The 143,584-nt window shown below is 47.5% G+C and overlaps 2 protein-coding genes across 3 annotated transcripts; both read left to right on the top strand.

Moving 5' to 3' along the window:
- Window positions 1-22,580: 22,580 nt before the first annotated feature.
- On the top strand, window positions 22,581-33,198 carry RBM7 (RNA binding motif protein 7). The gene is made up of 5 exons (XM_067470851.1): window positions 22,581-22,754; window positions 26,047-26,209; window positions 29,701-29,809; window positions 30,301-30,406; window positions 31,364-33,198. The coding sequence occupies exons 1-5, from the start codon at window positions 22,659-22,661 to the stop codon at window positions 31,673-31,675; spliced, it is 786 nt and encodes a 261-aa protein (XP_067326952.1). The 5' UTR covers window positions 22,581-22,658; the 3' UTR covers window positions 31,676-33,198.
- Window positions 33,199-35,647: 2,449 nt separating this feature from the next.
- Window positions 35,648-67,315, top strand: REXO2 (RNA exonuclease 2). Of its 2 annotated transcripts, none has more exons than XM_060787532.2 (7): window positions 35,648-36,039; window positions 38,122-38,205; window positions 39,617-39,694; window positions 40,713-40,824; window positions 42,350-42,458; window positions 43,120-43,173; window positions 66,977-67,315. In XM_060787532.2, the coding sequence occupies exons 1-7, from the start codon at window positions 35,857-35,859 to the stop codon at window positions 67,053-67,055; spliced, it is 699 nt and encodes a 232-aa protein (XP_060643515.2). In that variant the 5' UTR covers window positions 35,648-35,856; the 3' UTR covers window positions 67,056-67,315. The 2 variants fall into 2 exon arrangements, with proteins under 2 accessions (XP_060643515.2, XP_060643514.2); XM_060787531.2 differs by lacking the exon at window positions 66,977-67,315 and adding an exon at window positions 43,561-44,975 and having other exon boundaries at window positions 35,658-36,039.
- Window positions 67,316-143,584: the final 76,269 nt, after the last annotated feature.

Here is a 143,584-nt window from a genome sequence, read left to right as displayed (position 1 = left end):
AACCACACACATCACACATCATACACCACACACATGTCACACAACATGCTATATTCCTGCTTCTTGGCGGAATGGGGTTGGACTGGATGGCCCATGAGGTCTCCTCCAACTCTTTGATTCTAGGATTCTATGAACATGCCCATCACCCATTTCATATCATATGCATCACACACAATACGAACATCGCACAGAACACATACCACACGCATAGTACACACAGTTCATACACCACACAAATTGTGCACATTATACTGCACACACATCACATACACCATGCACATCTCACACACGTTGCCCATCTCAGATCACCCATCACTCTTTTCTCCCTTTTTCTTTTTATATTTTTCTTTTTTTCTGGTTTTTTCCCTATTGTTTACCTTTTTTCTTCTCACACACTCTACACATCTCACATACCTCACACTCTCACTCATCTGCCTCCTTTCTCTTAACTCTTTCCCCTCTTTCTGTCTCTTCTCCCTCCTTTCCTCTCTCTCCTCTCCCTCTTCTCTTTGCCCTTCTCTGATCACTTTTTCTTTCCTCCTTCTCCTTTGGCCTTCTCCTTTCTTTTCTCAGGCCCCTCTCACGCCTCAGTCTACCTCTTCTTCACCTCAGTTTCATACTTTGATCCAATTCTCGCCTAGGTCGTAAGAGTTGGTAGATTTCACTTTCTTGCTCCAAATTCTTTTCCCAATCAGTCATTCATATCGTGTGTCCAATATTTGCTGCTCACTTTGTGAAGCAATCTTTAATTCCTTCCTTTTCAGTTGACCATATTAGAAGGGCTTTATATATTTTAGTCATCACTTTTGTCTGTGATACCATTATCTTGTCCCATAGTTTTCCTCCTTCTTCAAATCCTAATTTCTTGTCCTTGTTGAAGGCCTCCTTCAGCTGTCTGTATTGGAACCAGGAGAGATTTCCATATAGTTTTCACTGTCTCTCTTTGTACCTGAGCCACCTTTCCCACCCTAGATCTCTCCTCTGTACCGCTTCCACGGTGGGTATTCAGAGGTTTTTAAAAAAATGAAATCTGCTTTTCTACTTTCCCCAAATTCTTTTCAAGGAGGATCTTACAACGCTCCTTGCTTATTCTATACCGATTTTATGGCATTTATGAAGTAGTGCCCCATATCGAATTCTTGCATGAGTTAGATGAAGGACTTCCAATTCATGTTGTTGAAGGCCTTCTCCGCGTCTAGCGCTAAGAACGCACATTCTTTATCGTTGTTCTTTTCAGAATGACGTTTGTCATGGTTCTGACGTTATCATTCATTCTTCGTTACGGGAGGAAGCCCCATTGTTCTTCCTTTATCCATTAGAAAGGGCTTTAGTCTTTCTACCAAGATATTAGCAAATAATATATCATCAATATTCAATACTGAAATTGAGCGGTAGGTTTCTTTACATCCATCTTCTCCTTTGTTTTCTCTTTCTGTTTCTCTTTTCTCTTTTCTTTTTCTCCGTATCCTTTGCTTTCTATTTTTCTTTTTCCCTTTCCTTTCTTTCTTTCTTTCTTTCTTTCCTTCTGTTTTTCCTGTCCCTTCCCCTCCCTTACCCTTCCCCTCCCCCTCCCCCTCCCCTCCCCTCCCCTCCCCTCCCTTCCCCTTCCCCTTCCCCTTCCCCTCCCCTCCCTCATCCTGCCACTCTTCAGCTGCCTACTTGCAGAATTCAAGTTATATCTTCTTCTTCAAAGAAATGTAAGAGCAGCTGAAAAGGAAGAGACTAAAAACAAAGAAATAAACTGAGTATTTTGCTATTAAGAACTGATGTTGTGTGATGTTGTGTCAGAATGGGAGCAACCCGTGCACAGAAACAGACCTTCCTTCTGAAATGGTGGTTGGTGCTTGAAGTGTGGAGGGACTGACATCGAGGGCTGCAGAGACCCCCGCCTTCAAATTGGTATAAAAACCGCAGCGGAGAGTTCCACAGTTCCTGTGCTCCGCAATTGCAATCCACTGATGAAATGTGCCTCCAGCAGCCAGCCCAGGCAGGGACGAGCAAGCCTCAATGCCTTTCCTTTCCTTTCCCCAAGCCCTGACATTGTATCTTATCCCCCAATAAAAGATCCAAAATGGCAACTTCTAAACTTTCCCGCTTGCTACTTGGTGTCCTTGGCTTTACTGAAGTGTCTAATGCATGAAATGAACCCTTTCTAGGCTTTCTCCGGGGAACCGCCAGCCTGCCTGGGGCGCCTTTCTGGTGTCCCAGGGATGCGGAATCTATACTCACAAAAATCGTGGAGACAGAGTTTTCCCTTCCAGATCTCTGTATCCGCCAAAACTTTAACATGGCGGATCGGGTCCATTTTAGTCTAATATTTTTCTGCATGAAATTCCAAACATAACTGCTATCTCGTTTTTCCCTCTATGGATCCCTACGCCCAAGTAATATCCTTTAAAGTTCCAGGAATATTTTCCAGCTCAAAACAGCTGATCGTCAAAATCAGCCGGCTTCCTCCGCTCCATTGCCGATCGGCTGGGCTTTTCCTCGTCTTTGCCAGGCTCGGACCCGGGGACTCGGTGTGGATACCCCATGGGACTTCGGAGAGGGTCTGGCCAGGAAGGCCCCTTCCCTTCAAGGGAGTTCTAGTTTGCCAAGGACTCTCAAGGAAGCCGATCGCAGCACGGCAGGGGGAGGGGCTGTTTCTGCCGGCTCCAAGGACTCCAGCCTCCCCCCCCCTTGTGCCCCCACCCATCGTGAACTCTCTGGCGCTTACCCTTTTTGGGCATCAACGAGCCCTTTTCCTCCCCATGAACTTTCCGAGAGGCTGGCGGGATCGAGAGCAGGGCCTCCCCGGAGGATCTCAAAGTCCGGGTGGGTTCATAGGCCGAGATGCGGTCAGCTAGGTATCTTGGGCCGGAACCGTTTAGAAGCGGAAAGGCCTGAGAGCGCCCAGCTGCCCAAAAAGGGCCATTTCGCCCCACAATGAACCCCCCCCCCCACACTATTCAACCACTTTTTGCATGGAACAATAGGTCAGGAAGTTTCTCTATTTGTCCTCGGAGCATGGCCCACAGATAGATCTCTTCCTCCGGTCAAGGCTTAATTTGCCAATCACAATAGGGGCCAGGCTGCCCACGAGGGAGTCTGTGCCCAGCCTAGATCGTATCTCTTGGAAATCATTAAAACAACATATTTGCTCAGTTTCGGCCAGGAAAGCTCAGATTGATTCAATCCCCCTTTATCCCCCAAACAATAGATTGGCTTCCCTGCTGGCCGAAATTGCCCCCGGACGCATGAAGACCCCTTTGTCAAGCAATCATTTTTCCTCCTCCATTGTTCCATATCTTCCGTCCCGCCTCCTCACTCCTGATTCGCCGGCTCCACGAAGCGAGGATCGCTGTGATTGGCCGAGAGCAGGGGCAGACTGGCAAACCTCTCCCAGCTGTTCGGCCATCAACCAATCACAGCGAAGCCGGGTGAGGGAGGGCGGGCGGGAATTTCAAAGTTGCAGAACTTACTGAATGTATAAAGATGACTCCAAACTTTGTATTTTCATGCTTGTGGTGGAATAATTCCCACAATTGCATCCGATATCAGCTGAATCGCTAATCAAAGCCTCGGTCGCCGCTTCTTCAACCTCTTGGTCGGGAAAATCATTTTCTATCGGTCGCTTGGATTGGCTTCCTGAAAGTCTCGCCGAGAAGGTAGAGGATCCTCTTTGGTGTGATCCAGGGGTACCCTCCTCACGAGGAGACCCATCTAAAATTGCTGACTTCAGGATGGGTATGTTGTTTTTGTGATGTCTGTTGACAAAAGCATTTCCTTTTATTGTACAATGTATAGTGACAATAAAGTTATTCTATCACTCTAAAGACTTTAAGGTTTCTATGGTTATTGGACCATAGGGACCGGGACATGGTACCGAGACGGTCTTGGTCGCCTTAGTGGATGATCTGCGCCGGGAGCTAGACAGGGGGAGTGTGTCCCTGTTGGTGCTCCTGGACCTCTCAGCGGCCTTCGATACCGTCGACCACGGTATTCTTCTGGGACGCCTTGCAGAGATGGGCCTTGGGGGCACCGCTTTGCGGTGGCTCCAGTCATTTCTGGAGGGTCGTACCCAGAAGGTGTTATTGGGGGACTCCTGTTCGACACCACAGCCTTTGACCTGTGGTGTTCCTCAGGGCTCCATACTGTCTCCCATGCTGTTTAACATCTACATGAAGCCGCTGGGTGAGATCATCCGGAGTTTCGGGGTGCGGTGTCACCTGTACGCAGATGACGTCCAACTCTGTCACTCCTTCCCACCTGCTACTAAGGAGGCTGTCGAAGTCAGGAACCGGTGCCTGGCCGCTGTGACGGTCTGGATGAGGGCGAACAAACTGAAATTAAATCCAGACAAGACAGAGGTACTCCTGGTCAGTCGCAAGGCCGAGCAGGGTATAGGGTTACAGCCTGTGCTGGACGGGGTCGCACTCCCCTTGAAGGCGCAGGTTCGCAGCTTGGGTGTGACCCTGGACTCATCGCTGAGCCTGGATCCCCAGGTTTCAGCGGTGACCAGGGGAGCATTTGCACAGCTTCGGCTCGTGCGCCAGCTGCGCCCGTATCTTGGGAAGCCTGACTTGGCCACGGTGGTACACGCTTTGGTCACATCCCGCCTCGACTACTGCAACGCTCTCTACGTGGGGCTGCCCTTGAAGACGGCCCGGAAGCTCCAGCTAGTCCAGCGCGCGGCAGCCATGTTGTTAACCGGAGCGGGACGCAGGGAGCGCACAACGCCCTTGCTGTCCCAGCTCCACTGGCTGCCGATTAGCTACCGGGCCCAATTCAAGGTGCTGGTGCTAACCTACAAAGCCCTAAACGGTTCCGGCCCAAAATACCTTGAGTACCGCATCTCGGCCTACGAGCCCACGAGGACCTTGAGATCATCCGGGGAGGCCCTTCTCTCGGTCCCGCCTGCCTCACAGGCACGCTTGGCGGGGACTAGAGAGCAGGCCTTCTCGGTGGTGGCCCCCCGGCTGTGGAACTCCCTCCCTGCTGAAGTTAGACAGGCGCCCTCCCTCATGGCCTTCCGTAAGGGCCTGAAAACCTGGCTCTTCGAAAAGGCCTTTAATTAAGTGCTGTGTTTTGGTATGACCACCGGAATGGACTATGATGACGAGATGGATTACGACCCAAACTAGACGAAGCGGATTTTTAGTTTAATTAATTGTGTGTTAGTAAGATGTGTGTTATGCTCCTGATTACTGTAACTGTTGTCTTTATGTTCTATGTTCTGTACACCGCCACGAGTCGCCTCCGGGCTGAGAGTGGCGGTAAACAAATGCAAATAATAAATAAATAATAAATAAATAATAAATAAATAAATTAAGTGAGAGGTAGCCAATGTGCTTCTGATACTCTGGTGTAGGTATGTGGGGGATTTGCTCTGAAATGTCCCTGTTTCTGGAATGACTGAGGACTTTGTGTCTATGGAAAGAAGAGTAGGACACCCGTGTGATAAATCCCTAAGGCCACCCAGCCCAAGCCCGTTCAGCTAGGAAGGAAGACCAGGGAAAGCCCTCCCAGAAGACGGCCATCCAGCCTGTTGAAATAGCTCCAGGGAATGAGATGCCAGAGACCCCCAAAGGGAATTGGGTCCAGCCCCCTCCAGCCAGCAGAGAAACTTACTCCCGACAGAAGTGGAAAGCTGGTCTTGTTCAAGTGGAGATGATACTATTATCACGTTTATCACTTGCACAAAGTGTAGGTTGATTTGAGTTAAATAACACTAACATGGATCCTATTTTTCAAATTAATGGGCGTAATTTGGCACAAATAACCGATATGCCCAAATCTGAATATTGCTGGAGTTGCAGTGGGATAGATTTTGTCATTTGGGAGTTGTAGTTGCTGGGATTTCACCTACAAACAAAGAGCATTCTGAACTCCGCCAATGATGCAATTGAACCAAACCTGGCACACAGAACTCCCATAAGCAACAATAAATAATGGAAGGGTTTGGTAGGCATTGACCTTGAGGGTTTGGAGTTGTTGTGCTGTCGCACGCTGGGCCTGCGCATAAGACTGTAGACAGGACATAAATTCCGTGTGCCCAACGGGATGCCGGAGATCCAAATACATTGTATTGTCATATCTGTTCTCTGTGGCTGGAAAATCAGCTCCCATATATTGGCACTTTTCTAGCATAGTCGTAATATTGTGATGAGAAACTAACCGTGACAGTTCTGAGCTACTCTTTTATAGTCAACACTCACAAAAGTCACAGAAAAAGTACTATTTGGGTCAGTTAATGATGATCTATGTGGTCTCTTCCAACTCTATTATCCTATGATTCCAATATCACCCTCCTAGTCACTTTTGCCATCAACTTCTGGTCGATAAACATCCCATTTTATCATACAGTCTTTCACTTGCTCATCTTCCAACTGAAATGTAAAAAAATATATATGTATTTTACCAATATTACCAATTATCTGTTCACAATATGTGCGTAACCGACCCTTTTGGATTAGTGAGAGAGTGCTTCCTGTTAAACTCTTCTACACCAATTATGTAACTTCAAATAAAGAAACACCCAAGGGTTGTCTCAACTGTGGTTGACATGGAGGCAGCCTCAGCTGATCACAAACACTCTGATGCCATGGGTGATGATGATGATGATGATGTCACTATGGGGATGACCTTCAGGTCTGAGCAGAGGTGGCAGCTGGGAGGGAGAGAGGCTGGCCACCTGCAAGGCATCCAACTCCTGTCCAGTTGTGTCTTTGGATCCGTTACAGATGCGGTTATATGCGGCTTGACTACACTACCTAGAAAACCCAGATTTACCTTGAATTCAACATAGAGTTCATCTGCTATGCACATGTATTTTTGGTGAGTATTCTAGGTTTTCCCGGTTGAATGCTATTTTGCCCCATTTAGGCAAAGTCTGGGGATGCTCCTTCTTCCCTATGGCATGGGAGTCTCATTCCGACATGAGCAGACTCGATTGGTGACGGACAGGCAGTCGCGCAGAGCTCCATGGCCCCCAAGAAATGGTGGTGGTGGTGGTGGTGACTCAAAGGATGATGATGATGTCCCAGTGTGGCCAAATTGGAAGTATGACATTTCCTTTGTGACGTTTCTGATCCGTTCCTGGTTAATTGACCTGCAATTGGGGAAAGAAGGAACCTTTCCCAAAGTTTTTAGTGCTTTATATTTTAGTAAAGTGGAAACATTTGGCATCTTTTACATTAATTGTTATTTAATAGAACAGAAATACAAACATGCAAGCAAGCAGAATCAAGACTCTACAAAGGAAGGGGAATAGACAAAAATGTTTTTCGATATGCAAAACTAAATGAGAGCCAGGAACAGAACTCTAAGACGATCATCCTAATCGATGCAACCCACACTGCTCAGAAGAAGTCCCATAGAATGACTCTGTGAGACAGAGCCCCCAGCCAGTGGCGCAAAGGGTGAAACCCTCGTGTCAGCAGCAGGACTGCTGTTTGGGAACCAGACGCCTTGTGCCGTGGAGTCAAGCCCTCCCTTCCTTCCTTCCTTCCTTCCTTCCTTTCTTTCTTTCTTTCTTTCTTTCTTTCTTTCTTTCTGCAGGAGCACAGCTTGGACTACAAGCCCCACAAGAAGCACCAAGGGTGAGGCCAAGCTTTCAGGCAAAGCTCCAGGCACATCAAACCCCCCCCCCCCCCCATGGTACAAGTGTGTCTGGATAAGTGGTACCATGAAGATCTGTATCATGAAGAAATGCTCACACGTATGGCTGAGAAAGACCCAGGCCTGTTTGGTTGCCAACCATGCAAGGAGAAGGATGCTGCAAGTGGCTTCCAACTGACACCAGAGCTCTTGGGTTGCCCCGTTCCTCCTCCTGAGGTGAGTCCAATGCAGCACAGGACAAGGTCTGTTCTAGAAGTCTTTGGTAGTCTTTGCATTTCCTTCTCTGGTTCATTAAAGCAGTTTGAACTGGTCTGGCTGGCTTCCCGGCATGGGGTCTCCACTCCTCTTCCCTGCTGGACTTCTGATCTGGGAAGGGAGCCAGGTGGGGGGCAACAGGCATCCTCATATTTTAGATCTGGGCCCAAAATTGGGTCCTTCACCAAGCTGGTGAAGCTGCCTTGTGTCATGTGATGTCCTTCTTCTCATTCTCCTCAGGTGAAAAGCCTCACAAATGTTGGGATATGGCAAAGATTTCAGCCAGGGTTTCAGCCGGATCAAGCCCAGTCGGAAACATACTCTGTGCCAAAGACTTGGAGAGTCTTGGTGAATTTGCGGAGACAACAGGAGACAACAGCACCAGGAGTGAGAGCCAGGTGGAATCCGAGGAAAGCAAGAGAACCACGACTACGCCAAGGCGGCGTTTGGCCTTCTTCTTCTTCTTCTTCCTGATGGGTTGCCCAATGCCCAATGTTCCTCTCCTCAACCGCCTGGATGTTGGATCCACTTCTGGCTAGATTGGAACTCAACAGGAAATCACAGCATTGACCAGTCGTGAACAGAACTGAACCCAAAACATCTTGAAATGAGAGTAGAAGGCCATGGTTGAAGGAAGGCAGACTGAACCGTCCTCTTTTCTTCTGCTTTTTTATACTTTCCCCCAGTTTGAAATCCCAAAGACTTGAGATGTGTGTTCAGTTGTGGCAAAAGTCTGACTGTTCAATCCCCCCCTCCCATCCTTTCCCCTCCCCCCTCCCTACCCTCCCCTTTTCCCTCCCCTTCTCCCTCCCCCCTCCCCCTCCCCCCCTCCCCTCCCCTCCCTCCCTCCCCCTCCCCCCTCCCTCCCCTCCCCCCTCCCTCCCCTCCCCCTTCCTCCCTCCCCCTCCCCCCTCCCCTTCCTTCTCCCCTCCCCACATCTGACACACCACACACATCACACAGAACACTTCATCACACAGAACACACACATCAGGTCATACATAATACACACACCTCATACACCAGACAAACCACACACATCACACATCATACACCACACACATGTCACACAACATGCTATATTCCTGCTTCTTGGCGGAATGGGGTTGGACTGGATGGCCCATGAGGTCTCCTCCAACTCTTTGATTCTAGGATTCTATGAACATGCCCATTTCATATCACCCATTTCATATCATATGCAACACACAGAATACGAACATCGCACAGAACACATACCACACGCATAGTACACACAGTTCATACACCACACAAATTGTGCACATTATACTGCACACACATCACATACACCATGCACATCTCACACACGTTGCCCATCTCAGATCACCCATCCCTCTTTTCTCCCTTTTTCTTTTTATATTTTTCTTTTTTTCTGGTTTTTCCCTATTGTTTACCTTTTTTCTTCTCACACACTCTACACATCTCACATCCCTCACATTCTCACTCGTCTGCCTCCTTTCCCTCCTTTCTGTCTCTTCTCCCTCCTTTCCTCTCTCTCCTCTCCCTCTTCCCTTTGCCCTTCTCTCTTCACTTTTTCTTTTCTCCTTCTCCTTTGGCCTTCTCCTTTCTTTTCTCAGTTTTCCCCTTTCACGCCTCCGTCTACCTCTTCTTCACCTCAGTTTCATACTTTGATCCGATTCTCGCCTAGGTCGTAAGAGTTGGTAGATTTCACTTTCTTGCTCCAAATTCTTTTCCCAATCAGTCATTCATGTCGTGTGTCCAATATTTGCTGCTCACTTTGTGAAGCAATCTTTAATTTCTTCCTTTTCAGTTGACCATGTTAGAAGGGCTTTATATATTTTAGTCATCACTTTTGTCTGTGATACCATTATCTTGTCCCATAGTTTTCCTCCTTCTTCAAATCCTAATTTCTTGTCCTTGTTGAAGGCCTCCTTCAGCTGTCTGTATTGGAACCAGGAGAGATTTCCATCTAGTTTTCTGATTTCTTCCTGGGTCTTTAGCATAACTCTTGTTTGGGTTCACTGTCTCTCTTTGTACCTGAGCCACCTTTCCCACCCTAGATCTCTCCTCTGTACCGCTTCCACGGAGGGTATTCAGAGGTTTTTTAAAAAATGAAACCTGCTTTTCTACTTTCCCCAAATTCTTTTCAAGGAGGATCTTACAACGCTCCTTGCTTATTCTATACCGATTTTATGGCATTTATGAAGTAGTGCCCCATATCGAATTCTTGCATGAGTTAGATGAAGGACTTCCAATTTATGTTGTTGAAGGCCTTCTCTGCGTCTAGCGCTAAGAACGCACATTCTTTATCGTTGTTCTTTTCAGAATGACGTTTGTCATGATTCTGACGTTATCGTTCATTCTTCGTTACGGGAGGAAGCCCCATTGTTCTTCCTTTATCCATTAGAAAGGGCTTTAGTCTTTCTATCAAGATATTAGCAAATAATTTATCATCAATATTCAATACTGAAATTGAGCAGTAGGTTTTTTTTACAGCCATCTTCTCCTTTGTTTTCTCTTTCTCTTTCTCTTTCTCTTTTTCCGTATCCTTTGCTTTCTATTTTTCTTTTTCCCTTTCTTTCTTTCTTTCTTTCTTTCTTTCCTTCTGTTTCTCCTGTCCCTCCCTTTCCCTCCCCTCCCCTCCCTTCCCCTTCCCCCTCCCCTCCCTTCCCCTTCCCCTTCCCCTTCCCCTCCCTTCCCCTTCCCCCTCCCCTCCCTTCCCCTTTCCCTTCCCCTTCCCCTTCCCCTTCCCCTTCCCCTCCCCTCCCTTCCCCTTCCCTTCCCTTCCCTTCCCTTTCCCCTTCCCCTTCCCCTTCCCCTTCCCCTTCCCCTTCCCCTCCCCTCCCTTCCCCTCCCCTTCTGGTCCCCCCCCCCTCCTCTCCCTTCCCTTTTCCTGCCACTCTTCAGCTGCCTACTTGCAGAATTCAAGTTATATATCCTTCTTCAAAGAAATTTAAGAGCAGCTCAAAAAGAAGAGACTAAAAACAAAGAAATAAACTGAGTATTTTGCTATTAAGAACTGATGTTGTGTGATGTTGTGTCAAAATGGGAGCAACCCATGCACAGAAACAGACCTTCCTTCTGAAATGGTGGTTGGCGCTTGAAGTGTGGAGGGATGGGTATGTTGTGTTTGTGATGTCTGTTGACAAAAGCATTTCCTTTTATTGTACAACTAGCTTGGGGACCCGGCGTTGCCCGGGTTATTAGAGAAAGTGGGTAATGGCGGTTCTGTATGCCAAGTTTGGTCTTTATTGGTCTTTGGATAATGGCAGCATTATTTTCAGGAAGTGAGTGAAGGTACTTCAAAGTCCCATCATCCATGGGCCATCCTCCTACAAACAGCAGCAGGATATAGAGTGGGTCATGGGGGCTCTGTGTGCCAAGTGTGGTCTTTATCAGTCATTAGATGAGGGTGGCAGTGGTGTCAGTAAGTGAGTGAAGGTACTGCAAGTCCCATCATCCAAAGTCCATCCCCTTTCAAACTGCAGCAGGATGTAGAGTGGATCATGGGGGCTCTGTGTGCCAAGTGTGGTCTTCATTGGTCATTAGAAGAGGGTTGCAGCAATCTTTGGAAGGGAGTGGAGGTACTTGAAGTCCCATCATCCATGGTCTGTCCTCCTCCAAACTGCACCAGGATGTAGAGTGGGTCATTGGAGCTCCATGTGCCAAATTTAGTCTTGATTAGTCATTGGCGAGGGTCTCAGTGGTCTCAGGAAGTGAGCAAAGGTACTGCAAGTCCCATCATCCATCCCCAAATTTTTCCAAACAACACCAGGTCGTAAAGTAGGTCATGAGAGGTCTATGTACCAAGTTTGGTCTTGATCCGTCATTGGATGAGGTTTGCAGAGGTCTCAGAATGTGAGTGAAGGTATTGGAAGTTCCATCATCCATGGTCCACCCTTCTCCAAAACTGCAGCAGGATGTAGAGTGGGTCATGGGGGCTCTGTGTGCCAACGTTGGTCTTGATTGGTCATTAGATGAGTTTTGCAGCAGTCTTGGGTAGTGGAGGTACTTGAAGTCCCATCATCCATGGTCTGTCGTCCTCCAAACTGCTCCAGGATGTAGAGTGGGTCATTGAAGCTCCATGTGCCAAGTTTAGTCTTGATGAGTCATTGGCGAGGGTCTCGGTGGTCTCAGGAAGTGAGTGAAGTGACTGCAAGTCCCATCATCCATTGTCAAATTCTTCCAAACCGCACCAGGATGTAGAGTGACTTATGCAGGCTCTCTGTGTAAATTGTGGTCCTGATCCATCATTGTTGGCAGTTATAATGGTCTTAGGAAGGGAGTGCAGGTATTGCAAGTCCCATCGCCCATGGTGCATCCTCCTTCAAACTGCACCTGGATGTAGAGTGCACCATGGAGACTCAGTGTGCCAAGTTTGGTATTTATTGGTAATTGGATGAGGGTTGCAGTGGTATGAAGAATTGAGCAATGGTATTGCAAGTCCCATAATCCATGGTCCATCCCCGGCCAAACCACACCAGGACGTACAGTGGGTCATGAGAGGTCTCTGTGCGAAGTTTGGTCCTGATCAGTCATTGGATAAGGTTAACAGTGGTCTCAGAATGTGAGTGGTGGTACTGCAAGTCCCATCATCCATGGTTCATCCTCCTCCAAACTGCAGTAGGATGTAGAGTGGGTGATGGGGGCTCTGTGTGCCTATTTCGGTCTGTATTGGGAGTGTTGTGACCCAGCCCCCTTTGGCCTTTCCTTTCCTCTCTTTCTCATCTCAGAATGTTGGATTTGAGGCTGGCCAATCAGAGACCATATGCAAATTTCCTTCTGTCATGCCCCGTTTCTGCCATGAACCCTCTTCTCCACCAGGGGCTCCTATTGAAGCTGGCCAATCAGAGACCATATGCAAATAGCACCACAGCGGCAGCCAATCAGAACGCTGGCACATACACCTTCCGCCCTCTGTCCGCCCTCTGTCCGCCCTCTTTCCTTCCTCTGTCCTCCCTCTGTCCTATACAAACAAACACTCTTCTTTATTATATATACAGATACAGATGTACAGAGACAATAAAGTTATTCTATCACTCTAAAGACTTTAAGGTTTCTATGGTTATTGGACCATTAAGTGAGAGGTAGCCAATGTGCTTCTGATACTCTGGTGTCTGTATGTGGGGGATTGGCTCTGAAATGTCCCTGTTTCTGGAATGACTGAGGACTTTGTGTCTATGGAAAGAACAGTAGGACACCCGTGTGAGAAATCCCTAAGGCCACCCAGCCCAAGCCCGTTCAGCTAGGAAGGAAGACCAGGGAAAGCCCTCCCAGAAGACGGCCATCCAGCCTGTTTATGTAGCTCCAGGGAATGAGATGCCAGAGACCCCCAAAGGGAATTGGGTCCAGCCCCCTCCAGCCAGCAGAGAAACTTACTCCCTACAGAAGTCGAAAGCTGGTCTTGTTCCAGTGGAGATGATACTATTATCACGTTTATCACTTGCACAAAGTGTAGGTTGATTTGAGTTAAATAACACTAACATGGATCCTATTTTTCAAATTAATGGGCGTAATTTGGCACAAATAACCGATATGCCCAAATCTGAATATTGCTGGAGTTGCAGTGGGATAGATTTTGTCATTTGGGAGTTGTAGTTGCTGGGATTTCACCTACAAACAAAGAGCATTCTGAACTCCGCCAATGATGCAATTGAACCAAACCTGGCACACAGAACTCCCATAAGCAACAATAAATAATGGAAGGGTTTGGTAGGCATTGACCTTGAGGGTTTGGAGTTGTTGTGCTGTCGCACGCTGGGCCTGCGCATAAGACTGTAGACAGGACATAAATTCCGTGTGCCCAACGGGATGCCGGAGATCCAAATACATTGTATTGTCATATCTGTTCTCTGTGGCTGGAAAATCAGCTCCCATATATTGGCACTTTTCTAGCATAGTCGTAATATTGTGATGAGAAACTAACCGTGACAGTTCTGAGCTACTCTTTTATAGTCAACACTCACAAAAGTCACAGAAAAAGTACTATTTGGGTCAGTTAATGATGATCTATGTGGTCTCTTCCAACTCTGTTATCCTAGGATTCCAATATCACCCTCCTAGTCACTTTTGCCATCAACTTCTGGTCGATAAACATCCCATTTTATCATACAGTCTTTCACTTGCTCATCTTCCAACTGAAATGTAAAAAAATATATATGTATTTTACCAATATTACCAATTATCTGTTCACAATATGTGCGTAACCGACCCTTTTGGATTAGTGAGAGAGTGCTTCATGTTAAACTCTTCTACACCAATTATGTAACTTCAAATAAAGAAACACCCAAGGGTTGTCTCAACTGTGGTTGACATGGAGGCAGCCTCAGCTGATCACAAACACTCTGATGCCATGGGTGATGATGATGATGATGATGTCACTATGGGGATGACCTTCAGGTCTGAGCAGAGGTGGCAGCTGGGAGGGAGAGAGGCTGGCCACCTGCAAGGCATCCAACTCCTGTCCAGTTGTGTCTTTGGATCCGTTACAGATGCGGTTATATGCGGCTTGACTACACTACCTAGAAAACCCAGATTTACCTTGAATTCAACATAGAGTTCATCTGCTATGCACATGTATTTTTGGTGAGTATTCTAGGTTTTCCCGGTTGAATGCTATTTTGCCCCATTTAGGCAAAGTCTGGGGATGCTCCTTCTTCCCTATGGCATGGGAGTCTCATTCCGACATGAGCAGACTCGATTGGTGACGGACAGGCAGTCGCTCAGAGCTCCATGGGCCCCAAGAAATGGTGGTGGTGGTGGTGGTGGTGACTCAAAGGATGATGATGATGTCCCAGTGTGGCCAAATTGGAAGTATGACATTTCCTTTGTGACGTTTCTGATCCGTTCCTGGTTAATTGACCCGCGATTGGGGAAAGAAGGAACCTTTCCCAAAGTTTTTAGTGCTTTATATTTTAGTAAAGTGGAAACATTTGGCATCTTTTACATTAATTGTTATTTAATAGAACAGAAATACAAACATGCAAGCAAGCAGAATCAAGACTCTACAAAGGAAGGGGAATAGACAAAAATGTTTTTCTATATGCAAAACTAAATGACAGCCAGGAACAGAACTCTAAGGCGATCATGCTAATCGATGCAACCCACACTGCTCAGAAGTCCCATAGAATGACTCTGTGAGACGGAGCCCCCAGCCAGTGGCGCAAAGGGTGAAACCCTCGTGTCAGCAGCAGGACTGCTCTTTGGGAACCAGGCGCCTTGTGCCGTGGACTCAAGCCCTCCCTTCCTTCCTTCCTTCCTTCCTTCCTTCCTTCCTTTCTTTCTTTCTTTCTTTCTTTCTCTCTTTCTTTCTGCAGGAGCACAGCTTGGATTACAAGCCCCACAAGCCTCACCAAGGGTGAGGCCAAGCTTTCAGGCAAAGCTCCAGGCACATCAACACCCCCCCCCCCCCATGGGACAAGTGTGTCTGGATAAGTGGTACCATGAAGATCTGTATCATGAAGAAATGCTCACACGTATGGCTGAGAAAGACCCAGGCCTGTTTGGTTGCCAACCATGCAAGGAGAAGGATGCTGCAAGTGGCTTCCAACTGACACCAGAGCTCTTGGGTTGCCCCGTTCCTCCTCCTGAGGTGAGTCCAATGCAGCACAGGACAAAGTTTGTTCTAGAAGTCTTGGGTAGTCTTTGCATTTCCTTCTCTGGTTCATTAAAGCAGTTTGAACTGGTCTGGCTGGCTTCCCGGCATGGGGTCTCCACTCCTCTTCCCTGCTGGACTTCTGATCTGGGAAGGGAGCCAGGTGGGGGGCAACAGGCATCCTCATATTTTAGATCTGGGCCCAAAATTGGGTCCTTCACCAAGCTGGTGAAGCTGCCTTGTGTCATGTGATGTCCTTCTTCTCATTCTCCTCAGGTGAAAAGCCTCACAAATGTTGGGATATGGCAAAGATTTCAGCCAGGGTTTCAGCCGGATCAAGCCCAGTCGGAAACATACTCTGTGCCAAAGACTTGGAGAGTCTTGGTGAATTTGCGGAGACAACAGGAGACAACAGCACCAGGAGTGAGAGCCAGGTGGAATCCGAGGAAAGCAAGAGAACCACGACTACGCCAAGGCGGCGTTTGGCCTTCTTCTTCTTCTTCTTCTTCCTGATGGGTTGCCCAATGCCCAATGTTCCTCTCCTCAACCGCCTGGATGTTGGATCCACTTCTGGCTAGATTGGAACTCAACAGGAAATCACAGCATTGACCAGTCGTGAACAGAACTGAACCCAAAACATCTTGAAAGAAGAGTAGAAGGCCATGCTTGAAGGAAAGCAGGCTGAACCGTCCTCTTTTTTTATGCTTTTTTATACTTTCCACCAGTTTGAAATCCCAAAGACTTGAGATGTGTGTTCAGTTGTGGCAAAAGTCTGACTGTTCAATCCCCCCCCAACCTTTCCCCTCCCCCCTCCCTCCCCTTCTCCCTCCCTCCCTCCCCCTCCCTCCCCTCCCCCTCCCTCCCCTCCCCCTCCCTCCCCTCCCCCTCCCTCCCTCCCCCTCCCTCCCTTCCCCTTCCTTCTCCCCTCCCCACATCTGACACACCACACACATCACACAGAACACTTCATCACACAGAACACACACATCAGGTCATACATAATACACACACCTCATACACCAGACAAACCACACACATCGCACATCACACATCATACACCACACACATGTCACACAACATGCTATATTCCTGCTTCTTGGCGGAATGGGGTTCGACTGGATGGCCCATGAGGTCTCTTCCAACTCTTTGATTCTAGGATTCTATGAACATGCCCATTTCATATCACACATTTCATATCATATGCATCACACACAATACGAACATCGCACAGAACACATACCACACGCATAGTACACACAGTTCATACACCACACAAATTGTGCACATTATACTGCACACACATCACATACACCATGCACATCTCACACACGTTGCCCATCTCAGATCACCCATCACTCTTTTCTCCCTTTTTCTTTTTATATTTTTCTTTTTTTCTGGTTTTTTCCCTATTGTTTACCTTTTTTCTTCTCACACACTATACACATCTCACATACCTCACACTCTCACTCATCTGCCTCCTTTCTCTTAACTCTTTCCCCTCTTTCTGTCTCTTCTCCCTCCTTTCCTCTCTCTCCTCTCCCTCTTCCCTTTGCCCTTCTCTCTTCACTTTTTCTTTCCTCCTTCTCCTTTGGCCTTCTCCTTTCTTTTCTCAGGCCCCTCTCACGCCTCAGTCTACCTCTTCTTCACCTCAGTTTCATACTTTGATCCAATTCTCGCCTAGGTCGTAAGAGTTGGTAGATTTCACTTTCTTGCTCCAAATTCTTTTCCCAATCAGTCATTCATATCGTGTGTCCAATATTTGCTGCTCACTTTGTGAAGCAATCTTTAATTTCTTCCTTTTCAGATGACCATGTTACAAGGGCTTTATATATTTTAGTCATCACTTTTCTCTGTGATACCATTATCTTGTCCCATAGTTTTCCTCCTTCTTCAAATCCTAATTTCTTGTCCTTGTTGAAGGCCTCCTTCAGCTGTCTGTATTGGAACCAGGAGAGATTTCCATATAGTTTTCACTGTCTCTCTTTGTACCTGAGCCACCTTTCCCACCCTAGATCTCTCCTCTGTACCGCTTCCACGGTGGGTATTCAGAGGTTTTTAAAAAATGAAATCTGCTTTTCTACTTTCCCCAAATTCTTTTCAAGGAGGATCTTACAACGCTCCTTGCTTATTCTATACCGATTTTATGGCATTTATGAAGTAGTGCCCCATATCGAATTCTTGCATGAGTTAGATGAAGGACTTCCAATTTATGTTGTTGAAGGCCTTCTCTGCGTCTAGCGCTAAGAACGCACATTCTTTATCGTTGTTCTTTTCAGAATGACGTTTGTCATGGTTCTGACGTTATCATTCATTCTTCGTTACGGGAGGAAGCCCCATTGTTCTTCCTTTATCCATTAGAAAGGGCTTTAGTCTTTCTATCAAGATATTAGCAAATAATTTATCATCAATATTCAATACTGAAATTGAGCGGTAGGTTTTTTTTACAGCCATCTTCTCCTTTGTTTTCTCTTTCTGTTTCTCTTTCTCTTTTTCCGTATCCTTTGCTTTCTATTTTTCTTTTTCCCTTTCTTTCTTTCTTTCTTTCTTTCTTTCTTTCTGTTTCTCCTGTCCCTCCCTTTCCCTCCCCTCCCCTTCCCCTTCCCCTCCCCCTCCCCTCCCTTCCCCTTCCCCTTCCCCTTCCCCTTCCCCTTCCCCTTCCCCTTCCCCTTCCCCTTCCCCTTCCCCTCCCCCTTCCCCTTCCCCTTCCCCTTCCCCTCCCCCTCCCTCATCCTGCCACTCTTCAGCTGCCTACTTGCCGAATTCAAGTTATATATTCTTCTTCAAAGAAATGTAAGAGCAGCTGAAAAGGAAGAGACTAAAAACAAAGAAATAAACTCAGTATTTTGCTATTAAGAACTGATGTTGTGTGATGTTGTGTCAAAATGGGAGCAACCCATGCACAGAAACAGACCTTCCTTCTGCAATGGTGGTTGGGGCTTGAAGTGTGGAGGGATGGGTATGTTGTGTTTGTGACGTCTGTTGACAAAAGCATTTCCTTTTATTGTACAATGTACAGTGACAATAAAGTTATTCTATCATTCAAAATACTTTAAGGTTTCTGTGGTTATTGGACCATTCAGTGAGACGTAGCCAACATTCTTCTGATACTCTGGTGTCTGTATGTGGGGGATTTGCATGTGGGGGCCCTTGCGTCCTCTATAGAAATAAGCATCAGTATTATTTGAAATACAACAAGATGAGTCCACAGCAGACAAGTTCACAATGCTGGCTGTTGTATTGGTCACACGTCGGACTCTTCCCAAGTGCCTAGGACTGTGTGATGTATCGGCGAATAATGCGTGCAGATCCCAGTCAGGTGGCCTTTTGCAGCTGGCAGGTGGTGATCTTGCCAGTGCCGATTGTGTATGGCAGTGTAGTCGCATATAATCCAGTCCAAAGCTACACATGTCATATAATCCAAATACAATCTCTGATCTTCGGGGGAGGCCCTCCTTCCACCCCTGCCAGTTTCTCAGGCTCGCCTTGTGGGTACAAGGGAGAGAGCCTTCTCCTCTGTGGCCCCCCAACTCTGGAACTCATTGCCCGGAGAGGTTGAAGTCAAGCACCCCCCTCCCCAAAAAAAGGGATAGTGACTTATAGTTCTGCAGAGGGCAAGGGCACCAGACTGCACAGTAGGGGTTAAGTCTTGGTCACATTGCCAAGGCACTAACAACAACAAGGACCCCACGAGACTTTTGGGGAATGGCTGGATCTTGGGACTTCTGCCCTTCATGAGAGTTGTAGTTTCCCAAGGACCAGCTTCGATCCCAGAGTGGTAGAATTCCACCCAACGGCTCAGTGGGAAACCAACAGACTTTCCTTTTGGGGCTTTAAGAGCTCTGCCTAATGTTTTGGACTCGCAAGGACATCTTTCCCGCTCATGAACTTCCCTCAAAATGAACTATAGACTCATATTGCTTGAAAATAATTTCTTTATTAAATTTCTTTGGCAGGGTGGGATGGGGAAGGAGATATTTGATATGAATTTCTGTGGATTTCTGTATTCCTCCATGTATTCTCCTTATTCTTGCCCTATCACTCCTTCCCCCTCCCCTTGGGTAAATCAATCCAGGAAGCGGCCAGCTGTTGAAGGGGCAATCAGAGGCAACAAAAGAAACTCATATCCCAGAACTCTGGCGAGGACAATGGAACCTGGAAACTCTATGAGGCTCCAGGAGTAAGGCCATTGGGCTGGGGATTTCCTTCTGCAGACTTTTGGCCATTCCACAATAGGAGCGAGACGCCCTTCAGGGGGCCGCCTTCCCAACTGTGTTTACTTCATTCAGAACCGGACCTTTCCCCAGCCTCCCCTTTTGTGCCTTATCTGATTGTGGCAGGAAGGCCAGGATGAAAGTAATCAAGGATCATCGCAACTCCACTCAAGGACAATAGACTGGGCATCGCACCCATTGATTCATTTTCCGGCTCATTGTTTCTGTTTTCATCCCGCCTCTCTCAAGGCGCTGAAGCAGGGAAAGCTCTCCCATTGGAGGGAAGAGGGAGGGAGTTTTGAAACTTTCAAACCTGTATTTTGCTATAAATATGCCTCTGATCAATGTACTGGCATGCTTTGTGTGCTATCTATCACCACATTGCATCCGTCTCAACTGAATCGCTCATTAAACCTCGATGCCACTTCTTCACTTTGGCAAGAGTCTCATTTCAATTTTTAATATTAATAAAATTGCTTGAATCGGGCTTCTCTGAAGGCTTGCCAAGGTAGCGTTCCCTCTTTGGTGGGAACTAAGGGTCCTCTCCCCTTGGAGTTGACCGCCCTAAAGTCTAGTTTGACTTCAAGGTTAGGAAAGCCCCCGCTTTGGCAACCTTTAAAAAGAGTCTCAAGACCTGGCTCTGCCACTGCGCTTTTGGAGAGTAGCCAGCCACACAAGCTTTGACTTTTGCCCCCTTCAACATTTTGACCTCGGAGTACCCCCCTCCCCCCCCTTATATGAAGGTATGTTTATTACACTGTTTCTCTAGAAGTTCCCCATGTAAACAATCGGCTCCTTTTCTCACCCTGAGTTTTTAAACCATTTTATTGTACAAGCGGCCCACTCACTGTCATTGTGTTGTTTATTGTTTTCTCATGCTTTGTGTATATTGTACTTTAATGCGATGTTGTTTATTTCATTGTAATTTGTATTGCATTGTATTTTATTGTAATTTGTTGTTTTGGCTTGGCCTTATGTAACCCGAGTCCCCATTGGGGGAGATGGTGGCGGGGTACAAATAAAGTTATTATTGGGTTGTTGTAGGTTTTTTCGGGCTGTATGGCCATGGTCTAGAGGCATTCTCTCCTGACGTTTCGCCTGCATCTGACGTCGAGCATGCCCCCCACTAAAAAGGGATGGTGACTTATAGTTTTGCAAAGGACAAAGGTACCAGACTGCCCAATAGGGTTAAGTCTTGGTCAATTTGCCAAGGCCTTAACAACAATGAGGACCCCATGAAACTCCAGGAATAGTTAGACCTTGGGGTCTCTGCCTCTCTCGGGAGCTGTAGTTCTCCAAGGACGGGGAGCAAAGCTTGTTTCCAGAGACACCAGGTCCATTTGGGCCACTCAAGAACTCCTGCCAGGACCTTTGTGCAACACCCTTGCGTTTTAGCCATCCCCTGTGGACACTCTTTCCCCCCACATGGACAAACCTTATGAAATCTTGCCTTTTATGAACTTTAGATGTATGAAATGTGTTTTCTGATTTCTTTGTGCGGCAGAAGCCTTTCCCCTTTTCTTCTGACCTTTGTTTCCTCTATATACATGAAGAAACTCCACAAAAGGGACTACAAAGCCCCAAACATTCCAGGAATTTTTGTATCCACAACTTCCTTTTGCATGGACAATAGCCTGGGCAGCTGGTGGCCCTTGGAGGAATTGCCCAGCCCTCAGCTTGCCTCTTTGGCAAAAATCTTAATCATATTTCCTCCTGAAGGACAAAAGGTCCTCGAAAAACCTTTTGCCTTCACTCTGATTAACTCAGCTATCTCCACCAAGAAACAGTCACTTCAGTCTACACATGTTGATAGATCAGGCTGGCTTGAGATTTCCCCTTTGTCTCGCCGGCCACATGGCATTTCCTTTGTTCACTCCTTTCCCAGATTCCTTTGTGCTCCCTCATCCTGCCTCCATCTCTCCTGATTGGCTGTCCCCACCAGGAGGCAGAGGTCTCCCCATTGGTTCCTACAGACCACTGGAGCTTCCTGATTGGTCCAGAGGCACTGGGGGCAGGAGGGCCGCCTCCCAACTGTTTGCCCATCGCCCAATCATGGCAGGGAACAACAGGGAAGCCGGGGCGGGGAGTTTGAACTCTGCAACTTTGAATTTGCTATAAATATGCCTCTGATCAATGTATTGGTATGCTTGTGGGTGAGCTATCCCTGCAATTGCATCCGATCCAGCTGAATTGCTAATAAAGAGCCTCGGTCGCCATCTTCTTCCACTTTTATTATTTTTAATATTTTATCGTCGCCGGAATTCGTCTTCTCTGTCATCGCCAACGTTCAGGGACCCTCTTTGGTGCGGTCCTAGGGGTTTACTGGGGAGACCCTCCTAAAAGTCCGTATTGACTTCACATCTATGGCAAGCATCCTCAGAGGTAGTGAGGTCTGTTGAAAGTAGGGAAAAGGGTTTATATATCCGTGGAATAATGACCAGGGCGGGACAAAGGACTCTTGTCTGCTGGAGCTAGGTGGGAATGTTTCAACTGACCACCTTGATGAGCATTTGATGGCCTGGCAGTGCCTAGAGCAATCTTTTGTTGAGAGGTGATTGCGCTGTTGTAATTTTTGTTTTTTTTAATACTGGTAGCCTTCGACAATACAAAGTTTATTATTATAATATTATTATTATATTTTTGATTATTATTATTATTATTATTATTTACATTATTTTTTGCCATTATTTCTGGGAATATATTTTATCATTTTTTTCGATGTTTTGCCATTGATTTTTTTCTCTCCCCAAAATATGTCTCACGCCCCAGAATCCTTTGCAGCCCCCTGGTGGCTCCGCCCACTCCCTCCCGGCCAGGGAAGCCAGTGAGGCGCATGCGCAGACCCGGCCAAAGGCCCGCCGCTCCGCGCGTGCGCACTTCGGGCGGCGGCGGTTCCGGCGCATGCGCGGGGAGGCCTTGTGGGCGGGCAGACGGAGGGGCGCGCCTGCGCGGTGGGGCCTCTCCCGCAGGAGCAGCAGAAGCGGCATCGGCATCGGCATTATCCCCGTGTTCCGGCGGCCATGGGAGCGGCGGCGGGCGAGGCGGACCGGACGCTCTTCGTGGGCAACCTGGACCCCGGCGTCACCGAGGAGATGCTCTTCGAGCTCTTCCTCCAGGTAGGCCCTCTCGCTCCGCGCATGCGCCGGCAGAGGGGGGACTACAACGCCCAGAATGCCCCGCGCGGCCTGGCCGCCTCCGGATTGGTCCCTCCTCAGAACAGACGTGGCGGCTGCTGCTGGAGGGAATCATCATCATCATAATAGTAATCCCAGGAGTAGGATTGCCCCGATGTTAACAATGGCGGTGTCGCTGGGGAGAGAGAGAGAGAGTCTCCTTCGGGAGGGACGAAGTCAGGACTCAGAACCCACAGACTGGGCGAGTGGACACCCGGAGTGGACACAGGACACCCCTCCTCTCAGGCCAGGCAGGGACCCCCACTCACAGAAACACTGGAAGACGCAGCAGAAGGGGCTTAAAAGGCCCAAACACCCAAGAATGCATTGCAACCCTCGCGCAAAACCACACATATACACACAAACACACATATGTACACTCGCATATGCATATACACACACAAAACACACACACAGAAAGGAGGAAGGAAGGAAAGAAAGAAAGGAAGAGCAGGAAGGAAGGGAGGAGAGAAAGAAAGAATACCTTACAACCCTCACGCAAAACCACACACACACATATATATACACAAACACACATATGTACACACACATATGCATATACACACACAAAAAGGAGGAAAGAAGGAAAGGAAGGAAAGAAAGAAAGGTAGGGAAGAAAGGAAGGGAGGAAAGAAAAAAAGGAAAGAAAGAAGGGTAGAGAAGGAGGGAAGGAGATAAAGAAGGGTAGAGAAGGAGGGAAAGAAGGAGAGAAGAGAAGGAAGGACGGAGAGAAAAAGGGAAAGAAGGAGGGAAGAAGAGAAAGAAAGAAGGGAAGAGAAGGGAGGGAGGAGAGAAGGAGGGAGAGAATGAAATAAAGTGAAAGAGGGAAGGAAGGAGAGAAGGAACGAAAGTGAGAAAGAGGGAAGGAAGGATGGAACCAAAGAGCAAAGGAAGCGAGACAAGAAACAGGTAGAGAAGGAAGAAAGAAGGAGGGAAAGAAAAAGAAGGAAGGAAGGAGAGAAAGAAAGAGTGAGGGAAGGTTGGCCACAGCAGCACATGGCGGGTACAGCTAGTATATCAATAAACATGTCATGTTCGTTTGTGGGATGAACAGAACTCCAAAGCCACTGGGTGAATTGGCACCAAATTTGGACACAGGACACCTCTCAGGCCAACGAGTGACCCTCGCTCACAAAAACACTGGGAAACAACAAAAAAGGCAAAAAACATTACAATAAATAAAAATACATTACATTACAACGTATGCACTTTGTTTATTTATTTACAACCTTTCTCTGCCGCCCTTCTCGCCCCGAAGGGGACTCAGAGCGGCTTACAAGTAAAAAGTAAATACAATATATTATATTATTACCACTATTATTATTATTATTAGCTTTATTTATACCCCGCTAACATCTCCCGAAGGACTCGGTGCGGTTTGCAAGAGGCCAAGGCCAACACATCAATACAACAACAGTATAACATGTACAACAATAAATAAACTCATAAAGCAAAACAATAACATTAAAGCAATAGCAATAAACATTAGACAATAACACCACGACCCATTTAAAACTGAGGCCGGGCCAAATGTAATGGATAAAATTTAAAAAAATGCTGGACATGACAGGTGAAATGGATAGGTTGTTTGGAGATAGGTGCAGTGTGCAGACTTAAATCTCTAGTAAAGTGCATTTGGGACATGATGCCAGGAGTTTCCTATTCTGGAAAGGCACACTGGAACAGCCATGTCTTCAAGCTCTTCCTAAAGACTGCTAACGTTGGGGCTTGTCTGATGCCTTGGGGAGAGAGTTCCAGAGTCAGGGGGCCACCACAGAGAAGGCCCTGTCCCTCGTCCCCACCAAATGCGCTTGCGACGCAGGTGGGATCGTGAGCAGGGCCTCTCCAGATGATCAGAGAGATCGTGTGGGTTCGTATACGGACATGCGGTCACGCAGGTAGGCGGGTCCCAAACCGTTCAGGGCTTTGTAGGTAAGCACCTGCACCTTGAATTGGGACCGGAAGATGAACGGCAGCCAATGAAGCTCCTTAAACAGGAGGGTTGACCTCTCCCTGTAAGGAACACCAGTTAACAACCTAGCTGCTGCCATAGCACAATATTAATATTATATATTACATTGTACTATAACATTATGCTTTAATATTATTAGAAATATTACATTTAATATAAAATATAATATAAAATATAATAACCACATAAATACACATATACACACACACACACAAAACACATATAGGTGATAGTATAATAGCTGGGTCCAGATGTGCTGAGCGTTGCGCACTTTCCGCAACGGCGGCTGTGAAGAAGGGAAGGGGAGAGCGGCAGGCACACCGAGGAGGAGGAGGAGGAGGAGGAGGAGGAGGGCGGGAAGAGACTTCGGTTTGGTGGAAGGATAGGAAGGAGCGGATTCGGGTTAGGATAAAGTTTAGGGTTTGGGGTAGGGTAAGGGTTAGGGTTACAATTAGGCTTAGGGTAAGGTTTAGGCTTTGGGTTAAGGGTTAGGGTTAGGGAGAGGGTTTTACCATTAAAGAATCCTTGCATTCCTTCCATAATCTCTGTGTTCCTTTCTGCGTTGCACAAACAGCGCTCCCAAAAGAGCAAAGCGGAAAGAGCGTCAGGCTCAGAACTTCTGGACCCAGCTTTCATACTATTACCCACGTATACACAGACTGGGCCACAGCAACACATGGCAGGGGGTGGCTAGTTATAGTAATAGTCTCTTGGAGTCTCCTGTGGAGAGAAAACAGCAGGGTATAAATAAGCATAATAATAATAATAATCAGGGACGAATCACAGACACGTGGACCTAATGTGCATGTGCACTGTGTTATGTATGTGTAAATTCATAATAGTTATAATAACATACATATTAGATACATTGCCGCTTTGAGTCTCCTGATGGAGAGAAAAGCATAATAATAATAATAATAATAATAATAATAATAATAATAATAATAATGCTTTCTAATAATAATAATAATGATTATAATAATAGAAACCTAGCTTTGAGTCTCCCGGTGGAGAGAAAAAGTGGAGTATTCTTATTATTATTGCTATTAATAATAATAATAATAATAATAGTCTTCCTTCCTTTGAGAAAGCAAGGTTGACTTTGTTGAAGGTGTATTGCTTCAAAACGTATATCGGCAAGTATCTTTGCTGGCACTTATTCCTGCCTTTGATGTTCATGGGATGCGCTAGTCCTTTTGGTTGCCTGGAATGTGGGACATAGAGCTCTGTCTCTGTCTATCTATATATCTGTGTGTTTGCCAGGGGGGTCCGGTGGTGAAGGTGAAGATCCCGAAGGACCGGGAGGGGAAAGGGAAGCCGTTTGCCTTTGTGAACTTCAAGCACGAGGAGTCCGTCCCGTACGGCATGAGCCTCCTCAACGGGATCAAGCTCTTCGGGAGGCCCCTCAACATACAGTTTCGATCAGGTAGACCTTCTTACACACCGGGTGGTCCCAGCTTCGGCCCTCCAGGCGTTTGGACTACAACTCCCACAATTCCTTACAGCCGGCTTTTCTGTCTGCTTATCTATTTATCTATCAGATCTATCTATCCTATGGGTTTGCAGTGGATCCAGTGATCTATTTTTCTATCATATGGGTTTATAGGGATCCAATATCTAGCTAGATAGCTATCTATCTGCTTGTCTATCTATCTATCTATCTATCTATCTATCTATCATATGGGTCTATATGGATCCAATATCTATCTATCTGTCCATCTCTCTTGATTTATCTATCTCTCTATTTATCTATGTACTGTATTTACTTGAGTATAAGCTGACCAAAATATAAGCCAAGGCACCTAATTTAACCACAAAAAACTGGGAAAACTTATTGACCCGAGTACAAGCCGCGGGCGGGAAATGCAGCAGCTACGGGTCAATTTCAAAATAAAAATAGATAGCAACACAATTACATGAATTGAGGCATCAGTAGGTTATGCGTTTTTGAATGTTTACATAAAACTGTAATTTAAGATAAGACTTTCCAACTCTGATGAAACCATTATTGTGGAGGCTGACAGTGTGTGGCTACTCACGGGAGCTGGTCACAGGGAGCGGTCAACCCACCTGTTTAAACAGCTCCACTGGCTTCCAGTAAGTTTCCGGTCCCAATTCAAGATGCAGGCCATCCCCTATACAGGCCTAAACGGTTCGGGACCTGCTTATCTCCGCAATCACATCTTCCCCTATGAACCAGTGTGTACCTTGAGATCTTCTGAGGAGACCTTGCTCTCCCTCCCCCTGCCGTCACATGCACGGTTGGTGGGGACAAGGGCGAGGGCCTTCTTGATGGTGGCTCCCCAGCTCTGGAACTCCCTCCCTAGGGAGATCAGACAGGCTCCCACCTTGTCCTCCTTTCGTAGTCCACTTACAACCTGGATCTTCCGGTGCGCTTTTGACTAAGCAGCTCACCTGTCTTGTCCCTACTTGAAGTTCCGCACTTTACACTGGCATGCGTCCTACCTCGACATGTGTTATGAGAGTATTTCCTGCCCAGTTTACTGTATTGTTGCACTTTCCTGCACTCCTGCAAAAATGCATTGCACTCATTGATTCTGCACCTCAGCTATGTTTCTTTCAGCCCTATTGTTTTTATATTGCTTTCAATTGTGTTGTTGTCTGTTTTATCTGATGTTTTAATTGGTTACAGTGTTTTGCGTGTGTGTTTTAATTGTAATCTTGGGCGTGTCCCTTGTAAGCCGCCCCGAGTCCCCGAGGGGAGATGGTTGGCGGGGTATACAAGTAAAGTTGTTGTTGTTGTTATTAATAACGTTGGGACAGAGGCCACCCCAAACCAGTGGGCCCTACAGAAATGCAGCCCCCAAAGGCCTGATGAAGCCAAAGGATCTTCACTTGTCTACTCAAAGAGAAACAGGGAGACACCCAGCCCGACCTCCCTATCCATTCTGCCCGCGGCTTTCCTTCTCCACTTTCAATGAGGAATTAAAGGACTAACGATAGGAAGGGTGCTCTGGCTGTGTATGAATTGGAGTCATACTTGGAGGGCTGGATACGGGTGAAGAGGCTTAATCTAAATTTATTTATTTACAGTACATCCTACAGGCTGTTAGGGATTGTGGGAGTTGAAGTCCAAAACACCTGGAAGGCCAGACTTTGCCCCTGCCTGCTCTAAATGCACCGCGGGGGATACGTAAAACAGGGAGGGAGGGGTGGGATCGTAGAAGGTGGGGGTAGAAGGAAGGGGGGGGGGTTAGCCAGCGCAGCAGAGGAGGAGTCCTGGCCCAGCAAGGCCTGCCTGCCCGCCTGCTGTTCTTCCTTTCCTGGCTTTTAGAGAAGAGAGATTTCAAAGGGGGGGAGCCCAGCCTTCCTGAGTTCTCCGTGAGGTGCTGGAAGGACCGGTGTCAGGTTCTCCTGGGTTGCCTTGCAGGCTTGGGGCACGGAGAGAGGGATCGTGGGCCATTCGGCCCAGGCCTGTTGAGCCCCCCCCCCCCCACTGACCACTTCCCTTCCTCCTTCTCGCCTCCTCTGAAACTGAGGAAAGGCAGGCAGGTACGTGCATGGACAGGAGAGGCAACGGGAGCACACGCCAGCCTCCCTGCCTGCCTTCTCCTTCTCCCCCCCCCCCCGCTCCTGGTCAGACCCCTCCTCGCACACAGCCTCAACTGGGCCCGACGGGCACCCCCCTCCCTGCCTACCCACACCACCCCAGGAGGGTGAAGGTGGGCGGAGGTAGGGGGGCAGCCCGGCTCGGGTGAGGCAGCGGCCCCAGCGAGAGAAGGAGAAGGAGGGCAAAGGGGTTGCTGAGGCCAGTGGGGCAGCCCTCTCGCCTTCCTTTCCTGGCCCCAGTCAGGCGGTGGTGGCGGCGGAGTCCCAGCTGCCTGCCTGCCTGCCTGACTTCTGGGCTTCCACCGCAAGCATCACTGGCAACTGGTGCTCACTCGCTTGCTTGCAATGGAAGCCCGGCTGGCAATGAGTGGAGGGTGCCCTGCGAGTGGCAGAGGGCACCCCACGAGTGGTGGAGGCGGCAGAGGAGGAGGAGGAGGAGGAGGCTGAGAAGACAAGGACTTCGTTTAATCTCTGTTTAGTCTGTTTTAATATGTATTTCATTGAGATACATTTTGGCATGTAGCTTTTATGGAGGTATGGTTTACTGTGTGTATTTGTAGCGTTTTTGCTTATTTATTTGTCGTGTCAGGACAACCAGTCAAATTATATTACATTTCTAACAGAACAAAGCAAACAAACAGACAAAATACAAAATTTGTGAGTTTGGTAGTTGATTAAATGTCCTTTGACCAGTCTCTGGCCACTTGGAGTGCTGCCTCTGGTGTTGCCGCAAGGAGGTCCTCCCTGGTGCATCATGTGGAAGCAGGGCTCAGGGTGCATTGCAGCAGGTGGTCAGTGGTGTGCTCTTCTTCTCCACACTCGCATGTTGAGGATTCCACTTTGTGGCCCCATTTCTGAAGGTTGGCTCTGCATCCTGTGGTGCCCGAGCACAGTCTGTTCAGCGCCTTCCAAGTCCTCTGTGTGCCCAGGGGGGAGTCTCTCATTGGGTATCAGCCACGGGTTGAGGTTCTCGGTTTGAGCCTGCCACTTTTGGACTCTCGCTTCCTGAGGTGTTCCAGCGAGTGTCTCTGTAGATCTTAGAACACTATGTCTAGATTTAAGTCATTGACGTGCTGGCTGATACCCAAACAGGGGATGAGCTGGAGATGTCTCTGCCTTGGAGCGTTTTTGCTGTATCTGTGTATTTTGTTTTGTCACCTGACTCAAGCCATGGGGAGAGGCATTGGTCTGCCTGCTTGTGCCCTAAAGGCTGTTGCTGGGTGAAGTGGCCCTCTGCGAAGTTGATGGGAAAGAAAGGAGATACGTGTGTATGAAGGGAAGGACAGGAAGACGGAGAGAGAAAAAGAAATAAAAATTCATTGTTGTTGTTGTTGTTGTTGTTAACAGGAAGCAGCCATGCATCTCAGGACAACGGCACCCCCTACGCCCCTCCCAACGGAGGCCTCTCTGCCGCGCAGCACCAACAACAAGCGCCAGCCACAAACACCAACCACTGGTGAGTCCCACTGTGATATTTATATATAATATATATATATATACACACAAACACACACATACACACTCCATGTTTATACTCTCTCAGAGGCTATATTTCCTATGTAGGCTTTATTTCCTATATTTCTGCCCTGCTCTATTTCACCCCGAAGGGGACTCAGAGCGGCTTACAGGTCGGCCATTTCATGCCACATTGACAATACAACACACACACACACACACATCACATTAAGCAATAAAAACTGCTAAAATATAGCCCAAGTCCTGTGGTCGTCAATCAAAGACAACCAAAAACGTAGCGGTTTTTCAATACACATCTAATGCAAGGATCAGTTGCCTGAATGTCTGTATATACGTTTTGACCTGCTGCGCCTGTGATAGAGCCAGCGTCTGCCCCGAGGAGGCCTCGTCTGCACGGACCATTTAGTGCCGTTTGAGCCCACCTACCTGATTTTGCAGTGAAGCCTGTCTCTGTTTTCTGGGTTTCCGCAGGTACGAGAGGAGCGCAGAGAACTTTTCGGCTTCTTCGTCATCGTCGTCGGTGCCGCGGTCCTTCTCCTCCTTTTCCCCGGAAAACCTCCAGAGACAAGCAATGCTGGTTAGACCATGAGACCTTCCTTCCTTCCTCCTTCCTTCCTTCCTTCCTTCCTTCCTTCCTTCCTTCCTCCTTCTCTTCCTTCCTTCCTCCTTCTCTTCCTTCCCGCCCCCTCCCCCTCTTCCTTTTCTTCCTTTTCTTCCCTCTCCTTTTTCTTCCCTTCCTTCTTCTCTTCCTTCCTCTCTTCTTATTTTTATGTTTTAAATTGTTGTGCAGATGCTTTTATGCTAAGCCACTTTGAGTCCCCTTTGGGTTTGGGTTAGGGTGGGGTATAAATAGATATGATGATGATGATGATGATGGGGTATAAATAGATATAATGATGATGATAAAGTGGGGTATATATAAAGTGGGGTATAAATAGATATAATGATGATGATGTATACATACATAGCTGCTTTGAGTCCCCTTTGGGGGAGATAAAGCAGAGTATAAGTAAACAACAATAGCAATAATAATAGATACGTAGCCACTTTTGAGTCCCCATCAGGAGAGATAAAGCAGAATAATAATAATAATAATAATAATAATAATTCTTATTACTTTTATGTTAAGCCACTTTGAGTCCCCTTTGAGGGAGATAAAGCAGAATAAATAAATAAATAAATAATAATAATAATAATAATTGCATATTTAAACATGTGTACTAATGCTCTTATTTTGAGCTGTTTTGATTCCCCTTCAGGGAAGATAAAGTGGGATATAAATTGATAGAACAGTAATAATATAATTCTACTACTAATACTATAATACTAATAATAGATACATAGCCACTTTGAGTTCCCTTTGGGGGAAATAAAGCTGGGTATAAATAAACATCATCATAATAATATTTGTATATTTTAAATGGTTATGCTGATGCTTTTATGCCAAGCTGCTTTGAGGGGGAGATATGTATATATATATATAAATGATAGTGTAATACCACCATGACCGGCTCCCTGTTTGTTTCCCCGCCAGGTGAGCGGCAGTGGCGCGTGGCAGCAGCAGCAGCAGGCCTGCTCTCCGCATGCGGACGCGAGCTTCCCCTTCCCGCCGTGCCGTCCCTCTCCATGGCGCCACGAGGCGTCCGCTCCGCTGCAGCGCAAGGCCCGCGCGGTCTCCCACCCCTACCCGGCCGAGGGGCGGCACTACGGCCGCGAGCAGCAGCCCATGGCCATGGGGCAGCGGGGCGGCGACCACTTCCACTCCCGCAGCGGGTGGAGCCATGACTACGACCCCCACTCCCACTCCCGCAGGGAGGGCAAGTGGCAGCGGCCCTCCCGACACTGAGGCGTGCGCGCACGAGCCCCACGGCACCCCCCCCCCTTTCCCTTTCCCTTCTTTTGCAACCACTTCGCAATACGCTCCCCACACTGACGGCGGGTGATGTGGACCAAGGAGGAGGGGAGCGGGGAGAGATCCTTTTTATAAAATGTGTGGGTTTTTTACAGAATAACACTTCACCTCCAGTGTATATTTTGACAGAAGCGGGTTCCTTTTCGATGGGACAATGAGGCGGTTCTTCTCTCTCTCTCTCTCTCTCTCTCTCTCTCTCCCTTCTGGATTTCTTTTTACTATAGCGGAGCCGTTGTAGGCAGTGATTCCACCAGTTGCCCTGTGGCTTCTAAACAGAAGACATCCATATATATATATATAGATCTAGAACTGGAGGTGATTGGATGGATCAATAGATTGGATGGATAGACAGATCTCTCTCCAATCTCTACCTCTCTCTTCAATATGGAGAGAGAGAGAGGTGGAGACAGAGAGATAGATCTTCAGTATGGAGATATATATATATGTATGATGGATCTGGAGGTGATCGGAGAGATAGATTGATTTATCTCTAATATCTATCTCATCTCTTCATTATGGATATATATGGAGGTTATTGGATAGATAGATTTCTAATACCTATCTATGTATTCAATTTGGATGGATGGATGTGTGTATGGATGTGGAGGTGATTGGAAAGACAGATCTCTCTCTCTCCAATACCTATCTACCGATTCCTGTCAATATTTATCTGTCTATCCATATCTGTCTCCCTTTTATCCAATCACTTCCGGCCTGTAATTTTGAGAAAACCAGCTCCGTTTCCGCTTTATTGTCCATTTCGAGGGGAAAAGGGGGGAAGGGAAAACGGCCGCCGTGTATTTTACGATTCGTGAGAAGAGGAATAAAAGGCGATGCAGCGTTTTGGTTGCGTTTTACAGAAATCCACGAAGGCGGACACTATTTTTCTAGGCCCGGAATGCTTTTTGGGATCTTTGTTGAAAGACCGTTCAGAGGTGGAAGGCTTTATACTGAAATGTGCTCGTTGTTATTGTTTTCTCGTGGATTTTTAAAAAAGAAATCTAAAGCCAGCAGTATCAGAACGACTTTTTATTTTTTTTCCCCGGAACCAGGAAAGTGATTAAAAAACTTCTCAGGAAACCATCGTGTTTGTATGTATATATATATATATACTTGTGTGTGTTTTTATAACGCGTTTTTAGAAATCTAAAGCAAAGCAAGTATTAATAACCAAAATCGATCTAATCGCTACAGAAAACAATTTCAAAATGAAAACATTTGATTTCTGACTTAAATATGGAAAAAGCAAAAATCGATGAATGTCCTTATAAGTATTAGTCCGAATGGTATTATTCCGGAAAGTTATATTCAAGATGCTGTTTGGAAATAAAAGGACTGATATTGATAAAATAAGGATAAGTTTTCAGGTGGGAGAGAGAAAAAAAAACCCATTCCTTTAATTTGTGTACATACTTCTCCCTATATTTTTGCAGGAATAAACATCTTTTCAAACTTTGGCTTTGACTCCTGTGTATTTGAATGAATGAATGAATGAATCTCTCTCTCTCTATATATATATCAGTGGTTTTCAACCTGGGGTCCCCAGATGTTTTTGGCCTTCAACTCCCAGAAATCCTAACAGCTGCAAAACTGGCTAGGATTTCTGGGAATTGTAGGCCAAAAACATCTGGGGACCCCAGGTTGAAAACCACTGCTCTCTCTCTCTCTCTCTCTCTCTATATATATATATAGTCCTTGACATGATAGAAGCATCCAGTCGTCCCCATGGGCAGCGTCTTTGTACATGGCTGATTCTCTCACAACAGAAGCAACTTGCAACATGCATGCAAACAAACAAACAAGCTGACCCTTTCAGGACCAACTATGACAAAAATCTCAGTCACCATGGAAGGCATGTCAGCTGCCAAAGAACAGATGCTTTGGGAACTGTGCCGAGTTAAGAAATGTGACACAGCACCGGCAGATATTATGCCAATGGTTCCCAACTATAATAATAATAATAATAATAATAATAATAATAATAATACTTTATTGATACCCCGCTACTACCATCTCCCCAAGGGACTCGGTGCAGCTTACATGAGGCGAGCCCAAAATACAACAATACAAGCAATAACAATAACAATACAAGCAGTTTAAAATAACAAAACAATAACATAACCATTATCAATAGGATAACACACTTTAAAATCTATGGATAGGCCAAATGTAATTAAAATTAAAAGATTAAAAAATAATGCTGGACATAGGCAAAAAAGTGATGGGGCATTTGTGGAAAACATACAAGCAGACTTAAAACAATATAAAGTGCTTTGGAGGCCAAAATGCTATGGGATCATTATTCCGGGAAGGCACGCTGGAACAGCCACGTCTTCAAGCTCCTCCTGAAGACTGCCAGGGTTGGGGCCTGCCTGATGTCCTTAGGAAGTGAGTTCCAGAGTTGAGGGGCCACCACCGAAAAGGCCCTCTCCCTCGTCCCCACCAATCGTGCTTGTGATGCAGGAGGGACTGAGAGCAGGGCCTCTCCAGATGATCGGAGAGATTGTGTGGGTTTGTATACGGAGATGCGGTCACGAAGGTAGGGCTCAGGGTTCAATTTTAATTAAGATTCAACTCCAGAAAGGCAGATTGGACTAAATTCTCAGACATGTTAGATTTATTTATTTATCGTGTCGGGAGCAAACCAGTTGTATTGTACCTCTGAGGATGCTTGCCATAGATGCAGGCGAAACGTCAGGATAAATGCCTCTAGAACATGGCCCTATAGCCCGAAAAAACCCACAAGAAACCAGTTGTATTGCATTTTTAACCAACAAAACACAAAGACAGATGGCAAGATCATATCGGTCACCCCAATCCCTGTCCCTTTAAGGTCCGTTCAGTGTTCTCAATATATTCCAATGGCACGTCTATGAGCCAGCTAATCTCCATATTATTATTATTATTATTATTATTATTATTATTATTATTATTATTTTACTCTATTTATTATTTGAAATACAACAAGATGAGTCCACAGCAGACAAGATCACTCTGCCGGCTGTTGTATTGGATCCCACATCGGACCCTTCCCAAGTGTCTGGGACTGTGTGATGTATCAGCGAATGATGCGTGCAGATCCGGGTAGGGGGGTCTTTGGCAGACGGTAATTTTGTCAGTGCTGATTGTGTTTAAGTGCAGGCCAAGATCTTTGAGGCACTGCGCCCAGTGTGCCCATCACCACTGGGACCCCCTTGACTGGCTTGTGCCAGAGTCTTTGCTGTTCGATCTTTACATCCTCATCTTGTGTTATCTTTTCCAGTTGTTTCTCTTCAATCCTGATGTCACCTGGGATTGCAACATCCATAATCCATACTTTCGTTTTTTAACACGATTGTGAGGTCAAGAGTCTTGTTCTCCAAAACTCTTGTCAGCCTGAGTTCCAGAGAAGTTTGGCGTGTTCATTTTCCGGCTTGTGTTCCCACCAGTTCTTTGTGGCAGGCAGATGGTGTTTGTGGCACAAGTCCCTGTGAATGCCCTGAGCAAGGGTGTTGTGCCTCTGCTTGGAGTCTGTCTGCGATCTTCTTGCAGCAGCTGAGGATGCGATCTCTTGTTTCACCGGCTTCCTTGCAGAGTCTACACTTGGGATCTGTCATCGACTTTTCAATTATTATTGTTGTTATTATTTAGATTTCACTTGACTGTTATTCTATTATTCTATGACTATTTGGTTTCTAAATTCCATTTATTTATTTAGCAGGAGAATTAATTAATTAACAAAAACCAACTATATGAGGAATGAGTGGGATTCGAACCCGCGTCTCCCGTCAATCCTGAAGGAATTCATATAAGTTTTAATGGTACTGTCGCTTTAAATGTGCGAGGTTTCCGGTTTTAATTGTGGGAGGAGCATAAGGTGAGCAATAGTGGCTGCGCATGCGTATCCATCGTCGGGGCTGTCTGGGCAAAGTGCGCATGCGTAATACTGGTCGCGGGCTTCCTTTCTGGACGCCATCTTTCCTCGCTCAGCCGAGAGAGAAAAAGGACTCCGTTTCCCGGCGTGCCTCGGGGCTGTCTCGGCGCCGGCAGCCAGCGGGCCCGGGTGTCGCGGAGCCTGCCGGGAGATGTAGTCTTTCCGGCTCGAAGGCCTCTTCCTCGGCGAAGGGGAGGCGGGAATGCGCGTGGCGGCGGCGGCGGCGGCGGCAGTGGCGGTGGCGGCGGCGAGGGGCGTGTGGCGAGGGGCGATGGCGGGGGCCGGAAGCGGAGCAGGAGGAGGCGCAGGAAGCGTGGCGGCCGGGGCGGGGGCGGGCCCCCCGGGGCCGGAAGCGCGTCACAGGCTGGTTTGGGTCGACCTGGAAGTGAGTGGCCGCGCGGGCGGAAGTCGGCGGAGAGAGAGAGAGAGAGATTAGAGAGAGCACGGAGAGACCATAGAGATATATTAGATAGAGGGATGTTAAGGTGATCTCGGTAGGAATATAACACAGATAGATATATACAGATAGAGATACAATAGAGAGAGAGACAGATGTCCTAGAGATAGAAATATAGTATAGATCTCATATAAAGGAGATAGAGCTAGATGATACAGGTAGGCAGAGATGGGCATAGAATACACACACACACAGAGAGAGATATACAGGTGGGTAATGGAGGCACTAGCCGTCCCCTGCCAGGCGATGCTGTGGCCCAGCCTGGAGATCTGGAAAATAAAGGCAGTGAGAAAGTGTGGGTTTCTAATGTATGGAATTCCTTTCTGCTTGTGAGCAAACAGTATTCCTTGTTGTTTCTTTCCAGTGTGGATGTGGAGAGTGCCTGGTTTGCCTCCCCTGGAACATGCAGCATATCAGAGTCCTTCTTTCGGGGTCCCTTTCAAATCTGTGATACTATACCTGTGTGTGTGTGAGAAAGAGAATCATATCTATCTCTCTCTATCTTTGGCTGGATGGCTCTTTGTCAGGAGGGCTCTGATTACTCTTTCTTGCCCTGGTGAAGAGGGTTGGACTGGATGGCCTTATCTGTTGGTCTTGGGGGTTCTGTGTGGGAAGTTTGGCCCAATTCTGTCGTTCATGGGGTTCAGAATGCTCTTTAATTGTAGGTGAACTATAAATCCCAATAACTACAAATCCCAAATGTCAAGGTCTATTTCCCCCAAACTCCATCTGTGTTCATATTTAGGCATATGGAATATTTGTGTCAAGTTTGGTCCAGATCCATCATTGTTTGAGTCCACAGTGCTCTCTGGATGGAGGTGAACTACAACTCTCAAACTCAAGGTCAATGCCCACCAAACCCTTCTAGTGTTTTCTGTTGTTCATGGGAGTTCTGGGGGACACGTTTATTTCAATTCCATCATTGGTGGAGTTTAAAATGCTTTTTGATTGTATATTAACTATAAATCCCAGCAACTACAACTCCCAAATGACAAAATCAGTTTTTTTGAGTGATGGTCACTCCTTGGGTTAGTTGGTGTCTTGTGGCCAAATTTGGAAGCAATTCGTTTAGTGGTTTCTGAGTTATGCTAATCCCACAAACAAACATTACATTTTTATTTATATAGATAATACTGATAGAGATGGATATAATAGAGATAAATAGGTAGATGTAGATATCGATAGGTAAGTCTGGATATACAAGCGGACAAATGTCTACGTGTTAGAAGAAGCAAAGACTACCAGCACTGAAGCGATGGTCCTCCACCATCAACTCCGCTGGACCGGCCACATTGTCCGGATGCCCGACCACCGTCTCCCAAAGCAGTTGCTCTACTCCGAACTCAAGAATGGAAAACGGAATGTTGGTGGGCAGGAAAAGAGATTTAAAGATGGGCTCAAAGCCAACCTTAAAAACTCTGGCATAGACACCGAGAGAGAACTGGGAAGCCCTGGCCCTTGAGCGCTCCAACTGGAGGTCAGCTGTGACCAGCAGTGCTGCAGAATTTAAAGAGGCACGAATGGAGGGTGAAAGAGAGAAATGTGTCAAGAGGAAGGCACGTCAAGCCAACCCCAACCGGGACCACCTGGAAACCGATGCCCTCACTGTGGGAGAACATGCAGGTCAGTCAAGAACTGGGCTCCACAGTCACCTGCGGACACACTGCACACTGGCCCTGGAAGATTATCCTACATGGACAACGAGGGAAGGCCTAAATAAGTATAGATATATAATATAGAAAGATATAGATAATATTGAGAGAGATGACTTGACCCAGGCGACCCCTGCGTGCGATGCTGCAGCAGACGAGGCCAAAGTGATCCCAGGCGGAATGAACAGGAGGGTGGGAGTCTCCGTCCTGTCTCTCTCTCTCTCTCTTTCCTGTAGGAAGGGCTGGAGGGGTGGGCTCTCCCTCCCTCCCTCCCTCCCTCCCTGTTATGGGGGTGGGCTGCGTGGCCTTTGGGGACCCCTCCCATTCTTATGTGCCTGGTTCTGCCCATTCCTTGCAGATGACGGGGCTGGACGTTGAGCGCGACCACATCCTGGAGATGGCCTGCCTGGTCACCGATGCCGACCTCAACCTGGTGGCGGAAGTATGTTTAATGTGTTACACGTATGATCCTTTCCATCTGCAGTCAGGCGCCCCCTTTTATCGGGACCCCGGGCGGCTGTTTCCTGTTGCGAAAGTCCCATTGCCCTTCCCTCCCAGTTCAAGTCCAGAGGAGCAAACATAGGCTGGAATTCTAGTATTATTATTATTACTATTAAAACTTGTGTGCCACCTGTGCTCGTACCTTGGGAAGTCAGACTTGGCCACGGTGGGTCACACTCTCATTACATCCAGGATAGGCTACTGCAACGCGCTCTGCGTGGGGTTGCCTTTGAAGACATTTCGGAACCCTCACATAGTCCAATGAGAGGCAGCCAGGCTAATAACGGGCTCCCATGTTACGTCAGCTTCATTGGCTTCTTGTTTGCTACTGGGCACAATTCAAAGTGCCGGATTTGCCTAGAAAAACCTAAACGGCCCCGCCCACTTTACCTGTCTGAATGCATCTCCCTTTACGAAACACTGCGAAGCCCAAGATCTTCTGGGGAGGCCCTGCTCTCAGTTCCACCACCATCACAGGTGCGATGGGCGGGGACGAGAGAGAGAGAGAGAGAGAGAGAGAGAGAAGGCCTTCCTGGTCAGTGATTGCCCCTCGGCTATGGAACTCCCCCCTCCCCCCCCCCCCGGCGAGATTAGATCAGCCCCCCCCCCCCTGCCGTCCTTCAGAAGGATGGCAAAGACCTCGCTGAGGACCAAGCCTTTGGGACGGTGCAATAAGGCAATAATTGGAAACCTACTCCGCTGACCGAAGCCATCATGGTTTTTGAGATGGTTTTTAAACAACTGATTTTAAAGTAGATGTAACATTTTAATGTTATTTTATGCCTTGGCATGGGATGGCTGCTGTATCTATGTTCTGCTCCGCCTGAGTCCGGGTGAGGAAGGTGGAATATAAACATTTCAATTAAATAATAAATAAATTTATGTCTTGTTTCTCCTCTTGCATGATTTTTAGTGCAAGCCACCTTGAGTCCCGTTTGGCAGAGAGGAAGCATGATATAAAAACAGATAGCAATAATAGTCATAATGATAGTAACAATAGCTATTGTTCTTATAAATTAAACTGTTTGGGTGTTAGCTACTTTGAGTCTTCTTTGGGAGAAAGGTAATAATAACAGTAATCATAATCATTATTGCTACAATTATTACAGCTATTATTATTATTATTATAACAATTAAACGAATTTAGTGTGAGCCACTTGAGTCCCCTTTGGAAGAGAGAAAGCATGACATAAATACATATTACAATAGTAGTAGTCGTCGTAGTAATATTAATAATATCATTTATTATGAAGTGGTTTGCAACACTAAAAGCAGTAAAGTTTAATAAGAACTTCATGATGGGACACCAAGTTTTATTTTCCTTTATTTTTCTCCCTTGTTTTCCTTTGCAGGGTCCCAACCTGATCATCCATCAACCGGACGAGGTGCTGGAGGGCATGTCCGAATGGTGCAAGGAGCACCATGGGAAGGTGGCTAGTGCTATTATCATTATTATTATTATTATTATTATTATTATTATTGTTGTTGTTGTTACTTTAGTAGGTAAAGGTAAAGGTGTTCCCCTGACATGAAGTCCAGTCGTGTCCGACTCTGGGATTGGTGCTCATCTCCATTTCTAAGCCAAAGAGCTGGCGTTGTCCATAGACACCTCCAAGGTCGTGTGGCTGGCATGACTGCATGGAGCGCCATTATCTTCCCACTGGAGCAGTACCTATTAATCTACTCACATTTGCATGTTTTGAAACTGCTAGGTTGGCAGAAGCTGGGGCTGACAGTGGAAGCTCACGCTGCTCCCCATATTCGAACCTGTGACCTTTCGGTCAGCAGCTCAGTGCGTTAATCCACTGCGCCACCAGGGCTTTACTGACCCAAAAACACACTATGACACAGCAAACAAGAGCTATGTGATTGGATTTTTGAATCATAAAATCACAAGTCGGACACTTCCCAAGTGTCTAGGACTGTGAGATGTATTTTCGAATGATGCGCACAGATACAAGTCAGGTAGCCTTTTGTAGTTGACAGATGGTGATTTAGTCAATGTTTATGGTTTCCAAATGCCGGCTGAGATCTTTTGGCACGGCACCCAGTGCGCCCATTCCCACTGGGACGACCTGCACTGGTTTATGCCGTCAGAGCCTTTGCTGTTTGATTTTGAGGTCCTGAGAACGGCTGGGTTTCTCCTGTTGTTGTTGTTGGTATTATTATTATTATTATTATTATTATGACGTTTATTTATGGCCTGTCTTTTCTCTCCACAACGAGACTCCAAGAGACCGTTGTTGTTGTTGTTGTTGTTGTTGTTGTTGTTGTTATGTTTACTATGTTCATTCACACCCTGCTCAAAGCGGCTGACACTAAAGCATGTCCATACAAGAACTTTTCAAGGTGAGCGGCTGCTGCTTCTCCTTTCGAATGACTTTCTTTCCTTCCTTCCTTCCTTCCTTCCTTCCTTCCTTCCTTCCTTCCTTCCTTCCTTCCTGGAAGTCGGGCCTGACCAGCGCCGTGCGGGAGAGCGCCGTGTCCTTGCGCGAAGCCGAGCTCGAGTTCCTTTCCTTCGTCCGGCAGCAGACGCCCCCGGGACTCTGCCCCCTCGCAGGTGAGAACCATGGGAGCGCAAACCAGCCCTCTCCTGCCCCAAAAGCCTTGCTGTGGGTGGAGCGTCTCTTGGTTCCAGCAAGGCCTGCCCTCCACAAAATCTAACTACGCTGCTGTTAAGTGGATTTCTAATTGGTTAAGTGACCGAACCCAAAGGGTGCTTCTCACCAAGGGATCCTCTTCATCCTGGAAAGAAGGGACTGCTCAACATCATCACCATCATCGTGGTGCCATAAAGAAGGCTCCATCCTGGGCCTTTCAGGGCTGTTCATCATCATCATCATCATCATCATTATTGTTGTTGCTGTTGTCGTGGTTGGATGGCCATCTGTTGAGGGGGCTTTGATTGTGCTTTTCCTGCATGAAGGCAGAAAGAAAGAAGGCGGTTGGACTAGAGGGGGGCTGCCCCCATCCCTCACCTCCTTCCGTAAGAATTTGAAGGCTTGGTGGTTTCATCAGGCCTTCGATAGTGACTAGCCTCAAGCCCTTGGTCCACCAGTTAGGACTTGGCCTTGTGCCCCATCCATTCCCCAGTCCCCTGTCCTCTGAGGGCACCTTTTCTTCTGGCCCAGACCTTCTTTATAGTCCTTTAATTGGCCCTGGAATGGAGTGGCCCCGGTCCCCTAGGAGGGCCGTTGCTGAGGCCGATCCTTGCGCTGTCGCATTCAGCCGGCCCCGTTTTCCCTTTCTCCTTGCACGAGTCCAAATAGTAGTCCAGGCCCCTTATTGAAATCTTGGCCCCGGGCAGCTTACCGTGCACGAAGAAGAGAGCGGAACTGGATTTAAATTGATTTTAATGTGTATGTTGTGTTAACAGTTTATGCCTATGTTTTGGTTTTATATTGTATGTTTTTGTATTACTTTGCATATGTGGAAACCGCTCTGAGCCCCCATGGGGAGATAGGGCAGTACATAAATAAAGATGATGATGATGATGATGATGATGATTTTACTGATACAAAAGCACAGTATGTCACATCAAACGAGATCTATATGCTGAAATTATTATTATTATTATTATTATTATTATTATTATAGAGAGATTGAGCCACAACTCCCATTGCGCCCAGACAGAGATAGGGAACGACGAAGGAAATGGCTATATATTCCGTCCTTCTTGCAAAACTCTAATGACAGCTCCACCGTAGAGCAAGTCTCCAGCGGGAGGATGCAGCCGTTGGTGCCTCTGCACACACACGCACACACACACACACACACACACACACAAACACATTAATTTATAATGTTAAAATATTATGTGAAATAGATCAAAATAACATCTATACTTATTTTATAAAATTTTTATATATTATATTTTAATGTATTTAATTTTATGAATACATATATCCATATATGTGTATTTAATTTATATATTATATTTTAATGTATTTAATTTATTACTATGTATATATAATTTATTTAGTTTAACGCTCTGTGTTATACTTTAATCTATTTAACTTTATAGATATGTATCCATATATGTGTTTTATATAGTGTAATATTTTTCCTATGGCCGTCTCCAACAGGGAACTCTGTGCACGCAGACAGGAGGTTCCTGGAGAAGCACATGCCGCAGTTCCTGAGTCACCTGCACTACCGCATCGTGGACGTCAGCACCGTCAAGGAGCTCTGCAGGTGCGCAAGGGGGGGGGGGGGCGCCACTGGGCGAGGGGGGGAGGAGAGGAAGCACCCCCACATCCAGCCGGGGGAGGAAGCAGGACGGAGCGGAACACGTGGTGGGGGAAGGGCAGGCAATGAATGGGCCAGAGGGGGGTTGTGTACTGTGTCCTTGCCGGAATGGGAAGCGTTCTTCCTCCCCTTCTTCCTCTACCACCCCTACTACTGGCACTTCCTCCTCTCCTTCCTTTTCTCCCTTTCCTCCTTCTCCTTCCTCTTCTTCCTCATTTTCCTCCTCTTGCTCTTCGCCTTCTTCTTTCCCCCTTCTCCCTTTTCCTCCTTTTCCTCCTCTTCTTCTTGCTCTTCTTCTCTCCTTCCTTTTCTTCCTATCTTCCTCTTCTTTCTTTTCCTCTTCTTCCTTTTCTCCCCCTCCCCCTCCTCTTCCTCCTTCCTCCTCTTCTCCCCTCCTTCCTCCTCTCCTTCCTTTTCTCCCTTTCCTCCTTCTCCTTCCTCATCTTCCTTCTTCTTTTGCCCTTCTTCCTCTTCCTCCTCTTCTCCCCCTCTTCTTCCTCCTCTTCCTTCCTTTCCTCCCCTTCCTCCTCTCCCTCCTCTTTTCCTGCTTCCTCTTCTCCCTCTTTTCCTCTTCCTCCTGCTGACTCTCTTCCCTTCCCTCCTCCAGGCGCTGGTTCCCCGAAGAGTTTGCATCGGCACCCAAGAAGGCGCTCTCTCACAGGTAGGGAGGAAGGAAGGAAGGAAGGAAGGAGGGGAAGCGGGCCTTGCTCTCTGGCTGTGGAAACAGTCGATTTTCAGGCAGGGAAATGCTCAGCCGCCTTGACCCCCGCTTCCCCCTTTTTGGGGGAGAGAAAGGCGGGATAGGCATGAGGGAACGACATTCTCATCACTCATAAACACATACAGAGTCCTGTTATCAATACAACAGAAACCAAGTCCAAAGCCCCCCAAGACCAACGTGACATAAGAAAGTGAGCGATGTCACTAGGGTATCAATGGAGGGAAGGCACGGTGGGTCGTGAACGGGAGGCTTCCTCCTCCGAAAGGCCCCCTCCCCTTATTTCTCCTACCGAGCAATATAGCGCCATGCAGCATGCCTTCTCTTTAGGGCCCTCGAGGACATCAAGGAGAGCGTCAAGGAGTTGCAGTTCTACCGAAAGGCCGTCTTCAAGGGGGAAGCGCCAGGGAGGAAGCCGCTCGGAAATGGGGAAGCGCTTCCCGACTGAGCAGAACTTCCACAAGCGCTTCCGGGTCTTCCTTTTCCTCGATCCACTCTTCGTTTGGCCACTTAAAAGTCTCCTTCTGCCGTTTGGGAATCATGGTGATGATGATGAGGATGATGATGAGAAGGATGGGCCCCTTAACCCTGCTCAAGGAAGGCGGAGGCTGTTCTCTGAATTGGGGAGACGGGAAAGCCAGGCCTTCCCAAAGGTCCTGCAGAAATGGTCTTCTCGCTTCCTCTTTCCCTTCTTTTCTTTTTTCCTTCCCTCCTTCCTTCTCTCTTTATTGCTTTCTTTTTCCTCCCTCCCTCCCTCCTTAACTTCCCTTGTACCTTCCTTCCTTCCTTCCTTCCTTCCTTCCTTCCTTCCTTCCTTCCTTCTTTTCCCTTTTTTCTTATTTTCTCTTTCTTTCCTTCCTTTCTTTCATCTTTCCCCCCTCTCTTCCTACTTCCCTTGCTCTCTTTCTTTCCTCCCCTCCCTCCCTCCCTTCCAGCCATCCTTTCTTTCTTCTTCCCTCCCTCTTGCCTTTTCCTTCTTTCCCCCTCTCTTCCTACTTTTTCTTCCTTTCTCTCCCCTCTTTCCTCCCTTCATTTCATTCTTCTCTTCTTTCTCCCTTGCTTCCTTCCTCTTTCTCTCTTTCCCTCCCTCCCTCCCTCCCTCCCTCCCTTCCTTTCTTCTTTCCCCCTCTCTGTGTGTGTCTTCCTTTCATTCCCCCTCTCCTTCCATCTTTCTTTCCTTTCTTACCATCTATTCCTTCTTTCCCACTTTTCCTTTCTTCCCATTTTCTCTCCCTCCCTTCATCCCCCCTCCCCCCAGTCTATACGTCCTTCCTTCCTTCCTTCCTTCCTTCCTTCCTTCCTGGGGCCTTTCTGCCATTCAACAAAATGGCCCTATTCTCTCCCAACAGACACACAGAACACAACTATCACAACAAGAACAAGCCCCCACTTTATCACACACGATGTGTGTGTGTGTGTATATTAGGGAAATGCTTCACCAAACGCGTTCCCTTTTCTCTCCTGGGAAAGAGAGAAAAGGCGCGGCCTCACGTAAGCCTCACCGAGTCCCTTGGGGAGATGGTAGCGGGGTACAAATAAAGTTGTTGTTATTATTTATTATGATTAAAGAGGGACCTTTCTGGAAGTGACCTGATCCCAGCTGTCAGCAGGTGGCGCCATTTCCGTCCGTTCCTCCGAAAAAGAGCCAAACCTCCTTCCTGTTTAGACTGAGATGATCAGCTTTGCCAACTTGATGCCGGAGGAAACCCTTTCAGGCAGAATAAAGTCTTTGGCCCTTTGGCGAAGCCGGTTGCGTTCATTCTGGGTTTTGGCCTGAACTTTACCCCAGTCTGTATCCGTCATAGCAATGGCTAGATGGCCATCTGTTGGGAAGGCTCGGGTGGTGCCTTCCTTCTTTCATGGCAGGAAGAAGGAGTTGGCCTGGATGGATGGGTGGGTGGGTGGATGGTGCTTCCAAAGTGACCACAGAGAAGGCCAGGGGTTCTCCGCTCGCGGGAGGGAGGGAGGGAGGGAGGGAGGAAGGAAGGAAGGAAGGAAGGCAAGGCTGTGGCAAAGAGGAGAGTCGCAGGAGGAGCGGCTGCTGCTGCTGTCCGTGGTGCTGAAGCCCTGCCTTCCAGACACCCGGCACTCTCCAGGAATGCGCCTCCTTTGCTGGGAAACCCAAAGCCCCGGGCAAAGGCAGCGATTGCCACTGCGAGGCAGGGCGAGGGAGAGGGTGCTGGGGGTATTTCTTTGCCTCAGGACCAAGACCCTCACCACTTGATACACCCAAGAACCTAGGCAATGTCTGTATTATAGGTTGTGTCCGTTTCTGTGGTAGGGGTGTAACAGAATGAGTTGAGTGTGGATGGACCCAGAAGGGGCGGAGAAGCCCATTGAAGGTGTGAGTTGAGCAAAATGCATTATGGGATTGCATAAAACGCTCACAGAAATAGTCATCAACGTACCCACAAAAATATTCGCAGAAATATCAAAATTATTCACAAAAATATTCATAAAAATGTTCACAGACTTATTCATCAAAAATATTCGTAGAAATATCTGTTTAAAAAAATCATGAACATATTTGCAGAAATATTCTGAAAAATATCCAACTAAAGTTTTCAAAGAAATATTTATTAAAATACCCACAGAAATATTCATCAAAAATATTCACAGAAATATTCATTAAAATATCTACAAAATGTTCATCAAAATCATTTGCAGAAATATTCATTAACATGTGTTCATTCTTCCACATGGACACCTACGAGCCGTAAGGAGAGGTAGATAAAGTCCCCCCTTGGGGGAGGGGGGGGGGAGAAGGGCGGGGTATAAGTAACTGAAATAAATAAATAAATAAATAAATAATACTACTAATAATAATCATGGTTCTATATGGACCCCTATGACCTTCAAGGAGGGGTAAGTAATAATAATAATAATAATAATAATAATATCCTCCATGCTTCCTTATTGACCCTTCTGAGCTGTAAGGAGGGGTATTATTATTATTATTATTATTATTATTACTACTCTGATGAATACCACCGGCTCCAAAAGCCTATCTTCCGCTTTACACGGCTTAAACCCTGGAAGACAAACAGCCATGAAACCCCATCCTCCTAATGAAACTGTTTTATGGTAATTAATTATGTATCAGCCGTGTTTGCATGCGCGCCACACCTCGCTTCGCCTCGGCTGAGGCTTTGATCTGTCAAAAGGCTAAATGGGAGGTAAATAATGAAATTACAAAGCAGCCGGGGTGGAAATCGACACGTTTGGAGAGAGAAAAAGGCCTCCTTGGGCACGAAGGGAGGAAGGAAGGAAGGAAGGAAGGAAGGAAGGAGGGAGGGAGGGAGGAAGCAGCAGTGCCGGAGGGCCAGAGGGACTCCCTTGGGGCCTTCCTGGGGGCAAGCACACCCGGGCAGGGCCCGCGGGCCAGATACGGACCCCAAGGCCCTTTGTTTACCAGGCCCCGCTCTGCACTTTGGGCCGCTGGCACCGCCATTCACACCTGGCCGGTCATTTATTATCCTTTTGCGAGGCCTTGTTCGCTTTCTCCTTGGATGTGGGAATGGACCAAGTGGGGAAGTCCCATGGATTGGCCCAATTCAAGGAGCAGGATGGGAAGATGGCTGCCAGGCATAAGTCAAGAGGCAATTGATGCAGCTCGGTGGCAATGGATGCCGGCCACCAATTGCGCAACAAGTGCAGCAACACAAAGCCCCCTGATTTGTGTTATCGGGGCTCATCTTTTCATTAATGCTTCTCTAAATTGGCGGCACTGGAGCAAGGGAGCCCAGCCTGGACTCTAAGCACGCCTGGTATGACTGTAATCACCTGGCTCAGAAGAATATGATGCAGAGCGAGGACAGGAAGGATGGAAGGAAGGAAGAAAACACATTTCTCATTAGCTCCTTGATTAATTGCTCCGTCTCCACACTTTCCCGGAGGAACGAAAGAGGGAAGTCCTCCCAGCACCCCATCCCCAAGTCAGGGACTTCACAGAAAAGTGGAAGGGAGCTCTGCTTTGCTCTGTCTATTTCCCATTGTCTGTATTTGCACACGCCTCTTCATTGCCTCAGAGCCGGTCTCCTTTTGTGTAACCCTAACCTCCATTCCGATTATGAGCTCTCCACATTGCCCTAAATTGTATGATTAGCCCAGTCTGGGCGGACTCTCTGCACAGCTCCAACTTTAAGCAGACCAACGACAGCTCTCCCTCCTTCCTGCCACGGGGGAAACTCCGCCCACCCCTGGCATCCTAGAATCATAGAGTTGGAAAAGACGTTGTGGGCCATCATCCAGTCCAACCCCATTCGGCCAAGAATCAGGCAAATTGCACTCAAAGCACCCCCGACAGATGGCCATCCAGCCTCTGCTTAGAAGCCTCCAAAGAAGGAGCCTCCACCACGCTCCGGTGGCTGGAGGTCAGAGGGAGTCCCCAGCCAATAAGAGGCCGGAACGTAACTTTCCCATTTCTAAACCACTCAGAGGAGGGAGTGGGCCTTTTGAATGGCCGCCATAGGGGATAAAGTGCCTTGTACTGCATTGCAAGGGGATGCCAATCAGAGCGGAGACTCTGCATCAGACATCCTTTCCGGCCTGGAAGTTAATAGACTTCTGTTAATTGCCTCCAAACTCAATCTGAACTCCTTCCAGAAACCCAAAGAATTAAGCTGAGGCCGTCATACTTTGGTCACATCATGAGACGATGGCATTCCTTTGAAAATAATAAGGTGATAACCAAAGACTCGTTATCGGTGGATTGAATTGACAAAGATCTTCTCTTTGCAAGATCTGAGCAGAGTATTTGTTGCTCTCGCACGTCTTTGCGGCCTGAGTGTGAGCGTGGGCCACGTGGCATTCGTGCTCCGGGAGACTCTGGGGGGCAAGTTTTGGGGAAGATTCTGGGGCATTTCAAGACAATTTTCGTTTTGCTAAATGTTCCTTTTGTGCGTAATGTTGGATCGCTTGTTCCTGCCCAATGTTTTCGTGGCTTGATGTTGCTTTACTCTGCAAAAGGAAAAGCCTGGAAGGGCCGCCGACTACCCCTTTGGGAGCGGGATACGAAGGGCTTCTTGTAGTTCTGCAACTCTTGTGCATCTCATGGATTTTAAACGCGTGCCCTTTGTTTAATCTCTGTTTTGCGCATTTTAATCCCTATTTTACAGAAATATATTTTGATACATTTCTTTTATAGAGGTACATTTTCATATGTGTATCTGTGGCAAGACATTTTTGCCATGTCTGTGTGTTTTAGTTGCTCTGTAAGAAACAGAACTATTATTGTTGTTGTTATTATTATTAGTGTCCCCTTTCAACTGGTCACAGTCCAAAGGGGCCGAAAAGGGCGCTTGCGTTGCATTGCAAAGGCTTTGGTGCTCGATCTGTGGTGTGCATCTCATGGTTTTTCAGGCTGCAGAGACGGAGGTGTTTTCAGAGCAACGGCCAGAAGGAATGCGCGCTCCTCGGGGCAAAAGCGCAAGATCGGTGCCTTCTCTCCCTGTTCTGGGCCCCAGAGACCCTCCAAAACCCTATTAAATTGTGGCTGGAAGGGATTCCTTCCCCCGCTGGGTGGACGGTCACTTCTGGCCGCATCAAGGTGGCCGCTCTGCTCACTTGACCCACTGCTTGGCCCAGAAACCAAAGAAGGGGCGCTTCTGACCCACACTGTGCAGGGAAACACTGTGCAGGGAAACCCCCCCATGTGCCCCTCGCCCCAAACGAAGATGGTAGCTTTTATTTACCAGAATGTTTGTTTTTCAAACAAAGTAATTGCTAATTAATTGGTGAGGAACTCTCTTTGTAATCCTTGAACCCCCAGGAGGCAAATCTGGCCCTTTTATTTGCCTTTTCTGTGCCTGTGGCTCGGGCTTGGTGTGCGCATGGGTTCAGGACTCGGCCATCTGGCGCCATGAAAATGGTAATTAGACGGTGTCCAAGGATGGGAGCAGGCCATGCGCTCCTCGGCTGCAGGTGGTCCATGAGCCGCCAAAGGAAGTGGGAAGCAAGCAAGGAAGAAAGGAAGGAAGGAGAAAGAAAATGGAAAAAAGGAAGGAAATAAGAAAAGGAAGAGAGGGGAAGGATGGAAATGAAAGAAATGGAAGAAGGGAAGGGAAGGGAAGGGAAGGGAAGGGAAGGGAAGAAGGAAGGAAGGAAGGAAGGAAGGAAGGAAGGAAGGAAGGAAGGAAGAAAAGGGAAGAAAGGGTGGAAGGAAGGAATAAAGGAAGGGGCCATCTTTTGGGGTCGAATTTGTCTTGGGGGCCGTAGTTTGGGCACCCCATTCCCACGGAGGGGCAATGCCTCTTTCCCTGCCCCTGATCTGCCACAGAGTCGCATGGGAAGCCCTTAACAAGGACACACAGCATTGCCAGGATGAGACACACGCGCTCGCAAAGGGTTGTTGTTCTTCCCTTCTCCGCCTTGAATCCCTTTATTATGTCCATCCCTCCTTCTTCCCCCAAACACAATAACGCCAAGCCGGTTGATGAATTATTCCAATATATAGCCTGTCTGGGAAGAAAACACACATCATATATATCTTTGACAAGTTGTTGTTCTCCCTTATCGGAATACGGGTGCATCTCGCCACCCCGCTGCCCGCCCACCCGTTGCCACCGCTTTCCCTTCTGCTTTGCAACAAGGAGCGGAGCGGCAGGTGAGTGTCTTCCTGAAGGCTAGCAAGTTGGACTAGATGGCCTTTGGGGTCCCTTCCAACTCTGATTCTATGATTCACCCATCTAGTATTAATGGCTCTGTCATTAGCTGGCACCTTGCTGGTGGCACACAGAGCCGTAAGCGCCCCTTGGGCCTATTTATTGGTCTATGGAAAGCTTGGCCGTCCTTTGTACTGACCGCAGCCCTGATGACTTGGCCTCTGCATTGGCCTGCTGCTGGTCATCAGCTCAGCATGGCATCTCTGCATGCGCAGCCATGGGCTAAGCAGGATTGTCGTCCTGGGCTGGAATCCTATTGCGGTGTCACCACATCCATAAGTTCCTCATGGACTTCTAGAGCAGCCACATCCACTGCAGAGCTGTGTGTTCAGATCGGCAGTGCGTTGTGCAGGGATTGGCATTGCACATAGCACACAGCTCGGCGTTTCTGCACTTGATTGTGCACAGGCAGGAATATCCCAGACCGATGAGTCTATTATCATTAAGCAGGGGCTGGGTGGGCATCTGTATGGGGTGCTTTGATTGTGCTTTTCTTCCATGGAAGAAGGGGCTTGAACCAGATGGCCTTTGGGGGTCTCTTCAAACTTTATGATTCTATTATTATTGTTACTATTACAAAAGCTGGGTGGTCGTCTGTTGTGGGTGCTTTGATTGTGCTTTTCCTGCATTGCAGAAGGGGGTTGGACTAGGTGCCTCTGGAGGTATCTTCCAACTCTAGCATTCTATTCATTCATTCAGCAGAGGCTGGATGGCCATCTGTCTGGGAGGCTTGGATTGTGCTTTTCCTGTATGGACTGCATGGCCTTTGGGGTCTCTTCCAACTCTGTTGTTGTTGTTGCTATTGTTACTGTCGTTGTTGTTGTTACAAAGGCTGGATGGCTATCTGTGGGGGTGCTTTGATTGTGCTTTTCCTGCATAAAGGCAGAAGGAGGATGGTCCATGTGGTCTCTTCTGTCTATGTTATTGTATGGGACTGCATTTTCCTCCTCTTCCTCCTCCTCCTCTTCTTCTTCCTCTTCTTCCTCCTCCTCTTCCTCTTCTTCCTCCTCATCCTCTGCTTCCTCTTCCTCCTCGTCCTCTTCCTCCTCCTCCTCTCCTCCTCCTCCTCTTCCTCTGCATCTCTTCTCCCCTTGAAGTGCCAGTTGGGGCGGGTGGGCTTCCTGTCACCTGTGTCAGTCAGACAGGCCCAGGCAGGAGGCAGGCAGGCAGGCAGTCGGAGGAACGAGGAGGGAGGAGGTTGTGATGGGAATCTGCGCACAGATCAGTGAGCAGACACGAGTCCACCAGTAGTGACACCCCCAGATTCTGAAATGAAGCGCAGCAGGAGACCAATCTCGCAATGGCTGCAGGCGAGGAGGTGCTCTCGTTCGCACCCGCATCCTTGCTAGGAGGATATTGTGGCAGAACTGAAGACGTTGGGCTGTTGCTTTGATCGGGCATCCTTCTCTCTTTTGTTTCAACCCACTTTTCTGTCTGGCCCTGATCCACCCTTGACAGAAATGCATCTGGTTGAATGCCTTCCTGATGTTTCTGGACCCACTGCTTCTTCTTAACCTGGATTTCAACTCTGTGTCTCTTGTATTTTAAAAGTGTTTTATCTCTTTGTTTTTGTGATGCTGTCCCTGGCCTTGAGATGTGGATTATCAAATTGTTATTGTTGTTGTTGTTGTTTGCACATAATAGCAGCTAGGTCAAATTCTGCCAGCTCTTGAGGTCGAGATTCAGGCACCTGCCAAAGGAGCGGGCTATTTCCCGGTGCCCGGCACGTCCCGCTGCTTTGAAAACCAGGTCAACACGCAAGCTGGGTTTGAAGGCAACGGGAACAGAGGTTTATTACTCTCAGGCCGGAAAGGATGTCAGGTACAGAGTCTTGGTCAATAAAGTCAAACATAAATCATGTCACAAAATAAAAGACGTGTTATTCATTTTGACAGCAATTCAAAATACTCACGCCCTCCTCTGATTGGCTCGTAACCGGGCATTCCTTGGCTGGGGATTCCTCCTGATGTCACCGGTGGTCGGGGTGTCCTCTGTGTTGGGAAAAAGCAACAACTGTCATTTGTGGGTTTGAAGCTGGAGGCAATTGGAAGGTCCACCCTGAAAAAAGTGCAGACAGGTGGAGTGTGTATTGCTTTCATGGCCAGAATCACTGGGTTGCTGTAAGTTTTTCAGGCTGTATGGCCATGTTCCAGAAGCATTCTTTCTTGTATGGCCATGCTCCAGAAGAATGCTTCTGGGACATGGCCATACAGCCCAAAAAACTGCAGCAACCCAAGCGTGGTGTGGAAAGGCAATCTGCAAAGCAATCTGCAATGAGATTAATTGCCTAGTCTGGTCTGCACAAAGGGTGAGCTCTGGAGAACACAATCCATGAAAAGTATAGAGTTCATCTGTAGCGGCTCATCTCCAGACCCTCTTGAGAAGATGGAGAATTACTTTACACGATGGCATGAATGCAGGCATTGCCTCCTCCTGATGTCCACACCACACAGTTGGTGGGAAGCCAGAAAACCCCTCAGGGATACACAAAGGCGCATCCTGCAATTTTTGCTTTTTCCCAAGAGATAAGTGCTGGACCGGAAGAGAATTACTCTTTGGAGATTGCAAAACCTTTTAAAATGTAAAAATAAAAATAAAATTCACATTTGACTCCAGAATTCACGATGAGCCTGATTTTTCAATAGCACTCTTCCTTTCAGGCCATTGGGACGCTCTCTGGACACGTTTGTGGTTTTCATGATTTGCGTAAAACTGAAGGCGCTGGACTTTCCTGAGGTATTTGCAGGTGTTGTAGGGCGGTTGCACAGAAGGGGGGGGGGGGGTCCCGCTCAGTGCTGCTTCTCATCCCTACAGGTATTACAATGTCTCTCAATCCGGGGAGCCATGCCTCCGGTGCATCTTCTAGAGTTGGCAATTGTCATGGCACGGGGCCTTTGGAGGATTGCCTTCCTTTGCATCGTCCTCTTTTAGAGAGGAACTAGAGCTCCTCACAGGCTGGATTTCAACCTGTTTTTACAACCCCGTTTCTTTATGAGCTCTCCCTTGCAAATAATCTGTTCCTTTTTTCTATCTCACCCTGTGTTTTTAACATTTTAAAAACACATGTGGCCTGCTCATTGTCATTGTTCATGCATTCATATGTTTTATGTATATTGCTTATTGTATTCATATGTTTATGTATTTTATTGTGTTGTTGCTTGTGTTTTGGTTTTATTTTATTGTAATTTTTCTGTTTGGGCTTGGCCTCATGGAAGCCGCCCCGAGTCCCCGTTGGGGGAGATGGAGGCGGGGTGTAAACAAAGATTATTATTATTATTATTATTGTTATTCATCAGGCGCTCTGCTGTGGCTGACTTCTCTGGCTGAGTGAGCCCGCAGTGCCTTTCGTGTTCCTTGATTCGTGTTTGGTCGTCCCTCTGGAGACGTGTCCACAGCTGCATGGTGTACGGTGGGAGGATCCCTCTTGCTGTTTCTTTGCTTCCAATATTGAATCTAGACCACAGTACTTTATTTATATATTTATATGTTTTATATATTTATGTTTTTTAAGTATTTTTATTTTTAAAAATTAAAAATGGAATAAAATAAAAAGAAGAGCAGATGGCGTTGCGTTGCGTGCTGTCAGCTGCCCTGGGTTTCCTTTTAGGGAGAGAAAGCGGGATATAAGTGAGGAGGATAATAATAATAATAATAATAATAATAATAATAATAATAACAATGGCAGCGTAGCCTTGAGGCCTGGCAGGAATATTTGGGGAAGGGGGCTGCGCAGCCTTTCAGTCGGAAGGACTCAGATTAATTGGAAGGAATTTACTGGCGGACTTTTGCGGCAGATAAAACAGTTTGCTTATTTCACACTTGTGCAGCCACCTGCTACGAACCGTTTGTTCGGTTTCACATCCTTTAATTAAAATCAACATAAAACAGATTGAAAAACATCCCAAGAAGGGAATTGCTTGATTTACTAGCGGATATTGTGGAGGAAGACGGGCCAAGACGGCGGAAGGGGGGAAGCGTGTCGTCGATCGAATGCCCGCGGCAAAGGTGGTGCGGGGGTGGCGATCTTATCGGAAGGCGGGCCGTCTTTCGTGGCCTTTCGATCCGTTCCGCTTATTGTATTGTGTTGTTCTGTTGCTTTCCTCTGAGGCCGAGAGAGTGTGACCCTCCCCGGGATGTTTCTGCAAAATCCAAACCCAACTCTCTGGAGTCGCAGTCTGGCATTCAAACAATTTTACCCAAATATTTATATCTTTTTTTGGTTTTCCGCTTTTGGGAAATCTCACAGCCGCATTATTTCTTGCACCTTGTAATGTATTATTTTTACTGACCTTCCTCTGCCTCTTCTTAATTCATTGATGACTTCTCATTGAACTTCTTTATTTCCCAAACAGACCTCTTTATACATGTATTTATTTATTTCAAGTCATTGTAATAGGTGGCCTTTTGCAGAGGCAATGCTCTAAAAGTGGCTCACACTGAATGTAGTATAATATATGTACACACAGCAACAGAGGACATCTATTGGCCAATGAGAATGAATAAATAGGGTGAATTGAGGTTTGCACAAAAGTAAACCAGTAACTGCCATAATCAATGGGTATGGAGGAACCCGCTCCGGCTTTTAGTCCAAACTTTAAGGAAGCTTGGAGTCCTTGGAGGCTGGATGGCCATCTGTCGGGTGTGTGTGTGTGTTTTGATTATGCTTTTCATGCGTGAAAGCAGAAGGGGCTGGACTAGATGGCCCTTGGGGTCTCTTCCTATTATTATTATTATTATTATTATTATTATTACTATTATTATTATGCAGAGATTGGATGGCTGGACAGACGTCTGTTGGGGGAGGGTTAATTGCACTTTTCCTTCATGGAAGGGGGTTGGACTACATGTCCCATGTTATCTCTCCATCATCATCATCATCATCATCATCATCATCATCATCATCAGAAATAGCCTTCTCTATTTCTGCCCCTGCCTAATGGAATTCCTTACAGCCTCCCTATTTGAGATGAGCCATGCGTGACTCAGGGCATTTTATCCTCCTAGCACTTAAGACCTGGCTTTTCACTAGATGAGCATTTGACCCATGTTAATTTTGATATTTGTATGTATGTGTTCTATCCTGTATAATTTCTGCAATGTAAATCGCCTGGAGCATCTCGGATGGAGGGCGATTAATAAGTTATCAAAGATGATGATGATGATGATGATGATGATGATGATCATCATCATCATCATCATCATCATCATTATTGTTATCACTAGGGGGGGGGCGTTGGGCTGGATGGCCCTTAGGTCTCTTCCAACTATTATTGTTATTATTGAGGTTGGGTGGCCATCTGTCAGGGCTGCTTTAACTGTGCTTTTCCTGCATGTCGGGCAGTTGGACTAAATGTCCCATATGGTCTCTTCCAACTTTATTATTATTGTTATTATTATTACTATTATTATTATCTGTTGGGGAAGCTTTGATGGTGCTTTTCCTGCATGAAGGCAGAAGGGGGTTGGACAGGATGGCCTTTGGGTGCCCCTTCCATTTCTAGGATTCTATGTTTATGTGATTCCTGTCTCATGAAATTCCTCATCCGTGAAGGTTCTGTCTTTGGAAAGTCGCCTTTCGTTCCCACTTCAGCAAACAGGATTTCAGCACCAGGGAGATGCCCAGCCTGCGATTTCAGCACCAGGGAGAGCGCCAAGCCCCGGAGTGGCTCCTCCACCATTGGCGCCCGGACCGTGCTCCCCATCCCCGTGCTCCCCATCCCCGTGCTCCCCATCCCCGTGCTCCCCATCGCCTGTCTCCCCATTGCTGCAGGATGAGGGGCCCTTTCCTTCCCTTTGGCCTTCTCTTTGGAGGCAGGAGGCCCCTCTGGCCCCTGGGGAAGCCCACCTTCCTTCTCCGCCTTCTGCCCAATTCCCGCCCGCTCTGTGGAAAAGCATCAAAGCGCCAATTAACGCGGCCCGCTCGCAACCCTCTTGCAGAACCCAGATAAGAATAGAACTTTCCCTTGGAAAATGGATTTTTCTTTAGTTGCGCGTACGTCTTGGTGAATGACCTACTCCGGGGACAATTAGGGGCTCCTTGGGAACCGGTTATCGGAAGGAAACAGGCGCAGCGCCATTGAGCCGCCTGGCAATGCCCTGGAAGGAGGGGAGAGAAAGGGCATTGGGGGAGGGGGGAGAGGAGAGGAAAGAAGGGAAGGAAGAAGGGAAGAAGGAAGGAAAGATGGAAAGAAGGAAAGAAGGAAAGAAAGAAAGAAGACGGAAGGAAGGAAGGGAAAATAGACAGAAGGAAAGAAAGAAAGAAGGAAGGAAAGACAGAAGGAAAGAAAGATGGAAAAGAAAAAAGAAAGAAAGGAAAGATGAAAAGAAGGAAAGGAAGAAGAAAAGAGGGGAGGGAGGGAGGAAGGACAGAATAAGGGAAAGAAGAAAAGGAAGGAAGGAAGGAAGGAAGGAAGGAAGGAAGGAAGGAAGGAAAAATAGACAGAAAGAAGGAAAGAAAGAAAGAAGGAAGGAAGGAAGAAAAGGAAGGAAAAAGGAAGGAAAAATAAACAGAAAGAAGAAAAGAAAAAAAAGAAAGAAGGAAGGAAAGGAAGGAAGGAAGGAAGACAGAAGGAAAGAAAGACGGAAAAGAAAAAAGAAAGAAAGGAAAGATGAAAAGAAGGAAAGGAAGAAGAAAAGAGGGGAGGGAGGGAGGAAGGACAGAATAAGGGAAAGAAGAAAAGGAAGGAAGGAACGAAGGAAGGAAAAATAGACAGAAAGAAGGAAAGAAAGAAAGAAGGAAGGAAGGAAGAAAAGGAAGGAAAAAGGAAGGAAAAATAAACAGAAAGAAGAAAAGAAAAAAAGAAGGAAGGAAAGGAAGGAAGGAAGGAAGGAAGGAAAGACAGAAGGAAAGAAAGACGGAAAAGAAAAAAGAAAGAAAGGAAAGATGAAAAGAAGGAAAGAAAGAAGAAAAGAAGGGAGGGAGGAAGGAAGGGAGGAAGGAAGGACAGAAAAAGAGAAAGAAGGAAAGGAAGAAAGGAAGGAAAAATAGACAGAAAGAAGGAAAGAAAGAAGGAAGGAAGGAAGGAAGGAAGGAAGGAAGGAAGAAACAAAGAAAGAAAGGAGGAGGGAGGGAGGGAGGAAGGAAGGAAGGAAGGAAAAATAGACAGAAAGAAGGAAAGAAAGAAGGAAGGAAGGAAGGACGGAAGGAAGAAAGAAAGAAAGAAAGAAAGAGGGAGGGAGGGAGGGAGGGAGGGAGGGAGGGAGGAAGGAAGGAAGGAAGGAAGGAAGAATAGACAGAAAGAAGGAAAGAAAGAAGGAAGGAAGGAAGGAAGGAAGGAAGGAAGAGGGAGGGAGGGAGGAAGGACAGAAAGAAAGAAAGAAAGAAAGAAAGAGGAAAAAGGGAAAAAAGAAAGAAGGGAAGACGGAAGAAAGGAAGGGAAAATAGACAGAAAGAAGGAAAGAAAGAAGGAAGGAAGGAAGGACGGAAGGAAGAAAGAAAGAAAGAAAGAAAGAAAGAAAGAGGGAGGGAGGGAGGGAGGGAGGGAGGAAGGAAGGAAGGAAGAATAGACAGAAAGAAGGAAAGAAGGAAGGAAGGAAGGAAGGAAGGAAGAGGGAGGGAGGGAGGAAGGACAGAAAGAAAGAAAGAAAGAAAGAGGAAAAAGGGAAAGAAAGAAAGAAGGGAAGACGGAAGAAAGGAAGGGAAAATAGACAGAAAGAAGGAAAGAAAGAAGGAAGGAAAGAAAGAAGGAAGGAAAGAAGGAAAGAAAGAAAGAAAGAAAGAAAGAAAGAAAGAAAGAAAGAGCAAGAATGAAAAATGGAAAGAAGGAAATCTGAAGAAGGATCTCATCTCTTTCTTAGGTCTGTCTACACTTTAGAAGGAATGCAGGTTGACCCCACTTTAACCGCTTTGGCTCAGTCATGGGAGTTGTAGTTGGGAGGCTTTGTACAACTGAACAAATCGGCCTTTAACTGATGTTAAAGAGTTTTGTTTGTTTGTTTTTCTAAAACTGTTGACTTTTACTTCTACTTTAGTGTTCGCATACGTTCAGGTTTCGAATGATCTTGCCTTGGATTTATCCTGAGCTGCTTTGAGTTTCTCTTTTAGATAAATACAACCGGATAAAAGTAATCATAACAACAACGCTATGTAACAAAATTTGAAGAAGAAAAAAAGAATTCTCTTCCTGGTTTGAAAGTCCCGTTCCTGTTTAATTGTGTGGTCCTTACTTTGGATTACTTTGTTATTCTCCAGAACCTTCGTCTTTGTGGTTGAGTTGGTTGAGATTCAATGGAAAACCAGAGCAAAATGTGCTACTACGGGGTGTTGTCCCTTCCACAAAGACAAAGTTTTTGCAGCTTATTAAACTTTTCCAGTATTTTGAAGATAGAACCAATTAGGAAATGACATTCATAACCCAGGAACAAAAGTGTATTACATAGTGTAGTAGTAGTAGTAGTAGTAGTAGTAGTAGTAGCAGCAACAACAATTACACTGAATTAATCCCACAGTGTAGATGCAATATGCTATCTATTATTATTATTATTATTATTATTATTATTATTATTATTAGAAACACCACAAGATGAGTCCACAGCAGACACTCTGCTGGCTGTTGTATTGGATCACATGCCGAACCCTTCCCAAGTGTCTACGACCGTGTGATGTATCGGCGAATAATGTGTGCAGATCCCAGTAAGGTGGCCTTCTGCAGCTGGCAGGTGGTAATTTTGCCAGCACCAATTGTGTTTAAATGCAGGCCAAGGTCTTGAGGCACTGCACCCAGTGTGCTAATCACCACTGGGACCACCTTGACTGGCTTGTGCCAGAGTCTTTGCAGTTCGATCTTTAAATCCTCATTTCATGTAATCTTTTCCAGTTGTTTCTCTTCATCCTGCTCTCACCTGGGATTGCAACATTAACAATCCACACTTTGCTTTTTATCACGATCGTGAGGTCAGGAGTCTTTGTGCTCCAAAACTTTGTCTGTCTGAATCCGGAAGTCCCAGAGTATCTTGACGTGTTCATTTTCTGTAGCTTTTTCTGGCTTGTGATCCCACCAGTTAGTTGTTGCAGGCAGATGGGATTTGTGGCACAAGTTCCAATGAATCATCTGCGCAACGGTGTTGTGCCTCTGCTTGGAGTCTGTCTGCGCAATCTTCTTGCAGCAGCTGAGGATGGGATCTGTTGTTTCATCTGCTTCCTTTCAGAGTCTATATTTGGGATCTGTCGTCGACTTTTCAATTCTGGCTTTGATAAGTCAACAACAGATCTCAAATGTAGACTCTGCAAGGAAGCATTATTATTATTATTATTATTATTATTATTATTTATATCTGGCTTTTTCTCTGCATAAGGAGACTCAAAGACGTGAACACTAAAAGCATTACAATTACCATCTAAAATCTACAAATATTAAAACTATTCAACATCCTTAGTATGAGAAACCATTCTGATTCAATCCATAGAAACATAAAGCTCTATAAAAACCTATCCCTCCCTGCATGCTTCTTTTGGCAGAGCTGCTCTTGCCCTGAGATGATGATGATGATGATGATGATGATGATGATGATGATTCCTCCTTCTCTTGAGGGCTGGAGAACATGACCTCAAGGCCCCCAGGGCACAAGCAGGGCCTGATTTTGCTCTTTTCCTCCTCCTCCTCCTCCTCCTCCTCCTCCTCCTCCTCCTCCTCCTCCTCCTCCTTTTCCCCTTCTTCTTTCCCTCCTTCACTCCTCCGTCACAACCTGCCCGCAAACGTAGCCATTAGCAACAAGTGAGCCTCTGCTGCTTGCGGGCCGAGAGCGAGAAGCTGAACGGGATCTCCCATTTATCCTGGAATCGGATTGGGAGCCCTCCTCCCCCCCTTCAATGCATGACCATCTGCAATAGTAAAGATATGTTGATGAGCTTTGGGAGAGCTCAAATGCCCTGCTCCATGCCAAACAAAGATATGGATCTTACGAAACAAAGGTGTGAGACTCAAGGGACAAAGGTGCTGATCTTGGGTAATCAAGGGCTTGGCTGTCAACAAAAGAGTTGACGGATGCACATTCTCTAAGGTTCAATTCCCGTGAAGGAACAGCAGAATCTCAGCTTTTTTTGTTTATCTGACTGGCAAAGGAAGTCACCTCTCTTTGCATACACACAATGAATATGGTGATTACCTGGCCTGGGAAATAGCCAGAGGGATTTGCCCAACCTTGTCCATTGCCAGGAGATTACCTGAACGGAATCGCAGAGGGGTGGCTGTTTCTAAGTTAGATACATTTCTAAGAAGCAGTTTATGTACATTTCACATATAAGAAATAGACACAGTACACAGTTGAAAGATACAAGTTACACAAAATCATAACTTAGATGCAGTTTTTAAAGGGTTAGAGATACGATGGAGGTTAGGGGTTTACAACTGTTGCTGCTTCGGTCTCGATCTTCTGACGCTTTGGACTTGTGCAAGTCCAGAAAGGGAAAAAAATAATATGTTTATTTCTGAGCCCTTGGTAAACTATAAATCATTGGGTGGTGGTGGGGGGGGTGTCATTGTGGCTCGATAACACAAGGAGTGCTAAACTGCCCCAATCCTGCAGTGCAGAGGAGGGAAGGAAGAGGGGAAAGGCCCACCTGTGTCTCCCCACCTGCTTCTGACTGCTTCCCTCTCCGTCTCCAAGGAACAATAACAAATGCTTAATATGGAGCCAGACAAGCGTTTTAATAACTGGGAAAGGTTAGAGAAGAGAATATATATATATATATCCCCCCCCCCCCCCCAGTGCTGCATCCTCTCTTGCCAGGAGTCTGAGAGACCCGAAGCACCCTGGCTGCGCATTGATTCAATTATTCTCTGCAATGTAATACTCTGCATCTGTGTGATAGCAACAAACAGAGTTGAAAGACGGTACAAAAATAAATGATCTGAAAGTTAATATGGCTGAATGAGCAGCGCTGAATAAGGGGACAGCGCGATTGGGTTTTACACGGGCGAAATCAATAGCGCGCAGAACAATGTCCTCGCTTCTCTCCAGGGAGGAGGAGGAGGAGGAGGAGAAAGAGGAGAATGAGACCCCGACGGATCGATCGCCATGCAAATGAGTGGCATTCGTGGAATCCGCACCAGCGGGTAATGGATGCTGCTGATAATTACCTCCAAGTTATGCGCTTTTAGGGGATTGCATTGAATTCCTGCAAACGGAGCAGCTTCGTGTTCCGGGAACTTCAAGGAGACATGTCTTCATCTGTGGAGATTGCGGGGCATTTCTGAGCTCTCTCAGTGCTTCACAACCGTGGACGAGAAGTCCTAAACTGCCACGTTTGGAAGGCAGGAAAACATGGAAGGATAGAGTGGCAAGCTTGGTAGATGGAGGGAATGCCGTGGGTGGAGCGTATCTTGATTTCAGCAAGGCCTTCAACAAAGTCCCCCGTGACCTTCTGGCAAGCAAACTGGTCAAACGTGGGCCAGGCTAGGCTACTATTAGGTGGATCGGTAATTGGTTAATGGGTGCTTCTCCCCAATGGTTCCTCTTCTTCATCCTGGAAAGGAGTGACCATTGGAGTGCCATGAAGAGGGTCTCGGTTCTGTTGGATCTCTTCCTTGATGACTTGGACGAAGGTTTAGAGAGCATACTTATGGACTTTGCAGATGGGACCACATTGGGAGGGGGAGCCAAGACAAATTCAGAATTCAGAATGAGCTCAACAGATTAGAGAGCTGATTGTCCAAAACCAACACAATGAATTTCAAGAAGGGCAGATGTAAGCTGTGATACTTGGGCAGAAACCAATGGTATGCCAAGAGACAGGGCGGGTGACGCCCGGCTCCACAGCAGTCCACGCGAGAAAGATCTTGGAGTCTGTTTTGTGGGGAAGAAGCTGAACATGAGCAGAGAGTGTGAAGCCAATGGGATTTTGGGCTGCACCCAAAGGCGGGAAGCCATGTTGCCGCTCTCTTCTGCTTTGGTTAGACCTCTTTCCCTGGAATACCACTGTGCCCCGTTCTGGGCCCCACAGTTCAAAAGAGACATTGACTCTAAGCTGGAAGGAGTCCAGAGGAAGAGGGAGACTAGAAGGATGACAGGCCCGGAGACCACAAACAATCCCTCTGAGGAGCGTCTCAAAGAACTGGGCCTGTTTCTCCTGCAGAAGAGAAGGCTGAGAGGAGGCAGGAGAGGAGCCATGGATCAATATGGGAAAGGGAGTCCTAAGGAGGAGGGAGCAGGCTTCCTTTCTGCTGCCCCGGAGACCAGGTCTCTATGGAAACATGGGTTCAAATGACAGGAAAGCAGATTCCACCTGAGCATTAGGAAGAACTTCCTGGCCACACGAACTGTTTAACAGTGGCAGAACTCTTCCTTAGAATTCAGTAGATATGTTTTCCTTGGAGGCTTTTAAACAGAAGCTGGATTACCATCTGTTGGGGGTGCTTAGATTGTGTATTTCCTGCATGGAAGAAGGGGGTTGGACTGGATGGCCCATGTGCACTGGAGATAGAGATGTGAGAAACAAGCTTTCAAGAAAGGTTTTCTGCCGCTGATCTGTTGCAGAGACTTTACCGAAAAGGGAAAAGAAATAATTTCATGTCATCTGTCTTAGATGCCCTGGGTGAACTATAAATCATCGGGGGGGGGGGGGGGCTTATGTGCACAACAACAGTGATATGATGATTTATTTAGCAAGCAAACAAGCAAACAAACAGACAAAACACAGAGTTTGCAAGCTTGGTAGTTGATTAGATGTCCTTTGACCATTATCTGGCCCCTTGGAGTGCCTCTGGTGTTGCCGCAAGAAGGTCCTCCCTGGTGCATCATGTGGCAGGGCTCAGGGTGCATTGCAGCAGGTGGTCAGTGGTTGGCTCTTCTCCGCACTCGCATGTCGTGGACTCCACTTTGTGGCCCCATTTCTGAAGATTGGCTTTGCATCTCGTGGTGCCAGAGTGCAGTCTGTTCAACGCCTTCCAAGTTGCCCCGTCTTCTGTGTGCACAGGGAGGAGCCTCTCATCTGGTATCAGCCATTGGTTGAGGTTCTGGGTTTGAGCCTGCCACTTTTGGACTCTCGCTTGTTGGGGTGTTCCAGCGAGTGTTGAAGTCAATACGGACTTTAGGAGGGTCTCCCCAGTAAGGGAGACCCCTAGGACCGCTCCAAAGAGGGCCCGCAACCTTGGTGAGGACAGAGAAGACGAATTCTGGTGATAAAAATATTAAAAATAATATAAATCTCACCAAAGCGGAAGAAGATGGCCAGCTGAGGCACTGAGTTATTGTTTTGTTGATGAAGAGTTGATTGATTTAAGAAGAGTTTTCCTGTCCCTGATCTGATAAGAGAAGTTTGCTTTTTGTACTGGATAAAGAAAGACAGGCTGGTCAGAAGGCTCCCCTGCTGGGAAGTCTGGCCCGATGTGTTTGAAATAATCAAAACTAGTCCTTGGGAAGCGTCCATTGACCAGACCAACTCAGAAAATCAATGGAAAACTTCCTTTGCTATTGTCCATGCAAACGTCTGTGGAATGTTGGTTTTGTGGGGGCAACAGCCCCCCTCGGGCACTGAGTTGTTTTCCTGGTCGCCTTTCTAAGGTTGGCCAAGGGGCCAAGGGTAAGAAAAAGGGCAAAAGATATTTCATAGGAAGATACAGACATTCAAATCATAAGCATTTCATAGCAACAAAAACCCCATCCTTGTCCCACAACCCAAGTATATTTAATAAAAGAATTAATTTTATTTGGAGACTTTGAGTCCAATGTTTCTGAAGAAAGTTCATAAGAAATAATGTTTCCTGATGTTCCAGACAGGCAACAGAAAGTCCTTGATCTTTGCAAAGGCTGGCTGATGGAACTCCGGCCGTGCTGCAATGGATCCACATTTTGGTCCTTGGAAAACTAGAATCTCTTCCCAAGGTCCAGGGCCCCCTGGCCAGGCTCCTCTCCGAAGTCCCATGGGGGAACCACATCAATTCCCCGGGTCCGGAGCTTGGCAGGGGCAAGTGGCAGCGAGGAACAGTCGAACGGTTACCATGAAACCGGCGGTTTTAACAATCAACTGTTTCTAATAAAATATATTCTCCAAAATCGAGAGGTTATTTCTCGGGCGCAGGGATCCAAAATAAGAAAAGCGAGATAGCAGATAGGTTTAGAGTTTAGTACAGAAAAATATGACATTAAAATGGAGCCAATCCGCCATTTTATGATTTCGTGGATACCGAGATCCGAAAGGAGAAACTCCGTATCCGCGGTTTCAAACAACGCAGATTTGGCGTCCCCGGAATGCCAGGGAAGCATTCCGGGCAGGCTCGTGGTTCCCCGGAGCCTGGAAAAGGTTATTTTCATGCAAGTTGATAGTACAGGCAGGGAGAGACACAAAGTATCAAGTGGAAAAGTTAAAAGTTGCAATTTCAAGTACTTTTATTAGGGGAGTAGCTGCAATGTTAGGGCTTGGGGGAAAGTGATAGAAAGGCACAGAGGCTGAATGTTTCAACTGACCATCTTGATTAGCATTTGATAGCCTGGCTGTTGTTTGGTGTGGCTTGTTAGTGCCTGGGGCAATATTTTGTTGAGAGGTGATTAGATGTCCTTGTTTGTTTCTGTTGTTTAGCTGTTTGGGCATTGCTGTGTTTGGGGGGTCCCTATGGAGACTTGTCCACAGCCTCATGGGACTCCTTCAAAAAACTGTCAGGCCATCAAATACTAATCAAGGTGGTCAGTTGAAACATTCAGCCTCTGTGCCTTTCTATCACTTTCCCCCAAGCCCTAACATTGCAGCTACTCCCCTAATAAAAGTACTTCCCTTCGGGAAGGCAAGTTTCCAGCGAGCTTAAAACAAGCTATAATAAAACCGCTGTTGAAGAAACCATCACTGGACCCCACTAAATTCGACAACTATCGGCCGGTTTCCAATCTCCCCTTCTTGGGCAAAGTCTTGGAACGTGTGGTGGCCTCACAACTCCAGGTATTCTTGGTAGACACGGATTATCTAGACCCGGCACAGTCTGGCTTTAGGCCGGGACATGGTACCGAGACAGCCTTGGTCGCCTTAGTGGATGATCTGCGCCGGGAGCTCGACAGGGGGAGTGTGTCCCTGTTGGTGCTGCTCGACCTCTCAGCGGCCTTCGATACCGTCGACCACGGTATCCTTCTGGGACGCCTCGCAGGGATGGGTCTTGGAGGTACTGTTTTGCAGTGGCTTCGGTCATTCCTGGAGGGTCGATCTCAGAAGGTGTTGTTGGGGGACACCTGTTCAACCCCACAACCATTGTCTTGTGGGGTTCCTCAGGGCTCAATATTGTCTCCCATGTTGTTTAACATCTACATGAAGCCGCTGGGGGAGATCATCCAGAGTTTCGGGGTGCGGTGTCATCTGTACGCGGATGATGTCCAACTCTGTCACTCCTTTCCACCTGCTACTAAGGAGGCTGTCCAGGTCCTGAACCGGTGCCTGGCCGCTGTGACGGTCTGGATGAGGGCGAACAAATTGAAATTGAATCCAGACAAGACAGAGGTACTCCTGGTCAGTCGCAAGGCCGAACAGGGCATAGGGTTACAGCCTGTGTTGGATGGGGCCGCACTCCCCCTGAAGATGCAGGTTCGCAGCTTGGGTGTGACCCTGGACTCATCGCTGAGCCTGGAACCCCAGGTTTCGGCGGTGACCAGGGGAGCATTTGCACAGCTAAAGCTTGTGCGCCAGCTGCGCCCATACCTTGGGAAGTCTGACTTGGCCACGGTAGTCCACGCTCTGGTTACATCCCGTTTAGACTACTGCAACGCTCTCTACGTGGGGTTGCCTTTGAAGACAGCTCGGAAGCTCCAACTAGTCCAACGCTCGGCAGCCATGATTTTAACAGGAGCGGAGCGCAGGGAGCATACAACCCCCCTGTTGCGCCAACTCCACTGGCTACCGATCTGCTACCGGGCTGAATTCAAAGTGCTGGCGTTGGCCTTTAAAGCCCTAAACGGTTCCGGCCCAAGCTACCTATCTGACTGCATCTCTGCCTATGAACCAACCAGGAGTTTGAGATCTTCCGGGGAGACCCTGCTCTCGATCCCGCCTGCTTCTCAAGCTCGGCTGGCGGGGACGAGAGACAGGGCCTTTTCTGTGGTGGCCCCCCGGCTTTGGAACACCCTCCCCATAGAGGTACGATCAGCCCCTTCGCTGATGGTGTTTCGGAAAAGATTGAAGACATGGATGTTTAAACAAGCATTCGGTTAATCCGTTGTAACGAATTGTGATGACTAAGGATTGGTTATACACGGACGATAAATTTTGGATTACGATTCCAGTTATGAGATGCATAGGATTGTTATTAGTGGCCCAATAATTTGTACTGTATATGTGTTTTATGCTTTTAACTGAATATTGTTTTTTAAATGTTGTAAACTGCAATGAGTCGCCGATTTAGGCTGAGATATTAGCGGTATACAAGTGCACTAATAATAATAATAATAATAATTCACATCTGTCTCCAACAGACAATAGTTCTTTGTCCCACCCCGGTGATTCCACAGATATATAAACCCAATTTCCTAGTTCCAACAGACCTCACAATCTCTGAGGATGCTTGCCATAGATGCAGGTGAAATGTCAGGAGAGAATGCTTCTGGAACATGGCCATATAGCCCGAAAAAGCCTACAACAACCCGATGATGTCACTGCCTCGCTGTCCTCCCTTAAACGGGACTCGGAGCGTTGGCTGCCTTGCTCCGGGCATTGCGCTCACGCCTTCTCCAGGGAGAGACCCTTCTGCTGGACGTGCCGAGAGCTTTGGACAAACCCGGGTCCCAAGGGATGGACGGCTTTCCAGGCCTCTGCCACAGCAGCTGTCGGGATGTATTGCATTGATTGTGTGTTTATTTCCCTCCCGTGATTTGTTGGGCAGTCAAAAGGTGGCAGTGCAGCTCCAGCGCATGACGGGGAAGGAGACGCTGCCCTTGGGATCCCGGGACTTGTAGCTCGGCGGAGGTTGTGCCCTGCCTGCAAACAGGTTTACACAATGGGACGCTGTGACCTTCCCGGGCTGCAAATCCCAGCAGGGAAGGCCATCCAAGGGGGAAAACCAACACAGGTGCATTTGGGCCGATTCAACTGTAGGAACCAAGGCCTGTGTGCTTGCTCCTGTTCTTCCCAATCTTGCAAATGAATACATACATGTTTTGCTTTAGTCTGACAGCTCCTGGTACAACCAGAGAAAGGTTTGCACAGCCCTGGTCTCGATGCGCCACTTGCTTGACTCCCGTCAGATCCCCTGAAGATGCCATTAGCCACAGGTGCAGGCGAAACAAAACAAAGGAGAAGATGCTGCTGGAACACGTTGGCCATGCATCTTGGAAACAAGTTGTAAGTGAATGACAAGACTGCGAAAACGCCCTGTCTTCATCAGTTGCAGGCAGATGTTGGCTTTTCTTCCTTAGCCGGTAATCGGTTTTGCTTCTTACGGAGTACTGTTTGCTCCCTTCTTAACTTAAGGACCTTGTAAACACTTCCTTAACTTAAAGAGCCATTGCCTCTGGTAATGTAAACGTGTTGTTTTCCACGAAGAGTTACTCATTGGCTTCAGTGTCATCAATGTTGGTTACGCAATGCTATTCAAGCTTGGTCACTGCAAACTTCACACTTCCTTTACACAGAGAGGGGTTCTTACTCCCACCCTGGGTATTATTCCATAGATATAACACTCCACATCAGAGCCTATGAAGATGCCATTAGTCACAGATGTAGGCAAAACGTCAGGAGAGAATGCTGCTGGAGCACATTGGCCAGGCAGCCCAGAAAACTCACAGCAACCCAGTGGATCTGGCCATTCGACAACACACAGGCATTCCCTTCCCTTCTGCCTTTAAAAAGGCATTTGTTTCAAGGACGGCTTGCTTGCCCCATTTTTCTTCCTCTGGGGGAGCTCGAGTTACAAATGCGTTGCTATCAGGCAGCCAGATAATAGAGACAGGAGGCCGAGGGGAGAGTTATGAGCAGCCCAGCTCCCCCCCCCCCCACAGGCTCCGCAAGGAGCGGCCTTCCCATCCCTGGGAGAAGCCCAGCCGCCCACACCCTTCGAGAGGGGGTTGTGGTTACTCTTGCATTGTTACATACTTTGTTGTTGTTCTTGCGGCTGTGGGTCATTGTCATTGTTGTGTGTCTTCAAGTAGTTTCAGGCTCTGGGTGACCTGAAGGCGACCCTCTCACAGAGGTTTCTGGTCAAGATTGATTGATTGATTGGCCTTGGTCTTCCTCTGAGGCTGAGAGAGTGTGGCTCGGCCAAAGGCAGCCAGTGGGTTCAGAACCAGAGGTTAAAACGCTTTACGAATTCCTCTCTCTCCACTTTTTCCCTTTCTTTCTCCCTTTCTTCCTCTTTCTTCTCTTCCTTCCCACTCTTTTCCCTACCTTTCTCACCTTCTTCTCTTCCTTCCCTCTGTTTCCATCCTTCAGTCTGTTTCCTTCCTTCCTTCCTTCCTTCCTTCCTTCCTTCCTTCCTTCTCCCTTCCTTCTGTTTCCTCCCCTCCTTCCTTCCTTCCTTTCTTTCTTTCTTTTTTTCCCCTCTGTTTCCTCCCTCCCTTCCTTTTCTTCCTTCCCTCTGTTTCCTTCCTTCCTTTTTCTCCTTCTTCTCTTCCCTCTCTGTTTCCTACCTTCCTTCCTTTCTCTTTCTTTTTTCCTTCCTTCCGCCTCCTACTTTCCTTTCTTCTTTCTCTCTCGTCTTCATTTCTTCTCTGTCTCCTGCCCATATAACACTTAAACCACAGTCACGTGTGGGATCTGTGTTGCCATATACTAGTCCACATTATATGGTCAGTGCAGACCCATATAACACAAAGTTAAACTGCCCTATATGGCTCTCCCTCACCGGATTCCAATTGTATTAATTGTATTCTTAAGTGGTGGGATGGATCCTCTTCCAGGGGCGTTGGGGCGGGTGCAGGGACCCCAAAGGGGCTGGACATGGGCTCTCTTCTGCCACACGCATTTGCACCCAGTCCCAGGAGGAGCCCCACGTTGGCCTTGCTCTGGCTCCAGGGACATTCCCGGGACTGAACATGTTCCACTTTCCTGGGGAGGAAAGGCTTGTTGGCCGGCCGGCGGTGCTCAAAGCCGAGAAGAGGTTATTCAACAACTCCAAATGCACTGGTCCAACCGGGCACGAAGGTGCTCATGTGCATTCCCACCGCTTTGCTTACTTTTCTGCTTTTGAGGGGGGGAAATAAAAAATGGAGAGAGGAGAAAAGGCGACAGGCCCAAAAGGCAGCCCCAAGGGTCTGGTGTCCTCTCGGCCAAAAGAGAGGGGGAAATGGGCCATACAAGGTTCCCTTTGGGTTCCTTTCCTGCAGGTGAGCTTAGTCTGCTTCGATGCAGGTGGATACGGAAGAGGCAAGAGGCTTCCTTCAATGGTTGATCACCACCCAGGCTTTGCTAATCCGGTTGCAAACCTTGATTGGCTGAGAATGTACACAACCAGCAACAATCTCTTTTCTGATTAGCAGAGAATGGACGCTTTATGGCAGGAGGGCCCCATCTAGATGCCCTTTGGGGGGCCTTCCAAGTCTACCCTCCCCTTGCAGCCCTGGGGTGCTTGGGGTGGACTACGAGCCCTTCCCGCAGGATTCTCTCTGTCTCGGATTGTGCTTGGTTTTATGGCTGGGGCATGGAGCAGGGCTGTGGCACAATGGAGAGAGCCCCCCCCCCCCCCCCACTATCCACTTTGCAGGGAGGAATGGGTATGAACTGGGCGGGAAGGAAGACACGGACATGGAAGGCCTCTCGGGCACAACCACACCTCTGGGACTTTGCACTCAATGGCCATAGACCCATGGAATTGGAAGGGACTCCAAGGGCCACCCAGTCCAGGGCCATCCATCTAGACGGGAAAGCACAATGGGTGAATGAGCGAGTGAATAAAAACACTTGGAAGGGGCTCCAAGAGGCCATCTATCTCAACCCCATTCTGCCAGCAAGAAAGGCACAAGGAAGGAATGAATGAATCGATCAGTCAATCAAATAATAAGATTTGGAAGGGACTCGAAGGGCCACCCAGGCCAGCCACGTTCCTCCAGACAGGAAAGCAGAATGAATGAATGAATGAATGAACAATACGATTTGGGAGGGATTCCAAAGGCCATCCAGTCCAACCCCTTTCTGCCAGGATGGGAGATGCAATGAATGAATGAACAAATAAATAAACAATCAGGTTTGGAAGGGACTCCAAGGGCCGTCCAGTCCGGGCCCATTCACCCAGACAGGAAAGCACAACAAATGAATGAGATTTGGAAAAGGACTGCAAAGACTCTTTGTTTCTGCCAGGAAGGGGAACACAATGAATGAATGAATGAATGAATGAATGAATCGTAGGATTTGGAAGGGACTCCGAGAGGCCATCTAGCTCACCCTGTCTCTGCCAGAAAGAAAAGCACCATGAACGAACAAAGGAATGAATGAATGACAAGCTATGGAAGGCCTGCAGGGGCCACCTGGCCCAGCTCCTTCCGCCACGCGGAAAGGTGACCGCAAACCCTCCCGACAGATGGCCACCCAGCCTTGGAGGCTGCAAGGCCACGCATGGGGTGGAGGGATCCCGCTTCCACACGCAAGGCCGCACTCCTTTCGGAGACAAACATGCACACAAGAGGGACTTGTTTGTTTCCCTCTAAACTTTGCACGGCGGCGCTTGCAATCAGCCAGGCAACAAACCCCCTGTTTGACTACCTCTGTCCAAATTTGCTCAGCGCGAGCGGGAACCAAGCAAATGGCTTTTTCTGTTTATACTTCGCGCTAATGAAGAGCCGGCCATTAATAACGCAGGAGCGGGCGGTGTTTGCCGAAGGACGGCGTGATGCCCTTACCAAGTTTGCGCGCTTCTCCGGTGCCTCGATTATGCGGGCTTCCCATCTAAGTCTGCTACGGCTCCATGCTATGGAGGTTTGGGAGTTGTAGTTTTCCAAGGCCTTGAACCCTCTTGGGGGGCGTCTACATTGCAGACTTAATGCAGTTTTGATACCACTTGAACTGCGATGACTCCATGCTACGGGTGTTGGGAGTTGTAATTCTTCAAGGCCTTGAGCCCTCTCAGGGGGCATCTACATTGCAGAATTAATGCAGCTTTGATATCACTTGGACTGCTATAGTTTCACATTACAGAGTCTCGGGAGTTGTAGTTCTTCAAGGCCTTGAGCCTTTTCCGGAAGTGCTTGCATTGCAGAATTACTGCAGCTTCGATACCACTTGAACTGCGATGACTCCATGCTACGGGTTTTGGGAGTTGTAGTTCTTCAAGGCCTTGAGCCCTCTCAGGGAGCATCTACATTGCAGAATTACTGCAGCTTTGATACCACTTGAACTGCGATGGCCCCATTCTATGGAACCCGGATTGAGACCATGGCTTTCGGTTGAGCGTACAATGAGTGCGCGGGTGTTGGCTCTGCTTCAATGGGAACCCAAGGGAGGGGGTCCGGTCTGGCAAATGGGATGAGAAAACATCCCCAGGAATAAAGAGAGATATAATTTTTTTGGCACCGGCATTTTGTTTCTAAAGTGTTTCTAAAGTATCATTTGTGAAAATTTTGTTTCTGTAACAAGAGTAATGGAATTTTGTTAGTTATTTTTGTTAAGTAATTGAGCGAGTGTGGAAACTTCAGAGGCTCATTCCTCCCTCATTTTTAGAGCCATTGTGATGAAACTTGTTGGAATTGTACAATAACACATTATCCACCATTAGCCCACCAAGTTTCAGAATGGTACACTAATCCACTATTTTTGGATGATTTTTTGAACCTTTTACAAACAATATTTTTTAAAAAGCAACTAAAGAGCAATTTACTTGAGTTTTATCTACAATGCACACGATAACCAAGGCATCAATCCCTGGAAGTTTCAGAAAGATCCACACATCTGCTGGTTTTTGGGGATTTCTATACGTTTAGACAAAAACATTTACTCCCCTTTAAAAAGCCACAACAGCAATCCCCTGGAATGCCTGCCTAGCAGTGTCTCTCTATGACACACAATTAACCATACAACTACAAGTTAGCACAGATTTATACCACTGCTTCCTTACTTTAGTCGTCTTTGCAGATTCAATAGTTCTATTAATTATTATTATTATTAGACTCTAAATGGCTGGCTGTCTCTGACAGACCTCATTGGGCTTTCTGATGCGGAGCACTGCATTCTGGGAAATGTAGTTCAGGGCAGGGCCTTTTGCATTCCCTGCCAACGGGGCCTTGCATTCCCAAACTACATTTCCCAGAATGCCATGTTCTCTGTATCCTGCCTATCCCAGCTAGCTGCCCTTCCTTAAACAAGCCTGGGTCTTAGTTTAAACATGAGCAACGGCCTCCTTGGCTTTGCCAAAGTTGTTTAGTGCTTGCACTGAAAATTAAACTGACTTTGGGAGGATTCTGAATGTTACAGAATCTTAGCAAAAGTGATTGGCGAGTGTTTTGCCTTTTTAAACCTCCCCCTTTCCTGCATGTTTCTAATATCGATTGGTTTGCACGAATTTGACGAATTTGGTATTGAAAGGGTCTTTGAGTGAAATTTGCAAATGCTAAGCAAGGGGCTTTGAATGAAATTAACAGCAAAAGAGAAACATTCCCTTTCTCTGTAGAAAAGGAGCAACTGGGAAGAAAATGTTTTTAAGAAACAAGATGTGACATGTAGAGGTCGGAAGTTGTGTTGTGGTTAAGTTCAAAGGTTGTGGTTAAGCGCAGAGTCTGCAGGTACAAGAAGGTACTTTCCATCAAAATGTCAAGGGAGGGGACTGGAAAGAGAGTACTTTCCATGACCTATTACTTGAGTATAAAAGTCAGCAGAAAAAGAGGAGGGGTGCGGCAGTCACTGGAAGGGTAGCATCTGCGTATGCTGCCAGGCTGTCCATCTTCTTCATGAAGAAACTAAAAAAAAGATCCTTTTTGATCTTTTTTGGGACTGTCTCCTTCCTTACGTGTTCCCGTGATGTGGACCTAAGAAGACCCAATTTAGGGTCTCTAACAGTATGACTTATGAGGAGTGACTATAGTTTGGCACAGGCCTATCGGTCACTTTGCAATCCAGAAACAAAGAAGTGGCGGGAGGCCCTGCCCCCAGTGCCACGGGATGCAGATCCAGAACGCGAGTGAACTGCAGGGAACCGGGCTGTTTGTGTTCTGAATCTACATTATACAGCATTGTATGGCCTCAGATATGAAGTTTGGGGAGCGACATCAATATTTCCATGGAATGTTTTTAAATCCACTTGAGGTTCTTTTGCACTTTATGATTATTGTGTTTAAGGGAGTGGGCTTTAATGGGCGTATTGGTGGCATAAGTGACGTGCTGGAAAATGACTGTCTTTACAATTTGGTGTAACGACGACACTTATATCACTGGGAAAAGATTATAGTCGTTTTTTCAAAAAGAAGGCTCCATTACACAGCTGGAGAGAAGAGAGAGAAAGAGGGAGCGAGGGAGGGAGGGAGGGAAGAAGGATGGAAGGAGGGGCTGTGATTTATAGTGCGGCCGGCCCTCCTCGCAGCCCACCTGAAGGGAGCAGCGTCACTTTGATGGATCTGCCTCATTTGCCTCTGAATTGGCTTGCTGCGCCAAGCGCGCTCCGGCCCGCTGGCAAAACGGAACTGGCCCCCAGGGGTTTCCAGGAGGCGGGCAGGCCTGCAATTGATAACAACAGTAGTAGTAACAACAACAGCAACAATAACAACGACAGCATCCCTTTTCTGCAAAACGGAATGGGCCTCCGGGGTTTCCAGAAGGTGGCAGGACTGTGAATAATAATAATAATAAGAAGAAGAACAAGAAAAACAATAATAATAACAACAGCAACAGCAACAACAACAATATCCCTTTCCGCCAAAATGAGACTGGCCTCTGAGGCTTCCAGGAGGCGGGCAGACCTACGAATAATAATAATAGCAACAACAACAACATCCTTTTCTGCAAAACAGAATGGGCCTCCGGTGTTTCCAGAAGGTGGGGAGGACTGTGAATAATAATAGTAGTAGTAGTAGTAGTAGTAGTAGTAATAATAATATCTCTTTCCTCCAAAATGGGACCGACCTCCAGAAGGCGGGCAGACCTACGAATAACAACAAAAACAACAACAACAACAACAACAACAACAACAACAGCATCAATGTATTGTCGAAGGCTTTCATGGCCGGAATCACTCAGTTCTTGTGGGTTTTTTCGGGCTATATGGCCATGTTCTAGAGGCATTTCTCCTGACGTTTCACCTGCATCTATGGCAAGCATCCTCAGAGGTCTGAGGACCTCTGAGGATGCTTGCCATAGATGCAGGCGAAACGTCAGGAGAAATGCCTCTAGAACATGGCCATATAGCCCGAAAAAACCCACAAGAACTGAACAACAGCATCCCTTTTTTGCAAAATGGAATGGGTCTCTGAGGGTTCCAGGAGGTGGACAGGCCTGTGAATAATAACAGAAATAATATTAATAACAGTGATAAACTAATATTAATAATAACACTTGGTCCAGGGAAAGATGGAGTAGCTATGGGGAGCCCTCTCAGTCCAGTCATAGCAAATTTCTACATTTGAAAAGCAAGCCCTGGAAACAGCAACAAAAAAGCCCACGATATGGTTCAGATATGTGGATGACACCTTCACCATTTGGAGCCATGGAGAAGAAGAACTCAACAGGTTCCTGGACCATCTGAACAGCATCCACCCAAACATCCAGTTCACTATGGAAAAAGAAAACGAAGGAAAGCTGCCTTTTCTAGATGTCCTAGTCATCCGCAAACCAGATCAACAATTGGGTCACACCATTTACAGAAAGCCCACAGACACAGATAGATATCCACATAAAAACTCCAACCATCACCCAAGTGAAGAAAGAAGCCCCATTAAAGCCTTAGCAGGCCGTGAAAAGGGAATCTGCGAAGCCCACCTCCTCCAAGGTGAGCTGAACCACCTCAACGGGGGTCTCCAGGCCAAGGGAGACTCCACCTCAGACATCAGAAGAGCTGCAAGACCACCGAGAAGAAGCCACGAGAGTCAAGACAGAGATCCACCCAGAGAAGTGATCTTGCCAGACATCAAGGGAACCACTGACCGCAGAGGGAAGCTGATGAGGAAACACAACATACAAACTATCTCCAGACCCACCAAGAAAATCCAACCAATGCTACGTTCAGCAAAGGAGAAGAGGGATCCTCTCACCTCTGCAGGACTCTACCATTGTATACCATGCAGCTGTGGACAAGAAGTCTCCAGAGGGACCACCAAACGCAGCAGCATTGCCCAGACACGAATCAAGGAACATGAAAGGCACTGCAGACTGCTTCAGCCAGAGAAGTCAGCCATAGCAGAGCACCTGAGGAACCAGCCTGGACACAGCATATTATCTGAGAACACAGAAATGCTGGACCACACCAACAACCACCATGTCAGACTACACAGAGAAGCCATTGAAATACACAAGAAGCATGTGGACAATTTCAACAGAAAGGAAGAGACCATGAAAATGAACAAAATCTGGCTACCAGTACTTAAAAAACAGTATTAACAGTAAATAAAAAACAAAACTCAAACACAGGGAAATTCCAGCCAGGAAACAATCAGGTCAGCTCTCAACAAGGAAATTTCCCAGGCAGTAACAAGCCACACCTAAAAACTGTCAGGCCATCAAATGCTAACCAAGGTGGCCAATTGAAACATTCACACCTACCTCCAACAGACAAGAGTTCTTTCTCCCAACCTGGACATTGCACAGATATATAAACCCCATTTTCCTAGTTTCCCACAGACTTCACAACCTTTGGGAATGCCTGTCATAGATGCAAGCGAAATGTCAGGAAAGAATGCTTCTAGAACACGACCACACAACCTACAACAACCCCATATTATTAATAATAATAATATTAATGATAACAATAATATCCCTTTTTTTTGCAAAACGGTTCGAGTTTCCAGGGCTTCCAGGAGTCAGGTCTCTGCACCTTGCACAGGGAGTCCTGGGAATAATAGTAATACTAGTAATAATATTACTACCACCACCACCACCACCACCACCACTACTACTACTAATAATATCAATTTTCTCCAAAATGTTCAGGTTTCCAGGAGGTGGGTCTTTGCAGGGTCAAAAGCACTGGTTCTGATATGTGGATGACATCTTCACCATTTGGAGCCATGGGGAGGCCTAGGAACAACAACAACAACAACAACAACAACAACATTTCCTATTTGGTTCTATCATATAAACATGGGCAAAGTTTATTAAACTGCAAAAGCCTTGTTTCTGCGAGAGGGACATCATCCTGCAATAGCACATTTTGTGCTAGTTTTCCAATGAACCTCTCATCACCGAGTGAGACCAACTCAGCAGAGTTTGTGGCAGCCACAAGGCAACAACGTTTCTGGAGTAGGACCACTCCTTCCAAAGTAATTACTGCACAATCAAACAGGAATGGCACTTTCAAACCAAGAACAGAACATTTTCCGAATTCTGCGAGCCATCTTGGTGGTGGTGGTGGTGGTTGTGGGGCAGGCATGCCCAGGTCCACCTCTGTGCGCCTCCCCTTCCGTTTATCCCTCGCATCGCGCACCGTCGCCACCACCATCCCTTCCTCCTTTTTAATTAAGCGCTAAATATAGATCTTAATTAAGGTGCTGATGAATTTAATTTGGAGCGGCATTACGGCACTCGCCGCGCAGAGCCCGGCTCCTTGTTTGGATAATGTCGAATATCAGCTAAACGAGTGCTTTATGTGTTGCCACCGTAAATAATTCCCCGGCAAATCCTCCCTGATACGTCCCGACACTAATCCCTTTCCCCCGACAGAATATTCATGAACGACACACTGCTCTCTTTCTCGCTTTTCTTTTTTATAATACATCATATTCTGCACAGATTTCAATACCGAGCTTCCAAACAGCTTGGAACTTTTGGGCAGCTAAAACTAGCAGACAATGGGAGATGGAGGGAGGCAGGCGGGTGCTTCTACACGGCAGACTTGATGCAGTTTGGCCACTTTATTAGCCCTCTCTGCAAACTACTACTCCCAGGATTCCATTGCATGAAGCCATCACCATCACCATCACCACCACCATCATTATTATTGCCAACATCATCACCACCACCATCATCATAAGTGCCATCTTCATCACCACTACCATCATCACCACCACTATCATCATAATTGCCACCATCATCACCACCACCATCAACATAATTGCCATCATCATCACCACCACCACCATCATAATTGCCATCATTATTGCCATCCTCACCACCATCTCATCATAATCGCCATCATAATTGCTATCATCATCACCACCAGCATCATCATAATTGTCATCACCATCACCACCAACATCATCATAATTGCCATCATCGTCACCACCACCATTATCACTACCACCACCATCATCACTACCACCACCATCATCACTACCACCATCATTATTGCCATCATTATTGCCATCCTCACTACTATCTCATCATAATCACCATCATAATTGCTATCATCATTACCACCAGCATCATCATAATTGCCATCACCATCACCAACTACATCACCATCATTATAATCACCATAATCATTATTGTTACCAACATCGTTATCATCATCATCATCACCGTCACTATCACCCTCACCATCACCTTAAGGAGTCCTGGGGTCTATTGTGGTTCTTGACCTTTATCCGTGCCTTTATTTATGTTTATTGTTTGTTTATACTTGCCTTTCCCCCAAATTAAGTGGATTGCAGTTGAAATACTATATTGCTACATGCATGCAAAAGTCAAGATTAAAAAATAGGACCGAACCAATATTAAAGCTATTTTTAAAGCACTTTACCTAAAAAGGAGTAAAATATGGTTTGAAAGGGCAATTTGGTGAAGACAATGGAGGAGTGCCCTTGGCAGCCCTTCCTCTTCAGACGCGCCCTTTCAAAGCAGGCCTTTGCGCTGTTCTGGGGAGGCAGATCCAAAAGGAGTTCAACCACGTCAAGAGGCCCATTAGCCTCTTCTGATCCAGAAGATTCGGGGGTTTGTTTGCTCTATTCTTAGGCTTGACGTTTGCCTTAATCTCCGGTCCCTCTGTTGCATGTGTTTTGCAAAGAGGTTTGTACGGCTTAAGGTTTATCTGAACGAAAACAACGAAAAAAGCAGAGAAATCAATTGATTGTTTAGCCGCCTGTTTAAGGGAGGAATAAAAAGCCCGGCATGAAAGGAAACCGTTGAGGATGAGGCTCAAGGCAAGGAAGGTGGGTCTGGGTGTTGCTCCAGGGTCTATTCCAGGGCCCTTCTGCGCTAGGAAACAACAACAACAACAACAACAACAACAACAACAACAACAACAACAACAACAGGTTTTTATTTCCTGCCCGCCTCTCCTCAGGGCTTGGGGCGGATTACAACTTTGCGCTGCCATTCCCCTTCCATTTCCTTGGCAACATTCAGTGGAAACTCGGCTTCGTAGTTCTGAAGGGGACAAGGACCCGATTTAATAAATATGAAGCCTCGTCAAATAAAGAGCGGAAGGTTGGATTAATCCCTTGGTGAGATAGGGAACAATGAGGTCTGGCTGCTTTCCTTTGCAGTTCTCTTTTTCATCTAGCCAGCTTGGGGTGATGCAACTTGGCCGGACAAGGAGGAGCAGGTGGGCAAGGGCACCTCGGAAGGGAAGAAATGGGCTTTTCAATGGCGGCATCTCCAGGTGCCCTCCTTCCCTGCCCTTTCGTGCCAAGGACAAGAGACCCGTCTCCATGCAAAGCCGGGGAAAGTTACCACCACAAAGGGCGGAGAAGGAGGCAGAGAAGGAGGGACAGTAATAGGAAAATTGCCAAATCGAAATCAAATCTGATGTTTTTAAAAAAAGTTTGGTGTGTGTTGGAAGAGGGTAGTCTTATACAGTGAGTCTATCCCAAACCCTATATTTTAACTGGAAAAGTTGGGGGTCGTCTTATATGCCCAGTCCTCTTATATCCCAGAATATACGGGGTGTGTGTGTGTGTGTGTGTGTGTGTGTGTATATATATATATGCTCACAAATGCTCATGACACCATTCATTTGTACATTAAGGTCTCAGGTTGCCAAGGGGATTTCTTCCTCTGAGTCTCATTTGAGAGAGGAAATGGGGTTTACATAACAGTAATAATGAAGATAATAATGTTCGCCCTTCCTTTCGCCTCTCCATCTCCTCCTGATTGTTCGCTCGCACATCTCCATCTGACACTAGTGCAGAAATCCCTTGGTGAGATAGGGAACAATGAGGTCTGGCTGCTTTCCTTTGCGGCTCTCTTTTTCATCTGGCCAGCTTGGGGTGATGCAACTTGGCCGGACAAGGAGGAACAGGTGGGCAAGGGCACCTCGGTAGGGAAGAAATGGATGTTTCAATGGCGGCATCTCCAGGTGCCCTCCTTCCCTGCCCTTTCGTGCCAAGGACAAGAGACCCATCTCCATGCAAAGCCAGGGAAAGATACCACCGCAAAGGGCTCCATAAAGGGCTTCAGGGCGCATCCCACTCCTCTTCTGAAGCAGCCGCTTCATCCCTCCTGCATTTGGTCTCACCAACCAAGCTTCTTGCATCATTGCAGTTCCGGTCTCTGGAAAAAATGGGAGGAAAATAAATATAAAAGTTGGACCTCCTTGTGAAGTTGTTTCCTCAAGAAGAAGGAGAAGAGGAAGAAGGAGAAGAGGAAGAAGGAGAAGAGGAAGAAAGAGAAGAGGAAGAAGGAGAAGAGGAAGAAGGAGAAGAGGAAGAAGGAGGAGTGTCCCCCTCCCTTGGTCTTAAAAGAAGAGGAAGAAAGGAAAGCGAGCCTGACTGTCAAGCCATCATCGCTGGCAAAGCGCCTCTTTCCCTGAAACAACTAACCACAGATCAAGGAGGGAATGGGGAGCCTTCAATGCGCTGCCATGTTTTCCTGACAACGTCTTTGCTGGTCGCTTGCCTTTCTTCTCGGTTCCCTCTCATCTCCGGGAAGCGACTGAAGGGAAACAGAAGCAAGCCCACTCTGCTTGTCTGCCTTGACAGGAAGAAAGCTCTTCTGGTTTGGTTTTGTTCCAAATTTCGACAATCCCCCCCCCCCCCCCCAAGTTTCATTTTGGGAAGATTCAGAAGGGGCCTTTCGAGTCATAATTCAATAGTTTCGCTATTGTTTCGGTAAGTTTCAGACCATTTGCATTAATGGGGAAACTTGCAAGTCTTGTTTTTGTGTAAATTCTGTAGCTATCAGGATGGAACTTGCCACACTTGAAGGCCACGTTGACAACTGTAAGCCTGCCAGGTTTCAGAATGTTTCGGTGATCCAATAATTTTCAGGAATTTTTTAAAATTTGTACTAATAAAATGTCATCTTAAAACCCCCTAAAGTGGTGTCCCTATTATTATTATTATTATTATTATTATTATTATTATTATCCGCTCCCTTGGCAGCCACCTCTCCACCAAAGTCAACATCGAGGCCGAAATACAACACTACCTGAGCTCTGCGAGTGCAGCATTTTCCTGAATGAAGCAGAGAGTGTTTGAGGACCGGGACACCAATAGGGATACCAAGGTGCTTGTCTATAAAGCTATTCCCCTCCCAACCCTGCTATACGCCTGTGAGACGTGGACTGTCTACAGACGTCACATGCAGCTCCTGGAACGATTCCATCAGCGCTGCCTCCGGAAAATCCTGCAAATCTCCTGGGAAGACAGGCAGACAAACGTCAGTGTGCTGGAAGAAGCAAATACCACCAGCATTGAAGCGATGGTCCTCCAACATCAACTCCGCTGGGCTGGCCACTTTGTCCGAATGCCTGACCACCGTCTCCCAAAGCAGTTGCTTTACTCTGAACTTAAGAACGGAAAACGGAATGCTGTTGGGCAGGAAAAGAGGTTTAAAGATGGGCTCAAAACCAACCTTAAAAACTCTGGCATAGACACCGAGAACTGGGAAGCCCTGGCCCTTGAGCGCTCCAGCTGGAGGTCAGCTGTGACCAGCAGTGCTGCAGAATTTGAGGAGGCACGAGCTGAGGGTGAAAGAGAGAAACGTGCCAGGAGGAAGGCGTGTCAAGCCAACCCCAACCGGGACCGCCTTCCGTCTGGAAACTGATGCCTTCGCGGTGGAAGAAGATGCGGGTCAAGAATAGGGCTCCACAGCCACATACGGACCCACAAGGAAACCCGTGATGGAAGACCATCTTACTCGTCCAATGAGGGATCGCCTAAGTAAAGTAAGTAAGTATTATTATGTTATCATCATCATCATCCCCATGAGAACATGAGGAGAGCATCATTCTTGCCAAGTTTAAGAAAGACTATTTGCAGAAAGCCGCAGGATCAGCTTTTTTCTTCTGCTTGGCTGACAAGGAAAAAAACAGCATGCAGGCGCCCTTGTTAATCACAAATCCACGGCACCCCCCAATTTTGTAATGACTTTTGAAACATTTTTAATTGATCGCGCAGCCCTCATAAATACACCTACAATGGACTGTATATAAAACAGATATAGAAATCATTTGCTGGTAAGAAACCAGCATTTGCAAGGCTTCTGAAGGAGGCTGTTTTTCCTTTTTGTGAAGTGGAACTGGAGCATCTTCCACTGCAAAGGCCACGGTAAACACTGCGGGAGAGATCCCTGTAAATACCTAAAACAGCCACTAGAGGGCGTTTGGGGAAACAATTGGGGAGCCCAACATTGAACTCTGTTTGAGGTCAGGACACAAAGATTCATTCATTCATTCATTTATTTATTTACGCTATTTCTGCCCCGCACATATCAGCCCGAAGGCAACTCAGGGCGGCATAACAGTTGGCACGATTTGATGCCATATATAAAATGCATACATCAATAAAAATAAAAAACATCACATTACAATGCATCTAAAAACATCACAACATTGAACTATAAAAATTTAAAAACTATGTCGTCATGTTCAGTCCTCATCCATTCCGTCGTCTTAGCCGTCCCTAGGTTCCGATTCAAGTTTGTTTAATTCTGCCAAGGCTCCAAGAGCTTGCTCAAAGAGCCAAGTTTTCAGGGTTTTTTTTTAAAGTTTAGGAGGGAGGGGGCCGATTGATATTCCACCGCCGAGGGTCCACCACAGAGAAGGCCCTGTCTCTTGTCCCTGCCAGACGTGCTTGTGAAGCAGGTGGGATTGAGAGCAGGGCCTCCTCCGACAATCTACTCCAATGGAGACCCCCCGGCTAATGGAACTCGCCCCTTCCTCCAACCCAACAACCTCTCCTCTTCATCTAGATCGACAACAGGAGAGGCAGCAACAACACAATTACAACAGTTTCAGAAGCAACTTTAGGCCCTGACCTTAAATGGGTTGAGGTCAGGTTTAAGACCACCAAGGGGACTAGTAGCCAATCTGGCATTTATTTTAAGGTGTGTGTGTGTGTGTGAACAGAGGCTGATAGTAAAGAAGGAATACAGAAAGGAGTTCTAGTTTGGGGAAAAGTAGAGGAAACCATTCTAGTTGACCCCCCCTCACCCCTCCCGCAGTCCCTCTCCGTACAAGGGGCTTGGACCCCAAAGTGGCCCCTCTTTTCCTCTCCTATCCGTTCCCATCATGGCCCCGAGCGCCCCTTCCTCACCTCTTTCCTCGCTGCTCTCTCAGCCCGGCCTCTCTTTCTGTCAGCGTGGCCTTTCCCGGTGACCCAGCTTTTATCTTTATCAGCCTATTTCACACATAATCACCCGATAATTAAAGAAAGATGTAATTGCGGAGGGAAGAGTGGCAGGGGGGCCCGGGAGGCCGCGCGGCGGAGGCGGAGGGAGCCCGGCAGAGTCCCATTCCGCTCTGGAGGAAAAGACCACCGAAAATGACCGGCTGTGGTCAAGGAAACCATGGGTTCGAGTTCCGCCATTGTGGGGTAATGTCGCCCTGTTATTTCATTTCGACATCCGTTGCAAAATTCCTATGAAAAGAATAATGAGATACAAATTGAATTCTGTTCTTTGACCGCTATAGCATTTAATCAATCCAAGAATTATTATGTTTACCGAAGTTATGGCGAGAAAACCCCGACAAAAGAGAAAAGTTACACATAAAGCAATGGCCAGTTGTAACCTCTCTCGGAACTTCCAGCTTGACCTCAGGACACTGACCACAAAGTCGTGCTGAATGACCTAGAGATTCTGAGAGGGAACAAGGCAAAAAGCCGAAAGTAATGGCATAATTCCAACAAAATATATATTTCATAGGGACGTGCAAAACAGCAGAAATTAGTTCTGCTTTCAGTTCAGTCTTCAAGAAAATTTGGGATATTTGGGAGGATCCATAAATCAAAATATGGAGTTCTGTTTTCATTCCGGCAAAATTCAGTCTGTTGGCACCAATGGGGAAACTGGTGAGATCCATTTCTCTGTTATGAGGGTGAATCCTAGAATCCTAGAATCCTAGAGTTGGAAGAGACCTCCTGGGCCATCATCATCCAGTCCAACCCCATTCTTCCAAGAAGCAGGAATATTGCATTCAAAGCACCCCTGACAGATGGCCATCCAGCCTCTGTTTAAAAGCTTCCAAAGAAGGAGTCTCCACCACACTCCCTCCGGGGCAGAGAGTTCCACTGCTGAACGGCTCCCACAGTCAGGAAGTTCTTCCTCATGTTCAGATGGAATCTCCTCTCTTGTAGTTTGAAGCCATTGTTCCATTGCGTCCTAGTCTCCAAGGAAGCAGAAAGGAAGCTTGCTCCCTCCTCCTCCCTGTGGCTTCCTCTCACATATTTAGACATGGCTATCATATCCCCTCTCAGCCTTCTCTTCTTCCGGCTAAACATCCCCAGCTCCTTAAGCCACTCCTCATAGGGCTTGTTCTCCAGAGCCTTGATCATTTGAGTCACCCTCCTCTGGACACATTCCAGCTTAGAGTCAATATCTCCCTTCGCTCATGGTGCCCAGAATTGGACACAATGTGATTCCAGGTGTGGTCTAACTTGGCACACTTGTTGGACACATTGATGACCGTAAGCTCTCCATCATTCAAATTATTTCACGTATTCACTAAATTTTGGGAAAATTTTAAAAGCCTTTACCAACAATCTCACCTGTGTTTGCAAAACGAACAAACGGCCAGAATACTAATGTATAAAAATAAGTCCAAATCAACAAATATTTTCAAAATATTTATCTTAAATATTAGGCGGCTGGTGTTTTGTTCTGGAAAGGCTTTGAGGGGGTTCTTCCCGGTTCATGTTCGGCATTTTGGCCTCAGAATTGCCAGAATCATTCTCCGGGATTTCGCACGCCCCTGAGATTTCATACTCACAGTTCTGAATACTGGCTTGTGAACAAGTGTGTGAACCAAGTTCAATATGGCTTTTTGGCTTTTGCAGAAGGACCCCAAACCCTTTTTTTGCTGTCCTTGAGTAGAACTGGCATGTTTCTTTGCGATGGTAGATTTGCTTTGTGCGACGTTTCTCTTTCATCAGGGTTGTGTTGCCACAACTTCAGCAAATGCAATAGTGCTTGGATTGATACAATGCTCTAATGGTCAAGAAACAGAATTCAGTGTGTCCAGATGAGGTCCAGATCACCGTGTTCTGAATGAGAGCCCTCTCTAGCCCAGAGTGGCCCACCTTTCTGTCCGTGGTTGCCTCTGTCCTTCTTCCATCGGGAGCACGCATTCTGCGCCTCTTGCGGGGTTTCTTGCTTTACACGCGTGCTTCCTCCTCTTCAGGCCACGGAAGGCCTTTGGCCACGATCTGGGGTCCGGCCACCAGCATCGGCCACTCTCCGGCTTGCCCGGGCCCCGCTTCCACCTTTGCCACCACTTTCCACAATGAATGTAGCTGTCATTCATGTTTCATTAGGGTAAGTGCCTTAAAAACAGATTAGAGGCTCAGCTAATTTACTCATTAGTAAAAGGAAATTAGCCATTTGAGATCTACCCTAATAAAATTAGCTGGGTGACAAATGCTTTGTTGCTGTGTTTATTACATTACTGTGCCGGCTGCATTTCGAAAGCAACAACAAGGCTTCTGGGGAGTGGTCCCGGCACCGCTCTTCCGCCTTGGCTTCTGGGCCCACTTTGGGGTCATTCCCCTCCCCATCTCCTTGGAAAACTAAGGAAGGAAGGAATGGGAAGGGGGAAGGAAGGATGGGGGGCCAGCAGCGGGCATCGCTCATGATTGTGCGGGAGAGGCACAACCTGCCAAGGTGTCATAAAGATGGAAAGGTCCCAAGCGCCATCCACTCCCATCTCCGCCTCCAAAACAGGGATATTATCCACACCAAGCCATATGCCAATCTACATCTATATCTATAATAAAAGTCAAAGTATCTGTCTATGTTTCTATGTAATTTCCAAGATGGCCCCCATTTTCAGAGAGCACTTGGCACATAGAATATACTGGCAGAGTTGGAGGGGGTGGCATTCGCCATGGATTTTGGGAATTATAGTTCACTCATATCCAGAGAGCCCTGTGACTCCTGCCGCAACTGAACTTAACCAAAGGTGGCACAACCCCCCTCTTCCACATGACCCACTTTAAGTAATGGTGGGGTTTGGGAGGAAATACCTCATGATGTTGGGAGTTGTAGTTCAGCAACTGTCACATTATATTGGGAGTTATAGTTCACTAACAATAAAAGAGCACTCTGAATCCAACTGATTATGGATCTGGGCACACAGATCTGACCTGACCAACCTACCTTACATACAGGTGGGGTTTGGGAAGAACTGACTCAAGAGGTTGGGAGTTGTAGTTCACCCACAACCACCAGAGGATGCAAAAGGCCCTACTCTTAACTACATTTCCCAGAATGCTTCTCATCATCAGGAAGCCCCAATCAGGAGAGGGAGAGTCTCTGTGCTGGGCTGGGAAGAAACCCCTCCATGGAAGGTCTATTGGTTCATACGAGAGAGAGAGAGAGAGAGAGAGAGAGAGAGAGAGAGAGAGAGCATTCGAGGAGGTCGCTGTTGTGGCTTCTTAAAACTTTTTTGTCAATTTTTTTAAAAATTCCCTAAAATCTGGAGATGTATGGATACTACTGAAAGTTGCGGGGGGGGGGGGGGGATGATCCCCTGTTATCTTGTGTCGTTGTAGAGAAAAGTCAAGGAAATCGCTCTTCGAGTTTTTTTAATGTTCTTTATAAAAAGTTTGATATCCCTCCAAAATTTAGTGGATGTGCAAAACATTCTGAAACTTTATGTCCTAACAGTGGTAAATGTGTCCTACCACTGTAGCAAGTTTCACCCCAATAGCTGTAAAAATGAGGGAGAAAGGAGCCCCCAAAGTCCCCCCCCCTTCAAGGCTGGCTCCTCCAGGGCAATCCCTCTCGTTTGGGTTCCTTGGTGTCCCTGGCCTTTCTGCCTCCACCACTAGGCCTCCCTCTCTCTCTCTTTCTTTCTCTCTCTTTCTTTCCCTCCCTCCCCCCTTCTCTCTCTCTCTCTCTCTCTCTCTCTTTCTTTCTCTCTTTCCTTCTTTCTTTCTTTCTTTCTTTCTTTCTTTCTTTCTTTCTCTTTCTCTCTCTTTCCTTCCTTCCCTCCCTCCTTCCTAATTTCTTTTTCTTTCTTTCTTTCTCTCTCTTTCTCTCTCTCTTTTCTTCTCCCTTCCTTCCTTCCTTCCTTCTCTCTCTCTCTCTTTCCTTCCTTCCTTCCTTCCTTCCTTCTTTCCTTCCTTCCTTCTCTCTTTCTTTCTCCTTTCTTTCCTTCTCCTTTCTTTCTTTCTTTCTTTCTTTCTTTCTTTCTTTCTCTCTTGCCTTCTTTCTTTCTTTCTTTCTTTTTTTCCTTCCTTCCTTCCTTCCTTCCTTCTTTCTTTCTTTCTTTCTTTCTTTCTTTCCTTCCTTTCTTCTTCCTTTCTTTCTTTCTCTCTTTCTCTCTTTCCTTCTCTCTTCTTTCTTTCTTTCTTTCTTTCTTTCTTTCTCTCTTTCCTTCTTTCTTTCCTTCTCTCATCTTCCTAAAGAAGTCCTTCACAACCCAACGCCCTGCCCTTTCCTCCTTCCTTCCTTCCTTCCTTCCTTCCTTCCTTCCTTCCTCTCTGCCTGTCTCCTCCATTCCGTCCTGGAACGCATCCTGGTCCTGGAGAACAGCCGATGTGTTTATCCCAAGGGAGATGACTCTGAATATTAGGATGTCAAAACGGAGCACATTTGCAATGCGTTACTGTCAAAGAGGAAATAAAAAGGGAGTTTGGCTTATTTAATTTAGTGCCAGAGTCTGTTCAGGAGAGAGAGAGAGAGAGAGAGAGAGAGAGAGAGAGGGAGGGAGGGAGGGAGGGAGGAAAAGAAAGACAAGAAAGGAAGATGCAGATGGGGACGTGATGTTGTCCTCTGCTGCTCGGATTGGAGAAACAGTGACTAACGGGGGAAGAGTTGTGTTTGGTGGCATCCCGTGTCAGCAGGGCATCGGATCCGGTTCAGAATTTAACATGACCAAGGATTAGGTCTGTGCAATAAATGAAAACAATGTTTCAATATTCATTACAAAATTGAGGGGGGGGGGGGAAGTGAATATTTTTTGAGTGTTTCCGAAATCATGGACCTAATTTTTTTGTAACTATAACAAAGTAACATTTTGTTGTTATTTTTTTCATTATGCGATTGAGCAGGCGGTGAAACTTCAGGAGCGCTTTTCTCCCTCATTTTTAGAGTGATCTAATCGCATCTCAACAAAAGATTGCTCCAGGCACTGCCAGGCCATTATATGCTAATCAAGGTGGTCAGTTGAAACATTCACACCTAGCTCCAGCAGGCAAGAGTCCTTTGTCTCTTGCCTGCTGGTCATTCTGCAGATATATAAACCCTTTTTCCTAGTTCCAACAGACCTCACAACCTCTGAGGATGCTTGCCATAGATGCAGGCGAAACATCAGGAGAGATGACCATGGCCATATAGTCTGAAAAAAACCTACAACAACCCAGTGATTCTGGCCATGAAAGCCTTCGACAATGCAAAATCTCATTGGATTTTTCATCACAGTCTTGGCTCATGTTCACTTAGTTCTCCACGAACACTCCAAGATCTTTCTCACTTGGGTTGTTGCAGGTTTCTTGGGCTGTATGGCCATGTTGTAGAAGCATTCTCTCCTGATGTTTCACCTGCATCTATGGCAGGCACCCTCAGAGGTTGTGAGGTCACACTGTTCTGTTGTTGAGCCAGGCATCACCCATCGCCTTCACTGGAGCAACTTACATTTGTCCTTGTTGACATTCATTGTGTCAGTTTTGGCCAACCAGCTCTCTAATCTGTGGAGGTCCTTTTGCATCCTGATCTGTCCTCTGGAGTATTAGCATTCCCTCCTCATTTGGTCCCAACTGCAAACTGGATGGGCCCCGCCCTCTAAACCTTCATCAGTGTAATTAACAAAGATGTTGGACAGGACTGGGCCCAGGACCAAACCCTGCGAGCCCGGCCTTATTTGCAAAGGTTTGAGCTAAAATCCAAGGTAGAGCGACCATTAGCAGGACCGCTTCCCTGGAAAGTGGGCTTTATTGGCAAAGGGTTTGAGCCAAAATGGAGAGCGCATTCCTTGGATGCAGCACTTGGGTGGATGCAAGGAGCCAAGAAAGCGTGTGTGTGGAGGCCTCCACGGTTGAGCCTCTCTCTCAGTCTGCGCACGAGGTCAGTGTGGGCCCGCTTCCATGGCGCAAGAGAGCGGCGATGCATCATCACCCCAGGGTCCTCCGGGGCTCCTTTGATGGACAGCCCAAAATGCTTCCAGGCCCGGCATCTGCTCAATTATGCGCCCGGCCTCTGCATCCCTCCATCCGTCCACCTTTCATTAGCAAGGCAAATGCCGCGGCCCCTCCTCAGGTGGACAGAGGCCTCCCCTCACCTGGAAAAGCAGATTGAGAACCCAGCTCATTAAGGCCCACGCATGCACCAACGCGCACACACGCACACGCACTCATGCACAAGTGTGGGAGAGGGAAAGGGGCCTGGAGCTAATTAGCCCGCACACAGCTGCTCGTTATGACGATTACGGTTGCATTATTAATCTCCCTGCCTCTCATCTGCAATGCAGGTTTCGGGTCCTTTCCGATCGGTCGGCTTTTGTATCAAGAGGCGCGCCATAAATCCCACGTTGATCGAGGGCCGCCACTCAGGCATTTCCCAACAAACTCCACAAAGAGAAAGAGAGAGAGAGAGAGAGAATGTGGGGGGGGGGGAGGCCACCTTGTCAGAGGTCCAAGTCAGCATGAACCCCCCCCCCCTTGTATAGTTGTGAGGGAACCAAAGACCTTCCCAACTTCAAGCCCAAGAATTGCCAGGTTTTTGTCCTGCAAGTTGCCTCCTCCTCTTGGAAAAAGAGAACACTTAAAAAAAATTCCTAAAAATCAGTGGATCACCAAATCTTTCTGAAACTTTCCAGGAACGATGCCCTACTCCTGTTCTCTCATGGTGGCCAATTTCTTTAAAATACTTATTTTGGTTTTTAAAAAATGTTATATGTAAATAATCGTAAAATACCCAATAAATCAGTGGATGAGCGAAACAGCACCAAACTTGGCAGACTTACAGTCGTGAATGTGCCCTACAAGTGTGCCAAGTTTCTTCCTGGTAGTCATAACAATAATGAGCTTCTAAAGGGGCCCCCAAATGAAGCCCCTTGTGCATATCACACTTTCTCAGCCTCAGAGGATCGAAAAAATATTTAGACTGTCCCGAGTATCAGGATGAAACTTGGCACGCTTGTGGGACACATTTACGCCTGCACGCCTGCCAAGTTTCAGAACGTTTCACTCATCTGCTTGGGGGACTTTTGGCATGTCACACTCTCTCAGCCTCAGAGGAAGACAACGGTGGCCAAACTCAATGGAAGAAACCTTGCCGGGAAAGATACAAGGAGGCAAGAACTGACTTGAAGGCATTTTGGAGCGTGTTACTGCTACCTGGGTGTGTTAGAAATTCCTTTGTTTGTATGGAAACTCTCTGTCAGGTGGTGAAGCCCACCCACCCATCCATCCATCCATCCATCCATCCATCCATCCATCCATCCTTCTCTGTGGCATTTGCTGAACCTGACGAAGCTGTTTGCTCATAAAGCTCAATTCCCCGCCTGCTGTGGCTCCCTAATGAATGGCCGGGAGGCTTAAATAAAAGGAAGGCATTGGGAAGAGAGATAGCTATGATGTTGGCTCATGGGCCAGGGGCCTTTGCATCGACAGACCCACACGCCGCTCCTGTCCCACCGCAAAGCAAGCGAAGGTCAGACCTTGGCTGGGCATCAGTGACTCTGATCAACAGCGCAGCCATTTCCATAAATGTACGCTTCCCTTCATTATTATTTTCCCCTCCCTCCCCCCCCCCCCTTCATTCAAAATGAATTTCCATCTCACATTTGGCAAATGAGTGCGGCTGACGCCAGTCGGCTCCCATTTGTCTAATAACGGCATGCAAATATTTTGTTATATTTCAATGAAACGTGTCGAAATCTATTACCGACGTCTCAGCATCGCAGTCGAGGCCGCGCCGGAGTGCCATGACTCTCCCTGACGGTTTTTCTGGCCTGAGCGACGGCTCGTAACTCAAAAAGTGTTAAGGTATATAGAAAACTGGGTAAATTTTTGTGAGGACCAGAACTAAAGTTACTGCAGATGTATACATATGAAGAAAGAAAGAAAGAAAGAAAGAAAGAAAGAAAGAAAGAAAGAATCGATATGCAGGTGCATTGCATGTGTCAATAAAAGCAAATGTTTTTCTAGCCTTTTGCTACACCCAGAAGGGAATAACAGGGAAGGTTTCGGTATACCGTTTGGAGCCCTTTACAAACCTTGCTGTCGGTGCCGAGCTCTCTGCATTTTCCTGCATATTGTCAGTTCTCTGCGCCCTGGAAAAAAACACATTTGTTTTGCGTATAAGTTCTCTAAGCTGAATTAAGCTGTATTTTATTCTGCATTACTGAGGGACTTAATTTTTTTGCTATGTTTGCAGATGGCTGTTAAGTTTCTCTGCTGGAACTCTGCCGGAAAGAGTAAAGTATTTTCTTTTGCGCAAACCTACTGCAACCCTGGTGTTATTTAGTGTTCAAGGGACTGCAACTGGAAAGCACAGAAGGACTTTAAGTTTAGTTTTGTGAGGGACAGGTTGTGTTTCCATGCCAAACGCAATAAAATGCTCTTTTGTTAGGATGCTCTTCCATTGTTGGGGCTGCACTGTATCTGGACGAGGCCATGTTTACCTGGAAAAGGCCGCTGGAGCAGCAGGGAGACCAGCGGGCACACATCTCACCACATTACAACAGTGGATGTGGCTCTTAATGAGACATGTTGCATTATCACGGGGTGCCTGCTCCCCACACCACTGGAGAAATTACACTGTTAGCCAGTATTGCCCCACCCGACATCCACTGGGAAGTAGCAGCCAATAGTGAAAGGACCAAGCCAGTGGTATCTCCGGCCCATTTTCTGTTCAGATATCAGCCAGCATACCAATGCCTTCAATCAAAAAATAGTTTTCTAAGATCTACAGAGACACTCGCTGGAACACCTCAGCAAGCGAGAGTCCAAAAGCGGCAGGCTCAAACCCAGAACCTCAACCATTGGCTGATACCAAATGAGAGACTCCCCCCTGGGCACACAGAGGACTGGGCGACTTGGAAGGCACTGAACAGACTGTGCTCTGGCACCACGAGATGCAGAGCCAACCTTCAGAAATGTGGCCACAAAGTGGAGTCCACGACATGCGAGTGTGGAGAAGAGCAAACCACAGACCAATGACTCCAATGCAGCCTGAGCCATAGGCACAAGGGAGGACCTTCTTATGGGAACACCAGAGGCACTCCAAGTGGCCAGCTACTGGTCAAAGGGTATTTAATAGAATGCCAAGTTTCCAAACTTTGTGTTTTTTGTTTTTAAATACAATCCAACTGTTTGATTTCCTCCCGATACGATAAATAAACCTTCCATCTTTGGGGAAGAGTGGCGGCCCCTTCTGGTTCGTAGCCAGAACTGCACCTTCCGAGCCACAAATGGGCTCAGCACCTTGGAGAGCGGCCTTGCCATCCAGGTCAAAAGCAGAGGGAGAGAACAACACTAGGCCTGTGCGATTTCGTTCGTTATTTCGTTATTTCGTTATTAATTCGTTATTTTTACCATATCCGACGCGATATCAAAACACTTTTTTAAACCCGGAAGGGTTTAAAAATATCGAAACAGCAGCCCCATATATTTTACGAGCTTCAGCTCGTGTCGTTAATGGGATGGAGGCTGCTGAGTGCTGCTGGTGCCTGGGAGCCAATCCGGCGCTCCCAAGCACCCCAGCAGTAAATGGGGCGGGCGGGGCGAAGGGGCGGCGCGAGCGCACACCCAGTGAGCCAAGCACCGCCCCTGCCTGTTGGGCGCCCGGCCCGCGCGCGCTCACCCTTACACCCGGCCTCCGCACGCCATCCAATCGGCTCCGGCTGCTGCGCCCTCCTCCTCCTCCTCCTCCTCCTCCCAGCTGTGTTGCAGCCAGGAAGTGCCAGGAGGAGGAGGAGGAGGGCGCTGGAGCCGATTGGATGGCGCGCGCGCGCGCTCACCCTTACACCCGGCCTCCGCGCGCCATCCAATCGGCTCCGGCTCCTGCGCCCTCCTCCTCCTCCTCCTCCTCCTCCTCCTGGCACTTCCTGGCTGCAACACAGCTGGGAGGAGGAGGAGGAGGAGGAGGGTGCAGGAGCCGGAGCCGATTGGATGGCGCACGGAGGCCGGGTGTAAGGGTGAGCGCGCGCGCGCCATCCAATCGGCTCCGGCGCCCTCCTCCTCCTCCTCCTGGCACTTCCTGCAACACAGCTGGGAGGAGGAGGAGGAGGAGGAGGGCGCAGGAGCCGGAGCCGATTGGATGACCATGTTCCAGAAGCATTCTCTCCTGACATTTTGCCCACATCTATGGCAGGCATCCTCAGAGGTCTGTTGGAAACTACTAGGCAAATGGAGTTTATCTATGGAATGTCCAGGGTGGGAGAAATGAAAGCCATTCAATGCTAATCAAGGTGACCATTACTGCAACATTCACACTTACAAAATGTTTTGTAAATATTTACGAAATTTCGTAAATAACAAAACATTTTTTTGGAAAGTTTTGTAAATATTTTAAATATCGAAACAAAAAAACACCCCAATTACAAATCGATTTTAGAAACAAATTTTTTCTTGATCAAACAGGCCTAAACAACACACCTGACTCTGGAAGCAGCAGCCAACCTGGGAGGGAAAGGTGTCCTAGGTTGTGGAGATGGAGAGTTCAGCAGGGCTGTGTGTGCAGGTATCCCTTTTGCCTCCGAAAGTTTGGGAAGTTCAGCTAATTTGGCCTTTGCAACAGTGGAAATGGATTGGGGAGGGTCACCAACTGGCCACGAATGGCCAAATCTTTCAGCTAATGGGGGCTGAGTAGCACTAGCGGGAGCAACCGACCTCCTTTCTCTTCCTTTTCCTTCTTCAATGAATGGGTCTTTTGGCTCCTTTCCTTCCTTTTTCCTTCATTTCCTTAAAAGATGAAGGAAATGCCTTTCTCCAGAAAGAAAGATGGTGGTGGAGCCCATGCCATTACCGCTGTCCAAATGACCCAAGACAGCCAAGCCAACCAGAGCCCGTGGAAGCGCCCTCGCTGACCTCGGGCAAGTCGAGCTCTCTCAGCCTCAGAGGGAACTTGATCTGAATAATAACCCTGACTCAGAAAATGCTAAATCCAGCAGAGTTGACTTGAAGGCAGGCCAAGAACAGCAACACATTGGGAAGGACGCCTTCCAGCTCACACTCCATGGACACTGGGGACACCAATGCCTTTCAAACTGCAGCTTGTTCAGGTGCAAGGCATCCACTTCTGGTCCCCTTTGCCATCCTAGTCTGCAAGTCCCAGCACTTCTGCAGGTCTGTGGGGATCTGCCATCCCCCAGTGTGTTCAATGGCCACATCCATGGCTTCAGCCGCTCCGTGGGAGACGAATGGCTCAGCCTGGCATGACTGCAGAGCCCTGGCCTGTAACTGCATCCCCCAGATCCTATTGCGACTCCCAACAAGAGTTCTTCCTCCAGATCAGTGGGGTTCACCCTCTCCTTTTTCCAAAAGTGATGCAACGAAGCCACTCGAGTGAAGGTCCACCACTCAAAGTGGAGGGCACCTTACCAACCTGAGACAGAATCCCATCCATTTGGAAACTTCCCTGTTCCTGGTTTGAGGGTGTTATTCCTGTTTAATTGTGCGGCCATTATTTTGAAAGCAGTTGTTGTCCTCCAGAATCCTCGTTTTTGGGGCACAAACTAAGTTGCAATTGGTTGAGACTCAAATGCTGAGATATTCATTGGAAAACTATGGCAAAATGTGCTGCAGAAGGAGGATGTCCCTCCTTTCTACACAGACAACATTTTGGCAGTTTAACAACCTTTCCCCGTGTTTTTATGGTAGAACCCATTAATGACATTGTAATGACATTGATCTCCCAGGAACAAAAATGGACCTTGCTTCCTGAAAGGGGGGGTGGGGGTGAGATTGTCCCGTGTTCCCGCCTGGTGTGTGTGTGCGTACGCATCAGGCCTGCACAACATGGCACTAGTAAGGGGCTGAAATTAAATAGGTTAAACCTGTTATTAGTTATTTGCAAGCAGAAAGAATGACCCAGGGGAACACGGGCTCCTGTAACCCCCTTGCATGTTCGGCATCGGTCGCAAGCAAAGTGTTGGCATGTCCCGGCCATCCCTCCGCCTCCAACGGCAGAATGCAGGGGGGGGGGGGCTTTTTGCTGGTCGTCCTCATCGTCGGACACGGACACGTTGGTCCTGCCTGGTTGCCATGGAGAGAAAGTAGCCTTTCGTTCGCTGTCAATAACTCCAGCGGAGAAGATGCCGGATTGATTTTCCCCCTCCAGCCCCCCCCCCAGCCCTTTCAACCCATGCCGCTTTCCAGGCCTAAGTGACGGCTGCTCTCTCTCTCTCTCTCCCCCCCCCCCCCCAAAATGCAGAAACTACTCTTGGGTTTGACAATGGATTAGGCCTCTTGATGGCTTTGGCTTTGGCAGGTTCAAGTGATGGACTTGCTCCTGGGAGATTTCCTGGGAGCTTCTCCCCCAAGAGTTGCAGGCAGCCAGTCTCCCCAAGGAAGAATTGTCTCTGGGTGTATAAAACCCAGGTGGAACATGGTGATCGTGGCCTCATAGGACCCAGAGAGGGGAAGAGGCCTTCAAGGGCCACCCAGTCCAACCCCCTTTTTTTTGCCAGGCAGGAAAAGCACACTCAAGCCCCCCCCCCCCCCCAGCCTCTGTTTAAAACGCCTCCAGAGAAGGAGCCTCTATCATCATCGTCGTCGTTGTAGTTATTAATGAGGATTATTATTATTATTATTATTATTATTATTATTCGAGAATCCTAGAGTTGGAAGAAACCTTCAAGGACCATCTGCCATGATGCAGGAAAATCATCATCAAAGCCTTCCTGCCAGATGGCCATCCAGCCTCTGTTTAAAAGCCTCCAAGGAAGGAGCTTCCAATGGATCCCAGGGCAGAGAGTTCCATTGTTGAAAAGCTCTTATTGTGGGCAGGGTGGGGTCCAGGGATGCATCCTCCTCCAGCGCATGGAGCAAGCTCAGGGCCCCCTGTTTCCCTCTGCGGCGCTCCTCAGAATGGCCCCACTTGCCACCCTTTGGGGAGGGGCTGCAGGAGGAACCATCACAGCTGGACTCAATCCCCCTCCATCATAAAGAGATGGATGCTTGGATTCGGAGCCCAGCTTCTCAGAAGGGTTTTGCAGATGATAGGAGCCTCTCACTGACGTTCTCATGTTGGGTCTACCCAACCCACCACTGTTGGTGCTGATGCAACGGCGGGAGCGGCAACGGCATCCTGTTCCTCCCATGGGGGTGGCTACAGTCTCCAAAGCCCTTCCAGAGAGACGCAAAGAGAATCCAGATTCCCCAAAGGGAATGGACACCGCCCGGTCTTTGATCGCGTGCCCGTCGCCTGTCTCTTGCCGCAGCAGCCGCTGTCTCCCATCTGTCCAACTTGGCGGCCATTCGGCAAAGCTTCTCTTCAAAGAGAACCCCCCCAAAACAAACAAACAAACAAGCAATCCTTTTGGAGGCTAAGCCAACAATTTTGGAAGAAAATGGCCCAGAGATATTATTGGCCTTGCTGCTCTCCCCCCCTACCCACCCATAGAAGAGCCTTCGTGTGGGATTTGCACCTTGGCCGGGAGCCACAAAGCCACTCTAGCCAATTGGTGGCCACCTGGGGCCCCTGCGGCCATTTCCGCTGCTTCCGCCGTCCTCTGCTGCCACCGCCTCGCCGCTGGCTTCCATGGCATGTGTCTTGCATCTTATACACGCTTCTCATGCCGACATGCACGCCAGGACTGGGCGATCGATGGAAAAAGAGTTTCAAAACTCAAAACAAAATTACGGGGTGCTGCCATTTTGTTTCCAAAGCATGTATAAAGTGTCGTTAGTGAAAAATTATTTACTGTAACGAGAGTAATGAAATTTCGTTACTTTTTCATTTTAGTAATTGCACAAGTGGGGAAACTTCAGGGGCTCCTTCCGTCCTCTGTTTACAGCTATTGGGGTGAAACTTGCTATGATTATAGACCACATTGACCACTGTGAGCCCACCAAGTTTCAGAACATTTCACTTCTCCACAGATTTTTGGGGATTTTTCAACGTTTTTATAAACCATATTTTTTAAAACCACAAGAGCAATCTCTTTGAAGTTCCTCTACAATGACACAAGAGAACAGGGGAGCCCCGGGGGGCACAAGGGATTTCGGACCAACAGGTCAGTGGGTCAAATCTGGGGAGAGCGGGTTGAGCTCTCTCTGTCAGCTCCAGCCTTTCCTGAGCACAAAAGCCTGGCCAAAGGCTCTTCTCTTCTCTTCTCTTCTCTTCTCTTCTCTTCTCTTCTCTTCTCTTCTCTTCTCTTCTCCGCAGAGTCCCCAGGATGCCTCTCCTCCATGGCTGGCAACAGGCGATACATAATATATAACCGCCGCCGTGTTTATCAGATGATGATGCGCCGTGACGAACGCTGTCAAACAAGGAGGACAGCCTTGAACTGCATGCAAACTTCATGCATTATTTAAAATACTTTCCCCAGGAAGACTGTCAAATCAAAGGCAAAGAGTGGGCCCAAGAGGGGAGCGAGTATCCAGGTATGATGGGAGCTTTTCCTCTTCCCCATTCCTCCTCCTCCTCCTCCTCCTCCTCCTCCTCCTCCTTCTCTGTTGGGCAGATCTCCAGAAGGGCTTGGAAACCGGACAATGCCATTAGATTCACCATGAGCATTCCACTGTGCTGCAAGTGTGTGTGTGTGTGTGTGTGTGTGTGTTTCAATGGCTCATAAAGGCTGAGTTATTCTTTATTTTCCAAGAGCACAAAAGCCCCCGAGGGAGGGAATCAAGCACCCGCAGCAGCCCCGAAATGAAGAGCCTTGTCTTTGCAGGCTGCCTTCGAGCAAGGGCATTTGGCGTGGACGGGAGCCACGAGGGCCGAATAAAGACCTTTCCCTTTTTATTAAAAGGTGGGGGGAGCGAGGGGGAGGGACGGAGGGATGACCAAGAGACACAGCTCTGGCTTTAATTCTTCCCTGCAAAGGCCAAACTGGGAGCGCTTCAAATGAGAGTGGGCACCAGGGAGGCCGGCAAGGGCCGGGCCCAGCGTGGATTTGGGGAGGCAGGCAGCCTTCCTTCTGCAGGAAAACAACACAACGGAGGGGAAGAGCAAAGGCAGGCCCTGGACGGCCGGCGTGATGCTGGTGCCACTGGCAATGGCGTCTGGAAATGAAGCCTGCCAAGGGGATCGCCATCCAAGAGAACAGAAGGAAGGCACACACCCGTCACTAACTGGGAAGGGCCGCTTGTCACTTGTATCGCTCTCCAAAAGCAGCCCCAGTAAATGGTATATATGCAAATCTCAGGCATGGGCAAATGTTTTGACCAACACAAACTTAACAGTATTTCTGGGAAGACCCCAAAGGCCACCCAGTCCAACCCCCTTCTTTCTCTCATGCAGGGAAAGCACAATCAAAGCTCCCTCAGCAGATGGCTACTCAGCTTTTGTAACAACAACAACAATTGCAAGAGACCTCAAGGGCTGTCCTGTATGACTCCCTTCTGCCTTCGTACCGGAAAGGCACAGTCAAAGCACCCCCGACAGATGGCTTACCAGCCTCAATAATAATAATAATAATAATAATAATAATAATAATAATAAAGGACAAGAGGGATCCTCTCACCCCTGCAAGAGTCTACCGTGTACCATGCAGCTGTGGACAAGTCTACGTAGGGATCCCCAAACTCGGCAGCATTGCCCAGGCATGAATCAAGGGACAGGAAAGGCACTGCAGACTCCTTCAACCAGAGAAGTCAGCCATAGCAGAGCACCTGGTGAACCAACATGCACGCAGCATGTTATTATTTCAGACACAGGAATGCTGGACCACACCAACAACCACCATGTCAGTCTACACAGAGAAGCCATTGAAATCCACAAGAAGCACATGGGGAATGTCAACAGAAAGGAGGAAACCATGAACATGAACAAAATCTGATGCTCAGTATTAAAAAACTCTAAAATCAGAAAAGTAAATAAAGAACAACACTCCAAAACAGGGGAATTCCAGACAAGAAACAATCAGGGCCAGCTAATCACCTCCCAACAAAGGTTTCCCCAGGCAGGAAGCAGCCAAGCAAGGCCATTCAATGCTAATCAAGATGATCAATTGCAGCATTCACACTTGCCTCCAACAGACAAGAGTTCTTCCTCCCGCCCTGGGCATCATTCTGCAGATATATTGTTGTTGTTCATTTGTTCAGTTGCTTTTGACTCTTTGCGACCTCATGAATCAGCCCACGCCAGAGCTCCCTGTTGGCTGTCACCACCCCCAGCTCCTTTAAGATCAAGCCAGTCACGTCAAGGATGCCCTTGGTCGGCCCCTCTTCCTTTTTCCTTCTATTTCCCCCCCTCATAATTCCCACAGACAGACAGATAGATACACATACACACACATGCACACCCCACTTGCCTTGTTTCCAACAAACCTCACAACCCCTGAGGATGCTTGCCATAGATGTGGGCAAAATGTCAGGAGAGAATGCTTCTGGAACATGGCCAGGCAGTCTGGAAAACTCACAGCAAACCAGTGATTCTGGCCATGAAAGCCTTTGGCAACACAGTAATGATTATAATAACAATAGTGATGGGAGCAACCCCGGGACCATCCAGTCCAACCCCCTCCTGCCATGCAGGAAAAGTACAAAGTGCCCCTGGCAGATGGCAATCCAACCTCTAGTAGTAGTAGTGTAGCAGCAGGTTTGTTACCCAGGATCAGATGAGTGCAATCAGGAAAGAAGAGAAGGAGACAGCAACAGATTCCAGGCTTTTTATTCAATCAGGCCTGATCGGGTGTTCAGAATACAATATCTGACACACACTGGGAGTCAGATTTGCTCCAGCATTTATAGCATGATTCTCAGGGTTACACATGCGCATAAAAGTCATGACATTTACACAAATCTAATCAACATCCGTTTGTCCTCGAGGAATCGCAGCCAAGAACATTTGCTGGCAAGATATACTGTTTTCCTTTCCACCAGCTGACTACATTCCCAGAGGACTTACATAATCTTTAGAATGAATCATCATTTCATATATTTCTCTTCATACATATGTCTTCATATATATCTCTTCAATTTATCCAATTTCCTTATTAATTCTTCTTAATTTCCCCCATAATACATTCACAATATATTCATAGTACATTAGTCTTTTCAATTGGCCCATTTAAAAGGTGTATTTAATTGCCTGCTATTTACATCAACCAGACAGGAGGTGGCGCTGTTATACCATATCTTCAGATGTTCGCTTCTTCCCTGGATTAATAATCATTAACTTTGTACTTGGCACTACTCTTACAATTTTCCACAAATAGTTCTCTGACCTCGGCTTATCCAAATATTGACATATGATAGAAGAGCCTGCCAGGTTTCTGAGTCATCTGTAAAATTCCCCTTCTATCAAAGACGCTGCTTTCCTTCTCAGAGACAGGTAAGCCCTCACTTCTCATTATTTTCATTTCAAATTATAATTATTATATTTTCCTTCATACAGCCACCACATTCCCCCCTTTTTGCGAGCGAATGTTCCACAGTAGCATCGCAAACTCAGGATGTCAGATCCTTATTTTAAAGCAAGAAAAGAATAACAAGAATTTTAACACAATCAAACAAAATCATTTATCACAATTACTGAAGAATGTCCCATACACGTCGGCACTTCCACAGTGCTCCTCAATCTTCTGTCTGATTTATTTGACCAGCTTCCAGGTATGTGGTCAAAACCAGAGCCGTAGTCCTCTTTCTGGGTCTCATGGCGCTGTTGGTTTGACGGTATGAAGTCTCAGGAGATCTTTCCGGTCAGGAGTCGCAGTCCACTCAGGTGGTGCCTTTTTTATTCTGGTGTAATGGATCCAGGCTTTGATTCCTTCCACTTTGACAGCTGTGGGAGTCGAAAGCAAGACAGTAAAAGGCCCTTTCCATTTTGGTCTTAACGGTTCTAGTCTCCAATCCTTAATCAGTACTGAGTCCCCCGGGCGGAAGGAGTGTAAAGGAGTAGCTGGCCAAGGTGGTCTTAGTTCTTCAGTGTATTGTTGAAGTTGGGCTATGGCCAGCCCTAATGCTTGAACATCCCTTTTTAATGCTTGCTGTCCCAATTGATTAATATCTCCTTGAAGATGCCTCAATCCAAGGGGAGGTCTTCCATACATAAGTTCAAACGGGGACAGGCCCAAAAACTTAGTAGGAGTACATCTAATATGGAGCAAGGCTATAGGCAGTAACCTAGTCCATGGCAAGCGAGTCTCTTGACACATCTTTGATAATTTTCCTTTTAGAGTTTGATTCATCCTTTCTACTTTTCCTGAGCTCTGAGGTCGATATGCACAATGCAACTTCCATTTCGTTCCCATTAGTCGGACCAAGGACTGTAAGACTTCTGATACAAAAGCTGGTCCATTATCTGAACCAATGTGCAAAGGAATCCCATATCTTGGGATGATGTCTCTAAGAAGTGCCCTTGACACTTCAGCCGCCTTTTCAGTTCTAGTTGGATATGCTTCAGGCCATCCAGAATGAGTACATACAAACACAAGCAAATACTTATGAGGCCCACACTTTGGCATTTCAGTGAAATCTACTACTAAAGATTCAAAAGGTGTATTTCCTTGATATTGAACCCCTGGAGGTAGCAGTGGTCCTGTTCGGGGGTTATTTTCAGCACAAATATGACATCTGGCTGAGGCTATTCCTGTTAGGGCAGTGAGCCCATTTATGTAAAGTTGTCGTCCCATTAGTGAGGCCAAAGCTGTTTTTCCCATATGGGTTTCCTGGTGTGCCTCCTTAATCATTTCCCAAGCTATCTGTCTGGGTACAAACAGCCTCTGGTCAGGCAACACCAACCATCCATTTTTCCTTACAGCTTTCTCACGCTGGGCCCATTGTTCTTCCTCTGGAGTATATAGCAAGTCATCTTTCCTTAACCAGTCTCTTACCTGCAAAGGGGCCATAACCGGCTCTTGTCCTCGTCCCTTCCGGGCCGCGGCCTTTGCGGTATTGTCAGCATATCGGTTTCCAAAGGTCACAGGATCCTCGCCATATTGATGTCCTTTACAATGCATCACTGCTACTTTAGCAGGAATCCAGACAGCATCTAACAATCTCAGAATGGTCTCACTATGTCGTATTTCTTTCCCAGCAGAATTCAATAGTCCCTTTTCTTTATATAAAGCTCCATGTGCATGCAGAGTAGTAAATGCATATTTTGAATCTGTATAAATGTTGACTGTCTTTCCTTCTGACAATTCAAGAGCTCTAATTAGGGCTATCAGTTCTGCCTTTTGAGCTGATGTGCCTAGAGGAAGTGGTTCTGCTTCCCACACAGTGGTTGCAGTTACTACAGCATATCCAGCATACCTTTGTCCATTTTCAACAAAACTGCTTCCATCTGTAAAAAGAGTGGCATCCGCCTTAGGCCAAGGTTGATCTTTTAGGTCAGGCCTACTGGAATATATCTCATCCATAGTTTCCAAACAATTATGTTGAAGTAATTCTCCTTCAATAGGCAGGAGTGAAGCAGGATTTAATGTACTGCAAACCTGTAACTTGATTCGAGGGTTCTCACATAACAAGGTCTGATATTTTAACATACGGCTATTTGTGAACCAATAATGTCCTCTGTATTCCATAATAGCTGTTACTGAGTGAGGAACCATAACTACCAATTCTTGCCCTAAAGTCAACTTATCAGCTTCTTGAGTCAGCAAGGCCGTAGCAGCTACAGCACGTAGACAAGATGGCCAACCCTTTGCTACCTTGTCTATTTGTTTGGACAAGTAGGCTACTGGTCTTGCCCAGGTTCCTAGTAGCTGGGTAAGCACCCCCACTGCTATTCCATCTCGTTCACCAACATAAAGGGTAAATGGCTTCTCCAAATCTGGCAGGCCCAATGCAGGTGCTTGCTTCTTGAGTCAGCAAGGTGTGTGTCAGATATTGTATTCTGAACACCCGATCAGGCCTGATTGAATAAAAAGCCTGGAATCTGTTGCTGTCTCCTTCTCTTCTTTCCTGATTGCACTCATCTGATCCTGGGTAACAAACCTGCTGCTACAAATGGGGGCTCTCCGGGATCTGAGTCAACAGTGAAGGAACAGAAACGAAGTCTTTTGAGGACTTGATTGCCACCACTCAGCGGGCCAGGTAAGACGACGATCAGAAGGGGCGAAACGGGTACCCACTGAAAGAAACGACCCGGCTGATCCTCGCCTTCCCTGCCCTTCAGACTGGGGTATATTGAGACTGAGGGTATATTGATTCCACGGCACAGGTAAAGGAAAAAGGCTAGCCTTAAAGGGACAGGAAAAGGAGGTACATGGGAAGTACCTGGGGAATATTTCACTGTGTGATTACTGCAGAAATCAAGTGAAAACCCCTCGAGTGACGTTTTCGCACAGAAATCGCACTCACAGGTTAAAGGAACACACTTTCAAGGGAAAGTGATAAGGTTGTTTTGTGTGTGTATTTTGGTTTATGAAATATTGTGTTGTTGCTTCTTTGCTTCTGTATTTTCCATTCTTTATGCTTTCTGTGCTAAATACTTTGTTTTAAAAAGAAAAAAAAGAAGAAAAAATATAGAAAATGGGTGGTATACCAAGTAAAAAGTCTTTAACTGCTCTTGAATGCATGGTGGAGAATTTCTCAAAATTTAGGGAATTAACTCAAACACCAGGATGTAATAGCCCCCAGAAATTGAGATCTCTTTGTGAACTAGACTGGGTGCAATTTAATACCGGGTGGCCAGGCGAAGGAAGTTATGATTTAAAAGATATCAGAACAGTTGTGAGAATAACAGCAGAGGTTCATCCGGATCAATTTCCATATGCAGAGGCATGGGAAAATGCTATCATTACACAGCCCGCATGGTTAAAGAAATGTCAAAACAAAGAATGTGCTGTTTTTGTAGCTTTGACTAATTTGAAAAAGCCTCAGGCAGATAAGAAGAAAAGAAGATTTGGAATTTTCCCTTGTCCTGAGGAAGAAGTGAGTAACCCTCCTCCTTATGTTCCTATGTACCCACAGTTAAAAGAACTAGAAGCCATAGTAATCCAAACCCAAAGATTGCTTTTCAATTGCCTTTAAGATCAACTTATCAGCTTCTTGAGTCAGCAAGGCCGTAGCAGCTACAGCACGTAGACAAGATGGCCAACCCTTTGCTACCTTGTCTATTTGTTTGGACAAGTAGGCTACTGGTCTTGCCCAGGTTCCTAGTAGCTGGGTAAGCACCCCCACTGCTATTCCATCTCGTTCACCAACATAAAGGGTAAATGGCTTCTCCAAATCTGGCAGGCCCAATGCAGGTGCTTGCACCAGAGCTTGTTTTAACTGGGCAAATGCTTGGGCACATTCGGGGGTCCAATTAAATGGTTCCTTTTCACCCCCCTTTGTAGCTTCATAAAGAGGTCTTGCCATGATAGCAAAGTTCGGTATCCAAATTCTGCAAAACCCCGCACTCCCCAAGAATTCTCGCACTTGACGCCTACTGGTGGGGGTGGGGATGGCACAAACTGCTTGTTTCCTTTCAATTTCTAATTGTCTCTTTCCTTGTGACACACGAAAACCCAAATATTTGACATCAGTTTTACACAGCTGGGCCTTCTTTCTAGAAACCTTGTATCCTTTTTCATAAAGTAGATGTAATAGTTCCTTAGTCGCCCTGTAACACTCTTCTTGTGACGTGGCTGCCAAAAGAAGATCATCCACATATTGTAAAAGCACCCTATTTTTAGGGTCAGATGGGAACCCTTGTAAATCCTGAGCCAATGCAGTTCCAAATATCGTCGGGCTGTTCTTAAAACCTTGAGGCAAACGAGTCCAAGTATATTGAACTTTTGCTCCGGTTGTAGGGTTTTCCCATTGAAAAGCAAAAATGGGCTGACTATTGGTTTCAAGGCGTATACAAAAAAATGCATCTTTCAAATCCAGGACTGTAAAATGAGTAGCAGCTGCTGGTATTAAACTTAAAAGTACATATGGATTGGGCACTACAGGAGTAGTAGTAATAGTAGTAATAGGAGCAATCCTGGGGCTATCCAGTTGAGCTCCCTTCAGTCATGCAGGAAAAGAACAATCCAGGCACTTCCTGAGCATTGGGAGGGAAATAAGGTTTTGGAAGCAAGGAAGGCGAGGAGGAAAGGATCTGGGCAGCGAGGAAGGTGAGGAAAAAGGCATGTGGTAACAAGGGAGTCAGAGGGAGGAGCAGGAAAGAGGAGGGAAAGCTTGGAGGAGGAGGAGGAGGAGGAGGAGGAGGGAAGCAAAGTGTGGAGCTTCATAGAGTCCCAAGGAACCGCTGCTGTAGAACCATGGGGATGTTGCAACGCCTTTAGCCTTGTGGGCCATGGAGTGCTGGTGTCTCTCCACATTGCAGCTCCTAGGATCCCACCACATTGCGCAATTGCAGATAAAGTGGTGCCAAACTGCATTAATTCCCCAGTGCAGATGCACCCTGTGAAACAGCAATAACTCCAGTGTCTACATCCTTAAAGAGACAGGCAGAGGAGCAACTCATTCGTTGCAGAAGAGCCGTCAATATGAGGCAAAGGTCACCCCAAAGAAGACCTTGGAGCCAACTATTTGCATGCGTTTTGGCCTTTCTCATTGGGATCAGTATTGGTCAACTGTTTTGAGGATTGCTCAACTGGCAAATGGCAAAGTAAACATTAATGATGCACAAAATTCCATCAGTGAAAGCAATGGAGACCCTGGACACACAGCACGAGGAGAATCAAATAGTCTCTCATTCCATGAGGCATGACGTAAGGTTGGATATTGAATAAGCATTGGGAGATTTGTTATGGTTATTTACTGCAATATTATACCACCTGAGGATTCTGGGAATTGTAGTCCCGCAAAGGGACCATTCCAAACCAGTTCTTTTAATTGGCTTTTCTGGATTACAGCTGAGAAGGGAATCCGTGTTGGTCCACAGCAGGCAGCGCTCATCTGAAGACAAGGTATGGCTGCCTTTATTCCCTTTGGAGCTAGACGTATTTATGCAGGTATAATGAATGAATTAATCAATCCATCAAGTCATATGATTAATTAAGATTTCCATAATTGGATGACAATCTGACTCTGGCGCTCTGGTTGCGTAGCCAAATTATTCCAGTCGTGTTAGACAGCTTTAAACTTCAGGATTGATTCATTTTTTTTCCTTTTGTAAATTGTGAGGGTTGTTCTCCAATTATGCGTCACCCTCTGGCCTTGGCCGGATTCAAGCAGTTGTGCTCTTCTGGGCTTTGCATAGAGGACATCTCCAGAGGAGAGCAAGGGTCATTGTCATCATCATCACCATCGGCGATCCCTGGTGGACCTCCAGTCTGATGGTCTTCCAAGGGTAGAGTCTTGGCGGTGAGTCCATAAGTGACCGTGAAGGAGATCTCTTCTGGATCTGCGTGGTCTTCCTTTCACAATAAGGACATTTTTTCCAGGTGGAAGGGGGTCCCAACAAAGGTGTGCTTGAGGGGCCATCTTCCTCTTGGCCCATCCCTCCCTTTCATCTTCTATTCCTTTCTCTTCAAGACCCACAGCTGACCCCCAGTTCCAACTCTCGAGGGCCAGGGCTCCCCAGTTCCTTCTCGGTGTTTATTCCCCATTTTTGAGGTTAGCTTTAAGACCATCTTTAAATCTCTTTTGTTGTCCACCAACATTCCATTTTTTGTCCTTGAGTAAAGTCACGGCTTTGGGGGACAGTGATTGGCATTTGGACAACGTGGCTTTCAGTCCAGTGGAGTTGATGGCAGAGGATCATGGCTTCAACGCTGGTTGCCTTTGCTTCTTCCAGCACGCTGATGTTTGTCCGCCTGTCTTCTGCCCCAGAGATTTGCAAGAATTTTCAGAGGCAACACAGATGGACTTGTTCGGGAAGTTGAGAGTGACGTTTGTAGACAGTCCAGGTAGTGGAAATGGTCAAGCGCCTGTCCTCCAAACCGATGGTGTTAGTTTGCCCTCCATTGACTCAGCAGGGAGGAGAGGCTGGAATCTTGCTCTTCCCTGTAAACCCAGGCAAAAGCAAATGGCTGCAGGCTCTGCTAGCTTTTCTGCACAGCTGTTCCATCTTGACCTTGGTCCGAAGGGGTGTGCTTCCTGCCTCTTGGCAAGGCAAAAGGGGCCGAGCTCAAAGGCCTGTCTCTTGTGTCCAGGTGGATTGTTCCTCTCTGGGTGGAGAGGGCGAGATCCGCCCGGCGCCCGGAGCCTTTGGGGGAGCGCCCCTTCCCTTCCCTTCCCTTCTGAGCCGCTCTGCCACCGGCTGCCTTCCTCGCTGTGGCTTCCTTCATTCGAATGCAAGCGAGCCAACGGCACCTTGTTTGCTCAGAGACGGTATAATTTGAAGATTATGCTTTAATGAACAGCTGATGTATGTTTCAATATACAGGACAGGAAAAGTAATGGGGATTTCAGGTAAATAGAAAGCATAATTCCGGGATGATGTTAACTAATCCCAGCTCCCCAGCAGAGGAAGGGACTGGCAGGGAAGCTCTTGGGCGCAGAAAGAAGGAAGGAAGGAACGAAGGAAGGAAGGAAGGAAGGAAGGAAGGGAGGGAGGAAAGGAGGAAGGAAGGAAGGAAGGAAGGAAGGAAGGAAGGAAGGAAGGAAGAGAATGCACGTCCTGCCCAGACGCACTTGGGCCTCTCCCACATTGTTGAATTAGAGAACCACAGAGCTGGAAGGCCACCCAGTCCAACCCCCTTCTGCCATCATGCAGGGAAAGCACCATCAAAGCACCCCCAACAGATGGCCATCCACCCTCTGTTTCAAAGCCTCCAAAGAAGGAGCTTCCAATGGACTCTGAGGCAGAGAGTTCCACTGCTAAACAGCTCTCTTTACGGCCAGGAAGTTCCTCCTAATGAACCCATGTCTCCAGGGCAGCAGAAAACAAGCCTCTTCCTTATGACATCCTTTCACATACATAAACATGGCTCCCATGCCTCCTCTCAACCAGATGTGGATTGGAATCCCTGGCAACACATGCCAAAATGGGTAAGTCTCGAGGTTGCACAAGGACTCCTTCATGTCTCCGCTTCTTCTTTTCCAGAAAGCAACACAGTTGGGCATTTGCAAGGAAATCCCCCCAAGGCTCTCTTTTCCTTTGAAGCGGAAGGATGGCGTTCCCAAGAAAGCGATTTGGCTGCTTTCCTCTTCTTCCAGGTCAAGGGAAGAACCGCAGGGGCGCCTTGCCCTTTGACCCTGCTTTCACAGCCCAGAGGCAACGGCGGCGGCCATGCTTGGTTGGCTTTCGCAGATGAGAGCGCTCAGGAGCCCGAGGGAGAGGCTTCCCAAGATGGCAACGCTTCTCGGCTCTGATGCTGAGATCTTGGGCTGGTCAGACTGGGCCAATGGCACCCAAGAATCCTGTTCCAAAAAGGAACGCTTCCTTGCTCTGTGAGAGTTGTAAAGCAGATAGTGTTTGAATTCCACTATGTAATAAGATTCTCGGCTTTTCCTTTGGTAGAGGACGGAGTCATCATGTCGCTAAAGGCAAAGCAGACACGTGTCCTCACTGGACAAGGAGCACGGAAAAGCGTCGGAAATGGAGATGCCAAAGCTATCTGATGCCCTCTCTCTAATAGGCAAAGGACCGGATCACGACCCGCTTGGGACAAAGCCGTGAAAAGCGGCCGTGGGAGTGGTTGCAGACTCCACAGGACTTCCCATCAGGCACCTCAGCCCATTCTGCAAAACAGGACTTTGAAAGGGGAGAGAAGGGGGGGGGGCTGGGGTCTGGCTCCTGGGAGCTGTTTCCAGGTGGGGAGCTTTCGCTGTCCAGCTGAGCAGGGAATTGGGAGGCCGTAAAACTGATTTGAGGCTCTTCCCTCTCCATAAGAAGTCCTTGAGGAGTAGTAATGGTCCAAAGAGCCACCTGAGGACGGTCCTTTCCTGCCCTTCGCCAAGGAAGGAAGTGACCCAAGGCTCGGTCAACCCAGAGGATGGCTGGCCGTTCTGTGACATAAAAGGGAAAAGCCTTCTGCAGCTGCATTGGATTCCTTTGGCTGCGAGGTAGACCTCCAAATGCTGGTGGACTACACCTCCCAGCAGCCCTGGCCAGCGGGATCAGTGGCAAGGAATGCTGGGAGCCGCAGTTTCTCAATGTTTGGAGAACTTCATGAATCCTACCCAGAACTGCATCCATTGGTAAGGCCTCTTGTGCCATTCTGGTCACATATGTAGGAATTCTCTGCTTTGAGGCCTTTAGAAGGTGGACAGGCAAGGCCAGGTAAAGTGTCATGCGACATTGTACCAATGTATGCCATTAACGGGCTGCTGCCATGTGGAAGATGACTTGGGGCAATACTATCAGAGGCCTTCCTTAGCAGGACTTATTCCAAGACGTTTCACACTTCTTCCTTCCTCTGAGGCCGAGGAATGGGACCGGCTACTGGGTTTGGACCCTGGCCTCCTCGAGCCCTGCCCAGACGTTCAAACCATGAGTTCTCCAGACGGACTGGATTCCAGCGCTTCTTTCAAGAGGCCACTGTCCTTCTAGCTCCCCCTTTGCCGGGCATGCAAAGTATTTCTGGGAAAGGCCCATTTTGGAGAGGACCTGACCCTGCCCTTTCCTTGCAGGGCACTTCACCTGCTTGCAACTATTGATGCGACAATGCCAAGCCTTCGCAAGCAAAAAGGACCCAAAGCGGAAGACGGTTCTGCTTTGCAAAGCCAGGCCCGGGTGTCTTTTTGGCCCCTGCTTTTCCTCTTTTGCCTTCTTGTTACTTCCTAGAAACAGATTGCCAACAGACTGCCAACTCCCCGCAAAGTGCGCTTCCTCCGCAGGACGCTGCCTCCTCCGTAAGTGCCTTTCCTAGGGAGGGGGAACCCAGCGGAAAGGCCCCCGGCCGGGATGTCGAGCCACAAACGAGGCGCCCGACCGCTCCGCTGATGACGGAGAGCCTCGTATTTGGCACCTAATGTTCCAAAGTGGCAGCGGAGGCGCAGGTGCTCGACCCCCCACGGCCGAGAGAGAAATGGGATTGACCCTGCGGCGTGACGGAGGGCGGCTGCAACGTTTCCCAATCCCTTATTTTCTTTTTTGCAAAATGGGCCAAGGTTTTGTGGCATTCTTCCATTTCCTTAGGGCACTCTGAAGATTTGCAGTGGGAAAGAAGGCCCATTTCTCTGCAGATGCACAAGGAGAAACTAGAGAAAGTATAGAAACACAAAAGCAGTCTGAAGGGGACATCCACGAAAGCAGCCCACCGGTGGCCATTTGTGTGGCCACTCTGAGAAGGGGGATCTACACTGCAGAAATAACGCAGCTTGGCCCATGAGGTCTCTTCCAACTCTGTGATTCTATGATTCTATGATACTTGGGGTGTGCGTAACGCCCTCAAACTTTACCATTTTCGGATCTGTATTCTGAGCTGTTGCCGAAATAGGGAGGGTGTGCGTTTTCATTCTGGAAATATTAGGCCCATTGGAGACAATGGGGCAAATTTAGAGCCTTGTTTCTCAGTCATTTTGTGGCTGATCAGGAGGGAACTTTCTTCTGTTGTAGGACTGCAAAGGGCCTGCCAACACTCAGAACATTTCACCAATCCACTAATTTTGGGGAAGTTTTTGCCATAACCACAATACAGTTCTGGGAATTGTAGTTGCTGCTGACTGTGTCCATTCTCAGCCAATCAGAGATCGCTGCTGATTGTGTCTATTCTCAGCCAATCAGAGATCGCTGTTGGTTGTGTCCATTCTCAGCCAATCAGAGAACGCTGCTGGTTCTGTGCATTCCCAACCAATCAGAGAACACTGCTGGTTGTGTGCATTCTCAGCCAATCAGAGATTGTTATTATTATTATTATTAACTTTATTTGTACCCCGCTAGCATCTCCCGAAGGACTCGATGCGGCTTACACGGGCCGAAGCCTCAAAACACAATACAATAGAAAACATAACATAACAATAACAAAGCAAATCAAAACAATTAAGCAAAATAACCACAATGACAGTACATCAATACATCAAGACACTATTAAAACTGGTTCGGCCCTGTCCCGTGTCCCCACCAAGCGTGCTTGCGACGTAGGTGGGATCACGAGCAGGGCCTCCCCAGATGACCGGAGCGAGCGTGTGGGTTCGTAGATGGAGATGCGGTCACGCAGGTAGGGCGGTCCCAAACCGTTCAGGGCTTTGTAGGTGAGCACCTGCACCTTGAATTGGGCTCGGAAAATAAATGGCAGCCAGTGGAGCTCCTTAAACAGAGGGGTAGACCTCTCTTGATAATGAGCTCCAGTTAGCATCCTAGCTGCTGCCCGCTGGACCAATTGAAGTTTCCGAGCCGTCTTCAAGGGCAGCCCCACATAGAGCGCATTGCAGTAGTCCATTCTAGAGGTGACCAAGGCGTGGACCACCCCGGCCAGATCAGCCTTCACGAGGTACGGTCGCAGTTGGCGCACAAGTCTCAATTGTGCAAAGGCCCTCCCGGATACCGCCGACACCTGAGCCTCAAGTGTGAGCGAAGAATCCAGGAGGACACCCAAACTGCGGACCTGTGGCTTCAGGGGGAGTGTAACCCCGTCCAACACAGGTTGCCACCCTATACCCCGATCCGGTTTACGATCGACCAGGAGGACCTCTGTCTTGTCGGGATTGATCTTCAGCTTGCTCTTCCTCATCCAGATCGACACAGCGGCCAGGCACTCGTCCAGCACCTGAGAAGCCTCCTTGGAATTAGGTGGAAAGGAGTAGTAGAGTTGCGCGTCATCCGCATAAAGATGGCACCCAACTCCAAAACTCCGGATGACCTCTCCCAGCGGTTTCATGTAGATGTTGAAAAGCATGGGCGACAGAATGGAGCCTTGCGGGACCCCACAGGTCAAAGGCCAGGGGTCAGAGCAGGCGTCTCCCAGCTTCACCATCTGGGTCCGTCCCTCCAGGAAGGACCGGAGCCACGACAGAACCGTGCCCCCAAGGCCCATCCCAGAGAGACGACCCAGAAGGATACCATGGTCGATGGTATCGAAAGCCGCTGAGATGTCCAAGAGAACCAGCAGAGTCACACTCCCCCTGTCCAGCTCTCTGCGGAGGTCATCCACCAAGGCGACCAAGGCTGTCTCGGTGCCATGACCAGGCCTGAAACCAGACTGTGACTGATCTAGGTAGTTGGTATCGTCTAGGAAGCTCTGGAGCTGCGAGGCGACCACCCGCTCCAGCACCTTACCCAAGAAAGGGAGGTTGGAGACTGGCCTGTAGTTACTCAGCACCGTGGAGTCAAGGGAAGCTTTTTTGAGGAGTGGACGAACCACAGCCTGTTTCAAGTTGGATGGAAAAATTCCTTGCTCCAACGATGCATTAATAATCGGTACAAACCAGTCAACCAACCCCTCCCTGGCTGATTTAATGAGCCAAGATGGGCATGGGTCTAGAGGTGAGGTGGTCGCCCTCACAGCCCCAAGAACCTCCTCTACAGTTTCAGGAAGAACAAGCCTAAAAGAATCCCACAAAGATGGACAAACAGGTGCCTCCGTCACCTCCTCTGGCACTGTGATGGAAGTGGAGTCGAGCTCGAGACGTATCTGAGCGACTTTATCTGCAAAATGGTGTGCGAAATCGCGACACCGAGCTGCTGGGTCATCAGTGAGCTCCTCCACCACAGATGGGTGGAGGAGTTCCCCCACGACCCGAAACAGCTCCGACGATCTGTTTGCTGCAGACGCTATACGGGTGGTCGTGAATGATTTCCTGGCCACCCGTATAGCCACGGAGTATGCCTTAAGAGAGGCTTTAGCCCGTGCTCGATCAGACACGACCCGAGATTTCCTCCATTTGTGCTCTAGCCCCCTTCTCACATGCTTCATCACAGCCAGCTCCCCGGTGAACCAGGGAGATGGCCTGTCACGACGCAGCGAGATGGGGCGTTCGGGTGCGATCACATCTAACGCCCTGGACATCTCCCCGTTATAGAGAGTCACCAAGGCATCGACGGAGTCGCCAGGCTCCAAGGCAGGAAGAACCCTAAGATTCCTCAGGAATCCATCCGGATCCATCAGTCTCCTAGGGCGGACCATTTTAATCTGTCCTCCACCCCTGCGGAGGTTAAGAGTCGCAGCAAGTCTAAAACTGATCAGATAATGATCAGACCATGACACTGGAAGGATGTTTTGATCTTCCACTCTAATCATTTCGTTGTCCGCCACGAAAACAAGGTCAAGAGTATGTCCGGCTTGATGAGTGGGACCAGATATTATTTGTGACAGTCCTATGGTCGTCATGGTGGCCATAAAGTCCTGAGCTGCGCCAGATAGGGTGGTCTCGGCATGGATGTTAAAGTCTCCCAGCACCACCAGGCGCTGGGAGACCAAGGCCGAATTAGAGACCACCTCCGCTAGCTCAGACAGGGAAACTACTGGGTCGCGGGGTGGGCGGTACACCAGCAGGAACCCCACACTGTCACGGCTCCCCACTTTCAAGTGGACACACTCGAACCCAGAAGCCTGCGGAACAGCGCATCTGATCACGGCGATGGATTGCCGAAAGACTACTGTGACCCCTCCTCCCCGCCCCCCTTGTCTGGCTTGCTGATGCACTCCAAAACCTGGAGGACACAGCTGAGAGAGATTTACTCCCCCCAGCTCGTCCAACCAGGTCTCGGTGATGCATGCCAGATCCGCCCTCTCATCCAGGATCAAGTCCTGGATGGCCGCGGTCTTGCCATTAACGGATCTGGCATTAATCAGCAGGACCTTAAGACCAAGGGGGCTGCCATGGAGCCTCCCACTACCTACCTTCTCCAGGGTCGCAAGAACTCTGTTGCGCTTCTCCCTGGGATGTTGGTGGCCCGCTATTCTCCTCCCCCACACGACTTGGATGGCACCCCCTTCCTCTGGAACCCTCCCCCCCCCTACATGGCCAGGATCTGTAACTAGTCAGCTCTCAGAGGAAGAAGTCGGGCTGGGGAATAATCTCCCTTGGGCGTTGGGTAGGGATGATTCTGATGTTGATTGCTCCTGATTGTGTCCATTCTCAGCCAATCAGAGAACACTGCTGGTTGTGTCCATTCTCAGCCAATCAGAGATTGCTCCTGATTGTGTCCATTCTCAGCCAAACAGAGATCACTTCTGGTTGTGTCCATTCTCAGCCAATCAGAGATTGCGCCTGATTGTGCCCATTCTCAGCCAATCAGAGATCACTGCTGGTTCTGTCCATTCTCAGCCAATCAGAAATCACTCCTGGTTGCGTTCATTCTCTGCCAATCGGAGAATTGGCACAATCAGTGCTGTTTAGCTGAGAAGGAACTTGAGAGAGAAAAACTTCAACTCCCATCATGCACTCTGCCAGGGAAGGGCTTTTGAGAAGGAGGCTTGGAAGCACACAGTTTGTCTTCTCAAGAAAGAAAGGAAAAAGGAAGGGAAGAAGCCCCAAACCCCATTAATCGAAGAAGGAGAAGGAAGAGAAAGGAGGTGGAGTGCTGCTAGTGCTGCTCAGCCCCCATTAGCTGAAAGATTTGGCCATTCATGGCCCGGTTTGGGTTAGGGCTTCAGGTGCCCCCCCCCCCCACCCCAATCTATTTCGGCTGTTCTGGATGCTGAATTAGCAGAACTTCCTGATCTTCCCGAGGTAAAATGGATGCCTGCACAGCCCTATTTGTGCAAAGCTCAATGGTGCAGAATCATGGAAATTCTTCAGCCTTCTCTGCCAATGAGTGATGGTGTCATTGGAAACTAGACTCCAAAATTATGAATTATGGTACGCGGCTCCATTGAGACACACAGAAAGCCCATGTGGACTTTTCCCTTCTATTAATTTCCCTTGAAACATTGCCTCGATACAACCTGGACCTCAGGATGCAGCTTCGTGATTATCATGATCCCCACAATGCCCCAGGAAGACAACAATGGGACACACAACGGGCTTCTGCAAGAGCCTTGGGGGCTTTGCCGTTTCTCCCCAATATGATCCAACTTTTTCCTGGGAAGGTTTCCTCATTCACCAAACTGGACCCCTCCCTGGGGCTCCCACTGAAATCACCAAACCTCGTGAGCACCCATTGCCTCATTGTATTAACTGAGGTAGCAAGACCCATTTTGGCCCATTGTTATTGCTAGCCCCATTGTATTCCTTTCCAGTTCTTTGGAGTGCTGCCTCTGCTGACATCCTCTCTCCCCATTGAGAATAATGCCTCAACTCACCTGTGTCTCATCTGACCTTTTGTGAATCATCGCAAGCCGGGCTCCGAACCCGAGGTTCTTGTGGAGCTGGACTCACACAACATTGGTGCCGCACCACACTCCAACACCCAGGAATCCATAGCATTGAGCCGTAACAGTTAAAGCGCTCTTGAAATGTATTAATCCCCCAGGATTAAGGAACTCTGTGGCCAGATCCAGTGCGCCTCGTCTTAGGCCCTTTGACCCACCCGTGCGGTGGTTTGCCCATTCATTTCAGAACAATATTTAGACAAGTCAGCTCTGCTTCCTCTCCCGTCTCCACCGAGAAGCCTGTCAGTCACACGTCTAAATAAGACCAGCCATCTCATCCCACATGTGTCTTTGTTAATTAACAAATAAATCAAGCCTGTCTTGGCAATTAAGGAAACACACAGAGTGTTGCAGTCTTCCAAGGTGCGCTTGCTTTCTCCTCCGCCCCAGGCGCATCTGCACACAATGTCCGCACTGCAAAAAGGGGAGGAAACTATCTTTCTCTCCCCCCTGACATTAGACCTTAGCAGTTACTTTCTGGGGCAGTCAGAGGAAACAGGCTTTTCATTCCCCATTTTCTCCAAGGAAGGATGGAGCTGCTTGCTTTGTTGTTGCTGTTGCTGTTGCTTCTGCTGTTGTTGTTATGTCTCCCCTTTTGTCCAGCCTTTTCTTCTTTCCGCCAAACTCAGGATAGAACTAGAAGACCAAAACTCCAACGAGGATTTCTTTTTTTGTTCTCCTATCATCCTCCACCACGGGACACAAGACCATCCACAGCAAGGCTAAAACAAAATAAATCTCTAAAAGAGTTACAAGGCTATTAAAGAAGCCATCAGACCTCATTAGACCCCAAGCAAATGCCATCTTCAGTGTTTTGCTATTAACCCAGGCCTGTTTTTGCCGTATTCAAACACCTGATTCACTGCTTTGAGTCTCTGTAAAAGAGAGGAAAAGAGGCACGAAATTGATATTCCTATTCTTCTTACCCTTATCCTTAGTAGCAGCCCATTTGATGCACAGTATCCAAATGCATGAACCATTTCAGTTCCATAGGATGATAATATTTCTATGGGGGGAGTTATGAGTTTTTAAGACCATTTTAAGGGTGTTTTGTTGTATTTTAATTCTGTTTTTACCATACTGTTGCTATTTAATTGGTTTTTTTAAAAAAACTTTTGTATTGCACTTTTTAAACTATGACTAATGTGTGGGATTGTTAACTGCCTTGAGTCCCCATGGGCAGAAAGGCAGGGTATAAATAAAGATAACAACAACAACAGTTTGTGTACAGTGATGTAGGTAAATGGGCATGTGCATACACACTATTGAATAAATGGCTTGTGCTGAATGTACTGAATGAATGGCTTGCCTTGTTCTCTAAAGTTGGGAAGTGAGATTTCCCCAACGATACCCTCCAAACCATAATGTTGAACTGGATGGAACGGATAACCCAAAAGGCACTCTACCCTTGGGATGAGAGCTTGCCATTTCTTCCGGAGTCCTTGGGCCACCTCCGTCCCCAAGTGGCTTCTTTGACGCTTGAGGAACAGGTCTGGTGGCAAACCTGGGATGAGAAGGTCAGGGGAATGGGTCGCCAAGCAGCCTGGATCCTTCACCTGAATCAGCCACAGATGCAGGCAAAATGTCAGGGCAAAATGCTGCTGGAACACATTGGCCATACAACCTAGAAACATACAATGCAAAATGGCAGAAATGTGTTCTGTTTATTCTGTTTATGTTCTGTTTCAGTTCTGTTTTCATTGTGTTTCCGTTCTGTTCTTGTTCTGTTTTTGTTTTGTTTCCATCCTGTCTTCATCCTGTTTTCATTCTGTTTCTGTCCTGCTTCCGTCCTGTTTCCCCGTTCTGTTTTTGGGAAGATTCCTGGAGATTAGGAGGGGGGCTGTTTGGAGTCGTAATTTGGGATCCCGAGTTCCATTTCTGCTTTGGGAATAATCTTCCTGATAGCAGAACGGGGGGAGAAGGGGGTGCCCGAAATTCAAAATGCAAACAGACTGGATTTCTGCCCTTCCGCACACCCCGACCGGAAGCCACACAACTCTCCCATCGCGGATCCCTTTGCCTTTCCCATCTGGCGGAGGCAGAGCTGTTGCTGGCGGCCTGCTCTCTCTCTCTCTCTCTCTCTCTCTCTCTCTCCTCCAGGCCATTTGAGCCGAGCGGGGAGAAGCCTTTGCCGCCAGATTTTTGTAGTGTCACCAGGAGCTCTTTGAAAAGGTCAGGCTATTATGGAACATTATTGTCGCTCCCATAACATGGTGGCCATTAGAATTCTGTCACCCTCTTTGCAAGACGCCTGTAATGAGAGAGAGAGAGAGAGAGAGAGAGAGAGAGAGAGAGAGGGGACCGGGAGGAGAGGTTTGAAGAACGGACAGGCAGGCAGGGCTTGGAGGGGGAAAGAAATAACATGGCACTAAATTAATTCTGATGACAAAGATAATAGCAAGTTCAGGAAGCAGTTGCCAAATGAATCCATTATCATTATTGTGTCAGGCCTGGCGGGCTCCAGGTCCCCTCCCCCGAGGCCTTTTGGCAGAGAAGCGGAGGAAGGAGCCTCGTCGGAAGGAGAAGGAGAAGGAGAAGGAGAAGAAGAAGAGGGGCCAAGGGGGCCCTGGCTGCCCACCCCCCCCACCCCCCCTGCAGGCCCACCCAGGCTCCTGGGCTGCAGAACGTGGGTGGCGCAGGAAAGCGGGGCCGTCTCCAAAGGACGGCCCATTTGCACCGGATGGAACCAGTTCCACTTATCTGGAACTGCAAAGGCCCCAAAATATGGTGGCTCTTGAGAAACAGCCCCATTGGGACTGTTCTACATTGAACTGGACCATATGGCAGTGTGGGCTCCGATAATCCAATTCAAAGCAGATATTGTGGGTTATCTGCCATGATATTCTGGGTTATATGGCTGTCTGGAAGGGCCCTGAGTTACATTGAAAAAACCACTGATGGAGTTTGCCTTCACATTGCACCTCTGTTTCTGCAGCCTTGAATGCCGCTGTTCCTCATTAGAAGACAAACTCCATGTGGAACAGTCCCAATGGGGCTTTTTCTCAAGAGCCACCATATTTTTGCAGGGCATTATGCATGGATCACAGGATCCTAGTGTTGGAGCCCCAACTCTAGGATCTGGGTAACCCCAAGAGCTACGCAGTCCAACCCCCTGTCTATCCATATCCATCTATCTGTCTGTCTGTCTATCATCTCATAGACTTCCAGAGTTGGGGACTCAAAGGCTATCTAGTCCAACCTTCTGTCTGTCCACCATCTATATTTCTATCTGTCTGTCTGTCTGTCTGTCTGTCTATCACCTATCTACCTAGATCTGGAAGGGACCCTAAGAGCTATCGAGATCACTAGATTGGTTTTTATTAGTTGTACTGTATAACTGGATTGTTTTAATTATTTTATAATTGTTGCTGCTATGTATTTTATCTTACTATGGTATATTGCTGGCATCGAATTGTGCCTTTTGTAAGCCGCCCTGAGTCCACCTTTGGGGGTTGAGAAGGGCGGGGTAGAAATACTCAAAATAAATAAATAATAAATAAACTGTCTCTCTGTCTCTCTTTCCTAGAGTTGGAAGAGACCCAAGGGCTATCCAGTCCAACCCTCTGTCTCTGCATCTCTCTCTCTCTCTCTCTTTCCTCTTCTCTCTATCATAGACTCCTAAAGTCAGAAGAGACCACTAGTCCTCTAGTCCAACCCTTTTCTTCCAGGCAGAAAGACATCATCCAAGTCCTCCTGACAGATGGCTGTCCAGCCTTTGCTAATGAGCATATGCATTGCACATTATGCGACAGGAATTGCACTCATTGTGAATACCCTACCATTGTGAGTGGCGATGCACACTGTGTTGCTGACTCACTTGTGCAATCTCCCAGTTCCCGGACAGGTACATAACTCAGCACCGGATCCCAGCCCATGTGCTGCATTGCAAGTCCAATGTTCTCAACGGATCCAGTTCCATGAAGCTGGTGCGCCATGGAAGGCAAGCGCCCCCCCCTCGCTCGTGACCCCTCCCTGGCCTCTCCCTGCCACTCAAATCCTGGCGGGCAGAGGTGCCTGGGCGCCCGCCGCCCCTTGCCACTCCGTCCCCTGTCGCCGCCACGGCAACGGTGACACTGTTATTATACAAGGCCCCAAAGCCTGTCCGAGGCAGTGGAAGATGAATTATGTTTCATTTATATCAAAGAAGCAATCTCAGAGCCCATTTGTGATCAAATTTGCTGTCAGAGAAACTTTGCTTTATCTCATTACATCTGATATCTCTGGGCTTCATGTCCTTGAGACTATTAAAGTTTAATGTCAAGTTTGAGATGAAATGGAATCTTTGTGGTATCATCTCATCAGCGCCGAGCGCACCCCCTTCCGCCGACACTAATTCTGACAACTAATTACGGAAGGTGTGGGGCAGGACGGAGGAGAGGCGGAAGGAGAGGTGTCTCCCTACGAACGAACACACGCTCGCCGACATCTCGCCTCCCTTGCCATTCCATGGAAATGTTAACCCACAGCCAGATGCCAAATGGAAATTAGTGTCACTCTACAGAAGATGGCATTGCCGACAGCTCCATGTTGCTTGGTTAGTTTCCTCTGCAGAACTTTCCCAACCTTTTGGCCCACCCAGGAGACAATCCCAAATTTCCCTGTTTCTCCTGTGGGTGAAATGACTAGTGAACTATGGATGAGTTTCTGGGAAAGGCCAGTTAAGTAAGAAAAGCAAGATAATTTGGGAGAAAAGGGGTCTTCAGGTCCATGATGGTATCTTCAAGATCATCTTGAATGATTCTAGGCCTGTAGCTCAACCCGTAGGCCTCCAAAAAGTTTTCAGATCCATGTAGATGACTCCAAAAAGCCCTCTCTTCAACTTGATTGAAGCTAAAAGGTCTGTAGCTCAACTCACATGCCCCCAAAAACTCTTTATTTCTACTTGAATGATTCCAGAAGGTTTTTAGATCCATGTAGATGACTCCAAGAATTCCTTACACCAACTTGGATTATCCTAAAAGATCTGTAGCTCGGTTCATATGCCTTTAAAAGTCTTTAGTCCAACCTCAAAGGTTCCAGAAGGCCTTTAGTTCAAACTGGATGAGACCAGAGGGTCTTCAGCTGAGCCTGGTTGAGTCTAGAATGACTGTCATTCAACCTGGATGATCCCAGAAAGCCTTTAGCTCAACTTGGATGACTCCAGAAGGCCTTCAGCTCAACCTGGACAACTCTTGATGACTCTCAGCTCAATCTGTACTCTTGGTGGCACAGTGGATTAAACCCTTGTGCCGGCAGGACTGAAGACCAACAGGTCACAGGTTCAAATCCAGGGAGAGTGTGGATGAGCTCCCTCTGTCAGCTCCAGCTCCCCATGCGGGGACATGAGAGAAGCCTCCCACAAGGATGGCAAAACATCAAAAAAAAATCAGGGCATCCCCTGGGCAACGTCCTTGCAGATGGCCAGTTCTCTCATACCAGAAGCGACTTGCAGTTTCTCAAGTTGCTCCTGACATGAAAAGAAAAGAAAAGAAAACTCAATCTGTATGACTCCAAAAGGCCTTCAGCTTAACTTTGATAATTCTTAGTTGAACCTGAATGACTCCAATAGGCCCCCAGCTCAACTGAATAACTCTTGATAATCTTTAGCTCAGCCTGGATGACTCTAGGAAGCCTGTAGCCCAACCTAGAGGAGACCAGAAACTCAAACTGGAAGCCAGCATTACCCGGTGTTTAGAATGCTTTGAGCTGTAGCCTAGCAACATCCAGAGGGTCTCTCCCATGGTCCCTATATCTGCCTCCCATGGCCCACTGCTGCTCAAAGAGGTGGTCCATGGACTAGTGTCAGCCATTAGCTACCGGTCCTTGATGGTTTTCCATGAAGAAAAGAAACATTTGCAATAAATGGGCCCCAACAGAGGGGATAGGATTGCTAGCCCCCCTCATGGCCAGCATGGCAATGCCACAGTGCCACCCATTGCCAATCCGGTCCCATCCCAAAGGTATGCAAAGTGAGTCCAATGTTTCTTGACCCCAGAGTTCACAATCCTGCATTGCTATAGCAAGATGCTGCCTTTCCCAGGAGATGTTTGCAAAGCAGAAAAGGCAGCTGGGGAGAAAGAGAGGCTCCTTCAAGCCAGGCTGGAAACAGAGGCAGAAATCTCCCAGCGTTGAAGAGCTTCCGTCAGAGCCGAAATGCCGGGCCCGAATCCCACAGAGCAGCAATAAGCAATTGCTGGGCCCAGATCTTCACCTCTGGCATCAGCAGCTGCTAAACCCATTACGCTCCAGACGTAAACAGAGAGAGACCCTCAAGCTTTGGGCCTCCTGGGGTGCCGGGATTCGCTCTAATGGGTTAGTTACGGCACCTCCAAAATGAAGGGACCGGGAGCCGAGACTCCTCTGCTTCTAGGCACACGCAGCCCGGTTCAATTGGCTGTTATTGCTGGCAGTTTATCCACATTAACTGATTAGGCAGAGGATGATGGATTGGCCCTGCCTGGTTCTGGTGCTGAAGGAAGGGAGGAAGGGAGGAAGGGAGGCTCTTCTTCTTCTTCTTCTTCCTCTTCCTCTTCCTCTTCCTCTTCCTCTTCTTCTTCCTCTTCTTCTTCCTCTTCTTCCTCCATGCCGGGCCCAGACAGACGTCCCTGGCGCCCGGCAAGGCGGCCGGTAATTGCTGCCTTTAATTCCCGTCTCCTCCCCAGACACAGATGCCACCAAGGAAGACAAGGGGATCGATTGCCCTGCCTGGCGACCAATGAGAGCGGCCGACCAGGGCGGCACTAACAGCAAGAAGCAACAACAACAACAACAACAACAACAACATCAAGAGCAACATGCACATTGGCTTTGGAGGATGACCTGGCTCACCCTTGGAATCAAAACTATGCATTCCTGTGTGCTTTGCAAAGACAAATATGATGCCAAAGAGACAAGTCACATATTCACATATTTGTGTCCATTTCATGACCTTCCTGTCCCCTTCTTCTTCCTCCCTCCCTCCTTCCCTCTCCTCCTTCTATTCTTCCATCTTTCCAGCCTCCCTTCCAGCCTTCTTTCCAGCTTTACAACCTTCTTTCCATCCTTTCAGCTTTCTTCTTTCCTCCCTCCCCTGCTCCCTCCCTACTTTCCTTCCTTCTTTCCATTTTACAGCCTTCCTATCTTCTTCCTTCCCTCCCTCCCTCCTTTCCATCCATCCACCCACCTTCCTTCTATTCTTCCTTCCTTCTTTCTAGCCTACTTTCCAGCCTTATTTCCATATTTACAACCTTCCTTCCTTCCTTGCAACTTTCTTTTTTCTTTCCTTTGCCCCTCCCTTCATCCTTCCCTCCCTTCCTTTCATCTATCTATCTATCTATCTATCTATCTATCTATCTATATCTATCTATCTATCTATCTATCCTATCTATCCATCCTCCCTCCCTCCCTCCCTCCCTCCCTCCCTCCCTCCCTCCCTCCCTCCAAGTCAATGGGGCAGTTTATATAATTCCCCTTTGACATGTTTTATCATTACGTTTTTCCTATGTACTCTGTTCCAGTTCATGCCGCAGGTCCCATGCAGAGAGGCAGGGTATTAATAATTAATTAGTTAATTAGCTAATTAATTAAGTGCAGACCCAAGATGGGGAGAGGGCCCAAAGGGGGCCCGTTCATTGAAACACCCTCTTTCGGTGCCCCAAGGGAGCCCGCCGTGAAAGGAATGGTGCCGGCACCTTGGGGAATCTCCTTCCTTCCTCCCTTCCTTCCTCCGTTCCTTCCTTCCTGGAGAAATGGCACATTTGATGGCTGGAGAGAGGGAGGAATTGAGACCTTGCGCTGTGTGTATAGAGTAAGAGAAAGAGAGAGCGCGAAATGTCATTCAAGAGGAAAGGAATAATTATAACGGCCGGCCAAGCCTTGCGTTGGGGAGGGAGGGGGTGATGATGAATCTCCGCTGCCTCACAAAAGACAGCTTGGTATTGCTTATCGGCCATGATTTCACCAGATAGCTATTTCAAAACACGGGCGCTGGGCTTTGTATAATAAATGAACGCAATAACACCAGAGAGCTCTCCTGGCCTTATAATTAAGACGCACCAGGGCCCTGGCAACCTCAGAAAGGAAGGAAAGAAAGAAAGAAAGAAAGAAAGGGCTTCAGCTTAAGTAGGAGCAAGGCCAAGCTCAATGGGTACACTCTGCCCATGCTCAGAAGAAGAATTGATGTCAGAACTTGCAGAAACAGGGTACGTTCGAGTGCATTGGGTCGTGCAATGCCTCGTTTCACTAGCACACAATTATCACATCACCCCATCAGGATCTTGTTAGTGTGGCTCTGATACCTTCCAAATGCCCCGGCTTGCCATAGACAGTCCCAGTTACCCTTTATCAAAACATAACCAGAGAGGCCCAAAGAGATTTCCTGCACAGGAAGAGTGGGCTTTCTTCCAAGCCAAAGCAATCATCCAGATCCATTGTTTCAGAGATGGGGCGATCTCCTGCCAGACCCAAACCTGTGCGTGTGGCTGCCTACAGAAACAGGGGCTTATAATGGACCTCTTTTCAATCAATCAATCAATCAATCATTATTACAACCCCTAGACCCAATTTGCTCAGCAGGGAAAGTGCAGAGCAGATTCATAAACTGATACGACCACTTAAAAGCAGGACGAGTGCAATGTTAGAGGCATATGAATAAGAGTACAAACACTGCAAATATATACAAGACAAGTTTCAGCCTGGGTCTAATTCAGGAATCTGTCCCATCCTGGCTACTTTGGAGACAAACTTGGCAACAGCCAAGGTCACTTGGGGGAAGTTTTGTGAACAGCCATGTCTTTAATTTGGAACTTTTATTGGGTTTGTGTAAGTGCTCACCAGGCAGGACCCTCCTTATCTGTGGCCCTCAAATGGGGTTGTGGACAAGGTGGGAAGGACACTGGAAGCGGACTCCCTGCTCGCACCCCGTGGCATCCTGGTGGAAGTGCCACTGGCATATTGCGCCAGCCCTGGCGCTGAGTCAACCTGTGCTCGGCCTCGGTCCCTTCCTTCGCCCTCCCCTCTTTCCATCCGCTTGTCTCCTCCTCCGTTTCCGAAGAAGACTCCTTGCTTTGCTTCTTGAAATATTACCAGTGGAAACGCATCAGCCCAGCGCCTCTGCCCCTCTTTGATAAACATCCCTGGATCGGCTTCCTCCTAAAGAGGTGTCTATTTAACACAATTTCCATCTCAAGCAGCTGCTTTGCATTTCCTTTTGGCTTTATTAAAACTGATTTTCTCTTTGCCGTCTCCAAACTGATCTGATTACATTTCCATTTCTCCCTGAAGAAAAGAGCAAAAGGGAGGGAGAGAAAACCCAATGCAGACCCCCCCCCCTCCTTCTTTCTCCTCCTCCTTGAGAAGTGAGATGCCTTTCCGGAGTCTGGCTCCTGTATTATTTTATGTTATTTTATGCTCGGTTTTAATAGCTCTCCGGTGACGGCCCAAGGGAGCGTGCGCCTCTCTCCTGTTGCGTCTCCACCATCCATTTCCATGGGAACAAAGAGGGAGCGCAGAGAGGCTCTTTGTCGGCAGAAGCAAGACTGGAGAACACTTTCGTGCTGAATGTTTGCACAGAGCCCGGCCACCAGGGGGCAGTGTGCCTCGCACACGCTTGTGCAAAGGGTGCAATGGCCAACTGGAAGAAAGTGGGCAGTTGAATGCACTGTCCAGGCATAGAACAACACTAAACGGGCTTTCTCTGGGGATTCCTCCTTTCTCCAGGGCAACCATATGGCCCATGGAAATTAATAGTTAAGATAAAGTACAAAGGAGGAACAATCACGGACGTGCAACAAATACAAGAAATATTTGAAGACTATTACAAAAAGCTATATAAAAACATCCAGATAGATCCAAGAAAAATAGATTAATATTTAGATAAAATCCACTAAACTTGCAGAAGAAAGGAAAGCAAACTTAGACAGACAAATTACATGGGAAGAACTGAGTAAAGCCATAGACAAGGCTAAATTAAATGAAGCCCCAGGCCCAGATGGATTCTCTGCCTGGTTCTGTAAGCTGTATAAAGAATGAATTAGACCCAATACTGCTTTCAACAATGAACCAAGTGCTCCGCGAAGGTGAGATGCTAGTTTCCAGTGAAGAGGCCACAATAGTTCTCATACATAAACAGGATAGAGATATGGAACAGGTGGAGAACTTTGGACCAATCTCATTAGTTAATTGTGATTACAAGCTATTTGTCAGCGTTCATGACATTATGGATTTCACTTGTACAGATTTCCTCAATGCAGTATTTCCAGGAATGTCTACATCCTCCAGTACAACTCTATGGCCAAGGTCCATCAGAGGTTGACCACAGCCATGGATTTATGGATTGTGCAGATTTGATTAATGCACCCTGTCTTGGATTTTCTAGGTCCTTCACAGCAATTCTATGGTCAACATCCACAAGAAGTTGACCATAGAGTCATCAGCTTCTGGTGCTACCCCAAGTCAATGGGGTATCTACCCCAAGTTGGCCATAGATTCATAAATTTATGGATTGAACTTTTATGGGTTTGATTAACATGGTCTCTCCAGGAATTTCTAGGCTGTTCAGGGAAATTCTATGGCCAACGTACATCAAAGGTTGACCATAGATTTGTGACTTTATGGATTTAACTTGTGCAGCCTTGATTAATATGGTTTCTCTAGGAATGTCTACATCTTCCAGGGCAACTCTGTGGTCAATGTCCACCAGGAGTTGACCATGGAGTTGTAAATTTCTAGTTTTAATATTAACATGTTCTCTTTAGGAATTTCAAGATCCTCCAGAGCAATTCCATTGGCAACTTCCACCAGATGTTGACCATAGGGTCACAGTGGAGGGCCTAGAAGGGCTTCCAAAATATGTAGGTGATGAAGACTGATTCAGATTGGGTCTCCTGTCGCAGGCCTAGGACAAAAGCACTTTCTTCTGGGAAGGGGTGAGAAGCAAGATTTGGTAATAATTAATTACTATATTTAATTACTGCTAAGACATCAATTGCTCTTGTTCAATTAGCAGCGTGGATCTGAGCAGAGCAAAGTTCTGCTGCACGAAATAAGCTGAAAATTGATTTTGGAGCACTTTGTGTAGATCTGGAATTGCTAATTTGGTAAGAAGGGCCCCACACTCACCCAGTCACAGACTTAATTGCTCCAAAAAAAGGTTGATACCATATTTACTCAAATGCTCACTTTTTTGGTGAAAAGGCATTGCCAAAAATGAGGTGCTGAGCATTAGATTTGAGGGTGTGTTGGAGCCATGTGCAGAAACCAGCACACACCATTGGGCAAGTGAGGTATCCCAGTTGACTCCCCCACAGCCTTTTCACAATGGCCACCATCTTCTCACCAGCCTTTTCATAGCCATCTCTGCCTCATATTACATTCCTTTTATCCTAACGCACACCTTCAAAATTGGGATGCTCATTACATTCAATGATGTATTATATTTGAGTAAATACTGTAAATTGTCTGCTATGCTTACATCCATGGTCCAGGATTTGCTTCTTCAGGGTGAAAGGAGGCATCTTAAGGAGGCAATTAAGGCCCAATGGGCAGAGCTTGAGAAAACTCCTCCTGATGGTTGATGGTCACCAGCTCCCAGAGAGTCCTGGAAGGAGCGCCATCCCTCAAAGTGGCCGTAGAAGGCTCAGTAATGGCCCATATGGGTCACAAACAACGCTTGAACCATGGCACCAAGCTCTGCCCATTTAAGGATCCAATGTGTAGACTTTGTGGCTCTAAGATCACACTCAGGATCCAGGTTTTCACTGTCTCCAAAACTGATTTCTTCAACCTCTGGCTCGATTGAGAGTCCCAAAGATTTCAAAGGTTTGCACTACCTTTCCATCTAAAGCAGGGATTCCTAATCTTTTTCTGCCCAGGGAGCACATTTGACCAGGGACCACTCTCCAACGTTGTCACAGCTATGGTGTCGCTGCTTTAAAGTTGGGGTTGATTCCAAGCATCCAAACCCCCTTTCCGGAAGCTGCGCCCCGTTGCCCAAGGAGAACAATCAACAGAAGACAAACTCTCTTCCAATAAAGAAGTGTTTATACACAATAGTCACAAAAACAGTTTCAATCCTCAATCCTCCAGCAAACCTTTCTTGAGCTTCTTCAACAATCTATTCCTCTTGCTCTCATCTCTTCATTACTCCAGCATTCTCTGCTCATTCTCTTCTCCCCTCTCCATTCTCTACTCTACATACTCAGTCTCTCCTCTACATTCTCTACAACACACAGTGCTTAGTCCCAATTTGTAGCATCTAATTATCACAGGTGGTTTAACAGTTGCTCTCCATGCAATGCTTGGACATGGTCCTTACAAATACTTACTCACTTTTTCACTTAAGAAATGACTCAATTGATATAAAACTCTGACAAACATTAGTACAAAAAAGGTTACAAATCAGTTTTTGGGCAACTTTAGATTCAGTGTGGTTATTTGGGGCGCTGATTCAGAAAATTGCATTGGATAGACTACATCAGCTCTAGTGTCTGATACAGAACATATGCCATCCAGTAGTCACAATAATAATAATAATAATAATAATAATAATAATAATAATAATAATTTATTTGTACCTCGCTACCATCTCCCCAAGGGACTCGGTGTGGCTTACATGAGGCCGAGCCCAAACATAACAATACAAGCAATAACAACACAGTACTAGTATCTGCCAACCCACAGAAAACCATATTGAATAAGCCTCAGCACTATAAGAGGGTTTCATGAGACCAGTCACTCTCGTGGCAATGGTGTAGTAAGACCTGAGACCATGGACCATATTTTAGTTCTTGTGGACTACTGGTGGTCCACCGAGCCCAGGTTGGGAACCACTGATCTACAGCCATGTCTGCTGAGGTTAAGGATACAAGATCCTCTTGAATAACAGTGAACTAAAAAACTGATTTTTAAAACATTTCTATGAATATCTAGCCCAACAAGCACAACTTTATGGTTAATTTCTACCAAAGTTGGCAATTAAATTATACCGGAGGACTGAGAGATTTCTAAAGAGGGATTATCTCCAGAAGTCACTAGATCCTCCAACATGGTTCTGTGGTCAACTTCTATTGACGGAATGAATAAGCCTTCCATCATAAATCTACAGCCAACTTCTACCAGATAGGTGTTTTCTCCAGGAACCACCATAACTCTATGGCCAACCTCTGCTGAAGAGTTACCTTCTCCGTGGATGAATAGGCCTTCCATCATGACTCTATGACCAACTTCCATTGAAGAGATAGTTTCTCCTGGAATCGATAGGCCTTCCATCATAACTCTATGGCCAACCTCTGCTGAAGAGTTACCTTCTCCATGGATGAATAGGCCTTCCATCATGACTCTATGACCAACTTCCATTGAAGAGATAGTTTCTCCTGGAATCGATAGGCCTTCCATCATAACTCTATGGCCAACCTCTGCTGAAGAGTTACCTTCTCCATGGATGAATAGGCCTTCCATCATGACTCTATGACCAACTTCCATTGAAGAGATAGTTTCTCCTGGAATCAATAGGCCTTCCAGCCTGGCTGTGTTATCAACCTCCAGCAGAAGCTGACCACGTTCACAGTAGTGGACGTAGAGATGCCTAGAGAGAGAACATCTTAATCTAATCTGTGAATCATCCAATCTGCAAAAGTCAAAGTCACAAATGTAAGGGCTTGCCTGCATTTGATTTTTTGACAAGTGAATGCAGAGACTTCTAGATTTTGCATGACCTTCTGGTGATGGACAAAGCGCCAGGCAAAGGTCACACAAATATTTTGTCTTTCCTGAAAGATGCTCAAGAAATGGGAGGAGACCATCAAGGGGTTCATTTCCATCTTATCTGTGGCTTTTTGAAGAAGCGAGAGAAATCTGGGGAGGCCAACGTCTCCCCCATCCGGGCCACACCACCGTGGGTCTCTGGTCACAAAAGGTGAGATCCAGAAACTTTGAAAGGCGAGCGCTGAATTGGGGGAGGGGGGGGGCTGTCCAGGTGTGTCTGCATAACTCAACCCCAAAAAGGACGTCGCCGACGCGCTCATGTATTTTTGAAAAAGGTTGGACTTTAATTCTATTTCGCCTAAGAAGGGCACGCCACTCACTCCCCGCCAGTCGTTTAGAAAGATATTTCAATTGTGTTCCCACAAAGCTGTCTTTAGGCCTTAAGTGTCTCTGGCAACCGCCTGGAATACTAATAGGGTCTCCGTTGACATTCAGCATCGCAGCTTTGGGCCGTCGTTCCTTCCTGAGGTGATCCCCACCTTTTTGCAATGCAAGGAATCGTTTTATTTATGTGGACATTTTTCTTTCTTGGGTTAACATGGTATCAAAAGATTATAGCGGATTCTGCCTCCACAAAAGACTGTTTTGTATTGCTGGGCTTGGAAAACGGTGGCTTCCACCCGTTATTTCAGGTGCGCATTGTTATTTCCCATTGGGAAACTCCCTTTCAACATTCTCGTCTCTTGATCCAGAGGAACAGTCAGGGTCTCTGCATACAAAACCCAGGCGGAGCGTATTGTTTGTTCTGCATCGGGAACGGAAGGGAAGGGAAGGGAAGGGAAGGGGGGGGGGGGGAAGGCGGACCCCGAGAGGCTTCCCACAAACACCGCCGGCATTCAACACAAACCTCGTTGTGCGGGTGAGGCTTGCAGTTCACCTTCTGGACCTGCGCCTCGTCAGGCCTTCTTGGTTGGGCCATCAAGGAAAAAAAGTTTTGGTACTCATTATGATTCTCTCTCCCCCCCCCCCCCAAATGATGGATCTAATTTTTTTTGTAACTATAATGAAGTAACAAATTTTTCATTACTGTTTTTCATTACGTTAAGGAATTGAGCAAAAGGGGAAACTTCAGGGACTCACTTATTCCTCGTTTTTAGAGCTATCATGGTGAAACTTGCTCCCATGGAACCACGCGCTTTCCACTGTTAGCCCACCACGTTTCAGCACGTTATGCTCATCCACTAAGTTTGGCAGAATTTTTGAATGTTTTACAAATAATATATATATATATATATTAAAAAACACTACAAGAGTGAAAGACTTGGATTTTATATACAATGCACAAGATAGTCAGGGCATCAGTTTATGTATGAGTTTTATTTTTAATTGCTTTGTATTGGAATTTGTATTTTGCTTTGGATGGTGGTTGTTATTGCATGTATTTTTGTATTGTGGGCCCGGCCTCATGTAAGCCGCACCGAGTCCCTTGGGAGATGGTAGCGGGGTATAAATAAATTATTATTATTATTATTATTATTATTATTATTATTATTATTATAATTATTACTATTATTATCAGTTCCCCCCAAGTTTGAGAAAGATTCACATATCAACTGATTTTGGGTTTTTTAAAATTTAGACAGAAACATTTATCCCCCTTTAAAAAGCCTAACAGCAATCCCCTTGAATGCCTGCCTACCTAGCAGTGTGCCTCCATGACACACAACTAACCATAGTACACCTTAGCACAGATGTATACTATTACTTCCTTACTCAAATAGCCTTATTTATTATTATTAGGCCAACCCTAAGCAGCTGGCTGGCTGCTGCAGACCTCGGTGCGCTTTCTGGTGCTGAGCACTGCATTCTGGGAAATGTAGTTTAGGGCAGGGCCTTTTGCATTCCCTGCCACAGGGGGCCTTGCCTTCCCAAACTACATTCCCAGAATGCTGTGTTCTCTGTTTCCAGCGCAGACCAGCTAGTGGCCCTTCTTTATAAGCAGCCTGGGCCTCCATTTAATCTCTAGCATCGGCCTCCTTGGTTTTGCCAAAGTTGCTTAATGCTTGTACTGAAAATTAAAATGATTTTGAGAGGCTTCCAAGTGTTACAGAATCTTAACAACAAATATTGGGGAGTATTTTGATTCTTCATTTTTTTCTCCCCTTTTCCTGCATGTTTCTTAATAGCGATCTTTTCGCACAAATCTAACGAATTACTAACAACTTACGAGGAGTCACGATAGTTTTGCACAGCCATGCCAAGGATGCATTTCTGAACGTATTCTATCCTATAAAGGACTCAGCACTCTGGATAGTTCCTCCAACACGCAGGCTGCCCTCCCCGTCTGGAGATGTGTCGGGAATCCCATTTTCACCGATTCAGATGCAATCTGACTTCTCCTGCCGTTCCTCAGTGAATTGTAGGAGCCACAAGGCAACCTTCTTCCAGATTTGCCAAACTTTTCCAATGCCCTCGTCTGCTGGAAACATCTTTCGAAAAACGTGTCTTTGGTAGGATAAAATATATTTAGAAATGCATCCTTTGAGATAAAGGTGTTGCAGAGACACACTGAAAGGCATGCACCGCGGCACAATTTTGTGTCGGAAGCAGATTAGAATAGGTAGACTTTGGTGGACGGGTTACAGATATATTCATATGTCTTCTTTATCTGTAACTAGTTCCCCAAAGCCTGTGGAACAGCCAATGCCTTCCACAAAAGGGACAATTGGAAAGTGCAAAGTGACTTTTCCCGTGACCCTTTGGAGCTGGACAATAAGTCTTGGCAGTTGTTGGGTGCCTTCAAGTCATTGCTGACTTAACGGTGACCCTAAGGCAAACCTATTATGGAGTTTTCTTCTCACGGTTTGTTCTTTCCAGTTTGTTCTTCTGAGGATTCCCCTCCCAATGAACATGGCTGCCATTTGCAAGCAGCATTTGCTCTTTTTGGCTGTGGATATTCCTGTTATCCCAGGTGAAACAACCCCCCAGCAGAGGATGCTTTGCTTCCTTTTGCTGCAAACATAGTCTTTGAATGGCTTTTGTGCACACAATACAGCCTAGTCTAATGCCACTCTCACATGGATGGCCAGTTTTTTACAGTTGCCACACTGGTAGCCATCAATGTATGGACTCTCTTTTGGACCCTCTGCTGACGATGGAGGCCCAGGTCTCCGCCGTGAGCAGAACCGCCTTCTTTCTTTCCCCTGCGGCAGGCTAGACAGCTGGCCCCCTCCCTGTCCAGGGATGACCTGGCTATGGTGATCCAGGCCACGGTCATCTCAAGACTGGACTACTGTAACACCCTCTACATTGGCCTTCCTCTGAAGCTCAAGTTGGTACAAAATGCAGCTGTCGGCTTCTTGCAGGAATTCCGATGAGATGCCACATCACTCCAATCTTCCTGCAGCTGCATTGGTTACCCATTGAGCACCGGATCACTTTCAAAGGGATGGGACTCACCTTGAAGGCCTTGCATGGTCTGGGGCCGATGTACCTGAGGGACCGCCTCACCCCCCCCCCAACCCCAGAGATCCCTCCGTTCTGAGGACCAAGATCTATTGGAAGTCCCCAGTGTCAAGACCTTGTGTCTAACAGCAACCAGGCGCAGAGCCTTCACAGCAGTGGCACCATCCCTCTGGAACACCTGAAGTCCGTGCCTTGCAGGACTTATCAGCTTTCCGCACGGCATGGAAGACATACCTGTTTCGACAGGCCTTTGACTTTTGATATTGCTGTTTTTAAATTGTTTTAAATTGTTTTTAAATTGTGTTAGATTTTAGCCTGTTCTTGTAAGCCGCTCCGAGCCCCAGGGGAGTGGCCGCAGAGAAGTTGGAATAATAAATAAATAAATAAATAAATAAAAGTTGTATCAAAGTTGTTAAATATGTACTTGTGATATGATATCCAATAGCTCTTATAGTTTCTTAATGTTTCGTATAAAAAAGTTGAAAATTCCCCCAAAATCTGTGGACATGTGAAATGTTCTGAAACATGATGGGCTCACAGTGGTCAATGTGTCCTACCATTGCAGCAAGTTTCACCCCCATAGTTGTAAAAATGAGGGAGAAAGAAGACCCTGAAGTCTCGCCACTTGTGCCCTTACTAGAACGAAAAAGTAACAAAATTTCATTACTCTCATTAGAGTAACAACATTTTCACTAACGACACTTTAGAAATTCGTGCCCATAGAGCACTCCAGATGTGCTACACTACAAGTCCCATTGCATTCAAGTGGAATCGATCTCCTTCTTCGATCCGGAGGGTTCTTCCTCCAAAGGAATTGTGATGCAGGTGAGTCGCAAGCCCGGCGGCCGCTTAAGGAAACATGGCACGTCCGCAGTGTGAGTTTCTTGTGTTGAGGGGGACGCGCAACCCCCCTCAATCCCCAGTGGGAGCCCCAAAGCAATTAGGGAGGCGCGGCCCCCGGGTCTCCTCCGCTTCCAAACAAGGACGCCCTCTGGCTCCCTTGGGGAAGGCGGCCTCAGCAAGGCCCGACCACGGCACCTCTTCCACATCCATTGAATGCGACAGTGGTGGGTCAAGTCAGACCTGCGCTCATTACTCCTTTGGCTCGGCAGGACTCACTGATGGCGCATTAAAGCCCTCCGAGCGGCACCTGGAAGGCCCTCCGCCAGATGTGGGATGCCAGCCAGGAACCATTAGCGGGGATTGATGGACAAGGGGAGGAAGAGAGAGAATGAAGGAAAGGGAGGGAGAGGGAAAGAAGAAGGAGTGTGATCCCTTTCTGTGAGTGGCGTCGCCCGCATGGTGCCTGCGCTCCCATTTTCTGCTCGGCCGGGGATCCCCCATCTCCACTGACCCTTGTAATGCCTGATGCTGGCAATGCAACTGCGCTGGAATAGTGTTCGCTCTCTCTCTTCTCTCTCTCTTCTCTCTCTCTCTTCTCTCTCTCCCTCTCTTCTCTCTCTCTCTCCACAGAGCAGCTTACAAACAGCCGGCCTGCCTTCCAGGGAGAGGCCTACAAGGCGGCTGCAACTGTTCGACAAATGAGGCTGCGCTCCTGGACCTTCTGCAAAGGCCTCCACCTGCAGCCAGGAAAAGGGAAGGAAGGGAAGAGAGGAAGGAAAGGAGCAAAAGAGGGAGGGAGAAAGGGATGGAGAGGGAGGGAGGGATTGCAGGTTGGATGGGAGGAAGAGAGAGGGAGGGAGGGAGCAAGAGAAGGAAGGAAGGAAAGAAGGAAGGAATGAAGGAAGGAAGGAAGGAAGGAAGGAAGGAGAAAAGAGAAATACAAAGGGAAGAAGGGAGGGAGGAAGAGATAGCTAGAGAAAGAAAGAAGGAAGGAAGGAAGGAAGGAAGGAAGGAGAGAGAAATAGGCATGGAGAGATGGATGGATGGAGGAATGGAAGTAGGGAGGGGAGGGAAGGAGGGAGAAAAAAGGAAGGAAGGATGGAGGGAAGAAAGGATGGAGGGAGGGAAAGATAGGTAGAAAGGGAGGGAAGGAGAGAGAGAGTGAGAGAGAAAGGAATGCAGAGATATACAGATGAAGGAATGGAAGGAAGGAGGGAAGTAAAAAAGGAAGGAAGGAAGGAAGGATGGAGGGAATAAAGAAGAAAAGGAATGAAGGAGAAAAGGGGACCACAAAAGGAAGGAGGCAAAGAGGAAGAGATAGATAGATAGAGAGGCAAAGAAGGAAGGGAAAAAAGAACGAGATAGAAAGGGATAGAAAGATAGAAGAATGAAGGAACAGAAAGAAGGAACTTAAGGAGGGAGGGGAGGGAGGAAAAAAGAAAGGAAGGATGGAGAGAAGAAAGGAAGGAGGTGTTGGAGGGAGGAGTGGGGGAAAGAGAAAGGGAAGTAAGGGAGGGAGAGAGGAAGGAAGAGTGCCAGGAAGAGGGAGGGAGGGCAGGAAATGAAGGATTGAAGGGGAAGGAAGGGAGGGGTGAAAAGAAGAAGTGTTGGAGCAATGAAGGAAAGGAAAAAGAGAAGGAGGGAGGAAAAAAGAAAGGAAGGGTAGAAGGAAGGAGAAAGGAAATGGAGGGACGTATGGAGGGAGGAAAGGGGAAGACAAAGGGGAGAGAGGAAGGATAGTGCACTGAAAGGGGGTGATGGAAGGAAGGAAGAAGGAAAGGAGGGGCTGAAGGAGAGAGGAAAACAGAGAGGAAGAGGTTGAGAAAGGGAGAGAAGGAAGGAAAGGAAGATAGATGAAAAAGAGATGGAAAGAAGGAGGGAAGAAGGCTGAAGGGTGGAAGGGAAGGTGGTAGGAAAGAAGGAAGAAAGAAAGAGAGACGAGAAGAGAAGAGAAGAGAAGAGAAGGGACGCAGGGGTCTTCCGGCCACCCTGCTGCCGTCTCTAGTGGCAGTGGGAAGGACAATCATCACCATCATCATCACCACCACCTTGAAATCAAATGTGATGAAACTATCAGTAGCATTAAGAAAACAATTTAAATGGTTCCTGGTGATGAAAACTCTATGAGAGTGGGATATCCTGCATGGGAGGCCAATGGATCTCCCTCTCTGGAGGTCTTTGCGCAGAGGCTGGGTGGCCATCTGTTGGGAGGGATCAGATGGTGTCTTCCTTTATGGCAGAATGAATGAGGTAGGCCTTTGGGGTCTCTTCCCATTCTGGGATGCTTTGGTCCCAAAGTCCTATTTCTCTTCATGAACCTATTAGTATCTATGAGGGCTGGATGGCCATCTTTCAGGAGGGATCAGATGGTAGTTTGGCTGACTGAAGGGGGTTGCACTAGATGTCCTTTGAGGGGTTTCTTCCAACTCAATGAATCTTTGATCCAGTAGCCCTATTTCTCTTCATGAACCTGCTAGTGTCTATGAGGGCTGGATGGCCATCGGTCAGGAGGGCTTGGATGGTGTCTTCCTTTATGGCAGAATGGGGAAGGCCTTAGTGGTCCCTTCCCATTCTGAGATGCTTTGGTCCTAGACTCCTATTTCTCTTCATGAATCTGCCTATAAGGGCCAGATGGCTGAACGAAGTGGTTTGCACTGGATGTCCTTTGAGGGGTCTCTTCCAAATCTAGGAGAGTTTGATTCAATAGCTCTATTTCTCTCCATGAATGTATTAGTGCCTATGAGGGTTGGATGGCCACCAGTTGGGAGGGATCGGATGGTGTCTCCTTGCCTGGCTGTAGGAGGGGGCTGGGCAGTTGCCAGGGACCCCAACGGTGACCCCACTGCCATTCCAGGTGGTTCCCAGTTTCCTTTTGTGGGCAACAGAGATTTCTTCTCAACTTCAGTGGGAATTTGGGAGGGAAACGAGTGCCATCTTTGCATCTCCACTCAAGCAAGACGTTGCTGCTGCTGGGCGGGAGGGAGGGAAGGAGGGAGGGAGCTGGTGGAACGCCAAGGAAAGGCTTTCGGAGCAAATCTTGGCTCCTTTTCCTCCATTGCTGCTTCCTCCTCCTCCTCCTCCTCCTCCGCCGACATTTCCCCACCGGCTCTTCCTGTGTCTTTGCAGCCTGCCGAAGCGATGGCAGACGGCAGCGCATATTTAACTGCTATTTACATTCAACAATGTCTCTGTGTGGCTCTGTTTTCTTTCCCAAACACGGCAATTCCTCCAGGCATCTGGCTGGTGTGACTCGGAAGCACAGAGGAGGGGAAGCCGGGTGCTCCGGGCGCATCCGTGGCGGCCACAGCCGTCCTTATTAGTCTTGGCCGTTGCTTGCCGTGTCGGGGACGCCTTCCTGCTCTTCCAATGGATCTAAATAGGCATCGAGAGGCCAAGTGGATCAAAACCTAAACAAGGGCCCCGCGGAGCATGCTTTGAGAACCGCTGCTCTGGACAAAAAGGCCCGAATCCCAATGGTTCGTCTCAGCTAAAATTGTTGTAGGACAAGTCAACTCAACATGTAGACGAGTGCAAGCATTACATGAGCCTCCTCCAGTTGGGACTTGCAATTATAAATAATAATAAAACTTTATTTATATTCCGCTCCATCTCCCCGAGGGGACTCAGAGCAGTTCCCAGGTAACGTCACAAAACATACAAAGTAAAAACAACATAACCATAAGATTAACAAAACAAAATATAAGCATACAAATTGTCGCCAGAACACACATATATGAAAAGTCATCCTGCCTGTTCAAGGCAATTTAAACATTTACAAGGCTGGACCAAGATTTGTGCAGGCCCCAAAATTCAAGGGGCCCCGGGAATGAAGTGCAATGCTATGGCAGGCAACCATAATATGAGGTCCGGGTCTGTGGCTGTTCATTCCGGGGCCGATTAGAGGAAATGATCTGGGTCACTGGCGGGAAGAATAAGACTGTATTCAACAATGTGTAGGGCTGAGTTAGAACTGGTCATTTCCAAAGGCTTGTTGAAACCACCTTCAAGCTCTTACAAAAGGAGGGGAGGGATGGGGCATATCCTATTTCCTTTGGAAGGGTGTTCCAGAGGCAGGGGGCCACCACCGAGAAGGCCCTCTCTCTTATCCCCACCAACCGCGGTTGAGACAGTAGTGGGACCGAGAGGAGGGCCTCCCCAGAAGATCTTAGAGTTCGTGCCGGTTCATAGAAGGAGATGCGATCGCAGAGAAAGGCGGGGCTCAAACCGTTTAGGGCCTTATATTACAAAATTAGGGGTTGGGGAAAAATAGCTTCTAAAGTGTTTCCAAAATTGGATGGGGTCCGTATCATAACTATAATGATTTAACTACTATTTCATTACTTTTTGCCAAGTAATTATGCCAATGGTGAAACTCGTATCTTTCTCCCTCACTGTTACAGTTATTGATGTGAAACTTGCTATGATTATACAACACACTCGCCACTGTCAGACCATCAAGTTTCAGAACATTTCACTCATCCATGGATTTTTCAGGAATTTTCAATTTTTTATAAACAATTTTTTTCTAAAAAAAGAACTATCTCCTTGAATTTTCTGTACAATGACATAAGATAATGGGAGCATTCCCTCCAAGTTTCAGAAATATTCATACATCTGTTGATTTTTGGGATTTTTTTAAAAAAACATTTTGACAATACTTTCTCATTGAATGTCTTCAACCAATAGAACTTCAATTTAGGGAATCATTTATAAACTATATATATATATATACATACACACACACACACACACACACACACACACATACACACACACACACATACACACACCCCACTACAAGAGTGATCTACTTGGATTTTGCATACAATGCACAAGATAACCAGGGCATCAATCTCTGGAAGTTTCGGAAAGATTCCCCCATCTACTGATTTTTAGGGATTTTTAAAAGTTTAGACAAGAACCTTTATCCCCGCTTTAAAAAGCCACAACAGCAATGCCCTGGAATGCCTGTCTACACAACACACAATTAACCACAGAACTTCAACTTAGCGCAGATTTATACAATTGTTTCCTTACTTTAGTCCTCTTTGCATATTCAGTAGTTTTATTTATTATTAGACTGGTTCTAAATGGTTGCTGCATCCCTTATTGGGCTTTCTGATGCTGAGCACTGCGTTCTGGGAAATGTAGTTTAGGACAGGGCCTTTTGCATTCTCTGCCACAGGGGGGCTTGCCTTCCCAAACTACATTTCCCAGAATCCTGTGTTCTCTTCCAACGTTATTATTCTGTTATTTTATCTATCTATCGCCTTATCTGGAGGCTGTTAAACAGAGGCTGGATGGCCATCTGTTGGGCGGGCTTGGATTGTGCTTTTCCTGCATGGAGAGGGTGGACTGGATGGCCCGCGTGGTCTCTTCCAAGTCTATTATCCTATGATTCTCTGATCCTGCTCCATGCCTGCAGCCCAACGGCTTCCTTTGCGCCTTGCCAGCTTTGGAGTTGGGCGCCTGCCACGGATGGCTTTCCCCGCAAGGACGACCCGCAAGGAGAAGGCCTGGCCTCCTTCTGTCCACCAAGGAAGCCGATGCGGAGCCTTCCTTGGCCAGCCTTTGCTCTCCTTCGGTGGCTAATTCCCTATTAATCTCTGACTCCAACAAGCTCGGGGTCAGACCTTCTGCGCAAAGGTGGACGGGATTATCCGCTTATCCCGGAGGCCCCTCGAACACCGAGCGCAATGCCATTAGGAATTACATCAAGAAGTGCCACCAACTCCTTCCCCAGCGCCTGCCAGCGCCCATAAATCTCTTGCGATCCGGCAAAGGCTTGAGAGCGCAGAGGCGTGCGCGTGCCGCTTCCCCCTCACCTTAAAAGCCTGTAATTTGTGCTTCAACTTCAGATTTCCACACACACCGGCATTATTATGTTGTGGTTGTTTGCTTGTCAATAACGAGCTGTCGGTGCCAGAGAGAGGAAGGCAAAGCCCAAGCTGGCAAAGCACAACCGCCTCGGAAAACTCCACGGCCTGGTTCTGAAAGAAGCGGAGAAGAAAGCGTTGGGTGGAAATGGAAGGGTGGAAGTCCTCAAGCAGGGCCTCCATTGAGCTACGACACTCCTCATAGGCCTCGGAGCCTGAGTGTTTGCCAGAGTCTAATGCAAAAAGCCTCTTGATGGATGACTGATTATACAGCAGGCATGGGCAAACTTTGGCCCTCCAGGTGTTTTGGACTCCAACTCCCACAATTCCTAGCAGCCTACCGGCCAAAGTTTACCCATGCCTGTCATAGAATTATGGAATCATGGAATCCTAGAGTTGGAAGATACCCCCAAAGGGCATCCAGTCCAACCCCCTTCCTTCCTCCAGGCAGGAACGCATAACCCATCCCTTCCCGACAGATAGCCACCCACCCATCCTCTGTCTGGAGACACCCAAAGACATGGACTCCAGGCTCCAAGGCAGCAGTGAGAACTCCCGTACCTTCAGACTACAAAATCCAGGATTCCATAGGATGTTGTGCTACATCTGTATGCGGATATGTTTCTATCTATTTTGGGGTCTCATATAGTTTTGGGAGATCCAAACTATTTGCGTTGCTCCCTCCACGGCTGCCCGGATGCGGCTGTGTATGCTGTCTCTCTCTCTCTCTCTCTCTTTCTCTCGCAGGATGAGGCTCCGCTCCACCAGGCAACGAGATTTTGTGGCATCCGTTTAATTAGGGAAGGTTTGCTGGAGGACGTTGAAACATTCAGATGAAAGCCTCTGCCTAATTTCCAAGTGCGCTTGTTCTTTGCCTTTGAAACGGCTCAGTTGCAACCAACATGGTGGAGCGCATTTGCTCGTCTGCAGTTGTGTGTTCGGATTTCACCTGGAGTGGTTGCTCCTTCTGTCCAGGTGGAATGTGGAAGGATGGCTAGAGTGTCGCTCTACACATACAGTGTGTATTGGAGGTAGCACTGGATTATGTCGTATGATGTACAATGGCAATGGAATTATCCTATGCTCTTCTGTGGTAGGCCAAAGACCTCAGCCGGAGAAGGAGGACACCATCAGCTACATCTCCCACCAGCATTGCAGGCACAGGAAACTAGCAAATGGTGACTGCTTCATGGGTGAAGTTATGGAATAAATTAGGGGTGTGTGAAATGGTAGGAATCCGTTCTGTTTTCGATTCCATTTTCAGATGCTGCCTCATTCCATTTTTGGGGAGATTCATAATTCGGACCCTGTTTCGGTATGATTCGGTCCATTGGCGCCAACAGGAAAACTTGAGAGGCTCATCTTTCAGTTAATTTGATGGCTGTTGGGATGGAACTGGCCACACTTGTCGGACACATTTATGACGGCAAGCCTGACAAGTTTCAGAATGTTTTGCCAATCCATTGATTTTTGGGGAATTTTAAAAAAGTTTTAAAATGTATTTATTTATTCATTTTCCCATATGTATACCCCGCCTTTCTCAACCCCGAAGGGGACTCAAGGCCGCTTACATATATAGGCAATGATTCGATGCTATGCAAACATATATAAATAGTCATTAAAACAAATCAAACCTTAAAACACTCATTAAAAATCATGTTAAGTGAAAAATAAGTCTAAATCAACAAATCTTTCCGGAATTTTAAGCCGAAAGATTAGGTGGCCCGTTTTTCATTCTTGGAAGGCTCAAAGGGGTCCTTCCTGGTCCTTTTTTAGCAACTCTGCTGGATTGTTGAAATTATCCGAAATCTGAATCAACCAATGGAATTCCATGCACCCCTATAGAACACACACACAGAGATATTTCTGTGGCTAAACAGAGCAACTCCATTTCAAAGCCCGAAGGACTGGCACAAAGGGAACAAGGAAGGCGGTTTGCCCGTTTCCATCTGGATTGGAACTGTTTTAATGGGGATTTTGTTCCTTTGTCCACTTCCTGGGCACAGTTCCAGGAGGTGCTGTTTACGAGTAGCCGCAGCATCATTCGTTGCTAATTTTCCTCTCCGAGGAAGCAACGAGTATAGTTCTAATGAGTTTTAGAATCCCTTTTTTCATCTCAAGGCAAAGAAGAAGCCTTTGAAAAACCCTTATCATTCATGAGAGGCATTCCTCTGGGAAGAGATGACTTGCCCAAAGCCACCCAGTGCGTTTCCACGGAGGAGAGGGGGTTCGGCCCCTCCGGAGGCTCAAACGCTGGCTCTCACCGGTGCAAATCCGCAACGGGATCCGGGATTTTGTGTGCCTTGACTGTATGTTGCCCATCATCGGTGTGCATGCGCAGCCCACTCCCCAGCCCATGTTCCTCTTTCCTGGCCTTTATCTTGGTTTTGCATGAAGAGCGCGGCACAAAAAGTGCAGTTAGGGATGTTGGATCTTCACTCATCCCAGGCTTGCTTTCTCCAGGCGGGGAGTCTTTAATCCTCTGATTGTATCTAGGTACACTCGGTAGGTGTGGGGATTTCTTTCTTTTTTTTCGGTGCCAAAAATTGATATGCATTTGCAGCCGTTTGTGCTCGAAGCTTTCAAACAAACATGTCTCTGTCGCTCGGCTGTTGCTGGGTGATTGCTACTCGGCGCACATGCGCCCATGTTTCCCGGCTCTCCTTTGGTGACATCTCTTTGTGAGCCGGTTTCAAAGAGGAAAGTTCCCCCTCCTCCTGTCCACCCCTTTTGAAGGCTTGTATAAAACTTTAATTATAGTGGCACCGCTGTAACAAAAGGAAGGAAGGAAGGAAGGAAGAAGAGGATCATTACATCTTGGGGGAACCAACGAGGGGCGGGCAGAGAGCAGGCGCGGCAGGGGCCTCGTGGCTCTGAACTGCCTCCCGGATCGATGGGTGGGTGGATGGGTGGATGGTGGAAGCAGTGCCAGGACTTTGCGCCTCATTTCCCTCAAGGGCCCCCCAGGAAGGGGCCACCATTTGCCCCCTTGGAGGGCCAACAGCAAAGGGGCCCTTGCTTGCCCGGTTGCCCAACAAGAGTCCAGTTCAAGGGCCTCGAGGCTCCCCTTTTGGCTAGCGAGGTCAAGCTCAGGTCTTCATAGAGACACAGGCTTCGGAGGGACCCCAAGGGCTATCCAGTCCAACCTCATTCTGACAGGCATGATGACACAATCAATGAATGAGATTTGGTAAGGACCCAAGGGCCATCCAGTCCAACCTCCTTCTGACAGGCAGGAAGACACAATGAGCGAACGAACAAATAGTAAGATTTGGAAGGGACCCCAAGAGCCATCCAGTCCAACCTCCTTGTGACAGGCAAAAAGACACAATGAACGAACGAACGAATAATAAGATTTGGAAGGGACCCCAAGAGCCATCCAGTACAACCTCCTTCTGCTAGCCAGGAAGGCACAGTGCCCCCCCCCTTAGTGGCGCAGCAGGTTAAACTGCTGAGCTGCTGAACTTGTTGACCAAATGGTTGGTGGTTTGAATCTGGGGAGCAAGGTGAGCTCCCACTGTTAGGCCCAGCTATTGACAACCTAGCAATTCAAAAACATGCAAATGTGAGTAGATGAATAGGTACTGCTTCTAAGAGAAGGTAACGGTGCTCTACACAGTCATTCCAGCCACATGACCTTGGAGACGTGTGCAGACAACGGCGGCTCTTTGGGTTAGAAGTGGAGATGAGCACCACCCCCCAGAGTTGGACAGAACTAGATTTAATGTCAGGGGAAACCTTTACCTAACATTTGAAAGAAGCTCCAAGGGCCAGTTGGCTGCCAGTTCAAGCCGTTGCCGAGATTGTATGGTGGGCGGCGGCAAGTGGTATCTCCTATGTCTGTGGGAAGGGAGGCCTTCCTGGTGCTGGACCTATTTGCCAGACAATCCCAATTCTCCTTGGAAATTTGGTCTGAAACCTGGAGCAGATCCTCTGTCTCTTTGGCCTAGAACTCATCATCCGCCATTAGAGTCAAATTCAATGCACGCGAAAGGAAGAAGCCAAGGATGACGGATGAGATGGACTGAATCTGTTTGCTGGGAAAAATCAGGAAGTGTTTCTTCTAGATGTGCCTTGATTGACAGGGAAGAGATCGAGGCATATCTACATTTTGCAGAATCAAGTGGGGATGCCTGGCAGTGAATCTGGCCTGCCTAGGCTTTAACGGAGCTCTCCCAGGTGCTGAATCTGCTCCTTACAATTGCTTCATCCCCTCGGAGAGGCCTTCTTGGTTGCAATTAAAAGCTGGAGAAGATCCAACCAGCTCAACAATAGGGTCTCCTTTCCTGGAAACTATACCATTTTTCCCTACATATGTGGAGCAAGGGACTCTAGATCCCATCATCCATCCCACCCCCCTCTTAGCACTTTCTATTCCCACGATACAAAGGAAGATGCAAAAGGGGAAAGATGCAAAAAGCGTGGCATAAATAGTAAGTAGTAGTAGTAGTAGTAGTAAGACCCCGTGCAAAATGCTACCAAGGAAGCAAGGTGATTGCAGGATAAAAGGTTCAATCAGGCGAGGATGGAAGGAAAGCGCTAATGGCAGCAAGATGCCTTTTGACTCGTTGTGTTCAGAGGGGGAAACCCATAGTAACTCGGCCCCTTGACAAACACAGTGGGAAAATCACACGTAAATTATTAAAAGGAAGGAAGAGGGAGTGAAAGAAAGAGAGGCTCGTCTCCCCAGACCGTCCTCCCCACGTCTGCCTTTGTTTTGCGTGTCTAGACGGGGCCGCTGCTATCTTCCGACTGCCCACGAGAGAGAACCCGTTTCCCACGGATCAAGAAGAAGGCGGCGAGAGAATGGAGGCAACAATCGGACGACATGCCTTGTATGTATCTTGCTGCACCCCGGAGCGGGAGGGAAAATAATGAAGGGCTTGATGGTTTTGTTGTATATTTCAAACCCAGAGGCAGGAGAATAACGGGAGGGAGATCGGCTCACGGAAAGAAATCTGCACTCGAGGTAAGTGTCAGGTGCTGAGCCGCAGCAGAGAGCAGAAGGAACAAAGAAGAAGGGAAAGGAAAACAAGAGAGAGAGAGAGAGAAAAGGAGAGGCAAGATTTGTCATGTCAAAAATCCCTCCTCGAAGCCATGTTGGCTTCCTGTGGATCGGAGCAAAGCACAAAGGACCCGGTGGCAGATGTCTTATTTTGAGGTGCCATTCGCAAGGGGGTCCGGAATAAACACTGTTTGGCCCATCCTTCCACACCAGACTGAAATGTCCAACATCCACTTCCTTGGGGGAACTTCCTCAAAACCAGGAAGCGCTCCTGGCAAAAGCTTCACTTGCAAAAGC

Source organism: Anolis sagrei, chromosome 7 (assembly GCF_037176765.1).
Source record: "Anolis sagrei isolate rAnoSag1 chromosome 7, rAnoSag1.mat, whole genome shotgun sequence".
Lineage (NCBI taxonomy): Eukaryota > Metazoa > Chordata > Lepidosauria > Squamata > Dactyloidae > Anolis > Anolis sagrei.
This window is presented reverse-complemented; position numbering and strand designations above follow the sequence as displayed.

What these genes read in the sequence shown, in the direction of transcription:
- REXO2 (XM_060787531.2), top strand. Translation starts at nt 35,857, where the DNA reads ATGCGCGTGGCGGCGGCGGCGGCGGCGGCAGTGGCGGTGGCGGCGGCG. An exon ending in TGGTTTGGGTCGACCTGGAA is followed by an intron (nt 36,040 to 38,121) that starts GTGAGTGGCCGC and finishes CATTCCTTGCAG; the next exon opens with ATGACGGGGCTGGACGTTGA. An exon ending in AAGAAGGCGCTCTCTCACAG is followed by an intron (nt 43,174 to 43,560) that starts GTAGGGAGGAAG and finishes CCTTCTCTTTAG; the next exon opens with GGCCCTCGAGGACATCAAGG.
- RBM7 (XM_067470851.1), top strand. Translation starts at nt 22,659, where the DNA reads ATGGGAGCGGCGGCGGGCGAGGCGGACCGGACGCTCTTCGTGGGCAAC. An exon ending in CAACATACAGTTTCGATCAG is followed by an intron (nt 26,210 to 29,700) that starts GTAGACCTTCTT and finishes TGTTGTTAACAG; the next exon opens with GAAGCAGCCATGCATCTCAG. An exon ending in GCCACAAACACCAACCACTG is followed by an intron (nt 29,810 to 30,300) that starts GTGAGTCCCACT and finishes GGGTTTCCGCAG; the next exon opens with GTACGAGAGGAGCGCAGAGA.